The 144179-nt window shown below is 44.8% G+C and overlaps 2 protein-coding genes across 2 annotated transcripts; both read left to right on the forward strand.

Moving 5' to 3' along the window:
* Positions 1 to 7302: 7302 nt before the first annotated feature.
* On the forward strand, positions 7303 to 90953 carry LOC121551877. The gene is made up of 24 exons (XM_045223752.1): positions 7303 to 7589; positions 41019 to 41216; positions 42422 to 44021; positions 45187 to 45393; positions 45569 to 45692; positions 49249 to 49342; positions 56485 to 56571; positions 58279 to 58395; positions 59339 to 59437; positions 59563 to 59711; positions 59972 to 60110; positions 63628 to 63750; positions 64290 to 64487; positions 64874 to 65907; positions 66916 to 67165; positions 67820 to 67909; positions 68208 to 68432; positions 83984 to 84154; positions 84595 to 84772; positions 87157 to 87273; positions 87545 to 87820; positions 88732 to 88934; positions 89209 to 89259; positions 89469 to 90953. Exons 1-23 carry the CDS (start codon positions 7587 to 7589, stop codon positions 89245 to 89247), a joined length of 5721 nt encoding a protein of 1906 aa, XP_045079687.1. The 5' UTR covers positions 7303 to 7586; the 3' UTR covers positions 89248 to 89259; positions 89469 to 90953.
* Positions 90954 to 116908: 25955 nt separating this feature from the next.
* LOC123492041 (protein-glutamine gamma-glutamyltransferase 2-like) lies at positions 116909 to 134928 on the forward strand. The gene is made up of 13 exons (XM_045223753.1): positions 116909 to 117103; positions 125075 to 125254; positions 127481 to 127699; positions 128676 to 128794; positions 129659 to 129787; positions 129956 to 130133; positions 130527 to 130662; positions 130998 to 131101; positions 131375 to 131614; positions 132169 to 132444; positions 132742 to 132902; positions 133112 to 133248; positions 134509 to 134928. Exons 1-13 carry the CDS (start codon positions 117094 to 117096, stop codon positions 134657 to 134659), a joined length of 2040 nt encoding a protein of 679 aa, XP_045079688.1. The 5' UTR covers positions 116909 to 117093; the 3' UTR covers positions 134660 to 134928.
* Positions 134929 to 144179: the final 9251 nt, after the last annotated feature.

Genomic DNA, 144179 nt, shown 5'->3' on the forward strand with positions numbered 1-144179 from the left:
GTTCTTGGGGTCATAGGCAGCATTCCTCCTCCTCCAAACACGTTGAGTTGATGCCAAAGAGCTCGATTTTGGTCTCATCTGACCACAACACTTTTTTTTTTTTTTTTTTTTTTTTTTTTTTTTACAGTGTAATTTCATCTAGTTTTTTATGTATCAAAAGCTCTAGTCAAATGCAGTCAGCTACTAGTGGCATTTACAGGGAGGGTGCAATGACAGACAGAATAAACTGGCAAAAGTCCTTCAGACTACTGAGAAGCTGGTTTATGAGAAGTTAATAGCAGGAATGCAATAAGGGATGATTAACTCTAAATAGACTCAATTCAACGTCTATTACATGTTGGTTCTATGTAATTTCTTTGAAATGACCCAGTGGCAAGACTTCTACAGTAGTAGAGCTCCTCGCGGAGAGACGGCTCGCTCTGTCTCCTTCCACAGTGACTGAGTGAGTGAGGTTTACACAGCAGTCTGGAGTGCCCCTTCAGGCTGATAATGTCACTGCAGCAGGCAGAGACGGACCTAGCCTGGCTGATAATGGGAATAACTAAGGAGTTGGCTAAAGACTCAGAGACCAACTGGCCACCTGGCTATCAAGAGAAGACAAACACCAGACTCACAGGCACAGACATGACAGATATCACTCTTACTAGGTAGGACTCGGAGGATGGTGGGATGAGCTATAGGAGGACGGGCCCACCGCAATGGCCGGAATCAAACACATCAAACATCCGGAAATAATTAATTCCCATTCCAACCATTACAATGAGCCCGTCCTCCCACAGCTCCCCCCACCAGCCTCCTCTGGTAGGACTACATTCATCAATACTCACTCACACAAGTCCAATGTGCCATCTGTCTTACACACAACAAATACAGTGGAGGATGCTGAGGGGAGGACGGCTCATAATAATGTCCGGAACGGAGCAAATGGAATGGCACCAAACACCTGGAAACCATGTGTTTGATACCACTCCACAGACTCCGCTCCAGCCACCACAACACTTTCAACCAGTTCTCTGAATCATTCAGATGTTCATTGGCAAACTTCAGACGGGCATGTATATGTGCTTTCTTGAGCAGGGGGACCTTGCGGGCGCTGCAAGATTTCAGTCCTTCACGGCGTAGTGTGTTACCAACTGTTTTCTTGGTGACTATGGTCCCAGCTGCCTTGAGATCATTGACAAGATCCTCCCGTGTAGTTCTGGGCTGATTCCTCACTGTTCTCATGATCATTGCAACTCCATGAGGTGCGATCTTGCATGGAGCCCCAGGCCGAGGGAGATTGACAGTTATTTTGTGTTTCTTCCATTTGCGAATAATCGCACCAACTGTTGTCACCTTCTCACCAAGCTGCTTGGCGATGGTCTTGTAGCCCATTCCAGCCTTGTGTAGGTGTACAATCTTGTCCCTGACATCCTTGGAGAGCTATTTGGTCATGGCCATGGTGGAGCATTTGGAATCTGATTGATTGATTGCTTCTGTGGACAGGTGTCTTTTATACAGGTAACAAGCTGAGATTAGGAGCACTCCCTTTAAGAGTGGCACACAGACACACACGCACAGGCACACACGCACACCCACACACACAGAGACACACATAGATACACACACAGGCACAGACACAGAGACACACCCACACACACAGAGACACACACACAGAGACACACACACAGAGACACACACCCAGGCACAGATACAGGCACACACAGGTGCGCACACAGTCTCATGCACACACACATGCACGGACACACACGCAGCTTTGTTTTCGTGACATTTTGGACTTTTTGAAGTGTAAAAATGTTTCACCATTAAAAATCATATTTTCCCTAACCCCTAACCCTAAACCTAACCCTAACCCTAACCTTGACCCCCAAAACCCTAACCCTAAACCTAATCCTAGCCCTAACCGCAAAACCCTAAACCTTCAAGACCTGAAAAAAGTCCTGACTTTTCCAAAAAGTTATTGTTTTCCTACCTTTTCAGGACATTCGGGTGAATTGTTAGGACATTGAGGTCCTGATAATGTAGGAAAACAAGTACACACACACACACACAGACACACACACACACACACACACACACACACACACACACACACATAGCTCTAGGCTGTTTCACTCAACCTTCAGGAATGCACTTTTTAGCATTTCCCAATACGATCTGTATTACCTAAAGGAACACACTGAATCACACACTAGCAGTCAAAATGAATGTTTCAGTCCGTTTAAGCCCCTCTTAAAAGAGAAATGCGCCATGTGAATACCTCACACAAAAACACACCTAAGGTGAGGTCAGATGGTGGATGATGGTCTGCTATACTGCCTGCTGTCTGTTGAGAGAGAATGTAGGGTCGTATTCATTAGGCACCAAACGGAAGATAACGGACTGAAACAGGGAGGGACTACCGGAACTTGTCCAATGAAAAGCGCCCGTTTTTGTGTCCGTATTGCTATGGTGTGCCCTAATAAATACGGCCGTAGAAAGTCCCTGTCTAAATCACCACGACGACAACCCAGGCCAGGCAGGATATGATGCCATAGTCTATATAACTGGAGATCTCCAGACAGAGATAAAAAGGCACTCTGCCTAGGAAAAGTGAAGGGAGGAGAAGAAAACAGATAACACTGTTGTCCTCTGTTTCCTCCTTTCATCCTCCCCATGCCCAGATGAAACACTTTAGACATCAAGACTGGGATCATTGCCATATAAACACATTTAATGACATTTATGTTCTATAAAATGTTATGATCATTGCTATATTTGAGATAATGTCACTTGGAGATAAAAGTACACAATGAGTAATTTCAATGAATATTTGTTCATCTGCTTTCAAGCTGATTTTTATAGACAGTAGTACACACATACACACACACAGACACACACACACGCACACGCACACACACATACACACACACACACACACATGGAAATGGGGGAGTGAGGGGAAGTGGGGGGTCCTCATTCTTCCCCCTAGGGGTCTTCCACTCATTGAGAAGGAATGATCAAGGGGGAGGGTTGGGGGATTAGCGGTCTCATCCTGCTCTGTGTGTGTGTCATCATCTCCATCTGGCTGCCATTATCTGTGTTCTTTAACATCTCTGTTTGTCTACATTACGTCTGTTTATGTTTGTATGTCTTGTCTATTTCCATGTGTGTCTGTGTTTAAAATGACTGGCCCAGTTCTGCCTCATCCCTCGCTGCCATGACCATCCAACTAGCCCCTTGTCTTAGTGGAGATGGACACCACATCTGGTTTTAATGACTGGGGGGGTTGAGCTAAATGTCAGCCACTGTGGCCTCTATGATCCAGCACAGCCTCACCAGACGAGCGTGTTTCATATGGAGCAACAGCACCAGGGCTCGCCACGACGATGAATGAAATCCAAACGAGACCCAGACGTCTTCTCTCCACGTGCACATTGACCAGAGGCAAATGAAGGTATATTCAGCGAGTTAGGCAAGTGTTGAGGAATGTTTTGGATAGAACTAGAATGTATGTAATGGAACAGAAAATGGTTCTCTGCCAAAGTGGAGGTTATATACAGTATGTTAAATATCTATCTTCAGCATTATTTTCAATATGCCCCCTGGTCCTTTTACACACGCAGAAAGCTGACAGAGAGAGAGAGAGAGAGAGAGAGAGAGAGAGAGAGAGAGAGAGGGAAGAGAGAGAGAGAGAGAGAGAGAGAGAGAGAGAGGAAGAAAAGGGAGAGAGAGAGAGAGAGAGAGGAAGAAAAGGGAGAGAGAGAGAGAGAGAGAGGATTGTCAAATGTACTGTATGTACTTCAGATGTTTAAGACCCAGAGAGAGAACCTTTTACCTTTTAATAAAGAGGGAGAGAGAGAGAGAGCTATATAGTGAAAGAGAATAATAGGAGTCTGAGTAACTGTTGCTCTCTCTGGCATCCCCCCTGCCAAAACATCTGTCCATTTAAAGGCCCCCTCTCCCCCAGTCACACACATCTGTCCATTTAAAGCTCCCCTCTCCCCCAGTGACACACATCTGCCCATTTAAAGCCCCCCTCTCCCCCAGTGACACATATCTGTCCATCTGTGAAAACCCTACAAGCAGGTTCTTGCCCTTTCCCGAAACCAGAGAGAGAGAGCGAGAGCGAGAGAGAGAGAGAGAGAGAGAGAGAGAGAGAGAGAGAGAGAGAGAGAGAGAGAGAGGGGGGGAGGGAGAAAGAGAGGGAGAGAGAAGGAGAGAGATCGAAAAAAAGAAAGAAATCCACATACCTTTTTGCTTTTTAAACACTGTTTTCTCAGTCGTTCTTCATAAAAAAATGTTTGAGGGACATAATCAAGTCTTAAAGCCATATTGAGCCACTTTGAGTACGGTTACATGCACACAACAATACGATTATTGTGAATAGTCTGATTAATATAATAGTTTGATTTAAACGTTTACATGCTTTGCAAGAAGAACAATTTCCCTAATAATCCTGTTTACATAGACACATCTGAAATCAGCCTACCTGATGAGACTTTGATAAATGCAGAAAATCGCCAATCATAATAAACGTTCTACCACAGCGACCATTATATTTTTGGGAAGCCTATTTATTTCGAATATACAAAGTTTGTATGTGAAAACTATTTCTAAGATACAAACGTCCAGTATTCCAAACTGTCTTCACTCGAGCATAAGAGGGAGGTTTGCGCTGCTGGTGCTGGCACATGCACAGATCAAATACAGCACTGTTTACATGTCCTAATCATTTGAATGATTGCAAAAAAACAACAGGTGTTTAAATCGGCGTATGCTTACTTACAATTACGACCATACGCTGATTAAGATAAGCAGAGTAAGGTGTTTACATGTCTAATACCATACTCGGCCTACCGCCATAATCTGTTTAATATCAAATTATTAGTGTGCATGTAAACATACTCATTGAGACAGAGAGAGAACAGCTGAAGTGCTCGCCATTCCAGTTACTTAATCTACATTATTCTTGTGCGTTTGGCTCAGAGAAATAAACACTTCTCAGTTCTCGCTCCTTCTTAATGAAAATGTTTAAAGGCCAAGTGCAGTCAAAACTGTGATTTTCCTGTGTTTTATATATATTTCCACACTATGAGGTTGGAATAATACTCTGAAATTGGGAAAATTATGACAATGCCCTTTTAGTGTAAGAGCTGTTTGAAAAGACTGCCTGAAAGTTTTGGTGAAATTGAGTTTTGGCGAAATTGAGTTTTGGCCTGCCTGGTTGTCAGGCGTCAGTGTGTAGCGGTAGGACGGAGTCAGGCGCAGGACACAGAGCTAGTAGACAACGTACTTTACTCGTAATTAACAAATGAACATAAACTCCACGCAGGGAGGACAATCCCGCTCACCAGTCGATAATACCAAACAATGAACAAACACGCACACAACACAGTGGGAGCCAGAGGGTTAAATAGGGAACAAATCATAGACATAATGGGAACCAGGTGTGTACACTGAAGACAAAACAAGTAGAACACTGAAACATAGATCGGTAGCAGCTAGTACTCCGGTGACGACGAACGCCGAAGCCTGCCAGAGCAAGGAGGAGGAGCAGCCTCGGCTGAATCCGTGACACTGGTGACATCACCAGGTGGTAAATTAGTTAATAGACCAATAAGAAAGAGTTCCAAACCTCTCTGCCAATAACAGCTCGTTTTCAGTTTTCCCCTCCCAAGTCATACCACTCCCAGACAGTCTTAGCAAAATTATTGATTGAGAAATTGCTATTTTTGTTTCTTTTTGACCATTTTAATTGAAAACAATCACAGTAAGGTACTTAATTGTTACCCAGATATGATTTGACATTGAGATAAAAACGGCTGCATTGGACTATTAAGGAATGTTTAATTTCAATTTTTTATTTGTTTACTTATCTATTTTTTATTAAAACTGCATTGATGGTTGAGGGCTTGTAAGTAAGCATTTCACCTGTTGACAACAGGCTGTTGTATTCGGTGCATGTGACAAATACACATTTATTTATTTTATTTATTTGAATAGTCAGCCCTGATGTTCGCCGCTCTCGAAACCACTGACTTGAGAGAGAGAGCAGCCATATTCAATTTTGCCATATTCAAAGTACTTCACTTCAATTACTTGTAGCTTTTAGCTGTGAGAAATACACACTATTTTCTTTCTCTGTCTGTCTCTCTCTCTTCACGAAAACACTCAAGGAATGTTCAAGCAACCCCGCTCTCACACACTAGCTCTTGGGTTTCATTCACCATACTAGCATCCCCTCAGAAGTAGGCTACCGTCCAGGGTGTAACCTTGCATTCCATTATTCTGTTGTGGAAGCAGCGAGCCATAGCTAGCCTATCACTCTGCTAAAACGTAAGAAAAAAGGTTGGAAACATGGAGGGACAACCTGGACCTGGTCCAAAAAACGTTTTGCTAAGGTGTGCCATAATGAACTGGACCCTGGACTTCTCCCCAATGCCTTCTCTTCGAAGTGTTGTAACACCTGACTGTCTCATAGAGCAGAGGCTCTGTGCAGAGGAAATGAAAGAGTTTGCGTCCCAAAGATCACCCTATTCCCTATTTAGTGCACTACCTTTGTCCCTAGCCCTATGGGCCCTGGTAAAAAGTAGTGCACTATCTAGGGAATAGGGTGCCATTTGGCAGGTAGTTAAAGCCTGCAGCAGCCACTAGCCAGTAAAAAGAGGAGACTCTAAATGGGACTAAGCTATGAAGTTACCATCCCAAAGCCTAAATGATTAAAATAGACAGAAGGGGGCCGCTATAGAAGGAGGGGATATCAACGGTAGGGTGTGTTGTTATTGAGTGTAGGAAGAGTGTACGGAAGGGCTTGTGTATGTATGTGTGTGTCGACATTTGAATACTCATTTCACTTTAGATCTCAATACAGTATTCAAATTGCCCAGACACACACTCATTTGAATGCTTTCAAGTGTGTTTGTCTGTGAGTGTGTGTGTGAAAGAGAAAGAGAGAGAGAGAGAGAGAGAGGGGGATAAAGAGAGAGAGGGAGAGAGGGAGAGAGAGGGAGAGAGAGAGAGGGAGAGAGAGGGATAGAAAGAGAGAGGGAGAGAGGGGGAGAGAGAGAGAGAGAGAGAGAGAGAGAGAGAGAGAGAGAGAGAGAGAGAGAGAGAGAGAGAGAGAGAGAGAGAGAGAGAGAGAATCACACACTGGTCTGAAGCTGCTGCTTCCTCTGAGAAAAAACCTGAAAAGCCTAGAGGGGGATTTTCTTCTGAAAGGGAAAGCTTTTCTCCTCCCCCTTCTCCAGCATTTTCTCTCGCTCGCTCCCTCCCTCTCCTTCCCTCTCTCTCTCTCTTGCGCTCCCACTTGCTCCAAAAACACAGCGCTGCCAGATAAGCTGAAAAGTGAAGCAACAGGCAGCTAGACACTTCACAGCTCGGTGCTCAACTCACTCAAAGGAATGGGAGTTTTCCTACTTATTCTTGGTCGCAGACCACTAACTGTCATGTGAACCTTCCTTTATTGATGGCAGGAACTTGGCTATTGAGAAACATGGCAAGAAGACCTCTCTCTCTCTAGATTCAAATGGAATTTATCTGGACTGGATTATAAGGACAAAATGTGAAGAAAAATTCAGCAGGATAGAAGAGATACTGTCAGAAAGATGGTAATGAACGGCACTTTTTCTATTGGGCTGTCATGTGCTTTTGTTTCAGTTGTCTCATGTTACAGTACTTCTCCAGGTCTATGAGTTGTGGTACTCCACTGACCTGCTGAGTTAATAACCAGCGGGTTTGAACGAGCCTGTGTTGTCTTTCTCAGTGCCTTCTTCTCTAATGCATGAATGGAGAGTGTCCTGTATGCATTTTATTATTCAAAGCACACTGTTGGCAAACTTTGAGATACAGAGTATGGATTTCATGGATGAATAGCAAAGCAAGTTACTTACTGCCTTTTAAAAATGGAATGTGAATCAAGGTAGCCAGTGGTAGCCTACTACTGCAGCAGGTGCTACGTTTTTGTATGGCCTTGATAATGTTGATTAAACACATATTTCTTTCAGCTTAGAAGTTTACGGTCATTACAAGTATTTACCAATTTCTGTCTCCTAAAAGAGTTACACATGTTAAATGCATTGTCCCTAAAGCACAATGTACTGTATGTTGTTAGGGACACTGTTTCATGCAGCCAACTGAACACAGCATCTCAAGTCCCTCAAGTGTCCCTCCACTACTTAAGATAGAGAAAAGAAGCTGCATCACCGTGTTTTCCTTATGTTGCGACGGCAACACTTAAGCCCTTTGATTCGTATTTAATTGATGTGAATTGCACTCATACTCGGGATAGCCAATGACAGTATAAGGGCTAGCAGTAGTATTTCTCACATTGGGCATTATACCAGACGGAGTGCTTTGCATTTTGGAATAATGTGATTCTTCAGTTCAGTGAGCTGCTTCTATAAACTCTGTCAAAGTCCAGCTCAGAACCCCACAGAGTCCTTTATTGTCTGTTGGGGACTAATCCTGGTCACAATGGGGACTAATTAATGACAGCGTTTCAACCACATGAAGAAGCCGAAAGTGGTGCGACGACTGAGACATGAATTGGGATTTGGAAGGACGTGGCCTTTTAAAATTTTTATGGAGATGTTTTTGGATCGATATTGTTGGAAGGAGGAAGACATAGCGGATAGCTTTGGTGGACTAGTGCTGAGATTGGAGTCAATCAGACATCCAAGTGCTGAAATCCTGGAATCTGAGTAGACAAAAGCTGAGACTATGTTTTCATCGTATTCTCAAAGCAGAAACTCTGACGTCTGAATTTGTCTGATCATTTACATAGCTTAAAACATTTACATTTTTAGTCATTTAGCAGAAGCTCTTATCCAGAGACACTTACAGTTAGTGAGTGCATACATTTTTCATGCTGGCCCCCCGTGGGAATCAAACCCACAACCCTGGCGTTGCAAGCGCCATGCTCTACCAACTGAGCTACAGGATGGGGGAACATGTTCTTTTGATCAGCCTGCAGGTTTCTATCTACACTGCAGGGTTGATTGAATCCCAAGCCAAGCGATACCATACATGAAAAATCTGTTCAATTTTCAGCTTGCATTGTTGAATGTTACAGTAACTTCCCTGGAACCTTGAGTGGGAGGTAGTAGCTCTCAGTAGCTTCCCTGGAACCTTGAGTGGGAGGTAGTAGCTCTCAGTAGCTTCCCTGGAACCTTGAGTGGGAGGTAGTAGCTCTCAGTAGCTTCCCTGGAACCTTGAGTGGGAGGTAGTAGCTCTCAGTAGCTTCCCTGGAACCTTGAGTGGGAGGTAGTAGCTCTCAGTAGCTTCCCTGGAACCTTGAGTGGGAGGTAGTAGCTCTCAGTAGCTTCCCTGGAACCTTGAGTGGGAGGTAGTAGCTCTCAGTAGCTTCCTTTCCAAGGTTTGTCCCTTATTTACCCATCTAATGTAGGCTACTTCACACACAGGTGCTACAGCTCAAACCGTTCCTTGGGAAATTGTGTGACTGTATGGCTGCAATATTTTTAGAACTTCCTACATTGTGACTGACGTTATCTTTGTGTTCCGCCCACCTGATTACATTTTGTTATCCTATCAATTAAAATTATTCGATAACCATCCTGTGCGTGTTCTGGTTTTACATTTCCATTTTAAAAAAAGCTCAATGCCGTTATACAGTAATATTGTATGTTAGTCATTCACTACTTACTGGTCTGTTTGGTTAATACATGACAAATCACCATGTCAAGTAGACGATTGACTAGGAAAAGGTCAAAATTCCTATCAAACTTCCTTGGGTCTAGATGCCACATCAGCATTGGTGGTCTGACACCGAACAGATTGGATTTGGGACGCCACGCCAATAGGGTGTGTCATGGGACTCAAACCTTATTCAAACTTTGTGTAAAATGATAAACCCCAGGGCCTTTCATGTAAATGATCAACCCCAGGGCCTGGACAGCTCTTTTGGACGAGTTCTCAACAGTTCAAAGTCAGCAAATGTTTATTGACAGCTAAATGTGTCTCTCCATTGCTCCTAAATGACCGTGGCAAACAACAGAGAATACAACATACAGTATGAGAAGGTCATGAACTTTACAGGAATACAGGTCAATGATTTGGTTGAATCTCGAATTGCTGGCTATAGTGTATCATCCATTGTGGAACTCTTTCTTGGCATGTGCCTCAAGTCCTCTTCAGATGACAACACTATTTGACTCACTGAATCAACCCTATTGATACAGTAGGCTATGTGAGAACTACTTTATCCATTAAGGATATTTCACAATACCATGGCACAATACCACAACATGATGCTCATACAGTACTAAATGTGGGAATGTATGTTTTTGGTTTCACATTGGTTGTGGGAACGGAGCCATACGTTTCCCTGGTATATTGGAGAGTGTTTTAAACACTGAGAACAGAAGCGAAAATTTCACCTGTTCTGGGAACATTTATTTTTAGGTTGCAGGGAGGATCTTATAGCATTTTACTCTGGTTCCTTGAAAGTTTTCCTGGGAGATTTTATTAACGCTCTGAGAACGGAAATTCTAGGTTATTTGGAGGTTTTGGAAAAACTTCCTTAACTTTCACTGAATGTTTCAATAAAATACTTTTAATAACACTGCTAGTTTATTTTGAATGAACTTTGTTTTGACTCTAAGCACAGGTAGGACACATGGAAATGCAGTTCCTTTGGCATTAATCCAGCCTGGTCACTAGAAACAGGCTTCTATGTCGGACGTTTGAAAAGGTCTTGAGGACGTCGATATATGCCTTCCTCGGCGCTCACCCCCCAAAAAAATTATGGCACAGCACTGGGCACGAACTCTTTAAGCTTGGCATTGGAGCACACTGCCTATACCATTGTGCCATGGCAGTTCCCAATGCTCTAGCAAGCAGGAAAAGTACAGGATGATACTTGATGGAAACAGCGCATTGTTTTTAATTATTTTGTTTTATGCCTTCCCCAAACCATAGCCCTAACCTTAAACACTTGACATAAATGCCTAAACTTAACCCTTTGAGTTGTTTCTGTTTTAACCCTGTAACCACACAGAAATAACCCTATAACCACGTGGAATTAATGCACCCAAAATCGACTTTCATCCATAATACGGCAAATTCCGAAGCGAAACTATAAGATCAGGTTGATTAGTCACGCAAACACATTCAAACTTTCCCCTCGGGTCTGGGTCAGGCCCTGTTTGATTGTCATCAGGTATCGGGTCTATCTGACTACAGCTGATAGACTTGAGTGGACCAAACCACAGCTCTGCATATTTATTTTACACTAATGAAGTGAATTTATTGGCTTTTAGAAGACCTAGACAACATATTTTACATTTTTAGTCATTTAGCAGACTCTCTTATCCGGAGCGACTTACAGTTTAGTGAGTGCATACATTATTTATTTTTCATACTGGCCCCCCGTGGGAATCAAACCCACAACCCTGGCGTTGCAAACGCCATGCTCTACCAACTAAGCTACATCCATGCCGGCCATTCCCTCCCCTAACCTGGACCAATTGTGCGCCGCCCCATGGGTCTCCCAGTCGCGGCCGGCTACGACAGAGCCTGGATTCGAACCAGGATCTCTAGTGGCACAGCTAGCACCGCGATGCAGTGCCTTAGACCACTGCGCCACTCGGGAGATATACAGTGCACTTGGAAAGTATTCAGACCCCTTGAGTTTTTTGTTACGTTACAGCCTTGTTCTAAAATAAATTAAATAGTTTTTTTCCCCTCATCAATCTAAACACAATACCCCTTAATGACAAAGGAATGTGTTTGCTAATTTAATACAAATCTGAAATATTGTAGTTTTTTTTATTTAACTAGGCAAGTCAGTTAAGAACAAATTCTTATTTACAATGATGGGAATACATTTACATAAGAATTCAAACACTTTACTCAGTACTTGGTTGAAGCACCTTTGGCAGCGATTACAGCCTTGAGTCTTCTTGGGTATGACGCTACAAGCTTGGCACACCTGTATTTGGGGGGTTTCTCCAATTCTTCTCTTCAGATCCTCTCAAGCTCTGTCAGGTTGGATGGGGAGCGTTGCTGCACAGCTATTTTCAGGTATCTCCAGAGATGTTCGATCGGGTTCAAGTCCGGACTGTGGCTGGGCCACTCAAGGACATTCAGAGACTTGTCCCGAAGCCACTCCTGCATTGTCTTGGCTGTGTGCTTAGGGTCATTGTCCGGTTGGAAAGTGAACCTTCACCCCAGTCTGAGGTCCTGAGCGCTCTGGAGCAGGTTTTCATCAAGGATCTCTCCGTACTTTGCTTCGTTCAGCTTTCCCTCGATCCTGACTAGTCTCCCAGTCCCTCTCACTGAAAACATCCCCACAGCACGATGCTGCCACCACCATGCTTCACCGTATGGATGGTGCCAGGTTTCCTCCAAATGTGACGCTTGGCATTCAGGCCAAAGAGTTCAATCTTGGTTTCATCAGAACAGAGAATCTTGTTTCTCATGGTCTGAATGTGGACTGTCATGTGGACTGTCATGTGCCTTTTACTGAGGAGTGGCTTCCGTCTGGACACTCCACCATAAAGGCCTGCAGAGATGGTTGTCCTTCTGGAAGGTTTTCCCATCTCCACAGAGGAACGCTGGAGCACTGTTAGAGTGACCATCGGGTTCTTAGTCACCTCCCTGACAAAGGCCCTTCTCCCCAGATTGCTCAGTTTGGCCAGGCGGCCAGCTCTAGGAAGAGTCTTGGTTGTTCCAAACTTCTTCCATTTAAGAATAATTTTATTTTTTATTTTGGTGTCGTCTGCGTAGAGGTGGATCTGAGAGTCACCAGCAGCAAGAGCGACATCATTTATATACACAGAGAATAGAGTCGGCCCGAGAATTGGGCAAGTTGCAGCGGAGGTTGCAGAGCTGGTGGCCGGGGTAGGGGTAGCCAGGTGGAAAGCATGGCCAGCTGTAGCAAAATGCTTATGGAAATTCTCGATTATCGTACATTTATCGGTGGTGACAGTGTTTCCTAGCCTCAGTGCAGTGGGTAGCTGGGAGGAGGTGCTCTTATTCTCCATGGACTTTACAGTGTCCCAAAACTTTTTGGAGTCAGTGCTACAGGGATGCAAAATTCTGTTTGAAAAAGCTAGCCTTTGCTTTCCTAACTGATTGTGTATATTGGTTCCTGACTTCCCTGAAAAGTTGCATATCGTGGGGGCTGTTCGATGCTAATGCAGTACGCCACAGGATGTTTTTGTGCTGGTCAACGGCAGTCAAGTCTGGGGTGAACCAGGGGCTATATCTGTTCTTAGAATTTTTTTAATGGGGTATGCTTATTTAAGATGGAGAGGAAAGCACTTTTGAAGAACATCCAGGCATCCTCTACTGACGGAATGAGGTCAATATCCATCCAGGATACCCGGGCCAGGTCAATTAGAAAGGCCTGCTCGCTGAAGTGTTTTAGGCAGCGTTTGACAGTGATGAGGGGTGGTCGTTTGACCGCGGACCCATTACGGATGCAGGCAATGAGGGAGTGATCGCTGAGATCCTGGTTGAAGACAGCGGAGGTGTATTTAGAGTATAAATGAGTTAGGATGATATCTATCAGGGTGCCCATGTTTAAGGATTTAGGGTTGTACCTGGTACGTTCCTTGATAATTTGTGTGAGATTGAGGCATCTAGTTTAGATTGTAGGATGGCCGGGTTGTTAAGCATATCCCAGTTTAGGTCACCAAGCAGTATGAACTCTGAGGATAGCAAGCGGCAACAGTGAGAGACTTATTTCTGGAAAGGTGGATTTTTAGAAGTAGAAGCTCAAACTGTTTGGGCACAGACCTGGATAGTATGATAGAGCTCTGCAGGCTATCTCTAGAGTAGATTGCAACTCCGTCCCCTTTGGCAGTTCTATCTAGACAGAAAATGTTGTAATTCGGGTATGGACATTTCTGAATTTTTAGTGGCCTTCCTAAGCCAGGATTCAGACACTGCTAGAACATCAGGGTTGGCAGAGTGTGGTAACGCAGTGAATAACTCAAACTTGGGGAGGAGCTTCTGATGTTAACATACAAGAAACCAAGGCTTTTACGGTTACAGAAGTCAACAAATGATAGCGCCTGGAGAGGCCACAGTGTTCTTGGGGACCTTCAATGCTGCAGAAATGTTTTGGTACCCTTCCCCAGATCTGTGTCTCGACACAATCCTGTCTCGGATCCCTACGGACAATTCCTTCAACCTCATGGCTTGGTTTTTGCTCTGACATGCACTGTCAACTGTGGGACCTTATATAGACAGTTGTGTGCCTTTCCAAATCATGTCCATCAATTGAATATATCCCAGGTGGACTCCAATCAAGTTGTAGAAACATCTCAAGGATCATCAATGGAAACAAGATGCACCTGAGCTCAATTTTGAGTCTCATAACAAAGGATCTGAATACTTATGTAGATAAGGTATTTCTGCTTTTATTTTATATATATATATATATATATATATATATATATATATATATATATATATATATAACCTGTTTTTGCTTTGTCATTATTGGGTATTGTGTGTAGATTGAAGAGGATAAAAAAATAACAAATTTTAGAATAAGGCTGTAATGTAACAAAATGTGGAAAAGGGAAGATGTTTGATTATTTTCCGAATGCACTGTAAAGACCTATTCATCAATCAGAAGAGCAACTTGGCTTATAAACATTATTTTTTAGTCACTCAGGTCCAATTGGTTCTGGTTTAGACCCTGACCCGTTAGGGTGCAGGTCAGGTCTAGGTCTGGTTGTCGTTGGAGTTAAATTGTTTTCGGATCTATGTCCCTCTTTTATGATCAGGTCCATTCAGGTCTGATTGTTCTCAGGTCAAGGTCCAATTTTTGGAACCAAAGGAAACCTCAAATTGTAACACAGTATCAGTGAGATTTGAACCTATAATCTTCTTTTCTCTTTTCACAGAATTAGTCCACTGTGCCACCAGGATGTAGCTAGCAAGCCATGCAATTTAACTCATACAAAGCTGTTCATTGTAGTATGTTTAAACAGACCCCATTTCAAAGGAAACAAGCACACATTAAGATCAGGTGTCGCCAATTAGTGGGTGTGGCCAACAGACCTCAACACACTTAACAAGATAGAGGATAGGAAGAGTTTTATTGATGGTGAGACATTGTTTCTTAATGTTCTTCGAACAATTTGAGAACATGACTTTAAATAGAACCATGAGGAAACCTGTAAGAAGTGTTTTGCTGAAGTAGTGAAATTCCCACAGAAGAACGTTGTTTCTTAACATTCTCTGAACTATTTGAGAACATTCCCAATGTCAAACCAGTTGGAGAACGTTCCTAGAACATTACCAACATTTAAATTAAATGCAACCATCTTTGAACTTTTAGGAAACATTCTGTTAAAGTAATGAAATGCCAAGAAAATATTTTTTTTTTGTCAAGTTCCTTAAATGTGCTGAGACTGTTCCAAAGCCAGGCAACTATCCTGCACCATTCCAAAGTTGTGGGAAGGTCTATGCAAAATAACACATGACAACCACATGCTCACCAAGCTCTAAGAAACATATGGTTCTCAGAACGTTATGTGCTAACTGGGTAGATTCCATCATGAATATAGTGAAAGCTTCCAAGATTCTCTACATAAGGTAAATGTGGTAATGAGTTACATTTACAAATTAGCCACATTTCCGCACAGTAACACGACAGGCATAATCAGTAGACCTCGTCATAAATGTACAGAAACACAGACACATAGTGTGTGTGATTTTCCGGATGCTGATTGTTCAGCAGACGTTTGATGGCTCACGGCATGTGCCACTACAAAACAGTAATCTTGGCCTACATCTCCCTCCCCAGCCAGTTGACAATTCATCACGTCTCAACAACACGGGCGTTTTGTTCACTTTGGCAGCCAACAGAACTACTTCAGTTCAGCCCACGGCTGCATTCTGTGTGCTGGCAGGGCTGTATTCTGTGTGTTGGCAGGGCTGTGTGAACGTTACTAGCTGTCAACTCCTTGCTTTCTCTGTCCTTGTTTCCTCAAATCCTCTCAAAGCTCACTTGAGGAGTTCTGAGGGAGGAAGCTTGGATCCGCTCCTCCAATACACTTTGAGAGGAATTGAAGAAGGATTTAACAGCTAGTTTTCAGACACAGTCCAAGATTCTCAGAAGCGACAGAGAAACGTATACAGGATGTGATTTAGAGGAAAGTGCATTATTTTAAACTTTGAATTTAAGGTGTTATGCCTTTCTGTTTTGGCCCATTCAGAGAGCTGGTAGTGGATGGCTTCACTACTAAGTAAGTGAACATCACTACTGTCATGATGAGACCTGAAGCACTGATGCCCCAGACCCAGAAATACCTTGGCCAGGGTTGAAATCTCATTAGACCATGTTGCACTATGCAGGTTGATGTTATTGGGATGAGTCCGGTCCTTGAGGCAGAACTGAGCGATTTCCACTAGATTGGCCAGCTGCAAAGTCAAAATCTGCTATATTGTAAAAATTTATGAAAACAAAATGAGCTTTTTGGTCTTAATTTAAGGTTTGGGTTAGGCATTAGGGTTAGCAGTGTGGTTAAGGTTTGGGTTAGGCATTAGGGTTAGCAGTGTGGTTAAGGTTTGGGTTAGGCATTAGGGTTAGCAGTGTGGTTAAGGTTAGGGTTAGGTTTAAAATCTGATTTAATGACTTTGTGGCTGTGCCAGCTAGTGTCCATTCTGCAGAGCTGCCTCCAGAACAAGATTTATGACAAAAAACGCTAACCTGCTTATACTACACCACTGGTGCAATGTATTGTAATCTTGGTTTACTGTCTGTAGGTCAAAGTAGTGATGTAGATTTACTAGCGTCTTTTCAGAGAAAGTATCTATATGTGCCAATAACTTTTTTAAGGGCGAGTTTCTAGTGTGAAGTCTTTCCGGGGACCGAGTGAGAGTGAAACGTAGTAATTTCCTTCCTAGTCTGAGCATCAAAGGTGTTGTTGTGGTGTCTGTCTTTTCAGGAAGAGATTTGTAGGTCAAGGTACTGTGGTTTCTGCAGTGGTGGGTCTCCTCGCTGAAAGTTAAATGGATAGTTCATCCAAAATAGAATTTCACCTCAACTTATGGATATATATAGGAAGTCATAAGCAGCAAAAAAATATATATATATTGGGGGGGGGGGGGAGAGTCCATGCAATTTAGTGGTATACTTTCAGAGATTGTTGAAGTATTGGTGTCTATCCCAGTTTTAAGTTAATGTGGTGTTATGGTTCCCTATGAATATTGTGCTCTCCGTCTCGTGATAATACAACTGTTGCAGCCAGCCAAATGCACTCCACAGCTCGCCCACTTTTTGGCCTCAGGGAGAATTTGGCATGAGCAGAGAACAATAAAAAAACACAGCAACTATAAATGCTGTTCACCCACATAAACACCACCCACCAGTGTCTCCACACCAGTGTTTACGCACGGCAAAATCATTCACTGTGATACCTGGAGTGCCAAGAGTAAATGGGATGCCTTACAAGCTAAGACTACCCCTATTGGTGCTGCATCCAATGCTTTGGCCTATTTAACCAGGTGAAGGGTACTCTGGGAGCCATTACTTACAATTCCCCAAAAACAAACAAACAAGTATTTCCCTGATGTTTTTCTCAGAAAGCAAGCTCTGAGAATAGCTTGGAGATTAACAAAAACATTGTTTTTCATGCTAAGTGGATTGTCAGTATTCAGCTGTCGAAAAAGTGCCCGAAATAAAAATACATGGGTAATTCCATGGTTATGGAATTGGAGTCTCAGCATAATTCCATTAGGGTGGAAATGCCCAGATATGAAAAACATGTTGCTCTCAGACAAGGATATTTTTCATTGGGTCGGGTTGCCAGAATTGGCATGTGCAGCTCTGCCAGGCATTGGTGAAGAGGTTGAGGTGTAAGGTTGCAGGGGCTAACTGTCACGATCGTCATTCATAGAGGAGGACCAAGGCGCAGCGTTGAATGCGAACATTTTATTTATTAGAATGATCACACGATCAAAACAACAAAACGAAACGTGATGTCTACGGTTTAACACAAACCAAATAAGAACAAGAAACCACCAATAATGAATGCCTAACGGCTACCTAAGTATGACTCCCAATCAGAGACAACGAGCTACAGCCGTCTCTGATTGGGAGCCACTGTAGTATATTAAAATTATGTCTTTGTTAACGGTTTTTCATGAAGAAATGGAAGGTTGATTATTGCTATCCAGAGGGAAGGTTTTAGCGTGACGTCACATATGACAAACAGGAAGTGGGTGGTAAGATACGGGGATTGAACAGTAGAGGGAGCTATTCAACTCTTGGAAGGCTATATAAAGGGGGGAGCAACGACGGAGAGTTAGAATGCAGCAAGATTTAATTGGGTCTGGTTCTCCGGACATTGTGTCTGTACTTACGCTGGAACCTCGTGGTTTGAATAAAGGCCTTTGAACACGATCCAGTCTAAGCAGACTCTTTTAATTGATGGTAACACCTACGATTGACGTATACTACACCACCCTGGCCAACATAGATATACAACAACTAGAACATTAACAAATGAAAACTCACACCCTGGCTCAACATACTAGAGTCCCCAGAGCCAGGGCGTGACACTCACTTTGAAAACTTCGAAAAATCCTTCCTTCCTTCCAGTCATAAATTAACATGATTGAATAGATGAAAGCCAGGTTAAATGTTATATAACTTTTACCTACCAAAGCATTTCAGGTACAGTATATAATATATTCAAGGACAGGTGGAATTAACGATGCAATGTCAAACTATTAAGGATTTTTCATTTAAATCATAAGCACTGTTAGATTTTTTTTGTTTTTGTTTTTCTGGGGGTAGATCAGCTTAATATTGCAGATAGATTGTAACTTCCATCAATGTAATTGTCTGCATCACTTCCAATCCCCCATGTTTTTGTATATATATACACACACATACATACACATATACATACATACATACATACAATCATAAGCACTGTTGCTTTTGGCCAAAATGTGACAGGGGATTGTCATACAAAGCAATACTGATGTGACAAGGATGGTTTATGGGAGCATTTAATTACACTAAGCCCATTGTCCTCAGAGCCATGGCACATTACAGTATAGGCTTTAATGTATTTTCTTCATCTGTAACTCAAGATTCAGACCATTTGTATTTGAGCTTGAATCCCAGGACACCCACAGAGACCTGTTTGTAATGCTGGCCCTTCCGAGGACAAGGACAAACAAAACATCAGACACCCCTGACACTGCCTGAGAGTCTTACAGGCTTGTTAATTAAAACTAGCGGTGTATACAGTAGGCCCTGCCAAATCCATTCGCTAGCAACACAACACACAAGACTTCTCTGAAGCCAGATAGATGGATGGATGGATGGGTGGGTGGATGCATGCAGGGACTTGTCTTGTTGGAGGCCTTCTTTATTAGGCGGGTTCATCGTTAAAATGGCTTAGTTCAATTGTGTGCCCCTTTGCCAAAGGCCCTGAGCCGTGGTTTACAACAGGGCCTCAGACAAAGACAGTACTGTCCCACCAACCAACGGGAGTAGCTGTTGAAGAAAGAGAGGAAAAATAAAAAGAGAGGGGGGGATGGGGGGAACATGCTGGGAACAGGGAAAGACTTGTTGCACATCGGAAAGCTTGAAAACAGACCTTCTTATACCTCAAAGCAGTTTGTTCTTGGTTTATTTGCAAATGTGCTGCACACATATTATACATGTGTTCGCTGAAACGAGTATCTTGCACTCTATACAGCCCATTTACTGTATATCGTACTGTCCTAAGTTGGTCTACTTGCTGATACATGAGGGATAAGTGCATAACTCGAAAATGAGCCATACACCCCATGAAACCTAAATTGTGTTTCACTGATATGATCTCTCTAACGGTTATTTTAGTGATCCCTTGTTTTGGGAACAACGTGGAATTGTCCTGCCCACCGCCTTGTGTCCACACAGACATAATAATGTGGTTTTGGGTAGATGTGTCGTCTGGGACTTGCTGTCTACCTGTCTGTCCAGTCAGACGAGCATAATGAGTCACTAGAGTTTACCAACGGGTCAATGCCCTTTCTCTAAACCCACAAACCATCACTTCTAATCAAAAGTGACATTCCTTGGAGCATTGGAGAGTTTATAGCCTACTTTCCCTGCGTTGTGGTTTGGGTTGTGGTCTTTAGCCCAGCGGGGCTATTGACTTGCCTGTCCATCCCTCACAAGGGTTTGTGGAAAAATGTGATGATTAGTTCTCGAAATCATGAGCCTATGGCATGTCGCACAAAGGGATAGGGGGTCATTTGGTTGGAGGTCAGAGATTATCTTTATGCTAAGCACATTTGCAGTTGTTTTATACGCCTTTAAGCTTTTGACCTTGCTGCTGATTACAGGGTTCAAACACTAACACTGCCAGTCTACACATAGCATGACACACCTTGACAGGTTGTTTACATAGCCCATGAAATCCAAGAGCAGTCCTGCCTTCGTTGACCAGTGCCCAAGGCAGTAGAAGGAGGGAGGGAGGGAGGGAGGGAGGGAGGGAGGGAGGGAGGGAGGGAGGGAGCGAGGGAGAGAGAGGTAGTTAGCAAGAGAGAGAGGGGGTATGTAGAGAGAGAGAGAGAGAGAGGGGGGGGGGGTGTAAAGAGAGAGAGAAAGAGTAGGTAGTGAGAGGGGGGTAGGTAGAGAGAGGGGGGGTAGTTAGAGAGAGAGCAAAAGAGAGAGAGAGAGAGGGTAGGTAGAGAGAGAGTGAGAGAGATAGAGAGAGAGAGGGAGGGGGGGGGGTAGGTAGAGAGAGAGAAAGAAAGAGGACTATAATTAACTCTTCAGTGCTTACCTCAGTGAAATACCCAGGGGACATCCCTCTGATAGACAGGACAAAGACCCACACATCATGACAGATGCCACAGCAGAGAACAGACAATCCATGTCAAACAATGACCTTTGATTGAAAGGCTTCAAGAGTGTGTTGAATAGGGTTAAACCTCTGGAAACACAGGACAATAGATGCCAGATGGGAAACCCCAGGATGTTTCAGACACACACACACACACACACACACACACACACACACACACACACGCGCGCGCGCACACACGCACACACACACACACACACACACACACACACACAGCAGGGCTTACTTGAGTGGGCGGCAGGGTAGGCGGCATTGGAATGTTGCTGTCAGCTGGATTCAGAAGTAGTCTAATGTCTGTGTGGACTAGGGGGAATCCCAATAGTATAATGTGGTGTCCTCTCCTCGTCTCATCTCCTTCATTTGCATTGATCTGAAAGCATTAGATAGGTGAAAATAATGTGGTAGATGCCCACCAAGGATTTGCTTACACCAGCACTGTAACATCAGTGCAGGTAAAGGAGCCGAGAAGAGGAGGCTACTTGTCCCTATTGAGATACATCCTCCATTATAATGCTTTTGGATTCAAGCTTGATTAAATATTTGCTCTGGGTCTCTGTGATTCACAAGCCTTTCGGGAAAGAGAAGTAACCCTGTCCATTTTAGTTTTTTTACATGGGGAAATAGAGCTAGATACAGCGATATACTGTAGGGCTGTTATGTGTTGTCACAAGGATGTGGGGCAGTGGTAGTGCAAGGGCGTGAATGGGAGTTAAGCAAATTGTTATAAGCCAGAAGTCCTTTTAGCGACAGAAAGCGCTGAAACACAAAGCAATAGCATCAATACTAATGAAAACAATGCAACAAACAAATTATTGAATCCTCACCTTTCCCCTACATTTACATTTACGTCATTTAGCAGACACTCTTATCCAGAGCGACTTACAAATTGGTGCATTCACCTTATAGCCAGTGGGATAACCACTTTACACTTTCTTTTTTTTGGGGGGGGAAGGGGGGTTTAGAAGGATTACTTTATCCTATCCCAGGTGTTCCTTAAAGAGGTGGGGTTTCAAATGTCTCCGGAAGGTGGTGAGTGACTCCGCTGTCCTGGCGTCGTGAGGGAGCTTGTTCCACCATTGGGGTGCCAGAGCAGCGAACAGTTTTGACTGGGCTGAGCGGGAACTGTGCTTCAGCAGAGGTAGGGGAGCCAGCAGGCCAGAGGTTGATGAACGCAATGCCCTCGTTTGGGTGTAGGGACTGATCAGAGCCTGAAGGTACGGAGGTGCCGTTCCCCTCACAGCTCCGTAGGCAAGCACCATCTTGTAGCAGATGCGAGCTTCAACTGGAAGCCAGTGTAGTGTGCGGAGGAGCGGGGTGACGTGAGAGAACTTGGGAAGGTTGAACACCAGACGGGCTGCGGCATTCTGGATGAGTTGTAGGGGTTAAATGGCACAGGCAGGGAGCCCAGCCAACAGCGAGTTGCAGTAATCCAGACGGGAGATGACAAGTGCCTGGATTAGGACCTGTGCCGCTTCCTGTGTAAGGCAGGGTCGTACTCTCCGAATGTTGTAGAGCATGAACCTACAGGATCGGTAGGGGGGTCATTGTGGTCAAAAGGATTTTCATACTGGTTTCCTATTTTTCATAATCTGTTATTGTTGCTGAGTTGCTTATACCATCACATTCCATTTAATCACAAGTCATCATACACTACACTTACAGTATAACAGCGCCGGAGTAGATGGCTGCCGTTTTACAGCCCTCTAACCAATTGTACTATTATGTGTGTTTTTCCGCGTTATTTGTAATTTATTTTGTACATAATGTTTCTGCCATCGTCTCTTATAACCAAAAAGAGCTTCTGGATATCAGGACAGCGATTACTCACCTCGTATTGGACGAAGATTTTTTCTTCAACGAGGCGGCCGCGAAGGATATCATACAGACACCCGACAAGGCACAAATCCCCGTCATTCGCGTGAGGAAGAGACGGAGATATCGTGGACGTAGATCGGGGTGCCTTGTAAGGATCCGACGGCGAGCGAGTAAACTGCCTCTTCCATCAATCCTATTAGCCAACGTTCAATCATTTGAAAATAAATTGGATGACCTAAGATTACGGTTATCCTACCAACGGGACATTAAAAACTGTAATATCTTATGTTTCACCGAGTCGTGGCTGAACGACAACATGGATAACATACAGCTAGCGGGCTATACGCTACATTGGCAGTATAGAACGGCTGACTCCGGTAAGACAAGGGGTGGCGGTCTGTGTATATTTGTAAACAACAGCTGGTGCACAAAATCAAATACTAAGGAAGTCTCGAGGTTTTGCTCGCCTGAGGTAGAGTATCTTATGATAAGCTGTAGACCACACTATTTACCAAGAGAGTTTTCATCTATATTTTTCATAGCTGTCTATTTACCACCACAAACCAATGCTGGCATTAAGATTGCACTGAATGAGTTGTACAAGGCCATAAATCAACAGGAAAACGCTCATCCAGATGCAGCGTTCCTAGTGGCCGGGACTTTAATGCAGGGAAACTTAAATCCGTTCTACCTAATTTCTACCAGCATGTTAAATGTGCAACCAGAGGAAAAAAACTCTAGACCACCTTTACTCCACACACAGAGACGCATACAAAGCTCTCCCTCGCCCTCCATTTGGCAAATCTGACCATAACTCTATCCTCCTGATTCCTGCTTATAAGCAAAAACTAAAGCAGGAAGCACCAGTGACTCGGTTAATAAAAAAGTGGTCAGATGACGCAGATGCTAAGCTACAGGACTGTTTTGCTAGCACAGACTGGAACATGTTCCGGGATTCTTCAGACAGCATTGAGGAGTAAACCACATCAGTCACTGGCTTCATCAATAAGTGCATCGATGATGTCGTCCCCACAGTGACCGTACGTACATACCCCAACCAGAAGCCATGGATTACAGGAAACATCCGCACTGAGCTAAAGGGTAGTGCTGCCGCTTTCAAGGAACGGGACTCCAACCCGGACGCTTATAAGAAATCCCGCTATGCCCTCCGACGAACCATCAAACAGGCAAAGAGTCAATACAGGACTAAGATTGAATCGTACTACACTGGCTCTGACGCTCGTCGGATGTGGCAGGGCTTGAAAACTATTACAGACTACAAAGGGAAGCACAGCTGCGAGCTGCCCAGTGACACAAGCCTACCAGATGAGCTAAACCACTTCTATGCTCGCTTCGAGGCAAGCAACACTGAAGCATGCATGAGAGCACCGGCTGTTCCGGATGACTATGTGATCACGCTCTCCGTAGCCGATGTGAGTAAGACTTTTAAGCAGGTCAACATTCACAAGGCCGCAGGGCCAGACGGATTACCAGGATGTGTACTCCGAGCATGTGCTGACCAACTGGCAAGTGTCTTCACTGACATTTTCAACATGTCCCTGACTGAGTCTGTAATACCAACATGTTTCAAGCAGACCACCATAGTCCCCGTGCCCAAGGACTCTAAGAAAACCTGCCTAAATGACTACCGACCCGTAGCACTGACGTCTGTAGCCATGAAGTGCTTTGAAAGGCTGGTCATGGCTCACATCAACAGCATTATCCCAGAAACCCTAGACCCACTCCAATTTGCATACCGCCCCAACAGATCCACAGATGATGCAATCTCTATTGCACTCCAAACTGCCCTTTCCCACCTGGACAAGAGGAACACCTACGTGAGAATGCTATTCATTGACTACAGTTCAGCATTCAACACCATAGTGCCCTCTAAGCTCATCACTAAGCTAAGGATCCTGGGACTAAACACCTCCCTCTGCAACTGGATCCTGGACTTCCTGACGGGCCGCCCCCAGGTGGTAAGGGTAGGTAACAACACATCTGCCACACTGATCCTCAACACGGGGCCCCTCAGGGGGTGCGTGCTCAGTCCCCCTCCTGTACTCTCTGTTCACCCATGACTGCATGGCCAGGCACGACTCCAACACCATCATTAAGTTTGCCGACGACACAACAGTGGTAGGCCTGATCACCGACAACGATGAGACAGCCTATAGGGAGGAGGTCAGAGACCTGGCCGTGTGGTGCCAGGACAACAACCTCTCCCTCAACGTGACCAAGACAAAGGAGATGATTGTGGACTACAGGAAAAAAAAGAGGACTGAGCACGCCCCCATTCTCATCGACGGGGCTGTAGTGGAACAGGTTGAGAGCTTCAAGTTCCTTGGTGTCCACATCACCAACGAACTATCATGGTCCAAACACACCAAGACAGTCGTGAAGAGGGCACGACAAAGCCTATTCCCCCTCAGGAGACTGAAAAGATTTGACAAGGGTCCTCAGATCCTCAAAAAATTCTACAGCTGCACCATCGAGAGCGTCCTGACTGTTTGCATCACCGCCTGGTATGGCAACTGCTTGGCCTCCGACCGCAAGGCACTACAGAGGGTAGCGCGTACGGCCCAGTACATCACTGGGGCAAAGCTTCCTGCCATCCAGGACCTCTATACCAGGCGGTGTCAGAGGAAGGCCCTCAAAATTGTCAAAGACTCCAGCCACCCTAGTCATAGACTGTTCTCTCTGCTACCGCACGGCAAGCGGTACCGGAGTGCCAAGTCTAGGTCCAAAAGACTTCTCAACAGCTTCTACCCCCAAGCCATAAGACTCCTGAACAGCTAATCATGGCTACCCGGACTATTTGCACTGCCCCCCCACCCCATCCTTTTTACGCTGCTGCTACTCTGTTAATTATTTATGCATAGTCACTTTAACTCTACCCACATGTACATATTACCTCAACTACCTCAACTAGCCGGTGCCTCCGCACATTGACTCTGCAACGGTACCCCCCTGTATATATATAGCCTCCCTACTGTTATTTTATTTTACTTCTGCTCTTTTTTTCTCAACACTTTTTGTTGTTGTTGTTTTATTTTTACTTTTTTTGTTAAAAATAAATGCACTGTTGGTTAAGGGCTGTAAGTAAGCATTTCACTGTAATGTCTGCACCTGTTGTATTCGGCGCATGTGACCAAAAAATTAAGGGAACACTTAAACAACACAATGTAACTCCAAGTCAATCACACTTCTGTGAAATCAAACTGTCCACTTAGGAAGCAACAATGATTGACAATAAATTTCACATGCTGTTGTGCAAATGGAATAGACAACAGGTGGAAATTATAGGCAATTAGCAAGACACCCCCAATAAAGGACTGGTTTTGCAGGTGGTGACCACAGACCACTTCTCAGTTCCTATGCTTCCTGGCTGATGTTTTGGTCACTTTTGAATGCTGGCGGTGCTTTCACTCTAGTGGTAGCATGAGCCGGAGTCTACAAACCACACAAGTGGCTCAGGTAGTGCAGCTCATCCAGGATGGCACATCAATGCGAGCTGTGGCAAGAAGGTTTGCTGTGTCTGTCAGCGTAGTGTCCAGAGCATGGAGGCACTACCAGGAGACAGGCCAGTACATCAGGAGACGTGGAGGAGGCCGTAGGAGGGCAACAACCCAGCAGCAGGACTGCTACCTCCGCCTTTGTGCAAGGAGGAGCAGGAGGAGCACTGCCAGAGCCCTGCAAAATGACCTCCAGCAGGCCACAAATGTGCATGTGTCTGCTCGAACAGTCAGAAACAGACTCCATGAGGGTGGTATGAGGGCCCGACGTCCACAGGTGGGGGTTGTGCTTACAGCCCAACACCGTGCAGGACGTTTGGCATTTGCCAGAGAACACCAAGATTGGCAAATTCGCCACTGGCGCCCTGTGCTCTTCACAGATGAAAGCAGGTTCACACTGAGCACATATGACAGACGTGACAGAGTCTGGAGACACCGTGGAGAACATTCTGCTGCCTGCAACATCCTCCAGCATGACCGGTTTGGCGGTGGGTCAGTCATGGTGTGGGGTGGCATTTCTTTGGGGGGCCGCACAGCCCTCCATGTGCTCGCCAGAGGTAGCCTGACTGCCATTAGGTACCGAGATGAGATCCTCAGACCCCTTGTGAGACCATATGCTGGTGCGGTTGGCCCTGGGTTCCTCCTAATGCAAGACAATGCTAGATCTCATGTGGCTGGAGTGGGTCAGCAGTTCCTACAAGAGGAAGGCATTGATGCTATGGACTGGCCCGCCCGTTCCCCAGACCTGAATCCAATTGAGCACATCTGGGACATCATGTCTCACTCCATCCACCAATGCCACGTTGCACCACAGACTGTCCAGGAGTTGGCGGATGCTTTAGTCTAGGTCTGGGAGGAGATCCCTCAGGAGACCATCCGCCACCTCATCAGGAGCATGCCCAGGCGTTGTAGGGAGGTCATACAGGCACGTGGAGGCCACACACACTACTGAGCCTCATTTTGACTTGGTTTAAGGACATTACATCAAAGTTGAATCAGCCTGTAGTGTGGTTTTCCACTTTAATTTTGAGGGTGACTCCAAATCCAGACCTCCATGGGTTGATAAATTTGATTTCCATTGATAATTTGTGTGTGCTTTTGTTGTCAGCACATTCAACTATGTAAAGAAAAAAGTATTTAATAAGATGATTTCATTCATTCAGATCTAGGATGTGTTATTTTAGTGTTCCCTTTATTTTTTTGAGCAGTGTATATTAGATTAAGAGGGCAGACAAGTTGCTATGAGCCTGGCCCAAAGCTGGTCCAACCCAATGCTTAGCGTATGGTCGGAGGCCAAACGGGCTGCTATCAGAGCCCCATCTCCTTTATGCAAATACCGGACCCATCTGCCATCAAACACAGTGTTTTCCCTGGGAAGAAGTCATGCTGAACTGCGCACAGCCCCGGCCTGTTTGGCATGTCGTGCTGGCAGTTGGTCAAGTGTAATGGGATACAAAAGAACTCACAACACCAGGCTCCCTTCCTCCATTCATTTCACTTGGCTTAAAGAGGCAGTCTGAACTGGATCCAGCTGTGGATCTATGTTTACTGTAGCTCAATCGGGTCCCACTCACCAGAATATATCACCAGCCAAGCCACCCATGAGGTGTAATGAGTCAGGGTCAGAGGCGAAATGTCCAATGAGTTCAGCCTGTCTGGATTGAAAATGTCCCTTGTTAGGCTTTGGTCATTTTAGCCAGGTGTGACGTTAATGAAAAGAGGCAGCCATTTTAAGGTTCTATTTAATTAAAACCACTTCCTGGATTTTTCCATTGTACTGTAAGACTAAACAATGTTCTTATTGTGTCGAGAGATTGGACTTTTGGAATAATTTCATCAATAAAATGATGTCACATCTGTGAAACACAGACACTCATATGAACATTAACTTAAATGTCAACTGCCCCTTAGAATCAACTTCTCTGGTTTTAAATGGCCTGGTATTAAGCGGCCTATTGCTATGAGTCAGAAACATTAATTATAGTGTCAAAATGTACTACTAAAAGTAAATCAGATTATTTTTGTCATGAAGTCAGTCTCGTCCAAAACTTAGTTTTGTAAGTAAGTTCGTCACGACTTACTGGAGGGTTGGGTATGGATTACGATCATGCCCACTTGCCCAGTTCCCACTAACATGAGGGAAGCAGCTGTACTGATTGCGCTCTATCAGCTGCCAACCTCTATCCAATCATAGCAGCCACAACCTCCAGACAGTGAGACAGACCTGCCCATTATGCGCCTTAGACTTGTTCACATAAGACAACACGTTGCCAATGTTATGTTGAAATAACCCTTTATGGAGTGGCCACTTGCTGATGTGTTTGATAGTGTCAATCATGGGAGTCTGACACTTTTCTGGGCAAAATGAGAATTGAGACGATCAGAGCGCACTTGTATCCCAACTGCAACTTGTTCATATTCCAAAACCCATTTGCCAGCATCTTGTGTCCCCCCGCAACCTTCTTTGTAACATGATTCCCATGAAACACTGCCAGACAGACACACACTCTGGTAATAGATAGTGAGAAAGTTGTAAAAAACTAAACGGCACTGAAGCACACACATCGTCACTCACCAATGACTTGATAAGCTTATTGTGACCTGGCTGCTCAATGTGCCTGCTAGCTACTACTTGCTAGCTTCATTGACAAACACAGAGTTGGAACTTCTGTAACATTATTTGAAGGGTCCGTAATAAAGCACGTATAAGGTCTTTAGGTAACATTTACGTTATGACACAGTCATAATCATGTCATAATATGTCATAACCGCTGACATCACTTGTCATAACCTGTAATAATATGGTCATAACACTGTCATGACCCATATATTTACATCTGTTGTGACATATATTGCGTTCTTTTATGGCTGGTTATGACACCTTCATAAGAGTGTCAAAGCCACATTTATTTAAATTATTTTTTTCCCTGCCATGAAGTTTCCTTTCATTTAAAAGTTTGTTTCTTAAATCCTTTGTTGTTGTAATGATTTCTTTACATATGTAGAAAATACACTTTCTGACACTGTCATGAAGAATTATGACCATCCTGTGTCACTTTACTTGGACTAAGAAAACTTGTGTGCGTATGCGTGTGTCTGTACCTGTGTGTGTGTGTCTCTTCACAGTCCCCGCTGTTCCATAAGGTGTATTTGTATCTGTTTTTAAATCTGATTCTACTGCTTGCATCAGTCATGGCTCTATGTAGTACTGTGCGCTGTCAAGAAGTATTATGACCATCATAATCATATATGCCAGATAGGCCTATCACATACATGCCCTTATGCCAGTCATCAGTCAAAGAAAGTGTGTCCTGCTCCTGAAATCTCCTCCTGCATTCATCCCAGTCATCGGCAACAGAGCATTGGGGTAGGTTCATGTCTGACATCAATGTGTGCAAAAATATAAATGCAACATGTAAAGTGTTGGTCCCACGTTTCATGATCTGAAATAAAAAATCTTTGAAATGTTCCATACGCACAAAAAACTTATTTCTCTCAAATGTTGTGCACAAATTTGTTTACATCCCTATTTGTGAGCATTTCTCCTTTGCCAAGGTAATCCATCCACCTGACAGGTGTGGCATATCAAGAAGCTGATTAAACAGCATGATCATTACACAGGTGCATCTTTTGCTGGGGACAATCAAAGGCCACTTTAAAATGTGCAGTTTTGTCACATAACACAAAGCCACAGATGTCTCAAGTTTTGAGGGAACATGCAATTGGCATGCTGACTGCAGGAATGTCCACCAGAGCGGTTGTCAGGGAATGGAATGTTCATTTCTCTACCATAAGCTGCCTCCAACATTGTTTTAGAGAATTTGGCAGTACGTCCAACCGGCCTCACAACCGCAGACCACGCATAACCACGCCAGCCGTGGACCTCCACATCCGGCTTCTTTACCTGTGTCACGTTCGTTGTGTAAAGGATCGGACCAAGGTGCAGCGTGGTATGCGTACATAGTCATTTATTTTAATAAACACCGACAAAATCACAAAATCCAACAGAACGTGAAGTTCAAGAGGCTAAACATCAAACAAGCTAAACAGAAACAGAAACAAAATCCCACAAATAAGGTAGGCAACATGGCTACCTAAGTATGATCCCCAATCAGAGACAATGACCGACAGCTGCCTCTGATTGGGAACCACACCCGGCCAACATAGAAATATATAAACTAGATTTCACACCCTGACCAACTCACCTAGAGATCTCAATGTCAGGGCGTGACAACCTGCGGGATCATCGGAGGGGGGTATTTCTGTTTGTAATAAAGCCCTTTTGTTGGGAAAAACAAAGTCTTATTGGCCGGACCTGGCTGCCAATTGGGTGGGACTATGCCCTCCCAGGCCCACCCATGGCTGCACCCCTGCCCAGTCATGTGAAATCCATAGATGAGGGCCTAAAGAATTTATTTCAATTGACTGATTTCCCTATATGAACTGTACCTCAGTAAAATCATAGAAATTGTTGCATGTTGCATTTCTATTTTTGTTCAGTATATAATGATAATTTAATATGGTCAATTAAAAAAACATTTATATAATATAAACATACCATTTACACGTAGACTATGGTGTAACGGATTATTTTTCCTTGTGTGGTAGGTTTTGTGTGTTTTTCCATTCTTATGTAGGTGTCATAAACAGCCATAAAATAACACATTTTATGTCGGAATAGGTATAAATATATGTGTCATTACAGATGATGAAGTTGTAGACATGTTATTGTTCTCAGAAATCAGCCCTGATCGCGCAGCCAGACTTTCCCGACTCAGTAGACTTTCCCGACTCAGTAGACTTTCCCGACTCAGTAGACTTTATGCACTGACTTGTTTTTTATGCACTTTTTTTTTTACTTGAAAAATACGGCACCAAACACCTTAGCTGGATGTAAAATTGTGCAACTAAGACCTCCTAGGCAAAAAAACATCTACATTCTTTACATATTTCTTGATTCATCTCAGATTAATTCTGGCTAATTTAAGGAAGTGAGGAAGTGGCTATGTTGTTGCTACGGTGACCCAGGAGGGACCAACAATAGTACCTGCCAGGGTATGATATGCGAACGTAACTCACCCACATCAAATCCCCAAGACAACTCTAGTTTGACTTCAGTCATGGCCGCTAGCATTTCTTAATGAGCAATCTTCAAAACGAGGCCAAATCAGGAAGTGCAGTGGCCGTTTAAAGCCGCAGTCTGTAGTTTTATTTCTGGTAAAAAGTACTGACCTCAGTAGGGTTGAGTGGGAAGGCCTTTGCGAGAGTACTGCACACCGATTGGCTAATTGTTTTAAATGCACGTGTGTTTTGTTTGATTCCATTGTTGCTTCATTTTGTCTTGAGGCCATAGGGGACAAATAATGGATAGACTGTCTAGCAGCAAATATAGGACAATATGCTGGCTCAGTCTGGTATAACTTCAAAGTACTTTTTTATTAAACATGGCCCTAAGTCTAGGTTGGTAGACATACAGTAGAACTCATTCTTGAATGATGACTCATTCACAGCTGTTATACATTAACATCTGATGACCGGCCTCAATGGTAATTCTGTTCTTCAACTCCTGATGTATTGTGACAGATGTACACAATTAGCAAAAAGAAGCATTCTTTTCAGATTAGGACATGTAATCTTTCTAACAAACACGAAGATTTCATGTAATTAGTAAACTATCGATGGAGGTTCAATACAACCATAAGTGTTTCGTTTTTTGTGTGTTTTTTTATACACGTCCTGTTGGTGTAATGTACTAATAATGTGAGCACAACTGCAAAGCCATACCTCGATCAACATTAGCATAATGGTAAAAGTAAAACCTTGTTTATATTCTGTAGAACAGTGTTTTTTAGATGATTCCTGAGGGACGGACTCATGTGTTTGTTCTAGCCCAGCACTAACAAACCTCATCCAACTAATCAGGAGCTTGGCGATTATTATTTGAAACAGGTGTTAGTCCTAGGCTAGTACAAAAAAATTTAAAAACAGTGCAGGAAGGGATTGTGAAACACTGCTGTATAATGCACAGAGTATTTTGCTCAAGAGGGCAGTTCATTAGCAGGTTATCATACATTAGCATTTAGCATAAGTTAGCATATATCTTGTAGCCAGTTTGAGGCATTTTGGCATATACAGTGGGGAAAAAAAGTATTTAGTCAGCCACCAATTGTGCAAGTTCTCCCACTTAAAAAGATGAGAGAGGCCTGTAATTTTCATCATAGGTACACGTCAACTATGACAGACAAAATGAGAAAATAAAATCCAGAAAATCACATTGTAGGATTTTTAATGAATTTATTTGCAAATTATGGTGGAAAATAAGTATTTGGTCAATAACAAAAGTTTCTCAATACTTTGTTATATACCCTTTGTTGGCAATGACACAGGTCAAACGTTTTCTGTAAGTCTTCACAAGGTTTTCACACACTGTTGCTGGTATTTTGGCCCATTCCTCCATGCAGATCTCCTCTAGAGCAGTGATGTTTTGGGGCTGTCGCTGGGCAACACGGACTTTCAACTCCCTCCAAAGATTTTCTATGGGGTTGAGATCTGGAGACTGGCTAGGCCACTCCAGGACCTTGAAATGCTTCTTACGAAGCCACTCCTTCGTTGCCCGGGCGGTGTGTTTGGGATCATTGTCACGCTGAAAGACCCAGCCACGTTTCATCTTCAATGCCCTTGCTGATGGAAGGAGGTTTTCACTCAAAATCTCACGATACATGGCCCCATACATTCTTTCCTTTACACGGATCAGTCGTCCTGGTCCCTTTGCAGAAAAACAGCCCCAAAGCATGATGTTTCCACCCCCATGCTTCACAGTAGGTATGGTGTTCTTTGGATGCAACTCAGCATTCTTTGTCCTCCAAACACGACGAGTTGAGTTTTTACCAAACAGTTATATTTAGGTTTCATCTGACCATATGACATTCTCCCAATCCTCTTCTGGATCATCCAAATGCACTCTAGCAAACTTCAGACGGGCCTGGACATGTACTGGCTTAAGCAGGGGGACACGTCTGGCACTGCAGGATTTGAGTCCCTGGCGGCCTAGTGTGTTACTGATGGTAGGCTTTGTTACTTTGGTCCCAGCTCTCTGCAGGTCATTCACTAGGTCCCCCCGTGTGGTTCTGGGATTTTTGCTCACCGTTCTTGTGATCATTTTGACCCCACGGGGTGAGATCTTGCGTGGAGCCCCAGATCGAGGGAGATTATCAGTGGTCTTGTATGTCTTCCATTTCCTAATAATTGCTCCCACAGTTGATTTATTCAAACCAAGCTGCTTACCTGTTGCAGATTCAGTCTTCCCAGCCTGGTGCAGGTCTACAATTTTGTTTCTGGTGTCCTTTGACAGCTCTTTGGTCTTGGCCATAGTGGAGTTTGGAGTGTGACTGCTGTTTGAGGTTGTGGACAGGTGTCTTTTATACTGATAACAAGTTCAAACAGGTGCCATTAATACAGGTAACGAGTGGAGGACAGAGGAGCCTCTTAAAGAAGAAGTTACAGGTCTGTGAGAGCCAGAAATCGTGCTTGTTTGTAGGTGACCAAATACTTATTTTCCACCATAATTTGCAAATAAATTCATTAAAAATCCTACAATGGGATTTTCTGGAATTTTTTTCCTCAATTTGTCTGTCATAGTTGACGTGTACCTATGATGAAAATTACAGGCCTCTCTCATCTTTTTAAGTGGGAGAACTTGCACAATTGGTGGCTGACTAAATACTTTTTTCCCCCACTGTATTAGCATAGCATATGTTAGCAAATCTCTCTCTCAGCAAGTGTGAGGCCTTTGAAGATGTTGGAGCCCTGTTTACCCTGAACCTCCCAGTGGCCTTGGCTAAACCAGAGAGCTAAATCAGGTCAGGTCTAAAAACAGTCATTGCGGGGTTGGAGATCAACACAGAGGAGGGGAACTGTGAACCGACTGTGAGAGCAAGCATGCTTCTTCTGCATCTCTGTGCTAAGACATCCAATCCAATCCAACATACACTGTACAAGTGTGAAACGTGGACCAAAGCTGCCAACTGACTACGCAAAATATGCGCGTGCTCTCTCAATCCTAGACAAAGCCAAAGACATATTCTAGTCAAATACACATGCCAGGCCTACAGACCTAGAGCTCAGCTGCATTCAGATGAAATAGGAATACAGTCTTAAAAATCCATGGATTTTCCAGGTAACTGTTTTCAGGTAGCATGTTCACCAATCCTCACAGAAACCAAGAATTAGGCTGCGTTTACACAGGCAGCCCAATTCTGATCCTTTTTTCACTAATTGGTATCTTGACGAATCAGATCAGCTCTGAAAAAGATCTGATGTGAAAAGATCTGATGTTATTGGTCAAAGAACCAATTAGTGGAAAAATATCAGAATTGGGCTGCATGTGTAAACACAGCCATAGTAATCCAAATAGTAAATGAGCTACTGTACATATATCTGACCAATTGTGTTCAATTGTCTGAAAACAATTGGTCAGATTTATGTAGCTCATTACCAATCACATCATGTTATTCCATATTCTGTATTCTGATTGGTCCTTGAATCCATAGGAAGCCCATTTATAAAGGTATGAAAGCTTTTTTTTCTGTGAAAGGGATATGGGCTACATGTTTGACAATAAAGAAGCATTTTAATCAACTTTAGTTATACTCCAATAGCAAGCATTTCGCTACACCCACAATAACATCTGCTAAATATGTGTTGTGACCAATAACATTTGATTTGATTTGATTTGAATAGCTGAATATCCTTCTCTTCAGTTTGGTCCTCTTCCTTGGTTGGAGAAGGAGTGTTGCTTTCACTATATTCAACAAAATGAGCAGTGTTTGGCTTTTTGGACATATCTAGGCTTCTAAATGCTTTACAATATTGAAAGCATCTGTCAACGATCTACACAAAATACTCTAACATTTGTAAAAAATGAATGAAAAATAAAACACTAATATACAGTTTCTCGATTAGATAAGTATTCAACCCCAGTGGTGTAGTGGAGGGTATATGCAGGTATATGCCGTATACCCACTTATTTTTCAGTGGGCATTACGTATACTCACCTCTTAATCCCCACGATGCGTATCAACGTAGTGTAGTGGAGGTATACGCCATATTAATTAATACGGCTGATGGAACAGATCAGGATGTTTAACTTAAAATGTTGATAAACTATTTATTTCTTCACATTTTAGGCAATATGCACATGGTGGTAGGCCTACACGCAAATGTCCCTATCACGCCCTGGCCTTGAGAGCCCGGTTTTCTTTAGTTGGTTTGGTCAGGGTGTGAATTTCTATGTGTAAGATCTAGATATTGCAGATCTATGTTGGCCGGGTGTGGTTCCCAATCAGAGGCAGCTGTCGATCGTTGTCTCTGATTGGGGATCATACTTAGGTAGCCATGTTGCCTACCTGTTTTGTGGGATCTTGTTTCTGTGTGTTTGGCTTGTTTAATGTTAGCCTTTAGAACTTCACGTTACGTTGCTTTTGATGTTTTGTTCAGTGTTTATTTAATAAACGAACATGTACGCATACCACGCTGCACCTTGGTCCAATCCTGTATTCAACAAACGTGACAGTCCCAAGAAGCAATTTGCGGGAAAACACTGTTCTTAAATGTGCAACACACATGCAAGCAGTTTCATGGACAGATATGGAAATATCCATTCGAAAATTTAGAAAGAGGAGTGATCTAAAAATTCAACAATTATCATGGGTTGCTAATATGACTAGGATAATGACTTTGGCTGCTAGACAATGAAAGAAAGTTAAAAGAAAACCAATAGAACAAGAAAACGCATAATGAGTAAGTCTTTATAAAATAATTTCCTCCACGTTTCTATGTTGGGATTTTGGCTATTGGCTACTTTGAAGCGTGGTAAGACATGCCTTATAATATGAAGAAAAACTTCCAAACAATTAAGGAACAGGAACAATATAGCGATGCTAATCCTAACCGTCTTCTGGTAGATGGAAATGCTTTCCCAATAACCTTCTCAATTAAATGTTAGCTAGCTAAAAGTAGCCTATGCCTACCTGGCAGAATTATATCATGATTATTTGCATCAATCCAGTGGCCATTTGTTTTGCTAACTCCATCTCATGTGCTACAGAAACACCACTAACCAAACCAACAGTGCTAGGTGCGCTTGAATTAAAGTAACTAAACTAAAAAAAATCAAAATTTCTTAGATTTTCCCCAGACCTCACAAACAGTCTGCTGATGTGATTTAAGCATTGTTATGAAAACCTGAAAACATTTAGAAAAATCTAAATATGCCTACTTCCACATTATAGTTTTGGGTTGGAATTTAATATATGGGATTCATCATTTTAGGTCATTCAGAGTGTATGTCACTGTTTGTCATAGAATATTTCACACAGGGTGGCGTCCCTTCGCGGGGCAGGCCGGTCTGGAAATGTTGGGCAAAATTAGAGTATACCCACTTCTCCAGGCACATCTACATAGCTGTTCTTCACGCTGAGTCAATACATGTTAGAATAATCTTTGGCAGCAATTACAGCTGTGAGTCTTTCTGCGTAAGTCTCTAAGAGCTTTCCACACCTGGATTGTACAACATTTGTCCATCATTATTTTCGAAATTCTTCAAGCTGTCAAATCGGTTGTTGATCATTGTTAGACAACCATTTTCAGGTCTTGCCAAATATTTTCAAGCAGATTTAAGTCAAAATTGTAACTCGTCCACTCAGGAACATTCACTGTCTTCTTGGTAAACAACTCCAGTGTAGCTTTGGCCTGGTGTTTTAGGTTATTGTCCTGCTGAAAGGTGAATTCATCTCCCAGTGTCTGGTGGAAAGCAGACTGAACCAGGTTTTCCTCTAGGATTTTGCCTGTGCTTAGCTCCATTCAGTAAAAAAAAAATATCCTGAAAAGCTCTCCGGTCCTAAACCATTACAAGCGTACCCATAACATGATGCAGCCACCACTATACTCTAAAATATGGAGAGTGGTACTCAGTAATGTGTTGTGTTGGATTTGCCCCAAACATAACACTTTGTATTCAGAACAAAAAGTGAATTGCTTTGCCACATTTTTTCCAGTATTACTTTAGTGCCTTGTCGCAAACAGGATGCATATTTTGGAATATTTGTATTCTGTACAAGCTTTCTTTCTTTTCACTCTGTCAATTAGGTTAGTATTGTGGAGTAACTACAGTGTTGTTGATCCATCCTAAGTTTTCTCCTAACACAGCCATTCAACTCTGTAACTGTTTTAAAGTCTCCATTGGCTAATGGGGAAATCCCAGAGCCGTTTCCTTCGTCTCCAGCAACTGAGTTAGGAAGGACACCTGTATATTTGTAGTGACGCTGTATTGATACACCATCCAAAGTGTAATTAATAACTTCACCATGCTCAAAGGGATATTCAATGTCTGCTTTATAATTGTTTTACCCATCTACCAATAGGTGCCTTTCTTTGCGAGGCATTGGAAAACCTCACTGGTCTTTGTGGTTGAATCTGTTTGAAATTCACTGCTCAACTGAAGAACCTTACATATAATTGTATGTGTGAGGTACAGGGATGACGTAGTCATAAAAAAAATCACGTTAAACACTATTATTGCACACTGAGTCCATACAGCTTATTTTGTGACTTGTTAAGCACATTTTACTCCTGAACTTATTTAGGCTTGCCATAACTAAGGGGCTGAATACTTATTGACTCTAGACAGTTCAGCTTTTCATTTTTAATTAATTTGAGGAGAAAAAAATGTAAAACATAATTCCACTGACATTATGGGGTATTGTGTGTAGGCCAGTGACAACAAATGTAATTCTAAAAAACATCCCATTTAAATTCAAGCTGTAACACAACAAAATTGGTCCTTCAGCTTGTCGAACATTTGAGACAAAATACCCAAAGGAAACTATTACTTAAACTACATTTTAGAGCGCTGGCACTGGAGGTGAAATTTTGATCACCTGGCACCTGGCACATGCGCAAAACCATGTAAACACCTGCAAGACTTCGGTGCATGTACTTGCGTCTTCTGCACGAGCCATAGGGCATGCGCAAACACTTATTGATTGCAACACAGAGATACCTACGTTTTGAAGTCAGTTTAATAATACTTATGTTTCAAATTTCGACCAGCTGAAGGACCAACCCCATGGAAAATTGGCAGAGTAAGTTCAAAGATAATTTTATTCAACATTCGTGATAGAAAAACACTTAAGCATAGCCACGCACATTTAGATGGAAAAACACTTAAACGTCCCTTGTCTATCACAAATGTTCCCAACCTTTTTGAGTTACTGTACCACCAACTGAATTTTGCTCTGCCTGGAGTACCCCTGAAGTACCCCCTCATGTGCATTTTACCAGTAGGCTTATGGTTTCATGAGTCTTCTAAAGTACCCCCTGTGGATAGGCCAAGTACCCCTTGTTGGGAACTACTGCAGTACACAATGGAAAGCATCACCACATTTGGGACTACTTGACAGTAGACTACCTTTTCAAACAAACTTTGATTTTGGCGTGTAACATCCCTTTAAACCTCTTCCCCCGATTGCTTCCATGTGTTTTGTTTGTACTATTCTCCACAGCTGGTCCAAGGAGCAGAAAGCAGGGCGCAACCCCGGAAAAATGTGGCCTAGTTCTTATTGCCGTGACTATCTGAAACAGACATATGTAGCATAGCATATACAGTGTCTTTGGAAAGTATTCAGACCCCTTGACTTTTTCCACATTTTGTGACGTTACAGCCTTATTCTAAAATTGATTAAATCGTTTTTTCCCTTCATCAATCTATGTTCGATACCCCATAATGACAAAGCAAAAACAGGTTTTAGAAATGTTTGCTAATTTATAATAATAACATTTAAAAAATGAAATATTACATTTACATAAGTATTCAGACCCTTTACTCGGTACTTTGTTGAAGAACTTTTGGCAGTGATTACAGCCTCGAGACTTCTTGGGTATGACGCTACATGCTTGGCACACCTTTATTTGGGGATTTTCTCCCATTCTTCGCTGCAGATCCTCTCAAGCTCTGTCAGGTTGGATGGGGAGCGTTGCTGCACAGCTATTTTCAGGTCTCTCCAGAGATGTTCGGGCTCTGGCTGGGCCACTCAAGGACATTCAGAGACTTGTCCCGAAGCCACTCCTGCCTTGTCTTGGCTATGTGCTTAGGGTCTTTGTCCTGTTGGAAAGTGAACTTTTGCCCCAGTCTGAGGACCTGAGAGCTCTGGAGCAGGTTTTCATCTAGGATCTCTCTGTACTTTGCTCCATTCATCTTTGCCTCGATCCTGACTAGTCTCCCAGTCCCTGCCGCTGAAAACCATCCCCACAGCATGATTCTGCCACCACCATGCTTCACCATAGGGATGGTGCCAGGTTTCCTCCAGATGTGACGCTTGGCATTCAGGGCAAAGAGTTCAATCTTGGCTTCCGTCTAGCCACTGTGCCATAAAGGCCTGATTAGTGGAGTGCTGCAGAGATGGTTGTCCTTCTGGAAGGTTTTCCCTTCTCCACAGAGGAACTGTAAAGCTCTGTCAGAGTGACCATCGGGTTCTTAGTCACCTCCCTGACCAAGGCCCTTCTCCCCCGATTGCTCAGTTTGGCCGGGTGGCCAGCTCTAGGAAGAGTTTTGGTGGTTCCAACCTTCTTCCATTTAAGAATGATGGAGGCCACTGTGTTCTTGGGACCTTCAATGCTGCAGACATTTTTTGGTACCCTTCCCCAGATCTGTGCCTCGACACAATCCTGTCTCGGCGCTCTATTGACAATTCCTTCGACCTCATGGCTTGGTTTTTGCTCTGACATGCACTGTCAACTCTGGGACCTTATATAGACAGTTGTGTGCCTTTCCAAATCATGTCCAACCAAATTAAATTTCCCACAGGTGGACTCCAATCACGTTGTAGAAACATCTCAAGGATGATCAATGTAAATAGGATGCACCTGAGCTCAATTTTGAGTCTCATAGCAAAGGATCTGAATACTTATGTAAATAAGGTATTTCTGTTTTGTTATTTTATAAATGTGCAAATTCTAAAAACCTGTTTTCGCTTTGTTATTATGGGGTAGTTTGAGTAGATTGCTGAGGATATATAAATAAAAAAAATCCATTTTAGAATAAGGTTGTAGGCTGGCTTGAGCAAAGTCAAGGGGTCTGAATACTTTCCGAAGGCACTGTATGTAGTAAACACTACCATCATGCATGACTTTAGTGCACAACAGTGTCATTTTACACAGCTTCTTCTCTATTGGGACCTGTGATGTGATGGAGACCATACATTTCTTTGTTCTCTCACTCATAGTCTGATCAGACCCTGACCCTTCCCCTGCTTGAAGAGTACCAACTTAAATTAGGTGCATTTTAGAAGGACATGAAACACTCACAGAGGACAGAGCTAAGTATATCCAGAGAGGCTTTCTGATTAGTTAAATTCCACACTCAAACAAAAACCTTGATCTTCCAAACCATCCGTTTTTAATTTCCCTCGAACTAAAAATGAAGTCAGAGAGTGAAATGATTACATTTTATAGGAATGTTTTGGTTTTGGGGCATTGTTCCTTCTTTGCAGCGTTCCAATCATGTTTTGATGATGTTGATGATTATGCTGAATATGAAGACACAACTAGAGGCTACAATGCCCCTAAAATTATATCCATACAGTTAACTCTACAGTACTTCAAAGTTCAACATTTTTTGGGGGATTTGGGATTTGCACTCTGGCAAACATACCTGCAATGCATTTCAATTGCTGCAATGAATTACAATTACATTATCATTCACTCTTTGGTCATGCACTCCTATCTTGTATAAAAGTGAAATTAAACTAAAATATTCCTCTTTCGCTCTCGCTCGCTCCCTCTCTCTTTCTCTCCTCACTAGAATCCAGAATCCCTGGACCCGTCCATTCAGAGTGCCCTGTCGGCCCTGTTCCCGCCCTTCGAGGCCACAGCGCCCACCGTCCTTAGTCAGCTGTTCAGGACCATCGAGGAGCGCTACCACGGTGATGCACTGCACTGCCTGCTGGACTTCCTCATCCCGTCCAAACGCCTCCTGGAGATCGTGCAGCAGGCGGCGTGTGTGAGTACACCCACACACACACACGTACATAGATGCCCATACAAACAAATGCATATATACACACTCACTCACTTTCACTCATTCACTAACTCACTCACACACTCACACACACACACGTACACACACACACATACGTGCATAGATGCCCATACAAACAAATGCATATATACACACTCACTCACTCACTCACTCACTCACTCACTCACTCACTCACTCACTCACTCACTCACTCACTCACTCACTCACTCACTCACTCACTCACTCACTCACTCACTCACTCACTCACTCACTCACTCACTCACTCACTCACTCACTCACTCACACACACACACACACACACACACACACACACACACACACACACACACACACCACACCCCATACACACACCTCTCTATCTCTCTCAGACAGATAGACACTCACACACACACACACACACACACACAGAGAGAATAGATGAGGCAACTTGACATCAGTAACAGTAAAACCGCAGAGGTTCACAGCTGAGGTTCTAACTGCATTACAAAAAAAGAGAACAAAAGGTTTACTTGTCCATCAGGGGATAAATCCAAGCTGTTGTTTATGCTTCATGAATTCTGAAATCTATTATTTTCTGTGGATGCTAGCCAGACACGCAACTGAGTTGACATCGCTCAGCAAAGGATCATATTTTATTGTTTCTCCTCAAAGAGTGTACAAAAGAAAACAGTGTAGAATCCCAGGCATTTGTCTTTATTGGAAGCTCAAGAACGGTCGGGTTTAGACCAGAATCAGTTTTCCATAACCACAGCTCAGTAGTATACACACATAAAGCTGAATTTGAGGTGAAATGAATGGTGAATCTATCCTTCCCTCATTGCATTCCAGTCTGTCAAATGCAATTTAAAGTAGACATAAGCCTGATTTGTTTGGGATTCTAGTCTACTCACATGGCACATGTTACATAGCTTAAGTGCACCCCTAGTGGGCACCCAAGATTTTAAATGGTGGATCATTTAGTATTTTTTCTTCTAGTCCAGCATTAACACACCTGATTAAACTAATCAAGGGTGTTGATAATTGGTTGAGATCAGTTGCGCTGGTGCTGGGCTTGAACAAAAAAGTGCAGTCCTACCGCAGGACTGATGATGAAAAAACACTGACCTAAGAGATCGTAAATCCATGCAACTTACCCCCCTCTCCAACCTCTCCCTCCCTCTCCCCAGGCTGCGTACTCGGATGTGCTTTTCCGTTGTGAGGGCTGGCCCCTGTGCCTCCGCAACAGAACCGTGATCCAGCTGGCCCCGCTCAACCCTCTTCTGCTCCGCCCCGGAGACTTTTACCTGCAGGTGGAGCCCTTTGGAGAACAGGCAGCCCGCATCGTCCTCAAAAGTCTCCTGGAGGAGGGCTGCCGTGAGGTGGAGGAGACCCCCATCCCCGAGACCTCTTACCCCTGCATCTTCACCCTTGACTGGCTGAGGGAGGTGAACGATGGCCGCCATGGCACCCCACTGTCCCGCTGCATGCTTTCCACCGACCAGGGAGTGATGAAGGTGCCCTGGGTACAAGTGGCTATTCCAGAGTTTCTGGACAAGCCCAAGACCATGACTACACCTAGTGTTATCCGTGACGTTCCGTTTGAGCCGACACCGTTGCAGATTCCCTCCTCTTCCAACTCTACCTCTTCCGCCCTTTCCCTGGAGACCATGATCCTTCCTGCCAGGAACGGGATCTCTGTGTCCTTGCGACTCATGGATGGTACCTCGAAACTAATCAAGGGGGACCACGAAAAACCCATTCCCAAAACGCGTGCCAAACCACTAGTCAAGCCTGTGGGCTGGGTGTCGCCCAACACCTGGGACACCAGCCGGAACTACCGCGAGATCGAAGGTGACTACGTGGATTTAGTGGAGTTCGCCAAGGAGAAAGAGTCCATTGCGGGACGCAGTAAGACTCCCAACTCTTCTAATCCCCCTTTGTTCAAACCAGTCAGGCCCCCTCCACCTGTACCGCTCGGGAACAGCACCCCCTGTGGGCGCACCCTCAGGTTTTCAGAGGAGCCTTGCAAGCCGTGCAGCCAGAGGAGGCTAGGGCAGGAGCCTAGTGGGCAGGAACTAAAATGCAGGTACAGAGACTCATACCTAGCAGCACTGCGCAACCCAGTTCCCTTTGAAAGGGGGAGCGTAGGCCTGCTAGCTGCTCTGGATGAGTCCGGCCCCTGTGAAGTGGAGGAGATGGGCTTCAGGCGTCACGCCAGAGGTCCAGGTCAGGACACTGGGGAGTGCTGTAACCACTATAAGGAGCCTATTGTAGGTCACGAGCCACACCAACATGGACACTTCGGTAAGGAACCCCCATTGGTCCTAAATCACATACCACACACATCCATCGAACCTGCTATAACTCACAAACCAGGAAAACATACTAAAGAACCTCAAATCATTCATAAACTGTGCCAAGTGGCACCCCATCTTCAGACAAACCACATAGCCCATCAAACGGGACCTGACTCAAAGGTAGCGTTACCTCCGGCAATCTCTCACCCGGTCGTGGTTGATGCCTGCGAGTGTGACTACACCTCCAAGCCAATTTGGAACCCGGAGGCGGTGAAAACCATTGGTAAACACAAAGCCAAACCCAGGTCACTCTCCACTGTGTCTGAGAAGGCCAGAGGAAGTCCTCTGGTCCATAAACTGAACAACAGGAGCCACAGTGACATCTGCCCAGAGATGATTCCCCCCAGTGCCCAGGTGGTGCAGTGTGAGAAAGGCACGGCCTTCGGCCCGATGTCCCCCAAGCTGGACAGACGGCAGTCTGCCAAGAAAGGTAATAGTGACTATCTACATACCATATTAGAACGTCTCTCATTTGTCAGACGACATTTCTTCAGTTATCAGTTTTCAGACGAAACAGCTGGCAGTTTCGTCTGACAGATGAGTGACTTCCTTATGTGAATGCCGTATCTGTGACCACTGTGATTCCTCTTCCTCCTCCCCTGCTCTCTGGTCTGTTCTCCCAGGCAGAATGGCTGCAATCACGTCATTCCAAATACCAAGTGAGAAGGACAGAAATAGCTCTTATAAGGCTGTACTCTGAGAAGGGGCCATTAGGCCAGTGTCCATTGGCTATGGTAGTAAACATGACATTCCTTTAATGGAGAGAAACAGTTCCTGTTCCCTAAGCCTTCACAAGGGCCCTAACAAGCGCACTCTTTTGGACTGCCAGGAGCTAGGGAGGAAGTAGAGTGCACTGTCCCCATTTCCTATTACTCCCTCCCTACACCCTCACAAGGGCACTCAGAGGTCTGGAGACATGCTTATCAGAGACTATTGGACTGGTGAGGGAGAGGGAGCACAGACAAGCCTTTATTGGCTCTGGAAGAAGTTAGGGTGCTAGAAATCAAAGCCAGGCTTAACAGCCTCAAAGTGTTTGGCTACAGGGAGAGAGCATGTCCAATGCAAGGCTGTGCATTGCGTAGCTGTGGCGCGTAAGGATAAGATTTGCATGAAAGACAGCCATTGAGATTTATATCCGAAAAAATAAATGCTCCCAGTGCTAAAAGGCCAAAGGTCACTGAACAGGATATACAGTGACTACAATAAAGAATAGTGTCAGAATTGCTTTGAAAATGCCGATCTATTGCATGTCTGATCTTTTTTGATTTTGAAACAATTGGACCAGAAATACTTTTTAGTAGAGCATTGTTCTTCAATCCTGGACATTGAGAAATCTGTGTGTGCAGGCTTTTGTTTTAGCCCAGCACTCACATACAGTATGTGATGATTAGTTTTAGTTGGATGAGATGTGTTGGTTCTAGACGAAAACAGAGGTCTGCACAAAGTCTTGAACCACACTGATTTAGTTGATTAAAATGATGAAGACATAAATCAGAGACGCATAATAGAGAAGATGCAATGCATGAACGCAAACATTGTCTGTCTTCCTGGTTAAATTGACATTCATTTGATCTGTCATTTCTTTTCATCACAAGATCCCCAGCCTGGCAAAGTTGAAATGCGGACTATTGCACCCCTCAACGGACCTGACACCAAACCCCAGATCCCAATGTCGAAGCCCTCAGCGCCCCCCATCCAACCCCCCTCCCCCGTATCCAGATCTCCTCCATCTCCCCCCACCCAAGACTCCATCTTCAGAAGGATCAGCTGCCTGCTTCAGCTGGACATCGTTAGCCTACCAGGTACAGTGTTTGTTCTGCATTGCGTCCAGTGTTACCCAGTGTTGTCCAATAACAAACACTCGTTTTCAGTTGCAAAGCATGTTGCTACGGTCTGCCCTTAAGAATACTACCCTGGTCCACACTTTTCTTCATCTAACCTCTCCATGACACCCGCTCTTGTCTCCTCCACCCCCAGGGAGCAGAGACAGAGTTGGCAGGGCCGTGCTGGAGGTCCATGGGGACAGGCAGGGCTGGACGTCTCCTCTGCTGTCCGCCCATGAGGTGTGCAAAGTGCTGCTCTACCTCCACTCCATCCCCAGGTAATACCAATCAATCCCTAATCATCTTCGGTGATAGTTCAATGGAGTTTACTGTATTTGATTTTGTATAGGGTGTAGGTGATCAACTAGTCTGGTCTGCCCACCCTTACCTTACTATAATATCCAGTCATGCATGTTTTGTGTCCATTTACAACACATTGAAAACACATTGTGTGAGATGACCTACAAAATTAATGACATGGCAGTGAGTATTTTACATTGTTTGGAAATCATTTAAGTTACCCTTTCAGCATTTTCTAATGCAAGTTGTCAAACATTCCAGCCATGGATTTTTGTTTATATTTTTTCACCACAGGGGGGCAGTAGAACATTACTGTACATGTCTCATACACGCATTATTGAATATTCTAATAATGCATCCTATTTATATAATGAAGATGAATTCGGAGGACAGAAATTATTAAATATTAAAGCATTAGACCTATCACTAAAAGCTTCAGTCATACAAAAGTTATACTTAAATCCGAACTGGTTCTCTAGCAAATTAGTAAGATTGTCTCACCCAATGTTCAAGAATGGCCTTTTTCCCTTTATTCAGATTATAACCTCTCATTTTCAGTTTTTTAGAAAAGGAAATAATCTCCCAAATCTAACTATTTCTAAAACAAGCCATAGAAAGTTGGTTGCAATTTCATTTGAATCCTCCTTTTGTAAAACATCACAGTACAGTTGAAAAATATATGGCAAATAGAAATCCTATATGGATGGTGTTAACAGATAGATGGGTGGTGTTGAATGGAGTTGAAGGATGGGACTAATAACAACTAACAACAACTAATAACAAGTTAACTAATAATATAAGCATACTGTGTCCATAATAAGTATATAGGTTGTAGGTTGGGAGCTTTTGTGAAAGAACACGGTTAGAAAGATATGGCATATACAGTGGGGAGAACAAGTATTTGATACACTGCCGATTTTGCAGGTTTCCCTACTTACAAAGCATGTAGAGGTCTGTAATTTTTATCATAGGTACACTTCAACTGTGAGAGACGGAATCTAAAACAAAAATCTAGAAAATCACATTGTATGATTTTTAAGTAATTAATTTGCATTTTATTGCATGACATAAGTATTTGATACATCAGAAAAGCAGAACTTAATATTTGGTACAGAAACCTTTGTTTGCAATTACAGAGATCATGTTTCCTGTAGGTCTTGACCAGGTTTGCACACACTGCAGCAGGGATTTTGGACCACTCCTCCATACAGACCTTCTCCAGATCCTTCAGGTTTCGGGGCTGTCGCTGGGCAATACAGACTTTCAGCTCCCTCCAAATATTTTCTATTGGGTTCAGGTCTGGAGACTGGCTAGGCCACTCCAGGACCTTGAGATGCTTCTTACGGAGCCACTCCTTAGTTGGCCTGGCTGTGTGTTTCGGGTCGTTGTCATGCTGGAAGACCCAGCCACGACTCATCTTCAATGCTCTTACTGAGGGAAGGAGATTGTTGGCCAAGATCTCGCGATACATGGCCCCATCCATCCTCCCCTCAATACGGTGCAGTCGTCCTGTCCCTTTGCAGAAAAGCATCCCCAAAGAATGATGTTTCCACCTCCATGCTTCATGGTTGGGATGGTGTTCTTGGGGTTGTACTCATCCTTCTTCTTCCTCCAAACACGGCGAGTGGAGTTTAGACCAAAAAGCTCTATTTATGTCTCATCAGACCACAAGACCTTCTCCCATTCCTCCTCTGGATCATCCAGATGGTCATTGGCAAACTTCAGACGGGCCTGGACATGCGCTGGCTTGAGCAGGGGGACCTTGCGTGCGCTGCAGGATTTTAATCCATGACGGCATAGTGTGTTACTAATGGTTTTCTTTGAGACTGTGGTCCCAGCTCTCTTCAGGTCATTGACCAGGTCCTGCCGTGTAGTTCTGGGCTGATCCCTCACCTTCCTCATGCTCATTGATGCCCCACAAGGTGAGATCTTGCATGGAGCCCCAGACCGAGGGTGATTGACCGTCATCTTGAACTTCTTCCATTTTCTAATAATTGCGCCGTTGTTGCCTTCTCACCAAGCTACTTGCCTATTGTCCTGTAGCCCATTCCAGCCTTGTGCAGGTCTACAATTTTATCCCTGATATCCTTACACAGCTCTCTGGTCTTGGCCATTGTGGAGAGGTTGGAGTCTGTTTGATTGAGTGTGTGGACATGTGTCTTTTATACAGGTAATGAGTTCAAACAGGTGCAGTTAATACAGGTAATGAGTGGAGAACAGGAGGGCTTCTTAAAGAAAAACTAACAGATCTGTGAGAGCCGGAATTCTTACTGGTTGGTAGGTGATCAAATACTTATGTCATGCAATAAAATGCAAATTAATTACTTAAAAATCATACAATGTGATTTTCTGGATTTTTGTTTTAGATTCTGTCTCTCACAGTTGAAGTGTACCTATGATAAAAAATTACAGACATCTACATGCATTGTAAGTAGGAAATCCTGCAAAATCGGCAGTATATCAAATACTTGTTCTCCCCACTGTAGAAGCAAACCGGATGGATATCATGAAAATGATCGGAGAGGTTGAGAGCAGAAGTAGTTCAGGAGAAAAAACAAACAAAATATAATTATTGTAAAATTGACTGTGTCCATAAAATGTATATAGTAAGTATAAGCTGGACGTAGAGGCCTAAGCATTGTTGTTCACTAGTTTACTCCAATTAGGGAAAGGGTGGTGGGGTTGAAAATAATAAAGGGGAATATATATATATATATATAAACATGGGGGATTGGAAGTGATGCAGACAATTACATTGATGGAAGTTACAATCTATCTGCAATATTAAGCTGATCTACCCCCCCCCCCAAAAAAAATAACACAAAAAAATTAATATACAAAAATAATAATGCATCCTTCCTTCCTTCCTTCCTTCCTTCCTTCCTTCCTTCCTTGAAGGAATCACTGACCTGACATGGTTTGTGGACTCAGCATTTACGTTTTAGTAATTTAGCAGTAGCTCTTATCCAGAGAGACTTACAGTGCATTCATCTTAAGATAGCTATGTGAGACAACCACATATCACAGTCGTAGCAAGTACATTTTTCCTCAATAAAGAAGCTATCAGCAAAGTCGGTGCTAGTAGTGCATGTATTTGTGTTAATTTTTTTAAGCTTTACCCCCAGCTGACATGGTCTTGCAGCCGGGACTGTTTAAAAGCCAAATGTCCTCATAGTACACATGTTACAGTCTAATCTGTTTACACAGCTTTAATAATGGACACACTTTGAAGTTGAAGGTGACGGCTGCCTGGTTAAAATAGATAGGCCCTTTAATGTTGTTGCCTTTATGTCCCTCATTTAACCCGTTATGATGCATCCCATCCTGACAAACCACAATGACAGCCTGTGTATGTGTGTGAGAGAGCCCCTTTGAATTGAATTGAGGGGTGGGGTGGAGGAGACATCGACACAGGCAGAGGGAGAGGAGAGGTGAAACCACTGAAATGATACCTCGATCAGGTAAAGTGAGAATGCCAAGATAGTTTGAGCACCTTTTTAATGTGCCCCAACTCACTTCCCTGTATTTTCATAGGAAAGAGGTGCAGGACCTGGGAATGACAGTGGTGATCGACACCAGGAAGAAACCTCCTCCCTCCTTCTTCTACAAAGCCCTACTGATGGTTCAGGTTAGGAAAATAACAGTAATTCCTTCACATTAAGAGTCAACTGTCAAACTATAATCCATCTGCCGATCTAGATTCTGAGATAAAGAGTTGATAGTGGGGTGTCATACCATGAGGTATCTAGTTACTGGGTGTTAAAGGTCATGAACAGTCATGTTTTTCATGAAATTGTATGATATATGAAAGAAACTAGATTCAAGTATGATGACCAAAGTATGAAAAATGACAGTTGTTTCTACATTGATAAAATTTGACCATAAGGTTACTGGTCCCCTACCCCAAAGACATGTATTCATTTTTAAGGGGACAAGGTGACATCACCTTAACTCTCATTTTAATACACCAATGGTAAATTGATATTATCTTACCTAATTGAAATAAGTACCGCCTTGTAACCAACATCAGAGAAGGAGTGGTTGCAGAGGGGCGTGGTTTATATAGCTAGATAGCTACTCTACTGGTCCCAAAATTTGACTGTAGGATGTAAGCAAACATAATTAAAAGGTTACCCTATTCATCTACGGCATCGATACTTATATGCAATGTTCCCTTTATTTATTTTTCGGCACAGAGCTAATTTCAGGTCTGCTGAGCACAAACTTGAACGTTGTGAAAATTCTGTGCAACTTCCAGCGCGCGTTTACTGTAAACACTGAGGCGGTAACCACTTTAAGTTACAGTTTTAACAGTGGACAAGTAGGCTTTTGTAGCTATTTGATCATAATGTAGGCCTACTGTGACGAGTACTGAGTAGACGAAGAGGCAGGATGCAGACGCAGGTATTAACAAGGTAAAGGTTTACTTAACAATGAGAAAGAGAATAACAAAGAGCGAGTAAAGGACACAGCGCTAACAATTACACACAACAATGAACGAACAGTCCAGGGCTATATAGTGGTGGTGATAAGATGATGAGGTGCAAGTGCGCTGGAGGTGATTAGGGTGCGTTGGGTTTCCATTCCTGTGTTTGCCGAGGTGGTGCACTCAGACCGGTGACTCAGTAGACCGGCGAATCAGAGCGCTGGAGAGGAGCAACGTGAGGAAACGTGACCCCCCCCCTTCCTGGCCAGGAAGACGACCCCGAAGACGAGGAGCGGGCCAATGGTGGAAGTCCCGAATAAGGTTGAGGTCCAGAATGTCCACTGCCGGAACTCAGCTCCTCTCCTCAGGGCCAAACCCCTCCCAGTCCACCAGGTAATGGAGCCGTCCCCCATGGAACCTGGAGTCCAGCAGATCCCTCACAGCATACGCCAGACTCCCGTCAATGTCCAGGGTTGGAGGGGGCGTACCCCGGTGGACGGCATATGCCAGAGGACCACCGGCCTGAGGAGAGACACATGAAAAGTAGGTGAGACACCGTAGTGAGGGGGAAGGAGCAGCCAGTACGACACCACATTAATCCGCCAGAGAACCTTAAACGGCCCCACAAACCGGGGGCTCAGTTTCTTGCAGGGCAGGCGGAGAGGGAGGTTTCGAGTGGACAGCCAGACGCGATCACCAGACTGGAATACGGGAGCCTCCCTGCAGTGGCGGTCAGCTTGGTCCTTCCGTCGACGAATGGCCCTCTGGAGACAGACATGGGCGGCGTCCCAAACCTGTCCGGCCCTGCGGAACCACTCATCGACAGCGGGCGCATTGGTCTGGCTGGGTGTCCAAGGGGCCAGGGCCGGCTGGTACCACAGGATGCATTGGAAGGGAGTGAGCCCCGTGGAGGAGTGAACGAGGGAGTTCTGGACATTTCTGCCCAGGGAAGAAACCTCGCCCACTCACCCTGCCAGTCCTGACAGTGGCAACGAAGAAACCTCCCCAGCTCCTGGTTCATGCGTTCCACCTGCCCATTCGACTGAGGCCTATACCCAGAAGTGAGGCTGGCCGTGTCCCCGATCTTCTCCAGGAAAGCTTTCCACACTCGGGAGGTGAATTGGGGGCCACGGTCCGGGACGATGTCCTCCGGAAGTCCATAGTGCCGGAAGACCTGTTGGAACAGGACCTCATCAACCTGGAGAACAGAAGGAAGAGATCTACGACCACCATGACAGTGGTGAAGCCGTCAGAACGTGGGAGGTCGGTGACAAAGTCTATGGACAGGTGAGACCAAGGTCGATGAGCCACTGGTAGAGGAACTAGTTTGCCTGCCGGGGCGTTCCGAGGTGTCTTCGTTTGGGCACATACGGAACAGGAGTTGACATAGCAAGAGACATCAGAAGCCAAGATTGGCCACCAGTATTATTGTGCTAGAGAATGCAGGGTGCATGTAATACTGGAGTGCCCTGCCATAAGGGTGGTGTGCGCCCAGATCAGCAGGTGGTAACGGACACTGGTGGGTACGAACACGTGCCCCAGAGGTGCGTTGGCGGGTGCTGTGTCCTCCTGAGCCGCCAGGTGGATGTCTTCGTCCACATCCCAAACGACACGTGCAACGATGAGAGATGGGGGCAGGATAGGACCCCCCAGATCCTTCCTCTCTCCGGTATGTTGCATCCTGGAGTGTGCGTCGGCTTTCACATTCTGGATCCTGGCCTATAGGAAATAATGAATTGAAAGCGAGTAAGACATTGGAACCACCTGGCTTGACGAGAGTTCATGCGTTTCTCTGCCCATATGTGCTCCATATTCAGGTGGTCAGTATGAATCTGGAATGGATGGACTGCACCCTCCAACCATTGTCTCCATTCCTCCAAAGCGAGGATCACCGCCAACAGCTCCCTGTCTCCATCAACATAGTTCCTCTCTGCGGGGTTAAGCTTTTTAGAGAAAAAGGCATAGGGATACGTTTTATCTGGATTACCGTGCCGCTGGGAGAGGACCGCACCCACGCCTTCCTCTGATGCGTCCACCTCCAGGATGAAAGGACAAGATGGATCTGGGTGTTTTAGGATGGGTGCTGTGGTGAACCTCTCCTTCAGCCTCTTGAAGGCAGCGTCAGCCTCAGGGTTCCAGGCCAGCTTCTGAGGCCCACCCTTAAGGAGAGAGGTGAGCGGAGCCGCTATGGAGCTGAAGGACCTGATGAAACGCAGGTAGAAATTGGCGAAGCCCAGGAAGCTCTGTAGGCGCTTGATGGTGGTGGGGACTGGCCATGACCTGACAGTGTCCGTTTTCTCTCTTTCCATGAACACCCCCTGAGGACTGATCCTGTATCCCAGGAAGGAGATGGCCTGTTGGTGGAATTCGCATTTCTCCACCTTCACCAACAGGCTGTGTTCGCGGAGACGGAGTAGGACAGCTCGGATGTCCCTGACGTGCTCCTCGAACGTAGCCGAGTAGATCAGGATATCTCCGATGTACACCACCACCTGTTTACTCAGCATGTCTCGGAATACGTCATTGACGAAGGACTGGAACACAGAAGGTGCGTTGGCGAGGCTGTAGGGCATGACGCAGTATTCATAGTGGCCTGAGGTAGTGCTGAATGCCGTCTTCCACTCATTTCCTTTCCGGATTCGGATCAGGTTGTAGACACTTCTCAGGTCCAACTTGGTAAAGTACCGGGCCCCTTGTAGCTGCTCGACGGAACCAGAGGGAGGTGGTACCGGTACTTGTAGTCAATGCACGGCCTCAGTCCTCAGTCTTTTTTGGCAACGAAGAAGAAGCTGGCGGAGGCAGGAGAGGTAGAGCGTCTGATGAACCCCTGTTTCAGGGTCTCTGCCATATACTTCTCCATGGCCTCAGTCTCAGCCATGGAAAGGGAGTAAATGCGACTCTTCGGGGGGTGTTGTCCCTCCAGCAGGTCAATGGCGCAGTCCCAGGGCCTGTGACGAGGGAGCCACCTAGCCTTTGATGAAGAGAAGACATTGGAGAGATCTGCATACTCACGTGGAATGTTGGGCTGGAGGGCGGACTCCGGACTCTCCACTGACGTGGAACAACAAACCATTGGCAGGCAGGTCTTTCGACATGAGGTGGACCAGGCTGTGATCCTCTTGGTGATCCAATTGATGGTGGGGTTGTGTAGTCTGAGCCAGGGCAATCCCAAGACGATCCAGTGAAGGGGTGACGTGATGATGTGGAATGACAGCTCCTCGTGGTGGTCCGGTAGTGTGGGAATGGTGATGGGGAGAGTGACGTGCTTAATGGTGCTTGATCCCAGTGGTTTATTGTCCAGCAAGGTGACGTGTAGCGGAGAAGGCAGTGGCACGGTGGGCAACCCCCATTCAGAGACCAGTTCCCTATCTATAAGGTTCCCCACTGATCCGGAATCTATCATTGCAGTGGAAATGGAAGAGAATGAATAACCAGTCACCGTTATGGGAACTAAAAACAATGTTTTTGTGACAGGAGATAACGTAACACTCACGGAGCGGCGACGGGAGTCATACCGCCTAGATTGGAAGCCGCCAGGAGATCTGTGGTCCGTGGTGGTGTAGGGGGTGCTGCCCACCTCCATGGGTGAGGACTCGGAGGCAGGGCGGCTTCCATAGCTCAGATGGGGTGAGCGTCGAGGCTCCAGGAGGTGTTGGGAACGCCGTCTGTCTCTCAACATGTCGTCAAGACGGATGAACGTGGCGATGAGGGTATCAAGGTCTATCTCATTGTAATGACATGCGAGTTCCGTCTTGGTGTCCTCCTGTAAGCCTCTCCTGAAGGCTGTGCGCAGAGTACGCTCATTCCACCCGGAAGACGCTGCCACTGTGCGACAGCTCAGAGCGTACTCGGACGCGGGCCCCTCTCCCTGTTGTAGCTGGAGGAGATGCTCACCCCCGTCCTTTCCCTCCGTGGGATGATCAAACACCGCCCTGAACCGAGCGAGGAAGGTGGAGTAGGGCCGTAGCCCAATCCAGCGCCTTTCCTTTAAGTAGCGAAATCACCAGCGCTAACCTGGCTTGGTCAGATGGATATGCCCCAGCATGACGCGCCAGATAAAGTGAAACCTGTAGCAGGAAGCCGCTACATTTAGTAGTTTTACCGTCATAGCGCTCCGGTAGGGCAAGGGTTCCCCCAGAAAAGGGTGATGGCATGGGAACAGGTGGATTGGGTGCACTCGCCGCTCCCTGAGGTGGAACCGGAACGCTGGGCAGATTATGCAGAGTTTGGAGCACTTCCTGCATGACGGTGTTCAACTGGGCAAGCTGCTGCTGTTGCTGGTCGATGCACTAGGAAAGTCCTGCTGCATCTATTTTTATGAGTGGTGTGTAATTCTGTGACGAGAACTGAGTAGACGAAGAGGCAGGACGCAAATGCAGGAATTAACAAGGTAAAGGTTTACTTAACAATGAGAAAGAGAATAACAAAGCGCGAGTAAATGACACGATGCAAACAATTACACACAATGAACGAACAGTCCAGGGCTATATAGTGGTGGTGATGAGATGATGAGGTGCAGGTGCGCTGGAGGTGATTAGGGTGCGTTGGGTTTCCATTCCTGTGTTTGCCGAGGTGGTGCGCCCCGCCTGGGGCTCAGTAGACCGGCGAATCAGAGCGCCGGAGGGGAGCAACAGGAGGAGACGTGACACCTACCAGAGTGGCCTACCATCAAAAACACAAAGAAAATGCATCCCATAACATTTTAACATGGAAATAGCTGTTCTAACATTCAGCGTATAGTATCAGCCAATGTTTGGTGTTCAATGTAGGTCTACATTCCATGAGACTTTTGAAAAAAACATGCAGGGTTTGACATTAACCTGTTTATTCACTTGTCCTTCAGACAAGGACGTGATTGAAAATGTTTTGATTTGTTTGATGCAAGAAACCACCAATTAACAAAATAAAATGCATTATTATTCCCATACCATTATTACAGAGAATCAGACAAATTATGCTAGACTCTGCCTATTGGCTACTTAGCTAATTCAAGCCTGTCTCAAGATACAACACTGCCCCTTTGAGACAAAAAAAAGCTCTTTACTTGAGTCGCTTTTCAAAGATGTCTAGAAATGTACACGTTTTGTGCTCTTGTAGGAAGCAATCACTCCCCTATTGCTGACTACAAATGATCTATAACTGGGCTAATAACTCACTAAATAGCAAAGGATATGAACAAAATGTGCACACGTGGCTACATGCAGCTCTCACTTTGCTCTCAAAACAAGCGTGTCTAATCATGACCGCTCATGCTGTAAATACAGTCCAGTTCAAATTGAATGGCACAGATCCATATATGGCAATGGTCTATTTGCATATATGCCTACTGCAGCTCTGATTGGTTATGCCGCACCGGTCTGTGTAGAGTACGGGTGTGTGTCAATGCAATAGAATCCTACTCCGATGTGTTCTGCCTACCACAAAATCTCTTGCATAGTTAGTTTTGCATACTAAGTCTTGCATTGAAAGTGACTAATATTGCATTGATTCGATCACAATTGCCACAGTAAAGGGAAACGTTGGTAGTTTTAACTAACAGGGAAAACTCTAGAAAGTTGAGTGAAGTTCAATCTCGTGCTTCTCATGGAGGCTGATATTTCTTCTGCACGGCAGTCCCGGGGAGCTGCGTGGCAGTCCCGGAGCTACTGCACTCTCGCACCCAGCTTAGCGGGGAACATTGCTTATATGTTCATCTGTGTCTGGTTTTAGCTAGTTGCTAGTAGGTCTTCATTTGTGTCTGGTGTTAGCTAATTACTGGCTAGCTAGGTCATTAGCCAGCATGGAACAAAAGGGGGGGAAGGGTCGTTCAAAACTCTGATGCAGTTGTCAAGTCAACACATCCATCAGTGCTGCTGGGAACCGCATCACTAGAGACATGCCAAACGGGAGATGTATAAAATATATATATATAATTGACGCGTTTCAATGTTTGATTTGCTTTGTGTATCACCAAATTTGCTTGAGATGATTTTACTGCAACACTGCTCACTGCATCCAAGTTACTTGACATTTGCATTTCAAAGAGCTGTCAGTCAATATAAACTCCCTGCCCACTCAGCCTGTCTTTTCAATCTTCCTGGTAGTTAGCCATGCGAGAAATAGTCATTTTCAGAATGACTGTTCAGGACCTTTAAAATGCTTTATGGAGGTATCTAGTTACTGGGTGTTAAAATGCAGTATGAAGGTATCTAGTTACTGGATGTTAAAATGCTAAACAACCAACATGTCTATACTGAAGAACAAGAGATGCAAAAATGTTTCAATGGAACCTGCATTCATATTGCATACATAATGAGGATCTGCAATGATGTCTTGTCCTGACATGTTTCCTTATTGGTCCATAGGAACAAGCCCTGCATACAGTCCACAGTGTGCTGATGCTAGTGGATAAAGATACAAGCCCTCGCCCTGAAAGACACCCTGGACTACAGGTCAAAGGGCATACACACACACGTACAGTGGCTTGCGAAAGTATTCACCCCCTTGGCATTTTTCCTATTTTGTTGCCTTACAACCTGGAATGAAACTTGATTTTTTGTGGATTTGTATAATTTGATTTACACAACATGCCTACCACTTTGAAGAGTCAAAATATGTTTTATTGTGAAACAAACAAGAAATAAGACATAAAAACAAAAAAACTTGAGCGTGTATAACTATTCATCCCCCCAAAGTCAATACTTTGTAGAGCCACCTTTTGCAGCAATTACAGCAGCAAGTTTCTTGGGGTATGTCTCTATAAGCTTGGCACATTTAGCCACTGAGATTTTTCAAAACAAAACTGCTCCAGCTCCTTCAAGTTGTACCACAGATTCTCAATTGGATTGAGGTCTAGGCTTTGACCAGGCCATTCCAAGACATTTAAATGTTTCCCCTTAAACGACTCAAGTGTCACTTTAGCAGTATGCTTAGGGTCATTGTCCTGCTGGAAAGTGAACCTCCGTCCCAGTCTCAAATCTCTGGAAGACTGAAACAGGTTTCCCTCAAGAATTTCCCTGTATTTAGCGCCATCCATCATTCCTTCAATTCTGACCAGTTTCCCAGTCCCTGCCGATGAAAAACATCCCCACAGCATGATGCTGCCACCACCATGCTTCACTGTGGGGATGGTGTTCTCGGGGTGATGAGAGGTGTTGGATTTGCGCCAGACATAGCGTTTTCCTTGATGGCCAAAAAGCTCAATTTTTGTCTCATCTGACCAGAGTACCTTCTTCCATATGTTTGGGGAGTCTCCCACATGCCTTCTGGTGAACACCAAACGTGTTGGCTTATTTTATTCTTTAAGCAATGGCTTTTTTCTGGCCACTCTTCCGTAAAGCCCAGTTCTGTGGAGTGTACGGCTTAAAGTGGTCCTATGGACAGAAACTCCAATCTCCGCTGTGGAGCTTTGCAGCTCCTTCAGGATTATCTTTGGTCTCTGTTGCCTCTCTGATTAATGCCCTCCTTGCCTGGTCCATGAGTTTTGGTGGGCAGGTTTGTTGTGGTGCCAATTTCTTTCATTTTTTTAAATAATGGATTTAATGGTGCTCCGTGGGATGTTAAAACTTTGTCCCTGACCTGTTTGGAGAGCTCCTTGCTCTTCATGGTGCCACTTGCTTGGTGGTGCCCCTTACTTAGGGGTGTTGCAGACTCTGGGGCCTTTCAGAACAGGTGTATATATACTGAGATCATGTGACAGATCATGTGACACTTAGATTGCACACATGTGGACTTTATTTAACTAATTATGTGTCTTCTGAAGGTAATTGTTTGCACCAGATCTGATTTAGGGGCTTCATAGCAAAGGGGGTGAATACATATGCTCGCACCACTTTTCCGTTATTCATTTTTTAGCATTTTTTTAAACAAACAATTTTTTTCATTTCACTTCACCAATTTGGACTATTTTGTGTATGTCCATTACATGAAATCCAAATAAAAATCAATTTAAATTACAGGTTGTAATGCAACAAAATAGGAAAAATGCCAAGGGGGATGAATACTTTTGCAAGGCACTGTACACTAATCTGAAAGCAATAGGAGGGATGCGTCCTTTCCTCATCTTCAAAGGCTGCAATCTGCGACTATTGAGACACGTCCACACAGGCCCTCGCTCTGTAATATGACTGACCCCTCCCCACGTGCCTCCTGTCAATCAGATGGACATGGTGACCTCTCTGAAGGCCCTGCACAAGCTGGTGGAGGGACAACAGCTGACTTCTGACCTGGGCGGGACCTTCCCCTACAGCCACACTGATTGGCTGCAGTTTCATCAGGTGCAGTAGAATATTTATAAATGGTTTTAGCATATGTAATGGCCTCTTTAAATAATTTGTATGGTCAAGATTTCTAGAAGTTTACCAAATAGGCTATACAAGTGTCATTAAATACATTTTACATCGTTGTTGACGGATGTAGGATCTTAATTCGATCACCCTGTTGCAGGAGAGCTTTCCTGCAATTCAGGAAATGTAAAACTTGTAGTGTAGTTGTGGTGAATGATGGACGGAGTCAGGTGCAGGAGTAAAATAACCGGATGCAGATTTATTCCTTCCAGACATACAATGCGCCTACAACGGCAATCGAAACAGGTACAGGGGAAACAATCCTCCCTGACCAAACACAGTCTCAGAAAATACAATAAATGTAATGACACAGGGGAAAATCAACCCTGGCAAAATAAATGAGAGAGTATCTCAACCGAGCTACTCTCCTCCCACATAGAACAATCACTCACAAAGACAAGGGGGCAGAGGGAACACTTATACACAGACTAATTAGGGGATGAGCACCAGGTGTGTGTGATTGACAAGACAAGACAAGTGGAGTGATGAGAATGGGAGCGGCAGTAGCTAGTAAGCCGGTGACGACGAACGCCGAAACCTGCCCGAACAAGGAGGGGAGGCAGCCTTGGCGGAAGTTGTGACAGTAGTTGAGGTTTAAAAAGGCCTCTGAAGTTTTTTAATTTCCACTTTGAAATTTCAGACTTGAAATGTAAAAATCAACCCCTATATGTGCATTAATTATAATCCACATAATAATTCACATTTCCTGTTGCTGCAGGACTAGTCAACAAGGATCTTCTTGGGATAGTGTGCGAGGAATCAGTCTGGGCTTGTTCACATAGCTGTTGTCATTGGTATTCCGAAGCATAAATCCCCCCAATCTATTGCATTGGCTTTGTTTTGAGTGTGGATCTATATTATTCTTGCGTTTCAGAAACTAGTTTCCTTTGTGTCGGACTTGCAAGGGGCAGCCCATTTACTACATAGAGCAATCAAGAAAATTGATGGCAATCCAAAAATGGACACCGCCCAGGTATCTACAGTTTCGTTAAATAACTTAACTAAGTATCTTCATTTATTTTAAGTGTAATGCATTATTTTGTCAGGGCAGATTTATTTTTTTGCTTTAGGTTGTTGTTGTTGTTGTTTTTTGTTCAGGATGTTCAGCTATGTATTCAAGATCAGAAGACCTCAATGAAAGAGGTACTGCAGGACACCCGATTGGTTACTTTACAGAGAGAAGGTGGGGCCATCCTGGCCAGAATGAGGAGAGAAGAGTTTCGATTTGCCAAGTCCGATGACTACAGGTATTGCTCTTCATCAAATTCATGATTTGTTGTGGATAACTGATGTGTAACACCCAAAAGAATGGTGAAAGCCCTCCAGGACACTACCCAAGCTAAAACGGGCTTTGTGGCAAGTGACCACTATCCATCCATCTCTATGGTATCACCCATCTAGGTGATGCCACAACAGCCATTTTGTGCCAGAACTCCATAAACCATCTATCATTGTGAAGAGGTGAGGACAAGAGTGAATGTTTGCTAACATCCACCTCTCACTACAGTGATGCTTTGGAGTCAGTGACGGTCCTGTATAACCAGGTGGAGGAGAGTGTTCATATGCTGGTGATGAGATCCAACGAGTCACAGCAGCACCTGGACTTCCTGCTCAAACTCAGGGAGGCGGAGACAAATCTCGACACGGTAGGTCAGGAGGTTGCAACTTTACAGGACATTCAGATAGAAGTAGTGTCTTCAGAAATTATTCACACCCCTTCACTTTTTCCACATTTTGTTGTGTTACAGGCTGCATTTAAAATGGACAAAAACAAGTTTGTCACCTGCTTACACCTAATAACCCATAATGTCAAAGTGGAATTATGTTTTTAGACATTTTTACAAATTAATAAAAAATGAAAAGCTGAAATGTCTTGAGTCAATAAGTATTCAACCTCTTTGTTATGGCAAGCCTAAATAATTTCAGGAGTAAAAATGTGCTTAACCAGTCACATAATAAGTTGCATGGACTCTGTGTGCAATAATAGTGTTTAACATGAATGACTACCTCATCTCTGAACCCCACACATACAATTATCTGCAAGGTCCCTCAGTAGAGCAGTGGATTTCAAACACAGATTCAACCACAAAGACCACGGAAGTTTTCCAATGCCTCTTGGTGGATTGGTGGTAAAAAAAAAATATATATATATATATAAGCAGACATTGAATATCCCTTTGAGCATGGTGAAGTTATTAATTACACCTTGGATGGTGTATCAATACACCCAGTCACTACAAAGATACAGGCGTCTTTCCTAACTCAGTTGCCGAAGAGGAAGGAAACCAATCAGGGATTTCACCATGAGGCCAATGGTGACTTTAAAACAATTAGAATGTAATGGCCGTGATAGGAGAAAACTGAGGATGGATCAACATTGCAGTTACTCCACAATACTAACCTAATTGACATAGTGAAAAGAAGGAAGCTTGTACAGAATGGAAATATTCCAAAACATGCATTCTGTTTGCAACAAGGCACTAAAGTAAAACTGCAAAAAAATGTGGCAAAGCAATTCACTTTTTGTCCTGAATACAAAGTGTTATGTTTGGGGCAAATCACATACAACACATTACTGAGTACCACTCTCCATATTTCCAAGCATAGTGGTGGCTGTGTCATGTTATGGGTATGTGTCACGATCGTTCATGAACAAGAAGGACCAAGGCGCAGCGTGATATGCATTCGGAGTGGAGCAGCTGACCGGTGCCGGACCAGGCACCGGTGGAACAGGCACGGGCCGTGCCGGACTGGACACACGCACCACTGGCTTGGTGCGGGGAGCAGGCACGGGCCGGACTGGGCTGACGACGCGCACCACTGGCTTGGTGCGGGGAGCAGGAACGGGCCGGACCGGGCTGACAACGCGCACCCCTGGCTTGGTGCGGGGAGCAGGAACGGGCCGTACCGGACTGGCGACACGCACCACTGGCTTGGTGCGTGGAGCAGGCACTGGCCGGACTGGGCTGACGACGCGCACCACTGGCTTGGTGCGGGGAGCAGGAACGGGCCGGGCCGGACTGGGAACACGCACCACTGGCTTGGTGCGGGGAGCAGGAACGGGCCGGGCCGGACTGGGAACACGCACCACTGGCTTGGTGCGGGGAGCAGGAACGGGCCGGGCCGGGCTGGCGACGCGCACCACTGGCTTGGTGCGAGGGGCAGGAGCAGGCCGGACCGGCGACGCACACCACTAGTTTGGTGCGAGGGACAGGAACAGGCCAGACCGGGCTGGCGACGCGCACCACAGGCTTGATGCGAGGAACAGGAACAGGCCGAACCGTACTGGGAACACGTACCACTGGCTTAGTGCGGGGAGCAGGAACGGGCCGGACCGGACTGGCGACACCCACCACTTGATTGCTGCCTAACCAGCTCATCTCGCCGTGCCTCTACACTTTCCTTCTGCTCCCTCTGAACCAATTGCCCCCCTAATCTGGTGGCCTCCTCTGCTAACCAGCGGAACCGCCCTATCGCGGCCTCCTGCTGCCTCGTCGACCACGCCATGTGCCCCCCCCCAAAAAATTGTTGGGCTTGTCTCTCCACCGTGATCAGGGCCTCCATCCCTCTTGCCAGCCTCTCTCTCTCATCTCCTCCCAAGTCCATCCTCTCTCCTCGTCACACTGCTTGATCCAGGATTGGTGGGATCTTCTGTCACGATCGTTCATGAACGAGAAGGACCAAGGCGCAGCGTGATATGCATTCATATTTATTTACGTACTGAACACACGACAAAACAACAAACGAAACGTGAAGTCCAAGGTAGACAAAATAACATACTTCACACGGAACAAGATCCCACACCTAACAGGTGTCAAAAGGCTGCCTAAGTATGGTCCCCAATCAGAGACAACGAGTGACAGCTGCCTCTGATTGGGAACCGCACATCTGATTTCACTGCTTGCATCAGTTACCTGATATGGAATAGAGTTCCATGTAGTCATGGCTCTATGTAGTACTCTGCACCTCCCATAGTCTGTTCTGGACTTGGGGACTGTGAAGAGACCTCTGGTGGCATGTCTTGTGGGGTATGCATGGGTGTCTAGAGCGGCGCACAATTGGCCCAGCGTTGTCCAGGATAGGGGAAGGAATGGCCGGCAGGGATGTAGCTCAGTTGGTAGAGCATGGCGTTTGCAACGCCAGGGTTGTGGGTTCGATTGCCATGGGGGCCAGTATAAAAAATTATGTATGCACTCACTAACTGTAAGTCGCTCTGGATAAGAGCGTCTGCTAAATGACTAAAATGTAAATGTGTCTGAGCTGTGTGCTAGTTGTTTAAACAGACTAACAGCTTTCAACATGTCAATACCTCTCACAAATACAAGAAGTGATAAAGTCAATCTCTCCTCCACTTTGAGCTAGGAGAGATTGACATGCATATTATTAATGTTTGCTCTCTGTGTACATCCAAGGGCCAGCCGTGCTGCTCTGTTCTGTGCCAATTGCAATTTTCCTAACTGCCTCTTTGTGGCACCTGACCACACGACTGAACAGCGGTCCAGGTGAAAGAATAACCTAAGACACAAGGCCAAATCTACACTGGAGTTGCTAATGGATGTTCCTGAGTGGCCGAGTTACAGTTTTGCCTTAAATCTACTTGAAAATATATGGCAAGACCTGTAAATGGCTAGCAATGATTAACAACCAATTTGACAGAGCTTGAAGAATAATGGGCAAATGTTGCACAATCCAGGTGTGGAAAGCTCTTAGAGACTTAACCAGAAAGACTCACAGCTGTAATCGCTGCCACAGGTGCTTCTACAAAGTATTGACTCAGGGGTGCGAATACTTATGTAAATTAGATTTCTGTATTTTATTTTCAATACATTTGCAAAATTTCTAAAAACATGTTTTCACTTTGTCATTATGACGTATTGTGTGTAGATGTGTGAAATTATTATTATTTTTCATCCATTTTGAATTCAGGCTGTAACACAACAAGATATGGAATAAGTCAAGGGGTATGAATACTTACTGAAGGCACTGTATATCGTGTACAACAGCCGTTCTTCTGTGTCACAGAGAATAGGCAACTACACCTGCCTGCTCTTGCTAAATCAAGGACACCTAAAATGATTGAAAGAAAACAAGTACTATTTTCACCCAGGTCTGATTAGTATGCCTTATGATATATATTTCCCTATCTGAATGTGGACCTCGTAGGCCAAGACATGGTTTAATACAGAAGGAGAACAACAGCTAAAGGACTCCAAGTCAACTGAGGACACCCTGGAGAGTGTGAGCCAAGCCCTTCAGCACTTTGGCTCCTTCCTCACCCAGGCCAAGGTACAGCTGAGCTGGGGTTAGACAGTTTAACCAAGCTTATGAGGTATATTCAAGTCAATGATCCAAAATGGTTGTAAAAATCACAGAGGGCTGATTCCTTAGTTGAGATCTATAGATGTGACTCACATTTTTCTGTAGACCCCCTATTGACATTAGTGAAGGCTATACGCAAAAGTCTGGTTTGTGTAGATATTTAGGCCTTGTCTCAAGTTAGGATTGGACTCTTAAGAGGGGAGAAACTGCATTCAATACACCCAGATGAGCCAGGTGAAATTTTTTTTTCAGAAAATAAATTCCATCTCATTCTTCACAGATTTATGTTTACTTGACCATATTATTTTGAGATATCCATTTCATCATTTATTTCCTCTTACTCCACAGCTGCAAGAAAAAACAGTTGGAGCATATTTTCTCAGAACAAATAACGAAAACCTATTTTTCACAATGAATTATCATGCGCTTATCAGAGCTTACGTAATGTGAAGATGGGGAGGAAAAGCAGGAGAGGTGGGAGTTGAAATCTCTGTTATTCATCATAGGAGAAAAAACAGCAGACCTTGAAACTGATGATGGAGGTTGAGAAGATTCTGGGTCCCACCAACTCTAACACTGAGATGGAGGTTTTTCAGACCGTGATGAACACTTTCAAATCTAATATGGCCGACTTTCTGTTGCGAGCGGAGCAAAGGCGTACTGAGCTTGACAACATGGTGCATGTCTATCACTTCTGTGAACAGGTTAGTCAAGCAATACCCTGGTCCTTTCAAAACCTCCTTTCAATCTCTTTTTACTATTTTATTCCTTCCTTTCAGCCTGGTTCTGGGTCAATTCCACTGAAATTCCAGTCAGCAACAGGATATGTTTTTCACTTTGATGGAGGACTGACAGGAATTAAAATGGAATTGATTCTAACTGTGCATCATTTCTCCCACCATATTACTTTTACCACCACGGACAGGCCCCCTCTTTCACCCCTAGCCACAACAATCATCAATCCCTCCCATCAAACTTTTCAGAACCCCAACTTCCCATCCAAGTAATACACAACAAAAAACACTTAACTTCTAACACTTCTGAAATAACACTGTAAAACTAACAGTGCTCTCTGTATTGTTTCCTCTAGGCTGCTGCCCTAGCCAAGGAATGCAGGCAATATCTTGAGCAGGTAGAGACAGGGTGTTACCCTGCCAATGCCAATCTAAGTACACTTAAGACCTACAATGAGAGATTGGGTGACTGCTTCTCGGCCCGACACTTCCAGACTGTGAAAGCCAAAGCCTACAGTGCGAGGGGCTCTGGGGGGAAGAGGCTGTGGAATGCCGCCTGGATCCAGTGCCAAGAAGTCAGCCAGCGGCTGGGGGAGAGATTGCAACAGCGGGGCGATGCAGCTGACAAAGACCAGCCGCAGCCCAACGCCGGCGGAGCTCACTTGAAGAGCAGGGTGTTAGAGACAGGAAAGGAGAGGGAAGAGGAGAAGGAGGAGGAGGTGGTGGCCCCTTGCTCCCTCGCTCTTGCCTCAACCTCCCCTCCAGGGGTGGCCGATAACTCGGGGAGGTCCTCCCGGGACCAGATGGAGAGCAGAGATAGCCGTACTAGGGACAGCGCTCACATCACATGTTTTAACCTCCCTTTCAAAGCGGACTCGAAAGGGAGCAAAGGAGCCAAAGAAGTGTCCCAGTCACCTAAATCCCCAGGCAAAGAGGGGAAACTGATACCAGTGGTGCCTCAAGATAGAGGAGGTGGACTAGGGAGGCGCCACAGCGAGGCGGACCTCAAGAGGGGGGATCCGATTGGCGAGTGTGAGCCATTTCCATGGCAACACGGCGCCTTGGGGCGGTCCCTGAGTGAGAGTTCCTGTATGAGCTCTCTCCTGTCCTCAGAGTGTGGCTCCTCCCCCTTATCGGCAAGACACTCCCATAGCCGGCCCTTAGTAGTGGCACTGCTGTCACCCCAAAACCCTTATGATATCTCCCGTAATGGAAGTTTCTGCTCTGGCCACTCCTGCTGTGAGTCAAATGGGGACAGAGACGGGGACAGGGAAGGTGGTGACCCAATACAGGTGTCTTCAGTGTCCTTGACTGACCCTATTGGTGATGAGACACAGGAGGACTCGTCATTAGCCGACACACAAGCTGAAGAAAATGGCAGCAATGTCCTGTGAGTGATGCACCTCCTCCTTCTCAACAGCTATCAGATAAACGTTTTCCCAGAAATTCCCACAAAACCAGCATAGATGCGATAAAGAGGTCAATGCAATGCAGACCGTGACGGATAGAAGAAGGATACCAGGTTGGCGCATGTTCAACAAATCTGCTCCAACAAAGTGGATAGTCAAAAAAATAGATCATGACGGATGTATTGTAACAGGCCCACAATGTGGTTACTAAAGTCTGATTTGGGTATATGTTCGTATAAGATGGTAGCATAGCTAGCATAGAGAAATCGGTGGTGGTAGTCAAAGTCGTTTTTAACTGTAATGCAGTTCAGTTGATTGGTGATGATGACATGAACATGTATTCGGTTTGACATCCATACAAGCATTATACTTCTATTTTTACCTCAACATAGTGTGAAATACACAAATTAACAATAGCCTAAATGTAGGGTAATTTTGCTGGGGGGATCTTTCCCCCACGTCATCTTTCCCCCACGCGTTTCCATGGCATTTCCATTGTTTGGTCGAGTTCCATTGACCTCCTTACCGCATCTATGCCATTAGTCACACAAGCTATTATCAGTTTATTTATTTTTTATGTGAATGAGTTTATGGGAAATATGTCTTAAATAAACAAATGAGTGACAAATTACATTTACAGCATGCAGTGTTAGTATAAATGCAGCAAAGAGATGGTTTCTCTTTCGGTCTTTGTTAGATTTCAGATTAGGACTAGTTGCCTGCAATCTTTACAATAACTACATTAAGGAAACCGGTCACTGTTTATTTAGATAATCCCCTATAGATTATCTACAGATGCTCAAACTACCAACAAACTATCAACTGCAACTCAGTTGAAATGCAACAGCTTGCTAGGGTTACAGGGAAATGTTACAAGGTTAGGTTTATGGTTAAAGTAGGTAGGGTTAGGGTAAGGATTAAATTAGAGAATGCATTGTCCAAATTCCTCCTCCTTAAAATTCCCAATTTCCTGTTTCCTGTGTGGACAGGAAGTTGCAGAGGATCATGGAGGAGCTGTTGTTAACTGAGAGGGAGTATGTACGATCTCTAGGCTACGTACGAGAGCACTACTTCCCCGAGCTGGAGAGGCCTGATGTGCCTCAGGACCTAAGGGGTCAGAGGGGGAACATTTTCGGCAACCTGGAGAAGCTCCATGACTTCCACCGCCACCACTTCCTGAAAGAACTGGAGGGCTGCCTACGAGAACCCTTCAGAGTGGGACGCTGCTTCCTACGACATGTGGGTTCCCATGGTTACGTACATTAACCATGTGATAACTAAACCTAACCTTAAAGGGATATTTCCATCTTTTGTTCATAAATCCACTGTTAATACAATCCCCAAAATGTTGCATGTCAGCAGTCACATTTTCAAGAGCGCTTTCAGTACAGAGCAAAAACTGTGATGATGCGTTTTAAGTGATTGATGGCACCCTTTCAAGGGTAGTGTACCCATCACTTCACAGAGAAGTTAAAAGGACAGTTAGTAACACTGGTATAACAGTATTTAGTAACACTGGTATAACAGTATTTAGTAACACTGGTATAACAGTATTTAGTAACACTGGTATAACAGTATTTAGTAACACTGGTATAACAGTATATTTTAATCCAACTGTTCTTAAACAAACAATCATCAAGTGTTTTACAATTGGTTTACTTTTTGGGGTGAGAGACGTTTTAGTCTTTTTATTATAAGTAATTTTTTCCTCTGTTTGGCACTCACCAACAATAAGTGATGTGGACCGCATGCCACAAGTCAGGTCAATTATAATATTGAGAAATCAACAGGCACATAGGTTCTACCGCTGTGTAAAATAGAATACAATAATAATACTTTATATTTTTTTAATTTGTATTTTTTTTTTAATTCTGTGGTTCTCCCCCTATCCAGAGAGAGAGCTTTGGTCTGTACGCCCTCTTTAGCAAGAACAAACCCCAGTCAGACAGCTTACTCATCAACCACGGCCATGACTTTTTCAAGGTGAGGACGTCAAATAAACTGTCAGAGTACACTGATATTACAGTAGATAAGGCAATACTCATCCTTATGTGAAGTATTTGTAGTGGAAGTGCCACCGGAACAATGGTGTTTGCAACCAAAAATAATTGAAATACCCTTTATTAACAGTATATTATAACTTGCATGTCCCAACCGGGTTGTGGTCAATTCTATTTCAATTCGGTCAACAATCAAATTCCAATTGGAATTTCTGTTTTTACTTTCTGAATTGAATGAATGATATGGAATTATCTCCAACAATGTTTTCCTAACAATCCAGCAAAAACAGCTGCAGCTGGGGGACAAGATGGACCTGTCTTCTTACCTGCTGAAGCCTGTGCAGCGCATCAGCAAGTACAGCCTACTGCTGCAGGACATGGTGAGGGAGTGCGGGCCCAACAGGAGCTGTGAGGAGGCCGAGGTCCAGCACGCCCTGAAAGTCATCCAGTTCCAGCTGCGGCATGGCAACAACCTGCTGGCCATGGACGACATCCAGGACTGTGATGTGAGTGAGGATTGGGGAAGAGAGGATTGGGGAAGAGGGGATTGAAGGGAGAGGGAGGAAAGGAGGATTGAAGAGTAACAATGTTGGTGATTGGAGAGGAGAGGAGAGGAGAGGTTGGTAATATATACATCAAGTATTTTCTCATTGGAATAGATTTGTGTTTGGGGGTGAAGTCAATCAAGCAAATGTATTTATAAAGCCCTTTTTAAGGTAGCTTGGGCATCAGTCTGGTTAGCTAACATTCCTCTCCTTGTACTCTGCGTCATATGCCAAATATTTAAAATATAATGTTAACCAGTTGTGCTTTCAATCCCAAGGGGGACCCTTACCCTGGCTTAAGAGAACAACATTTACCAGAACAAGGTGTAACATATTGGCTGTCAAAAATATATATACGCCGTTAATTGCATCTCCATTTGTTCACCGCACTGACCCTTTTAAGTGCACGTGTTTCCTCACAGACCCTTGTAAGCGCAACACACAACACGCTCTGTGCCATGTGCCGTCAGTGTACCCTCTGTCTCGCTATCACTGTATGTCTCTATTGTGGTGCACTACGCTTGCAACTTTTAACAACAATTTTGAAGGAAAACGTACAGAAAGTTAAACCATAAACACATTCCCAGCCGTTTCTTTAGATAACAGCAAAAACATAATCTCCGTAGCCGATGTGAGTAAGACCTGTAAACAAGTGTCTTCAATTACATTTTAATTTCTGTAGAAATAACTTGTTTCAAGCAGACTGCTATAGTCCCCGTGCCGAAAAATGCCAAGGTAACCTTCCTAAATGACTATAGCCTGTAGCACTCACATCTATAGCCATGAAATGCCTTGAAAGGCTGGTCATGTGCTATTTTGTGTGTTTTTTTCATGTTGTTTGTAACTTATTTTGTACATAATGTTTCTGCCAATGTCTCTTATGACCAAAAAGAGCTTCTGGATATCAGAACAGCTGTCACGATCGTTGTAAGAGGCAGACCAAGGCGCAGCGTGATAGGCGTACATCTTTTAATGAGTACTTGACACCAACAACAAAACAACAAAACGATACATGAAGTCTAAAGGTTCACCAACACAAACCTATACAACAAGATTCCACAATCAACTGTGCAAAACAGGCTGCCTAAGTATGGTTCCCAATCAGAGACAACGAGCTACAGCTGCCTCTGATTGGGAACCACCCTGGCCAACATAGATCTAAACGATCTAGAATAAACATATAGAACAACTAAACATAGGAACTAACACCCTGGCTCAACATTAAAGAGTCCCCAGAGCCAGGGCGTGACAGTACCCCCCCCCCAAAGGCGCGGACTGTGAACGTACCAACCAAACACCACAGGGGAGGGGTCGGGTGGGCATTCCGCCTCGGAGGCGGATCCGGCCCGGGCGTGACCACCACTCTCTCTCTCGCCCTCGTGGTCTGGCCCTGCTGACCGGAGCTGGACTGAACACCGGTGGAGCGGATTGCTCTGGCTCCGGCGTGGAGCAGCTGACCGGTGCCGGACCAGGCACAGGTGGAACAGGCACGGACCGTGCCGGACTGACGACGCGCACCACTGGCTTGGTGCGGGGGGCGGGAATGGGCCGGACCGGGCTGACGACGCGCACCACTGCCTTGGTGCGGGGAGCAGGTACGGGCCGGACCGGGCTGACGACGCGCACCACTGGCTTGGTGCGGGGAGCAGGAACAGGCCGAACCGGATTGGCGACGCGCACCACTGGCTTGGTGCGGGGAGCAGGAACAGGCCAGACCGGGCTGGCGACGCGCACCACAGGCTTGGTGCGGGGAGCAGGAACGGGCCGGACCGGGCTGACGACGCGTACCACTGGCTTGGTGCGGGGAGCAGGAATGGGCCGGGCTGGCGACGCGCACCACAGGCTTGGTGCGGGGAGCAGGTCAAGGCCGGACCGGGCTGGCGACGCGCACCACTGGCTTGGTGCGGGGAGCAGGCACGGACCGTGCCGGACTGACGACACGCACCACTGGCTTGGTGCGGGGAGCAGGAACGGGCCGGGCCGGGCTGGCGATGCGCACCACAGGCTTGGTGCGGGGAGCAGGACAAGGCCGGACCGGGCTGGCGACGCGCCCCACTGGGTTGTTGCGGGGAGCAGGCACGGACCGTGCCGGACTGACGACACGCACCACTGGCTTGGTGCGGGGAGCTTGAACGGGCCGGACCGGCTGGCGACGCACACCACAGGCTTGGTGCGGGGAGCAGGAACAGGCCAGACCGGGCTGGCGACGCGCACCACTGGCTTGGTGCGGGGAGTAGGCACGGACCGTGCCGTACTGACGACGCGCACCACTGGCTTGGTGCGGGGAGCGGGAACGGGCCGGACCGGGCTGGCGACGCGCACCACTGGCTTGGTGCGGGGAGCAGAAACAGGCCAGACCGGGCTGGCGACGCGCACCACTGGCTTGGTGCGGGGAGTAGGCACGGACCGTGCCGGACTGACGACACGCACCACTGGCTTGGTGCGGGGAGCGGGAACGGGCCGGACCGGGCTGGCGACGCGCACCACTGGCTTGGTGCGGGGAGCGGGAACGGGCCGGACCGGCTGGCGACGCACACCACAGGCTTGGTGCGGGGAGCAGGAACAGGCCAGACCGGGCTGGCGACGCGCACCACTGGCTTGGTGCGGGGAGTAGGCACGGACCGTGCCGGACTGACGACGCGCACCACTGGCTTGGTGCGGGGAGCAGGAACGGGCCGGACCGGGCTGGCGACGCGCACCACTGGCTTGGTGCGGGGAGCAGAAACGGGCCGGACCGGGCTGACGACGCGCACCACTGGCTTGGTGCGGGGAGCAGGAACGGGCCGGACCGGGCTGACGACGCGCACCACTGGCTTGGTGCGGGGAGCAGGAACAGGCCGGACCGGGCTGTGGAGACGGACTGGAGGTCTGGAGCGAAGAGCTGACACAACCCGTCCTGGCTGAATGCCTATTTCTACACACTCTGTGTGAGGCATCAGCACAGGACATACAGGGCTGTGCACTCGTACTGGCACTACAGCACGTGGCACTGGCGCAGGATATCCGGGACCGAGGAGGGGTACTGGAGGCCACGAGCGTTGAGCCGGCACACTCCGTCCTGGCTGCATGCCCACCTTAGCACGACACGTGCGTGGTGCTAGCACAGGACGTACAGGACTGTGCCGGACCACTCGCGGCACATTACGCAGCTCCGCATAACTCGGAACCTGCCCAGTCTCACGCTGCCTAGCCTGAGTACGGGGAGTTGGCTCTGCTCTACCTCTAGGCTCCGCCAACCTCCCTTCCAGCCCCCCAAACCTGGTGGCCTCCTCTCCTAATCCGCCGATACGTCCTGTAGCTGCCTCCAGCATCCCCGTCGTCCATGCCGTGTGCCCCCCCAAAAAAAATTATTGGGGTTGCCTTTCGCCTGTCCGATGACGGCACGGTTGGCGCCGAACCTCCTCTCTCGCCATGGCCTTAACTTTTGCCCATGGCCCTCTGCCCGCGAACATGTCCTCCCAAGACCACCATTCGCCCACCTGGGACATCGCCAACTTCTCCAGTTCCTTACCCGGCATTTGCTCCTGAACACGCTGCTTGGTCCTTCTTTGGTGGGATCTTCTGTCACGATCGTTGTAAGAGGCAGACCAAGGCGCAGCGTGATAGGCGTACATCTTTTAATGAGTACTTGACACCAACAACAAAACAACAAAACGATACGTGAAGTCTAAAGGTTCACCAACACAAACCTATACAGAACAAGATCCCACAATCAACTGTGCAAAACAGGCTGCCTAAGTATGGTTCCCAATCAGAGACAACGAGCTACTGCTGCCTCTGATTGGGAACCACCCTGGCCAACATAGATCTAAACGATCTAGAATAATCACATAGAACAACTAAACATAGGAACTAACACCCTGGCTCAACATTAAAGAGTCCCCAGAGCCAGGGCGTGACAACAGTGATTACTCACCTTGAACTGGATGAAGATTTTTTCTTAAACGAGTCGGACATGAAGGATTTACTGCTGATACCGGACCAGGCCCAAATCCCTGTCATTTAGATAGAGGGGATGCAGGTCCGGGTGCCTTGTGAGAATTAGTTAGCGAGTGGGTAACCCGCCTCTACCATTCGTCCTATTGGCCAATGTGCAATCATTGGAGAATAAACTGGATGAGGTCCGTTCAAGACTATCCTACCAATGGGACATTCAAAACTGTAATATCTTATGTTTCACCGAGCCGTGGCTGAACGACTGTCACGATCGTTGAGAGACGGGTCAGACCAAGGTGCAGCGTGGCATGCAAACATGTTTATTAAATCAAATAAACATTAAACAAAACAAGAAACAACGTAACGTGAAGTCCTCAGGCTAAACACATACGAGCCTAACACGGAATAAGATCCCACAAACATAGTAGGCAAACAGGCTACTTAAGTATGATCCCCAATCAGAGACAACGAGCGACAGCTGTCTCTGATTGGGAATCACACCGGCCAAACATAGAAACACAATACCTAGATCACAAACATACACTGCTCAAAAAAATTAAGGGAACACTTAAACAACACATCCTAGATCTAAATGAATGAAATAATCTTATTAAATACTTTTTTCTTTACATAGTTGAATGTGCTGACAACACAATCACACAAAAATTATCAATGGAAATCAAATGTATCAACCTTGGGAGGTCTGGATTTGGAGTCACCCTCAAAATTTAAGTGGAAAACCACACTACAGGCTGATCCAAATTTGATGTAATGTCCTTAAAACAAGTCAAAATGATGCTCAGTAGTGTGTGTGGCCTTCACGTGCCTGTATGACCTCCCTACAACGCCTGGGCATGCTCCTGATGAGGTGGCGGATGGTCTCCTTAGGGATCTCCTCCCAGACCTGGACTAAAGCATCCGCCAACTCCTGGACAGTCTGTGGTGCAACGTGGCGTTGGTGGATGGAGCGAGACATGATGTCCCAGATGTGCTCAATTGGATTCAGGTCTGGGGAATGGGCGAGCCAGTCCATAGCATCAATGCCTTCCTCTTGCAGGAACTGCTGACACACTCCAGCCACATGAGGTCTAGAATTCTCTTGCATTAGGAGGAACCCAGGGCCAACCGCACCAGCATATGGTCTCACAAGGGGTCTAAGGATCTCATCTCGGTAGCTAATGGCAAGGATTAAATGTCAGGAATTGTGAAAAACTGAGTTTAAATGTATTTGGCTAAGCTGTATGTAAACGTCCGACTTCAACTGTACTTACACTGACGTCCCAACACACACACACACACACACACACACATTGCACATAACAGACTTGAAGGCTTGTTACATTGTACAAGACCCCCTTGGCTAGATAGACTACCTCCAATAGAGTACCTCCAATACAGTACCTCCAGTAGAATACTTCCAATACAGTACGTCCAATACAGTACCTCCAATAGAGTACCTCCAGTAGAGTACCTCCAGTAGAGTACCTCCAGTAGACTACCTCCAATAGAATACCTCCAGTAGACTACCTCCAATAGAGTACCTCCAATACAGTACCTCCAGTGGAATACTTCCAATACAGTACGTCCAATACAGTACCTCCAATACAGTACATCCAATAGAATACCTCCAATAGAGTACCTACAATAGAATACCTCCAATACAGTACCTCCAGTAGAGTACCTCCAGTAGACTACCTCCAATAGAATACCTCCAAAAGAGTACCTCCAATAGAGTACCTCCAATAGAGTACCTCCAATAGAGTACATCCAATAGAATACCTCCAATAGAGTACATCCAATAGAATACCTCCAATAGAGTACATCCAATAGAATACCTCCAATAGAGAACCTCCAATAGAGTACTTTTTTTTTTCATTTTTTTTTTCACCTTTATTTAACCAGGTAAGCCAGTTGAGAACAAGTTCTCATTTACAACTGCGACCTGGCCAAGATAAAGCAAAGCAGTGCGATAAAAACAACAACACAGAGTTACATATGGGGTAAAAAAAAACATAAAGTCAAAAATACAACAGAAAATATATATACAGTGTGTGCAAATGTAGCAAGCTTTGGAGGTAAGGCAATAAATAGGCTATAGTGCAAATTAATTACAATTAGTATTAACACTGGAATGCTAGATGTGCAAGAGATTATGTGCAAAAAGAGATACTGGGGTGCAAAAGAGCAAAATAAATAACAATATAGGGATGAGGTAGTTGGGTGGGCTAATTTCAGATGGGCTGTGTACAGGTGCAGTGATCGGTAAGGTGCTCTGACAACTGATGCTTAAAGTTAGTGAGGGAGATAAGAGTCTCCAGCTTCAGAGATTTTTGCAATTCGTTCCAGTCATTGGCAGCAGAGAACTGGAAGGAATGGCGTCCAAAGGAGGTGTTGGCTTTGGGAATGACCAGTGAGATATACCTGCTGGAGCGCAGACTACGGGTGGGTGCTGCTATGGTGACCAATGACCTAAGATAAGGCGGGGATTTGCCTAGCAGTGATTTATAGATGGCCTGGAGCCAGTGGGTTTGACGACGAACATGTAGTGAGGACCAGCCAACAAGAGCGTACAGGTCACAGTGGTGGGTAGTGTATGGGGCTTTGGAGACAAAACGGATGGCACTGTGATAGACTACATCCAATTTGCTGAGTAGAGTGTTGGAGGCTATTTTGTAAATGACATCGCCGAAGTCAAGGATCGGTAGGATAGTCAGTTTTACGAGGGCATGTTTGGCAGCATGAGTGAAGGAGGCTTTGTTGCGAAATAGGAAGCCGATTCTAGATTTAACTTTGGATTGGAGATTCTTAATGTGAGTCTGGAAGGAGAGTTTACAGTCTAACCAGACACCTAGGTATTTGTAGTTGTCCACATACTCTAGGTCAGACCCGTCGAGAGTGGTGATTCTAGTCGGGTGGGCGGGTGCCAGCAGCGTTCGATTGAAGAGCATGCATTTAGTTTTACTAGTGTTTAAGAGCAGTTGGAGGCTACTGAAGGAGTGTTGTATGGCATTGAAGCTCGTTTGGAGGTTTGTTAACACAGTGTCCAATGAAGGGCCAGATGTATACAAAATGGTGTCGTCTGCGTAGAGGTGGATCTGAGAGTCACCAGCAGCAAGAGCGACATCATTGATATACACGGAGAAAAGTGTCGGCCCAAGAATTGAACCCTGTGGCACCCCCATAGAGACTGCCATAGGTCCAGACAACAGGCCCTCCGATTTGACACACTGAACTCTATCTGAGAAGTAGTTGGTGAACCAGGCGAGGCAGTCATTTGAGAAACCAAGGCTATTTAGTCTGCCAATAAGAATGTGGTGGTTGACAGAGTCGAAAGCCTTGGCCGGGTCGATGAAGACGGCTGCACAGTACTGTCTATTATCAATCGCGGTTATAATATCGTTTAGGACCTTGAGCGTGGCTGAAGTGCACCCATGACCAGCTCGGAAACCGGATTGCATAGCGGAGAAGGTACGGTGGTATTCGAAATGGTCGGTGATCTGTTTGTTAACTTGGCTTTCAAATACTTTCGAAAGTCAGGGCAGGATGGATATAGGTCTGTAGCAGTTTGGATCTAGAGTGTCACCCCCTTTGAAGAGGGGGATGACCGCGGCAGCTTTCCAATCTCTGGGAATGTCAGACGTTACGAAAGAGAGGTTGAACAGACTAGTAATAGGGGTTGCGACAATTTCGGCGGCTAGTTTTAGAAAGAAAGGGTCCAGATTGTCTAGCCCAGCTGATTTGTAGGGGTCCAGATTTTGCAGCTCTTTCAGAACATCAGCTGTCTGAATTTGTGTGAAGGAGAAGCGGGGGGGGCATGGGCAAGTTGCAGCGGAGGGTGCAGAGTTGGTGGCCGGGGTAGTGGTAGCCAGGTGGAAAGCATGGCCAGCCGTAGCAAAATGCTTGTTGAAATTCTCGATTATTGTAGATTTATCGGTGGTAATAGTGTTTCCTAGCCTCAGTGCAGTGGGCAGCTGGGAGGAAGTGCTCTTATTCTCCATGGACTTTACAGTGTCCCAAAACTTTTTGGAGTTAGTGCTACAGGATGCAAATGTCTGTTTGAAAAAGTTAGCCTTTGCTTTCCTGACTGCTTGTGTATATTGGTTCCTAACTTCCCTGAAAAGTTGCATATCGCGGGGGCTATTTGATGCTAATGCAGTACGCCACAGGATGTTTTTGTGCTGGTCAAGGGCAGTCAAGTCTGAGGAGAACCAGGGGGCTATATCTGTTCTTAGTTCTGTATTTTTGAATGGGGCATGTTTATTTAAGATTGAGAGGAAATTACTTTTAAGGAACAACCAGGCATCCTCTACTGACGGAATGAGATCTGTATCCATCCAGGATACCTGGGCCAGGTCAATTAGGAAGGCCTGCTCGCTAAAGTGTTTTAGGGAGCGTTTGACAGTGATGAGGGGTGGTCGTTTGACCGCGGACCCGTTACGGACGCAGGCAATAAGGCAGTGATCGCTGAGATCCTGGTTGAAGACAGCTGAGGTGTATTTAGAGAGTAAGTTAGTCAGGATGATATCTATGAGGGTACCCATGTTTACGGATTTAGGGTTGTACCTGGTAGGTTCGTTGATAATTTGCGTGAGATTGAGGGCATCTAGTTTGGATTGTAGGATTGCCGGGGTATTAAGCATATCCCAATTTAGGTCACCGAGCAGTACGAACTCTGAGGATAAATGGGGGGCAATCAATTCACATATGGTGTCCAGGGCACAGCTGGGGGCTGAGGGGGGTCTGTAGCAAGCGGCAACAGTGAGAGACTTATTTCTGGAAAGGTGGATTTTTAGAAGTAGAAGCTCAAACTGTTTGGGCACAGACCTGGATAGTATGATAGAGCTCTGCAGGCTATCTCTGTCAGCTTCCTGCTTCTCCTGTTTGTCTCCTGGCCTCTAGAGGTCAGCTGTGTTCCCCTCTGCCTTTGTTCTTCCTCATGTGTCCTCATTAGTTTGATCCAGGTCACCTGTGCCTTGTTTTCCCTTTAGTATTTTAGCTGTGTGTTTTCCCCTTGTTTCTCACTTGGTTATTGCGTCCTGACTATGTGTCTCCTGCTTTGTCCCACCGTGTCAGTCCTAGTAAGTTGTTCGAAGTTATCTTTAGTTTGTTTTTCTCCCCTCGTGGAGTTGTTTTGTTTTGCCTCCTGTTTTGGAACATTAAATCTACTTGCCTGAGTATTGCCTTGGGTGTTTCATTTGGGTCCTACAACATCTCCTCTGTGGCTAAGGGGTAGTACCCCCAGCTCTACACATCTGAGACCGGAGTTCTAGCCCGGCTTGTGACAGAATAACCAAGTCAATCATGGACCCAGAAACACTCAGTTCCCAGGACCTGTTGGCGGTGATCACTCGACATGAGGCTTCTTTCCAGCGCCATGAAGCCGTTCTCAGCCGACAAGAGGAGCTGATGGCTAGTCATTCTCAACTCTTGGCCGAAATGATGAGTGCCCTTCGCCAGCTCTTTGAACGCCTCCCTGGTCCTCTCCCTTCCCCCAGGTCACCCCCAGTGACGACAGGCCTTCTCGGTTGGCGGAGCCCCGACTACCACCTCCCAAGCCCTTTTCTGGGGATCCAAGCTCTTGCCAGGGTTTCCTCACCCAATGCTCCCTCACCTTCGAGCTCCAACCCTCAAGTTTTTCCACAGACCGTTCCAAGATTGCCTACATCATTACCCTTCTTTCAGAAAAGGCGCTCGCCTGGGCTTCTGCGGTGTGGCAGTCCCAGGAGGCCTGTTGTGACTCCCACGCTGCATTTGTAGAAGAGTTCAAGCGGGTGTTCGATCATCCTGTCAGTGGGCGGGGAGGCTTCCAAGCGCCTACTGTCTCTCCGTCAGGGCCCCCGAAGCACGGCAGATTTTGCCATTGATTTCCGGACCATAGCAGCAAGGAGCGGATGGAATGATGAAGCGCTGAGGGTCTGCTTTCAGGGAGGGTTATCTGAGCCCCTTCAAGATGAGTTAGCCACCCGAGAACCAGCTGGAGATCTCGAGTCCCTCATAGCCTTGGCCATCCGCCTGGACAATCGTCTAAGAGAGCGGAGAACGGCTCGCCGTCAGGTGTCTCAGTCCCAAGTTCCTCTGAGCAGCTCTGTTTCTCCTGTTTGGACTCCGTCATTCAGAGCTGCCCCGGCTCCTGAACTGCCCCAGGATTCCCCGGAGAGCATGCAGTTAGGCCGTTCCAGGCTTTCTCCCAACGAAAGGGAACGTCGCGCATGAGGGAGCGTCGGTGCCTCTACTGCGGGGTTGCCGGCCACTTCCGCTCCACTTGCCCCGAGCTTTCGGGAAACGCCTGTCCCCGCCCAGCTACAGGAGGGTTGTGATGGGGAAAATTAGAGCTCCTCCTACTAACGCGGTCCTAGCTATTCCAGCCACTCTGTCCTGGGAGGGCCACCAGCATCGGGTCCAGGCTATGATCGATTCCGGTGCCGCAGGTGATTTTATGGATGTAACCTTGGCTAAGGAACTTAAGATCCCTACCCAACTACTTCCTCAACCCCAGGCAGTTACTGCCTTAGATGGCAGACCTCTGGAACCAGGAAAGGTTACTGAGGCGACTCAGTCCCTGCGACTTACCATCTCTCAACACCAGCAGGAGGAGACCTTCTATCTCATTGACTCTCGAGTATCCTATTATCCTGGGTCACCCTTGGCTATGCAGACATAATCCCCAGATCGACTGGCCTACTGGCACCATTCTAAGCTGGGGTCCCACTTGCCAACTCACCTGCATGCTTCAGAGTCCCTCGGCCCCTAGTACCCAGTTTCAAGAGTCTGTTGACGTCTCCCGAGTCCCCAGTGTTTACCATCGGTTCAAGGCAGTGTTCAGCAAGGCCCGGGCTACTGCCTTACCGCCTCATCGCACGTATGACTGTGCCATTGATCTACTCCTGGGTGCTGCCCTCCCAGAGGTCGGATCTTTTCCTTGTCCTCCCCCGAGCACGCAGCTATGGACACCTACATTAAGGAGTCCTTGGCAGCCGGCCTCATCTATGCCTCTACTTCCCGGCTGGGGGCGGGCTTCTTTTTTGTTGAAAAGAAAGACGGGGGTCTTAGGCCTTGTATTGATTACCGGGGACTCAACAAGATCACGGTTCGGAATCGATACCCCCTTCCTCTCATGGCCACTGCTTTTGAGCTGCTTCAAGGGGCTTCCATTTTTACTAAGCTGGATCTCCGCAATGCTTACCATCTCGTGCGGATCCGGCCAGGAGACGAATGGAAGACGGCGTTCAACACGCCCACGGGGCACTATGAATATCGGGTGATGCCGTTCGGGCTCACCAATGCCCCCCGCAGTATTCCAAGCCCTGATTAATGATGTTCTCCGGGATATGCTTAATCTGTTCGTCTTCGTGTACCTGGACGATATCCTCATCTTCTCGAGGTCACTGAAGGAGCATGAGGGGCATGTTAGCCGGGTTCTCCAGAGGCTCCTTGACAATCACCTCTACGTTAAGCCTGAGAAGTGTGAATTTCATGTTTCTCAGACTCAGTTTCTCGGGTTTATTGTCACTCCCGGGCACCTAGAGATGGATCCCAAGAAGGTCAAGGCGGTCCACGATTGGCCCACACCTGCCACGGTCAAGGAGGTTCAACGGTTCATTGGCTTTTCTAACTTCTATCGGAAGTTCATCAAGAATTTCAGCTCGGTGGTAGCCCCCTTGACGACGCTTACCAAGGGAGGAGGGACCAAGATTCACTGGGGTCGGAAGCAGCAGGGGCCTTCGAGGATCTCAAGCGCCGCTTCACTTCTGCTCCGATTCTGGTGACCCCTGACCCAGAAAGACCTTTCGTGGTGGAGGTGGACGCCTCAGAAGTGGGGGTAGGAGCCGTCCTGTCACAGAGGGGTGCGGATGGGAGATTACACCCTTGTGCCTTCATGTCTCGCCGCCTGTCTGAGGCCGAGCGCAACTACCACGTGGGGGATCTAGAGTTGCTTGCGGTAAAACTGGCCTTGGAGGAGTGGCGCCATTGGCTTGAGGGGGCTCAGCACCCTTTCCAGGTTCTCACAGACCACAAGAACCTGGAATATCTCCAACAGGCTAAGCGGATGAACCCTCGGCAAGCACGATGGTCTCTTTTCTTTAATCGATTCCAGTTCCTCCTGACTTACCGACCTGGCACCAAGAACGTCAAGCCGGATGCTCTGTCTCGAGTCTACTCTCCCGAGGTACAAGAGAAGCCCTTGGCATCGATTATTCCGAGGTCTAGGATCGTCGCACCTCTTCAGTGGGAACTAGAAAGAGGGGTACGAGAAGCTCTTGTCCAGGAGCCCGATCCAGGCGGTGGTCCTGCCGGTCGCCTGTACGTTCCTCTCTCTGTTCGGGCCCGCGTCTTGCAGTGGGGTCATGAGTCGCCCTTGACATGCCATCCAGGCAGTGCTCGCACACTGGAGTTCCTCCGACGGCGGTTTTGGTGGCCGTCCATCAAGAAGGACGTGCAGGTCTATGTTGAGGCCTGCCCTGTGTGCAACCAGGGAAAGTCGACACGCCAGCGACCCCAGGGACTGCTCCATCCCTTACCTGTTCCTCGAAGGCCATGGTCACACCTTTCTCTGGACTTTGTTACGGGACTTCCTCTATCCCAGGGCAACACCGTCATCCTAGTGGTGGTAGACCGGTTCTCTAAGGCTGCCCGGTTTATCCCCCTGCCCAAGCTGCCCTCGGCTAAGGAGACTGCTGAGCTCCTCATGAACCATGTCTTCCGGATATTTGGTATTCCCCTGGGACGTGGTCTCTGACCGAGGTCCCCAATTCTCGTCCCGGTTTTGGGGGCCTTCTGCAGGCTTGTTGGGGCCACAGCCAGCCTATCGTCGGGGGTTCCATCCAGAGTCTAATGGCCAAACGGAACGGATTAATCAGGATCTGGAGACCACCCTGCGGTGTATGGCGGCCAGTAATCCCACGTCTTGGGCCACCTATATCATTTGGGCTGAATATGCCCACAACACCCTCCAGTCCTCAGCCACCGGATTGTCCCCATTCGAATGCCAGTTCGGTTACAACCCTCCATTATTTCCAGAGGAGGAGGCGCAGGTTGGTGTTCCCTCGGCCCAGCGCTTTGTCCAACGCTGTAGGCGGACCTGGAAGAAGGCCAGGCGTGCCCTCCTTCGGACCTCCCAGAGATACCAAAGTCAGGCTAATCGCCACCGCCGGACGGCCCCTAGTTTCCGAGCTGGTCAGAGAGTTTGGTTGGCCACTAAGAACCTGCCCCTCCGGGTCGAATCCAAGAAGCTTTCCCAGAGATACATCGGCCCTTTCCGCATTGCTAGAAAGGTTAACCCTGTGTCTTATCGTTTGGTTCTCCCTCGCTCCCTTCGTATTAACCCCACTTTCCATGTTTCACTTATTAAACCTGTCTTGTCTTCTCCCTTTGCCCCCCACGCAGACCCCCGCCACCTCCCAGGATTATTGACGGCCAGCCAGCCTACACAGTCCGCCGGATACTGGACTCCCGGAGGGTCCAGAACTCTCTGCAGTATCTGGTGGACTGGGAGGGCTACGGGCCAGAGGAGCGCTCCTGGGTTCCAGCCAGGGACATCCTGGATCCAGGGTTGGTCCGAGATTTTCGCACCCTGAGGCCAGGGGTGTTCTGGAAGGAACGTCAGGAGTCGTTCCTAGAGGAGGGGGTCCTGTCAGCTTCCTGCTTCTCCTGTTTGTCTCCTGGCCTCTAGAGGTCAGCTGTGTTCCCCTCTGCCTTTGTTCTTCCTCATGTGTCCTCATTAGTTTGATCCAGGTCACCTGTGCCTTGTTTTCCCTTTAGTATTTTAGCTGTGTGTTTTCCCCTTGTTTCTCACTTGGTTATTGCGTCCTGACTATGTGTCTCCTGCTTTGTCCCACCGTGTCAGTCCTAGTAAGTTGTTCGAAGTTATCTTTAGTTTGTTTTTCTCCCCTCGTGGAGTTGTTTTGTTTTGCCTCCTGTTTTGGAACATTAAATCTACTTGCCTGGAGTATTGCCTTGGGTGTTTCATTTGGGTCCTACAACATCTCCTCTGTGGCTAAGGGGTAGTACCCCCAGCTCTACACATCTGAGACCGGAGTTCTAGCCCGGCTTGTGACAATCTCTACAGTAGATTGCAACTCCACCCCCTTTGGCAGTTTTATCTAGACGGAAAATGTTATAGTTGGGGATTGAAATTTCAGAATTTTTGGTGGCCTTCCTAAGCCAGGATTCGTCGTAACCACATCAGACGATTTCGTCGGCAGACCAGTCGTGTAGGATCGGCGGGGCTCCGTGTCAACACTAGGTGGTCCCGTCCGGTTGACAGAGAGGTAGATAGCCGGGAGATGGGCCTAGCTCAGGATGATTAGCCAGACCACAACGTCCATTTTGTTGCAGCTAGCTGGTAGCGATGAATCCGGAGTTAAAGGTCCAGTGATTCAGTGATTCCGGCAGAAAAACTGATATGTTCTGGGTCGATAACGCGCCGTGCAGACTGGCCGAATAATAGTCCAGACTAGAGCTGGCTGGTGAGTGGTGCAGGCCACGGACAATGGTGAAAAACTGCTAACGGTAGCTGATAGCAAGTAGCTAGTTAGCTGGCTACTCCCGCCCGGTAGACCTAGAGGTAGATATGAGCCTGGCTCTAGGCTAGCTCGAGGCTAACTGGTGCTTGCATCGGGGGCAGTGGTGATTAGCCAGACAGCAACATCCATTCGGTTGCGGCTTGCTAGTTGCGATCCGGTGATTAATGTCCAGTGATTAAAATAATCCCGCAGAAAAAGAAAAAAAATCCAATGTTCTGGGTGAAATTCCGCTAACGGTGGCTAATAGCAAGTAGCTAGTTAGCTGGCTAGCTAGTTTCAACTGGAGATTCTAGATAAAAGGTAAGTCAATAATAGAATCCGTTCCACATTGAGTGAGGCGGGTTGCAGGAAAGTATATTTTGTAGAATGATGAAAAGTCTGAGAGGGAAATATGTACGAAAAAAAACAAAAAAAACAGGGTATTTACAGGCTATTTACAGACACACGACGAAAACAGAACTGCACTACTACGCCATCTTGGTTTGATGTTAGAGGTGACGGTACTTCCAACACTAGGGACAAAAAGGCACAAGAGGTGTGGACTATATAATGACTATATATGGTTAACATACTACACGGTTAAACATACTATTTGGTCATAGCCCTATACATTGGTTTTCAATCTTTCGTTCAGCCGACCCACATTGGAAAAATTGCCATGACCCAAATAACCATCTGTAGCCAATACTGTAAACCACAATTGTGAGGTCGTTCGGATGTTTATATTTTCTCCCTTTTTGTGTTATCTTCCGTTATCAAGCTTGTAAGAAGATAAATATACAAGTTTGACTCTTCCGGTCATACAGTATAGTTTTAAAACTTTTTTTCAGGTTTCTCACTTTGGCCAAATTATTTACTCACCTGACCCAAATATCATCGATCTACCACATTCGTGAGGTCGTTCGGAACTTAAAACACTTCTTAGTTAGTTCCTATCATGGGATGAATACAGTATAAGGTCAAATGTCAATGTACTAAAAAGGGTTCATCTTACCACATAAGCATCCTGACAGAATACATCCCGCCCTCAATGTCATCTCTCTTCTCTTGTAGGTCAACCTGAAGGAGCAGGGGCAGCTGATTCGTCAGGACGAGTTCCTGGTGTTCTTCAGGAAGAAAAAGTGTTTCCGCCACATCTTCCTCTTCCAGGACCTTGTCCTCTTCAGCAAGACTAAGAGGACCGTTGTGGGCAATGACACTTATGTATATAAACAGTCATTCAAGGTATGCAGACTCTCTGTACGAAACACAGCATAATATATCCCAATGTGAAACTTGAGCCAAAGCTACCTTCCTTTGAAATCATTGAAACACATGCTCAAGTCATAAAAGGGCCTTGTGGAGGCCTTGTGTCACATGAAAAGTAATATGTGGAATTTCCCATTTTAGCTAGCTACACTCCTACAGTTTAACTTACAGGCCACCTCCTCTAATGTGTAGCAAAACTGTATATGATTCACTGTACGTTGACACATACCCTGTTTGTAAATGAAGAAGGAAACCCGTCTGTCTAGGGTGATTACTTTCTAAACAAAAAATAAGAAGATACGAACACTGCAATATCCATGTATAGGCTTTTGTATGCCTTATAAAGGGTTTATGAAGACTTCATAAGCCTTTACAAGTTGTATTTATTTTAAAGACCATGTTTTCTATTCTGACAGACCTCTGACATTGGGATGACCCATAACTCAGGGGACAGCGGGCTGTGCTTTGAGATCTGGTTCAGAAGGAGGAAGTCCCAGGACACGTACACCCTGCAGGCCAGCAACAGAGAGGTCAAGGATGCCTGGACCAAAGACCTTGAGCGCATCCTCTGGGAGCAGGCTGTACACAACAGAGGTCAGAGGTCACCCCTGAGATTAACCAGCCAATCAGATCTCTCGTGTCCTAAGATGATCTGGTCTGTATTTGAAAACGTTACTAGCAGTCAAATCCTTGCTTGCTCTGTCATTATTTTCTCAATTCCTCTCAAAGGGCATTAGAGGTGACGCTCCCATGGAAAGACTATGAATCATCTCCAATGCACAATAACACAAGAACAGAGGAAGAAAGGATTTGCCAGCTTGTAAAGTTTTCAGATACAGCCACAGAGATCAACCTACTATATTTTCCCACACTCCCACTGATCTGAAAAGAGTTGATGCGTTAAGCAATGACATTTAAACCACCACTTTCAACTGTGGTCATGTGGAACAGATAATGAAAATAAGCCATTACAGGCTACTGGTGTACAGCTCGCATCACTTGCCAGTACTTGGCAAGCAACCAATCCGATTGTAGGACTTTAAGTGGAAGAAGGGAGGGTCTTGACGGGACGCTCTTGCAACAAAGTTCTACATTAAAGTGCTGACATAATGTCCAAGACACACTGGTGGGATTGAGACTAGTACACAGCCATAGATTTATTTGTTCAATGTTTGAGTTTTCTTATTGTGTTCCCTAGTAGGTCAATTACTTGCTTACTAAATCCTTTTCATCCCATTTGGGACATAGGTAAGGCTACAATGAGCTCCCTCTACTTCAGGGCTCTCCAAACCTGTTCCTGGAGATCTACCCTCCTGTAGGTTTTCGATCCAAACTTCAGTTGTAACTAACCTGATTCAGTTTATCAACCAGCTGATTATTAGAACCAGGAAGTGGAAGGGGGAAGGGGGAGGAGGTAGGTAACTTGTTTGTCTGCCCTTCATTAAAGACCAAAATTGGCACCATTTAAAAATAAACATAAATACAAAAATATAACAGTTTTATTTGAGGACCAAAATGTTGAAAGCGGCACCATACAGGTTACAACTAGTTAGGAAGAGATTTTCGATGTGCCGATTCTGTGGCACATGGTTTATGAACTGATACGCAAAACAACTCTTGATTCAAAACGTAGTGTTTTTCAATTTAAATTATTATACATCATTCTTGCCATAAACAGAATGTTATGAATATGGGGCATACAACCATCTCAGCTCTGCAAATTTTGCTGCGAAGAGACAGAATCACTAGATCATTTATTCTGGTATTGCCCCTATGTAGCTTGTTTCTGGTCACAGGTTCAGGAATGGTTAAAAAACCACAACATTTATCTCAAATTAACCCTACAAATAGCACTGTTGGGAGATTTGAAAAGCCATAGTCAATCAATCAACAATATAATAATACTTTTAGTCAAAATATTTATCTTTAACTTAGTCTGTAGATACAATGCGATTAGACAGGTTCAGAGTTAATGTGACGCCTCACAGCACAGTTGAAAGATATATGGCACATGGAAATCATAAGAGGGTGCTTTACAGAGGTAGATAGGTGGGATGGACTGAGAGTAGCTAAGTGGTGGGTTTAAAAGCTCATGTTCCATAATAGTTATGACTGAAAACACTATGTATAATGTATAAGTACTATCTATCCAGATGTAATGTATATCAAAATATCAAATTACTTTATTCTTGCTCTGTAACTACTGTTAAAAAAAGTGCCATGTATGTAAAATGTGTGTAGAATGTACATGTAACAACAAAACAAAACATTGAGGGGAGGTGGTGTATGGGTAAAAAAATCAGGAGCGCTAGATTAGGGGGGGGGGAAACACAGAATAGAAGAATAATAATTATAGAATCAGGAACGCTAGATTAGGGTTGGAGCGAAAACCTACATGATGGTAGCTCTCCAGGATCAGGGTTGAAGTGAAAACCTATAGGAGGGTATCTCTCCAGGATCAGGGTTGAAGTGAAAACCTATAGGAGGGTATCTCTCCAGGATCAGGGTTGAACTGAAAACCTACAGGAGGGTATCTCTCCAGGATCAGGGTTGAAGTGAAAACCTATAGGAGGGTATCTCTCCAGGAACAGTGTTGAAGTGAAAACCTATAGGAGGGTATCTCTCCAGGATCAGGGTTGAAGTGAAAACCTACAGGAGGGTATCTCTCCAGGATCAGGGTTGAATTGAAAACCTATAGGAGGGTATCTCTCCAGGATCAGGGTTGAACTGAAAACCTACATGATGGTAGCTCTCCAGGATCAGGGTTGAAGTGAAAACCTACAGGAGGGTATCTCTCCAGGAACAGTGTTGAAGTGAAAACCTACAGGGTATCTCTCCAGGAACAGTGTTGGAGAGCCCTGCAGTCTACTTATTTCTGTCTATGGTAACATGTTGTACCTCGCTCCAAGAATAGTAGAGCTCTGACAGTTCATCTAGGTCAATGTTTTAATGTTATTATTGTGGTTGCTTTATTCCAGAGATCTATATGCAGGAGAGGGTGTTCATGGGTATCGGGAACAAGCCCTTCATGGATATCCAGCCTAGTGATGCGGCCATCAACGACAGGGCAGTCAACTGTGCTCTGATGGGAAGAGGTACAAAGCCGTAGCATACTATAGAGATTATATTAGGACAAGTTTAATGCCATTGGAATTCAATTAATCCCATTGTTATTACGCGTTAATTCATCAAATTCATCTAATATTGTAATTAGACTATGAATGGAACGGATATTCAGATTAAGAAATTAACACTATCATAGATGTTTTTCCCAAGTCCTAGTTGTTCCTTCTTTGGCAATTCTCTTGTTGTCTCAATCCCGTCCTGTCCCGTCTCGTACAATTTGATCTCATCTGGCCCTCCCAGAATCCAAGGCATTTGCCCCCTCGGGGACGTCTGGTTCGCTGGGCGGGTTTCCTGTGCTGCAGCCAAACTCCTTTGGCTCGGGGAGCTGTTTGTCGACCTCCGGCAGCCACTCCTCTTCCTCCTCGGGGAGAGGGTCCCTGTCCTCCCCAGTGGCGGGGTACCTGTGCGGCCCAAAGCTGAGGGGGGCGGCTGGGGGTCACGGGGGGTATTCGGAGCGCCCTGGGGTCCTGGAGGAGGATGACATGGACCAGGAGAGCGGGAGTCAGAATCTACTGAGTGAGTGGCTTTAATAAGGAAGGTAGCGTTTTTGAAATGTAAAACATGCTAATTTGAGGGATATTGACTTGTATTGGTCTTTCGATGAAAGTGCTTAAGTTATCATTTGGTGACAGCAACCAGGTAAAGAAAACCAAAGCATTAATTGTTGTCTCTCCTTGTCCAAATCCTGCTTAAAGAGTAAGGAAACAAATGTAATTGTTATAATTTGGGTGAACTATCACTTTAAGTCTCATGTGTCAGACTCTCTTCCTCACGTCAAGCCGAAGCATCTGCTGTCAACAACACAATATTTCTCTTAAAACAGTGCAGAGGTGGAAGATTGCTGTAGGTGTCTAGGTAACTGCTGTTTGACTTCACATTAAACTAAAGTACAGTTTTTAATCCTGGTGTTAAACTAGTGCGTTGCAGCTAATTGCTATATGACGTGTTTGTGGAATGATAAGTCTAATATCGACTGAGGGGATGAAGCTACAGCAGCTCTAGTCAATCTTGCTTGTTTTCTCTGTTTTCAAAATAGCATTTGAGTGTTTAAATTGTGAAGAAATGTATTATATTAGCTGTAACTTGATAGAAATTAATTGGAGGAGGGCTGTCTGTTTTACTGTCTGGCTACTGTGGATGCCTCAACACAGACCAAATCTGGTCAAATGGGCTTTTGCCAGCCAGGCAATAAATTCCATGTGTGCTTTACTGTTAACATAAGAGGGGCTCTATGTTCTACTATATGATGTAACTAAAGACAGAGAACTTCCAGGCATAAAGCGGATCAGTTTATTCTTTTAAATCAGAATGAATAAGCACTCCTACTCTGAGGTGGTTTAAGAATATGGACCCTGGTGTGTACAGCCACTTAATCCTTTCAGATTAGAATTTGGACACTAGTCTTAAAGTTTTCCTTCCTATTCCAGTGGACAGCTCCGAGTCTTCGGGAGAGAGCGTGAGCGGCGGCTTCAGCAGCTCTGCCTCCTCCGTCGTCAGCCTGAAGGAGGCGCTAGCCCGCAGACCTGAAGACAATGACCACAAAGCCAAGAGTCCCATCTGGTCTACAGTAAAAACCACCTCACCCTCGTTCCCACCCAAACCACCGGGCCTGACTAAGGATCCTCCCAAGGTGTGGGTTGAGACTAACCATGAGCTTTTCAATTTCCCATGAATATCATGCTATTAGGCTGAATCCTAAGTCAGATGTTCACTTAACCATGCGTTGATGTTGTGCACCGGACACCAGGTCTGCCTTTCCTCCTGTGTCTCCCCTCTTCATCTCTATCCCCAACTACATATGTACCGTTTAAATAAAGCATAAAAAGTTAACCTTTAAAAAAAAAGAATCATGCTATGATGTCAATGGGAGGCATGAACTGATGTTCTGGTCATTTTCCCCACAGGTTCAAAATGCGGTCATTGGAAAGTCAACTGAGGTTTGAGCTCTGAGTTTGGTAAGTTTGTCTGTAACGATGACATCACTCTGCACCATCTACAGCTGGCCTGTATTTATGTCTGGCTGTTTTCTAACATCATTTCATGTATGTTTGTGTTGCATGTAACTTTATAGTATGGACTGTATTTTACACATGAATGTTTTATGTTTTCAGTCATTTTCCATAGGTTATCAACTACAATCTTATACGTGTATCTTTTTTCACAGATTCTGAACTATCCAGAACAGAAGGAAAGCATGAACTGTGTTACTGTATAAAGAGGAGTGTTATATGATTCTGTTATATGACAGTTACTGGACTCTAGTTGTACCATTCTGTTTTAACTGGCCACTACAATGACAGGAAAATATCACTACATTTACTGTATGTTCTTATGTTGTATTGCAAATTAAACATGTTGATATGAATTGTGTTTGCCTAGTGTAAGAGAAGTACATTCAGCATATAATTAATCTTAGTGGCATCTCGGATACATTACAATGCAATGCAACACAAACCAATACGGTCCCTCTTTAAACAAACTACGACATAGGCTTTATGTAGCACATTACATGACTTGCCCTATCTGGGGGCTTTCATCAAGACAAGCAATGTCACATAAATCTAATGTCTGCATTGCACTGTCACCCTTTATAAAGCACCAATTTTTAGGTAATTGAAATAATTGGTTATGGTGAATTGCAAAACGTGACAATTGTTGCACATGATGCAACTATCATACCTGTCCTAGAGCGTACTGTGGCCTGGAGTTGCAACTATCATACCTGTCTTAGAGCGAGCTCTGGCCTAGAGGTGAAACGATCATATCTGTCCAAGAGCGAGCTCTGGCCTGGAGCACAAGGTGTAAATGTCATGCCAGGCCTAAAGCATGTTCACTGGAAGCTAATAACACATGCTCTCAGTCAACTTACTAGGCAACATTTTCATAAATGTAAATACAGTGGTGAATCAACTTCACCTGTCTTTTTTATGTAGATATGTTTTTTTACATATGCTCTCAGTACACATAACAGTTACACCTGTCCTGCTCCTAGCCAGAACACGCTTGAGGTATGGTGCATCGCGTGCAATAACAATATTGCAATAGCCTAAACTTGCTAATTACTTATTGAGAACATTATGTTGGATCATATGTGCAAGACCTAACATGTTTTACCAGAATCATACATTGCTGCCGTGGCGAGATCTGTACAACATGTTTTCTAAATCTCACATTGAAGAAAACTCATCGACAAAATTAAATGAATGTTAACTGGTGTTTCTTTGTAATGTTTTATTGTTTTTTATTAGTACAATTATAAGTACAGTATTGCAGTTTTATGACAACATAGCTAGCCTTGTAACAAGTTCATAATGCTCCTCATAAACATTTAATCAGCTCTCAATTCATATTTATCACTCTTAATCCTCAACATTAACAGTTATTGTATTACTCTACCAGGACTTTGCTCAATGTTATGTGTGTATCAAATCATGAAACTGGTCAAAATATTTTCCTTTTGTATGTTTTTTTTTTCTTTTTCTTTCTTTACTTTGATAGGATAAGAAAAAATTACATCCCCTGGGGTAAATTGGTTTGTCAATAATAACAATATTCTGATACAGTACCAACATTTACAAGAAGTTATCCATCAAATAACTTGATAGTAAGTGAAGAAATATTTGGTGTCAAATAAAATTATTTCCTTTCACTTGGCCTCATGTTAACACTGATTGTCCATTTACTGTAACTGTCTGGAATATTCTTTAGAAGTGGATTGAATATTGAAAAAAAATTGTCTGGAAAGGTACAATAACTGATTTCAGACTAACTTTGAATCCAACTAATTTATTGTTGTGGTTGGGATAGCAGTCAGCATGCCCTTATCCAACACCACATATGGCTGTACAGTGACTAACTTTCTGAGTTAACGTTAAGCCGCATGGCAGGAAATACTATTTCAGTAAGAGAACCAGCATATCTTGCTAAAGAGGGTCAGACATACAGTTGAAGTTGGAAGTTTACATATACCATAGCCAAATCCATTTAAACTCAGTTTTTCACAATTCCTGACATTTAATCCTAGTAAAAAATTCCCTGTCTTAGGTCAGTTAGGATCACCACTTTATTTTAAGAATGTGAAATGTCAGAATAATAGTAGAGAGAATGATTTATTTCAGCTTTTATTTATTTCATCACATTCCCAGTGGGTCAGAAGTTTACATACACTCAAGTAGTATTTGGTAGCATTGCCTTTAAATTGTTTAACTTGGGTCAAACGTTTCGAGTAGCCTTCCACAAGCTTCCCACAATAAGTTGGGTGAATATTGGCCCATTCCTCCTGATAGAGCTGGTGTAACTGAGTCAGGTTTGTAGGCCTCTTTGCTCACACACACTTTTTCAGTTCTGCCCACAAATTTTCTATAGGATTGAGGTCAGGGCTTTGTGATGGCCACTCTAATACCTTGACTTTGTTGTCCTTAAGCCATTTTGCCACAACTGCTTGGGGTCATTGTCCATTTGGAAGACCCATTTGCGACCAAGCTTTAACTTCCTGACTGATGTCTTGAGATGTTGCTTCAATATATCCACATGATTTTCCTTCCTCATGATGCCATCTATTTTGTGAAGTGCACCAGTCCCTCCTGCAGCAAAGCACCCCCACAGCATGATGCTGCCACCCCCGTGCTTCACGGTTGGGATGGTGTTCTTCGGCTTGCAAGCAACCCCCTTTTTCCTCCAAACATAACGATGGTCATTATGGCCAAACAGTTCTATTTTTGTTTCATCAGACCAGAGGACATTTCTCCAAAATGTACGATCTTTGTCCCCATGTGCAGTTGCAAACCGTAGTCTGGCTTTTTTATGGCGGTTTTGGAGCAGTGGCTTCTTCCTTGCTGAGCGGCCTTTCAGGTTATGTCGATATAGGAATTGTTTTGCTGTGGATATAGATACTTTTGTACCTGTTTCCCCCAGCATCTTCACAAGGTCCTTTGCTGTTGTTCTGGGATTGATTTGCACTTTTCACACCAAAGTACGTTCATCTCTAGGAGACAGAACGCGTCTCCTTCCTGAATGGTATGACGGCTGCGTGGTCCCATGGTGTTTATACTTGCGTACTGTTGTTTGTACAGATGAACGTGGTACCTTCAGGCATTTGGAAATTGCTCCCAAGGATGAACCAGACTTGTGGAGGTCTACAATTTTTTTTCTGAGGTCTTGGCTGATTTTTTATTTTTTTTCCCATGATGTCAAGCAAAGAGGCACTGAGTTTGAAGGTAGGCCTTGAAATACATCCACAGGTACACCTCCTATTGACTCAAATGATGTCAATTAGCCTATCAGAAGCTTCTAAAGCCATGACTGTAAGTCGCTTTGGATAAAAGCGTCTGCTAAATGGCATATTATTATTATATGACATCATTTTCTGGAATTTTCCAAGCTGTTTAAAGGCACAGTCAACTTAGTGTATTCATAGATGAATTTGTATGTTTATTTTAATGACTAAAGTGTTCCACCCCGATAGTGTATAAATGTGTAAACTGTGTTAGAGTTATAAGAAAATAGAACCACTAACAGGGAAGATGTTAGAAACTGTTGGAGACGAGCATTCCATAGTAAGGGGACCTAGAAACTGCTGAAACATTCTATACTGTGGAAAGTTACAGGCCGCCTAAAGGTGGGCGGAGCAAAGTCCTTTGTGTGGACGCATATAAAAAAGCTATGTGTGTTTTTAGCGCCAGAGCGCGCTCTGAATAAAAAAATTGCTGATCTCTTGCAGACTGGAGAATTTGTTTAATTCTTAATTAACTACAGTCTTACAACCTCTGGGAATTATTCAAAGCTTAGTATTAGAGATAGAAATTCTCATGACATGTATGTAAACTTCTGACCCACTGGAATTGTGATACAGTGAATTATAAGTGAAATAATCTGTCTGTAATCAATTGTTGGAAAAATTACTTGTGTCATGCACAAAGTAGATGTCCTAACCGACTTGCCAAAACTATAGTTGGTTAACAAGAAATTTGTGGAGTGGTTGCAAAACGAGTTTTAATGACTCCAACCTAAGCGTATGTAAACTTCCGACTTCAACTGTATATCTTTCAGACATCTATCCTGGTGACTCCACATTGCTATTACATTTGGTCTGACTTCCAGGATAAAAAACCATCTGTGAAACAAATGCATTCTTGCTGTATTTACTTGCGCTTACTCATGTCGCTTACCCATATATCATCAACAATTACAGAACGTGTAGTAGGCTATGTTTGACTATCCATGAGAGATTAGCCTTCTTGTGAATTGCCTTGCCTTCACGGCACATATTGTTACCAGCAACCACCCATTACTCATAATATCATCATCAACTTTACTGGCAGAACTAAAATATGTATATTGGTCATGAGATCACTGCATTAGAAAACATATCTCTTAGGATTTTATCATTTACCATTAACATGAAGTTTTGTATTTTGTAATTTTTCTGAAATTTCTGTCATATTCAGTTTGTTTCTGATATCAAGACTTTCACCCATGATCATGTTGTTGTGTGCCTTATTGGACCGTTCAATATGTAGTAAATATTCTTACCACAGAAAACCTGTGTTGGTGTGCATTACTTGTACTTGAGCTATGTTTCCATTGAAATGTATTATTAAAATCTTTGAGGACCTGGAAGTCTGGATTACCTAAACATTTTAGTATGTAATGGTTTGGAAGTGGCTCCCAAATAAACTGTCAATGTTTCGACAACATAAACCAGCCTTTGGGCCTCCTCAAAATGTATTTCATATGAAGTTCTCTCCAAAAGTGATCTCCAAAAATAATCTCTTTCATACAGTCAGGTCTGATGACTTGCATATATATCAGAGGAACGGGGAGGTTGTCTTTTGTGGCTGTGGGTTTTGGCATAGAAATGGAAAGATAGCACACGTTCTATCCTTGCAAATGGCATCTTCTGTTATACCATGGGGCAGCGCCATCAGAGAGGAAGAAGCGAAGCGATAGGGTTCTGTCCATGTCCATGTTAAGCAGATCATTAATTATTAAGCTAGTGAGGAGTTTTTGTATGGGAGGCAATGAGAGAGTGTTGAATATAGTGAAGATAATAATGTATTGCTATTTTGATACGTGACGCTTATATGATCTAATAGAAGTTTTGTAATGCTTAGGTTGTTACGAGTGTACTGATATAAGTGTGATGCACGTGACATCCCGGCAACTTTGAGAAAAAACACTTTATATCAGAGTTGTCCCTGTTGAAATTCGAGACGGTCTATGCACATTCATAGCATCTCACTCTCCACTGATTACAGGCGGTTGACGTCAACACCCCTCATCGAAAATTCAAAAAAGTATTCAAATAACGAAATGTATCCAACAATCCAAAGAGAGGAATAGGTTGGAGATTGACAGCCCGCTGTTCCGCTATGTGGACAACGAATCCCATTGTTAGGGCGGTATCTCTGGCGCCATTGAGAGCTTTCTTCATTTTAAAGTAGTACATTTTTTTATACTTCTACTTCTATGAGTGTATTGGTAGTTTGTAAATAAACTGAAAAGGTGCATACCACCACCTACTGTGCTGGAGTGTGTATAGTATGAACAGGTATGAAGCTAAGGTTGGTGATTTACTGCCATCTGCAGTTATGGAATGTTTGCTCAGGGTTTAACTTAATTGGATGACCCCTCCTGCTGGCCTGGATGGAATTTTGTGATATTTTCTTAACCCATAGCACGTTCCACCGAGTTGATTATGTTAAAATGGTAGAAGCCCTCAATGACACTATCCATGCTAAAACGGGCTCTATCCATCCAGAGCTCTCTTTCTATCTCTATGGGTTTGGGAGATCTGGGTGATTTGGCTTTGGTTAGCAGCCAATCATCCATCATTCCCATTCTACATACACTCTTAGAAAAAAAGGTGCTATCTAGAACCTCAAAGGGTTATTCGGCTGTCCTCATAGAACCCTTTGAGGAGCTCTTTTTGGTTCCAGGTGTGTTGAGTACTGACACATGAAAAGTGGGTGAGACACGGTAGTGAGTGGGGAGAAATTGGCGAAGCCCAGGAAGCTCTGTAGGCCTTTGATTGTGGTGGGAACTGGCCATGACCTGACGGCGTCCGTCTTCACTCCTTCCATGAACACTCCCTGAGGACTGATCCTGTATCCTAGGAAGGAGATGGCCTGTTGGTGGAATTCGCATTTCTCCCCTTTCACCAACAGACTGTGTTCCCAGAGGAGGAGTAGGACAGCTTGGACGTCCCTGACGTGCTCCTCGAACGTAGCCAAGTAGATCAGGATATTGTCGATGTACCCCACCACCTGTCTACTCAGCATGTCCCAGAACACGTCATTGACGAAGGACTGGAACACAGATGGTGCGTTGGCGAGGCCGTAGGGCATGACATAGTATTCATACTGGCCTGAGGTAGTGCTGAATGCCATCTTCCACTCGTCTCCTTCCCTGATTCAGATCAGGTTGTAGGCACTCCTCAGTTCAAACTTGGTAAAGTACCGGGCCCCTCGTAGCTGCTCGATGGCCGATGGAACCAGAGGTAGGGGGTACCGGTACTTGGTGGTGACTGCGTTCAGCCCCCTGTAGTCAATCTATGGTCTCAGTCTTTTTTGGCCATGAAGAAGAAGCTGGCGGAGGCAGGAGAGGTAGAGCGTCTGATGAACCCCTGTGTCAGGGTCTCCGCCACATCCTTCTCCATGGTTTCAGTCTCAGCCATGGAAAGGGGGTAAATGCGACTCTTCTGAGGGCGTTCTCCCTCCAGCAGGTCAATGGCGCAGTCCCAGGACACGTAGCCTCAGATGAAGAGAAGACATAGGAGAGATCTGCATACTCACGTGGAATGTTGGACTGGAGGGCAGACTCCGGACTCTCCACTGACGTGGAACAACAAACCACCGGCAGGCAGGTCTTCCGGCATGAGGTGGACCAGGCTGTGATCCTCTTGTTATCCAATTGATGGTGGGGTTGTGTAGTCTGAGCCAGGGCAATCCCAAGACGATCCGGTGAAGGGGTGACGTGACGATGTGGAATGACAGCTCCTCGTGGTGCTCCGGTAGTGTGGGAATGGTGATGGTGATGGGGAGAGTGACGTGCGTAATGGTGCTTGACCCAAGGGGTTGATTGTCCAATGAGGTGTCTTGTAGCAGAGATGGCAGTGGCACGGTGGGCAACCCCCATTCAGAAACCAGCTCCCTATCTATAAGGTTCCCCGCTGATCCAGAATCTATCATTGCAGTAGAAATGGAAGATAAGTAATAACCAGTCACCGTTATGGGAACTAAAAACAATGGTTTTGTGATAGGAGATGATGTCACACACACGGAGTGGCGACGGGAGTCACAGCGCTAGGGAGCCGCCAGGAGATCTGTGTGCGGTGGTGGTGTAGGGGGTGCTGCCCACCTCCATGGGTGAGGACTCGGAATCAGAGCGGCTTCCATAGCTTGGATGGGGTGAGCGTCGAAGCTCTGGAAGGTGTTGGGAACGCCGTCTCTCTCGCAACATTTCGTCAAGACGGCTGGACGTGGTGATAACGGTATCAAGGTCCATCTCATCATCCCAACATGCGAGTTCCGTCTTAATGTCCTCCCGTAAGCCTCTCCTTCCAGCCGGAAAGACGCTGCCACCGTGCGAAAGCTCAGAGTGTACTCGGACGCGGGCCCCTCTCTCTGTTGTAGATGGAGGAGACGCTCACCCCCGTCCTTTCCCTCCATGGGATGATCAAACACCGCCCTGAACCGAGCGAGGAAGGTGGGGTAGGATACTGCCACTGCCTCCTCTCCTTCCCAGACTGCCGTGGCCCAATCCAGCCCCTTCCCCTTAAGAAGCAAAATCACCAGCACTATCCTGGCTTGGTCAGATGGATATGCCGCATTCTGAATCCAAGATGGCATAGTAGTGCAGTTCTGTTTTTGTCGTGTGTCTGTAAATAGCCTGTAAATACCCTGTTTTTTTTTTGTTTTTTTTTCGTACATATTTTCCTATCAGACTTTTCATCCTTCTACAAAATATACTTTCCTGCAACCCGCCTCACTCAATGTGGAACGGATTCTATTATTCACTTACCTTTTATCTAGAATCTCCAGTTGAAACTAGCTAGCCAGCTAACTAGCTACTTGCTATTAGCCACAGTTAGTGGTATTTCACCCAGAACATTGGATTTTTTTCTGCGGGATTAATTTAATCACTGGACATTAATCACCGGATCGCAACTAGCTAGCCGCAACTGAATGGATGTTGCTGTCTGGCTAATCACCACTGCCCCCGATGCAAGCACCAGTTAGCCTCGAGCTAGCCTAGAGCCAGGCTCATATCTACCTCTAGGTCTACCGGACGGGAGTAGCCAGCTAACTAGCTACTTGCTATCAGCTACCGTTAGCGGTTTTTCACCATTGTCCGTGGCCTGCACCACTCACCAGCCAGCTCTAGTCTGGACTATTATTCGGCCAGTCTGCACAGCGCGTTATCGACCCAGAACATATCAGTTTTTCTGCCGGAATCACTGAATCACTGGACCTTTAACTCCGGATTCATCGCTACCAGCTAGCTGCAACAAAATGGACGTTGTGGTCTGGCTAATCATCCTGAGCTAGGCCCATCTCCCGGCTATCTACCTCTCTGTCAACCGGACGGAACCACCTAGTGTTGACACGGAGCCCCGCCGATCCTACACGACTGGTCTGCTGACGAAATCGTCTGATGTGGTTACGACGTCGACCACGAAGATTCCATCTGCTAGCCCCGGCGCGCTAGCACACGCTAGCCGTGGCCTCTTACTCGCTAGTGCTTTAGCAGCCTCCGAACTATCCTATTGCTGTTCACCGGACCTTATGATAACTCAGCTATACAGCTGATGTCTGTTGGACTGTTCCTTTTTTCGGTACTGCATCCTGTTTATGTTTAGCCTCAGCCCAAACTGTGTCGTCATTACCAGCTGTTGTCTTAGCTCTCTCAAATTACACCTGTGATTGCTTTATGCCTCTCTCACTTGTCAACATGGTTAGCTTATTGTTGTTTCGGTTATTTCTAATTGTACTATTTCACTGTAGATCCCCCAGCCCAGCTAAACCTGCCTTAGATAGCTCCTTTGTCCCACCCCCCATACACGCGGACACCGACTCAATTGGTGCCTCCAGTGATGCTATCTCTTTCATTGTTACCCAACGCTTAGGTTTACCTCCACTTTACTCATATCCTTCCATATCCTTGTCAGTACATAATGCCCTGAATCTTTTCTACAACGCCCGGAAATCTGCCCCGTTTATTCTATGTACCCAACGCACTAGAAGACCAGTTCTTAAAGCCTTTAGCCGTATCCTTATTCTAGTCCTCCTCTGTTCCTCTGGTGATGTAGAGGCTAACCAGGCCCTGCAGCCCTCAGTATCACTCCTACTCCCCAGGCGCTATCATTTGCTGACTTCTGTAATCGCAAAAGTCTTGGTTTCTTGCACGTAAATATCAGAAGTCTACTTCCTAGGTTTGAGTTATTCACTGCGTTAGCACACTCCGCCAACCCTGATGTTCTAGCAGTGTCTGAATCCTGGCTTAGGAAGGCCACCAACAATTCTGAAATTTCCATCCCCAACTATAACATTTTCCGTCTAGATAGAACTGCCAAAGGGGGTGGAGTTGCAATCTACTGTAGAGATAGCCTGCAGAGCTCTATCATACTATCCAGGTCTGTGCCCAAACAGTTTGAGCTTCTACTTCTAAAAATCCACCTTTCCAGAAATAAGTCTCTCACTGTTGCCGCTTGCTACAGACCCCCCTCAGCCCCCAGCTGTGCCCTGGACACCATATGTGAATTGATTGCCCCCCATTTATCCTCAGAGTTCGTACTGCTTGGTGACCTAAATTGGGATATGCTTAATACCCCGGCCATCCTACAATCCAAACTAGATGCCCTCAATCTCACGCAAATTATCAACGAACCTACCAGGTACAACCCTAAATCCGTAAACATGGGTACCCTCATAGATATCACCCTGACTAACTTACCCTCTAAATACACCTCAGCTGTCTTCAACCAGGATCTCAGCGATCACTGCCTTATTGCCTGCGTCCGTAACGGGTCCGCGGTCAAACGACCACCCCTCATCACTGTCAAACGCTCCCTAAAACACTTTAGCGAGCAGGCCTTCCTAATTGACCTGGCCCAGGTATCCTGGATGGATATAGATCTCATTCCGTCAGTAGAGGATGCCTGGTTGTTCCTTAAAAGTAATTTCCTCTCAATCTTAAATAAACATGCCCCATTCAAAAAATACAGAACTAAGAACAGATATAGCCCCTGGTTCTCCTCAGACTTGACTGCCCTTGACCAGCACAAAACATCCTGTGGCGTACTGCATTAGCATCAAATAGCCCCCGCGATATGCAACTTTTCAGGGAAGTTAGGAACCAATATAGACAAGCAGTCAGGAAAGCAAAGGCTAACTTTTTCAAACAGAAATTTGCATCCTGTAGCACTAACTTCAAAAAGTTTTGGGACACTGTAAAGTCCATGGAGAATAAGAGCACTTCCTCCCAACTGCCCACTGCACTGAGGCTAGGAAACACTATTACCACCGATAAATCTACAATAATCGAGAATTTCAACAAGCATTTTGCTACGGCTGGCCATGCTTTCCACCTGGCTACCACTACCCCAGCCACAAACTCTGCACCCTCCGCTGCAACTTGCCCATGCCCCCCCGCTTCTCCTTCGCACAAATTCAGACAGCTGATGTTCTGAAAGAGCTGCAAAATCTGGACCCCTACAAATCAGCTGGGCTAGCCAATCTGGACCCTTTCTTTCTAAAACTAGCCGCCGAAATTGTCGCAACCCCTATTACTAGTCTGTTCAACCTCTCTTTCGTAACATCTGAGATCCCCAGAGATTGGAAAGCTGCCGCGGTCATCCCCCTCTTCAAAGGGGGTGACACTCTAGATCCAAACTGCTACAGACCTATATCCATCCTGCCCTGCCTTTCGAAAGTATTTGAAAGCCAAGTTAACAAACAGATCACCGACCATTTCGAATACCACCGTACCTTCTCCGCTATGCAATCCGGTTTCCGAGCTGGTCATGGGTGCACTTCAGCCACGCTCAAGGTCCTAAACGATATTATAACCGCGATTGATAATAGACAGTACTGTGCAGCCGTCTTCATCGACCCGGCCAAGGCTTTCGACTCTGTCAACCACCGCATTCTTATTGGCAGACTAAATAGCCTTGGTTTCTCAAATGACTGCCTCGCCTGGTTCACCAACTACTTCTCAGATAGAGTTCAGTGTGTCAAATCGGAGGGCCTGTTGTCTGGACCTATGGCAGTCTCTATGGGGGTGCCACAGGGTTCAATTCTTGGGCCGACACGTTTCTCTGTGTATATCAATGATGTCGCTCTTGCTGCTGGTGACTCTCAGATCCACCTATACGCAGACGACACCATTTTGTATACATCTGGCCCTTCATTGGACACTGTGTTAACAAACCTCCAAACGAGCTTCAATGCCATACAACACTCCTTCAGTAGCCTCCAACTGCTCTTAAACACTAGTAAAACTAAATGCATGCTTTTCAATCGAACGCTGCTGGCACCCGCCCACCCGACTAGAATCACCACTCTCGACGGGTCTGACCTAGAGTATGTGGAAAACTACAAATACCTAGGTGTCTGGTTAGACTGTAAACTCTCCTTCCAGAATCACATTAAGAATCTCCAATCCAAAGTTAAATCTAGAATCGGCTTCCTATTTCGCAACAAAGCCTCCTTCACTCATGCTGCCAAACATGCCCTCGTAAAACTGACTATCCTACCGATCCTTGACTTCGGCGATGTCATTTACAAAATAGCCTCCAACACTCTACTCAGCAAATTGGATGTAGTCCATCACAGTGCCATCCGTTTTGTCTCCAAAGCCCCATACACTACCCACCACTGTGACCTGTACGCTCTTGTTGGCTGGTCCTCACTACATGTTCGTCGTCAAACCCACTGGCTCCAGGCCATCTATAAATCACTGCTAGGCAAATCCCCGCCTTATCTTAGCTCATTGGTCACCATAGCAGCACCCACCCGTAGTCTGCGCTCCAGCAGGTATATCTCACTGGTCATTCCCAAAGCCAACACCTCCTTTGGCCGCCATTCCTTCCCGTTCTCTGCTGCCAATGACTGGAACGAATTGCAAAAATCTCTGAAGCTGGAGACTCTTATCTCCCTCACTAACTTTAAGCATCAGTTGTCAGAGCACCTTACCGATCACTGCACCTGTACACAGCCCATCTGATATTAGCCCACCCAACTACCTCATCCCAATATTGTTATTTATTTTGCTCTTTTGCACCCCAGTATCTCTATTTGCACATAATCTTTTGCACATCTAGCATTCCAGTGTTAATACTAATTGTAATTAATTTGCACTATAGCCTCTTTATTGCCTTACCTCCATAACTTGCTACATTTGCACACACTGTATATATATTTTCTGTTGTATTTTTGATTTTATGTTTTTTTTTACCCCATATGTAACTCTGTGTTGTTGTTTTTATCGCACTGCTTTGCTTTATCTTGGCCAGGTCGCAGTTGTAAATGAGAACTTGTTCTCAACTGGCTTACCTGGTTAAATAAAGGTGAAATAAAATAAAAAAAATAAAAAAATAAAGTGAAACCTGTAGCAGGAAGCCTCTACATTTAGTAGTTTTACCTTCAAAGCGCTCCAGTAGGGCGAGGGTTCCCGCAGAAGTGGGTGATAGCCCGGGGACAGGTGGATTGGATTATTTTTTTTGTTGGGGTGGGGTGGGGTAGAAGGAATACTTTATCCTATCCCAGGTATTCCTTAAAGAGGTGGGGTTTCAAGTGTCTCCAGAAGGTGGTGAGTGACTCCACTGTCCTGGCGTCGTGAGGGAGCTTGTTCCACCATTGGGGTGCCAGAGCGGCGAACAGTTTTGACTGGGCTGAGCGGAAACTGTGCTTCCGCAGAGGTAGGGGGGCCAGCAGGCCAGAGGTGGATGAACACAATGCCCTCATTTGGGTGTAGGGACTGATCAGAGCCTGAAGGTACGGAGGTGCCGTTCCCCTCAAAGCTCCGTAGGCAAGCACCATGGTCTTGTAGCAGATGCGAGCTTCAACTGGAAGCCAGTGGAGTGTGCAGAGGAGCGGGTGACGTGAGAGAACATGGGAAGGTTAAACACCAGATGGGCTGCGGCATTCTAGATGATTTGTAGGGGTTTAATGGCACAGGCAGGGAGCCCAGCCAACAGTGAGTTGCAGTAATCCAGACAGGAGATGACAAGTGCCTGGATTAGGACATGTGCCGCTTCCTGTGTAAGGCAGGGTCGTACTCTCCGAATGTTGTAAAGCATGAACCTACAGGATCGGGTCACCCCGTTGATATTTGCGGAGAACGACATGGTGTTGTCCAGGGTCATGCCAAGGCTCTTCGCACTCTGGGAGGAGGACACAACGGAGTTGTCAACCGTGATGGCGAGATCATGGAACGGGCAGTCCTTCCCCGGGAGGAAGAGCAGCTCCGTCTTGCCGAGGTTCAGCTTGAGGTGGTGATCCGTCATCCACACTGATATGTCTTTCAGACATGCAGAGATGCGATTCGCCACCTGGTTATCAGAAGGGGGAAAGGAGAAGATTAGTTGTGTGTCGTCTGCGTAGCAATGATAGGAGAGGCCATGTGAGGATATGACAGAGCCAAGTGACTTGGTGTATAGCGAGAATAGGAGAGGGCCTAGAACTGAGCCCTGGGTGACACCAGTGGTGAGATCACGTGGTGCGGAGACAGATTCTCACCACGCCACTTGGTAGGAGCGACCGGTCAGGTAGGACGCAATCCAAGAGTGAGCCGCGCCGGAGATGCCCAGCTCGGAGAGGGTGGAGAGGAGGATCTGATGGTTCACAGTATCAAAGGCAGCAGACAGGTCTAGAAGGACAAGAGCAGAGGAGAGAGAGTTAGCTTTAGCAGTGCGGAGAGCCTCCGTGACACAGAGAAGAGCAGTCTCAGTTGAATGACCAGTCTTGAAACCTGACTGGTTTGGATCAAGAAGGTCATTCTGAGAGAGATAGCAAGAGAGTTGGCTAAAGACGGCTCGCTCAAGAATTTTGGAGAGAAAAGAAAGAAGGGATACTGGTCTGTAGTTGTTGACATCAGAGGGATTGAGTGTTGGTTTTTTGAGAAGGGGTGCAACTCTCGCTCTCTTGAAGACAGAAGAGACATAGCCAGCGGTCAAGGAGAAGTTGATGAGCGAGGTGCGGCCATCACAAGTCGCAAGATTTTATCTGGAAAGAGAGGGGAGAAAGAAGTCAAAGCATTTGGTAGGGCAGTGTGAGCAGGACCAGCAGTGTCATTTGACTTAACATACGAGGATCGGATGTCGTCAACCTTCTTTTCAAAATGGTTGACGAAGTCATCCACATAGAGGGATGAGGGGGGATTCAGCAGGGATGGGAAGGTGGCAAAGAGCTTCCTAGGGTTAGAGGCAGATGCTTGTAATTTAGAGTGTTAGAAAGTGGCTTTAGCAGCAGAAACAGATGAAGAAAATGTAGAGAGGAGGGAGTGAAGAGATGCCAGGTCCGCAGGGAGTCTAGTTTTCCTCCATTTCCGCTCGGCTGCCCGGAGCCCTGTTCTGTGAGCTCGCAATGAGTCATCAAGCCACGGAGCAGGAGGGGAGGACCGAGCCGGCCGGGAGGATAGGGGACAAAGAGAGTCAAAGGATGCAGAAAGGGAGGAGAGGAGGGTTGAGGAGGCAGAATCAGGAGATTGGAGGGAGAAGGATTGAGCAGAGGGAAGAGATGATAGGATGGAAGAGGAGAGAGTAGCGGGAGAGAGAGAGCGAAGGTTGCGATGACGCATTACCATCTGAGTAGGGGCAGAGTGAGTAGTGTTGGAGGAGAGCGAGAGAGCAAAGGATACAAAGTAGTGGTCGGAGACATGGAGGGGAGTTGCAGTGAGATTAGTAGAAGAACAGCATCTAGTAAAGATGTGGTCAAGCGTATTGCCTGCCTTGTGAGTAGGGGGGGACGGTGAGAGGGTGAGGTCAAAAGAGGAGAGGAGTGGAAAGAAGTAGGCAGAGATAAATGAGTCAAAGGTAGACATAGGGAGGTTGAAGTCACCCAGAACTGTGAGGGGTGAGCCATCCTCAGGAAAGGAACTTATCAATGCGTCAAGCTCATTGATGAACTCTCCAAGGGAACCTGGAGGGCGATAAATGACAAGGATGTTAAGCTTAAATGGGCTAGTGACTGTGACAGCATGGAATTCAAATGAGGAGATAGACAGATGGGTCAGGGGAAAAAGAGAGAATGTCCACTTGGGAGAGATGAGGATTCCTGTGCCACCACCCTGCTGACCAGATGCTCTCGGGGTATGCGAGAACACATGGTCAGACGAGGAGAGCGCAGTAGGAGTGGCAGTGTTTTCAGTGGTAATCCATGTTTCCGTCAGCGCCAAGAAGTCGAGGGACTGGAGGGTAGCATAGGCTGAGATGAACTCTGCCTTGTTGGCAGCAGAACGGCAGTTCCAGAGGCTGCCTGAGACCTGGAACTATATATATAACATATTGTGTGGAGGTAGGCATTCAGCCAGGACGGGTTGTGTCAGCTCTCCGCTCCAGACCTCCAGTCCGCCTCCACAGTCCGGTATGGCCCGTTCCTGCTCCCCGCACCAAGCCAGTGGTGCGTGTTCCCAGTCCAGTCCGGCCCGTTCCTGCTCCCCGCACCAAGCCAGTGGTGCGTGTTCCCAGTCCGGCCCGGCCCGTTCCTGCTCCCCGCTACAAGCCAGTGGTGCGTGTTCCCAGTCCGGCCCGTTCCTGCTCCCCGCACCGAGCCAGTGGTGCGCTTCGCCAGCCCGGTCCGGCCTGTTCCTGTCCCTCGCGCCAAGCCAATGGTGCGCGTCGCCAGCCCGGTCCGGCCTGTTCCACAGGTGCCTGGTCCGGCACCGGTCAGCTGCTCCACTCCGGAGCCAGAGCAATCCGCTCCACCGGGGTCCGGTCCAACTCCAGTCAGCGGATCCACTCCGGAGACAGAGTAATCCGCTCCACCGGGGTCCAGTCCAGCTCCGGTCAGCCGCTCCACTCCAGAGCCAGAGAAGTCCGCTCCACCGGTGCCCAGTCCAGCTCCGGTCAGCGGTGCCAGTCCAGACTCAGACATCAGCCCCTCTCCAGGTTCGGGGTCTCCCACACCAGGGTCCAGACAGGACTTGGTACATCGTGGGAGGAAGGAGAGGGGAAGCAGCGCGCCGAGGTCCAGACCAGACCAGGGGCGCAACAGGGAGGTGGAGAGAAAGTGGTGGTCACGCCCGGAGCCGGATCCGCCTCCGAGGCGGTATGCCCACCCGACCCCTACCCTGTTATGTTTATGTGGCGCGGTCGGAGTCCGCACCTTTGGGGGGGGTACTGTCACGCCCTGACTCAGGGGACGTTTAATTGTTGAGTCAGGGTGTGGATATTCCGTGTTGTGTTGTTTTCTATGTTTAGTTCTAGATCGTTTAGAACTATGTTGGCCAGGGTGGTTCCCAATCAGAGGCAGCTGTAGCTCGTTGTCTCTGATTGGGGACCATACTTAGGCAGCCGTTTGGCACCAGTCTGTGTGGGATCTTGTTCTGTATAGGTTTGTTTGGTGTAACCTTAAGACTTCACGTTTCGTTTGTTTGTTGTTTTGTCGTGTGTTCAGTACTTTAATAAAATGTACGCTTATCACGCTGCGCCTTGGTTCAACCAATCCTTAAACGATCGTGACAACATGGAACCCAAAAGGGTTCTAGGTGGAACCAAAAAGTGTTCTACCTGGAATCAAAAAGGGTTCTCCTATGGGGACAGCCGGATAACCCTTTTGGAATCCTTTAATTTGACCCAGTTTGCGACAGCAGGAAAATAATCCTGCAGCAACAGGAAATGTGAATTATTATGTGGATTATAATTAATATACATTTTTCGTAAGGACAAATCAGGTCTGACATGTTTAAGTGGAAAATACAAACTTTATAAGTGTTGTGTCAATTCCTGACTACAAGCTATACCGAGCACTCAAGCCTAAATCCACCCAGGGTGCTCAAAGCACTCCCAACCTGCAGGGGGCAACCATGCAACCGGAGCTGTTGAAACCAACCACCAGGAAGTGCTCTAGGGACCATATTAACCTGTGCACCCACAAGCAGTGCATGTGCATGGCATCGAAATGTTTGGTAAAAGCTTACTTGGCTCTCACTCATTCCTGAGAAGAGATACCAATGACCACAGCTCCTGATCATCCAAAGACGCAACTGGTAGGACAGAATGTGTTGTGAATTCATGCTTCTATATGCCCTTTTGGTTTGGTTGTAACATACAATACAATTATTAATTAAATTAAATAGTGAAGACTTCATTATGTGAACGTAGAACTTGACAGTAACGTTACTATAATCATGTGTATTGTTAAATGTTTAATTATGATATTGATATTTAATTATTAACTTGCAATGATCCTAGGTTAATCTAAATGATGAAATGATTGTTTGGTTAGGTTTGAGGATTCAGTAACATTAGTTTATGCTTATTTTTGAGAAAGGGAATTGAGAGTTATTTGTAACTAATCCATGGTTTTTTGTTTGTGTGGTTTGAAGGTTATCAACCTATTCTGTTCCATCTTTATGACAATAAAAAATCATAAAGTGAACAGTTTTGAGTTGTCCTTTGCGTTCATCAAGGATAAAGCCGTTTTCAAGTTTGGGCAGAGCTGTGGTCAGCCAGAAATCACGCAGAACTTGACAATAAGCCTTTTTAACCTTGAATACACTACATGTTTGCATTTCCTTCAGGAAAATTCTTGGCAACAAATGTGATCATATTAAGATCCTACATCTGTATGACTTGTCCCTGGAATAATCACCTTGAGGTTGACTCATTGTCAATGTATCTCATGAAGGAAAACTTTGGGTACTGTTGGTGAAACCATACAGGAGAGGAAGTACAAAACCAACGACGCTAGACGGAGAGGAATATGTTTAAGCAAAAGGCAGTTTATTAAACACAGAGATAGCTGGTATCTGCTCAAGCTACATGCATGGACCCATTCAGTTGCCTCTTATGGAGACAGTTGAAAAGGGATCAAAAACAGAGTTTTCAGCATTACTTTATACAATGCAACATAAAGAAAGGGTCTTTCTTCTAGTCCCTTGATTGGTTCCCGAGGCGTAGGAGGCGGGTCTGCTCTGTCCAGAGCAGAAGCCCCATTGGTGCACGGCAGAGTCCTCTGCCCTTGGCACCCGACCAGTAGAAAGAAGTGCAGTTGTGTGTGTGTGCGTATGCATTTTTGTGTGTGTGCGTCCTCAGAGCAAGAACTCGTGAGGCATGAAAATGAGTGTGCGTATGCATGGAGATGTGTGTGTGAATGTGTATGTCTCATGGGAAAGACTCGTGGGGAGCAACCAGATTGTGGCCTGTGGCGTGGGTGTTGTCCTTGACAAGATATTGGTCCTCTGTCCATTGTTCTTGCATAGGAACAGCATTGATTGAAAACAAGCTCCTAACATTAAAATGGGTCATGCACAAGATTTTAGTCAGACCAAGCTATAACATTTTATATTTACTACGACAGTACCCACATACCAGTCATAAATGGGAAACTTACAGAAATGAATCACTGTTGACAGTGGTTCTTGATCACACAAATCGAGAGCTTGGGACTATTGGTTCTATCTGCAAAAAGATGATTCTGAGAGAATTGGAACCCTCATTGGTTTGAATGGTGTCAGCAATTTTTGTATGGTATTTTTTTGAACTTAACTACATGAATTGGCTGTATTTAGAGTACTATATAGGTAGAGAACATTGAACAGAACAAGGCTATGTCAATAACAACATTTTTACGAAAATGCAGATAGAACCTTATAGTCCCAAGCTCTCGAAATGCTGACGCGTTTTTTGTGTGTGATAATCAATTGTCACCTATCAGCTGAAACAACATGGATCAGTTCAAATCAAATCAAATAGTATTGGTCGCATACACATATTGGTCGCATACAATTTCCACTTTAACATGCATTAGACCGGGCTCCCGAGTGGCGCAGCGGTCTAAGGCACTGCATCAGTGCTAGAGGCATCACTACAGACCCTGGTTCAATTCCAGACTGTGTCACAAACGGCTGTCATTGGGAGTCCCATAGTGCGGCGCACAATTGGCCCAGCGTCGTTAGGGTTTGGCCGGGGTAGGCCGTCATTGTAAATAAGAATTAGTTCTTAACTGACTTGCCTAATTAAATAAAAAACATGTCAGATGTTATTGCGGGTGTAACGAAATGCATTTGTTCCTAGCTCCCAACAGTGCAGTAATATCTAACAATACACACAAAAGTATGGAATTAAGAAATATAGAAACATTAGGAAGAGTAATGTTGGAGTCCAGATATATATATATATATATATATATATGTGTGTGTGTGATGGGATGTATGAACAGTATGTGGATAGAATATATAGTATATCTCAAGAATACGTGGATAGAATAGTATATGTACAGCAATAGTTGAATAGGATGGCCTTGACTAGAATACCATATATACATATGAAATGGGTAAACAGTATTCCATTATTAAAATGACCAGTGTTCCATGTCTATGTACATACTGTAGGGCAGCAGCCTCTAAGGTTCAGGGATGAGTAACCGGGTGGTAGCCGGCTAGTGACAGTGACTAAGTTCAGGGCAGGGTACTGAGTGGAGGCTGGCCAGTGATGGATATTTAACAGTCTGGTGGCCTTGAGCCTTCAGTCTCTCGGTCCCAGCTTTGATGCACATGTACTGACCTCGCCTTATGGATAATAGCGGGGCCGTGGCTCGGGTGGCTGAGGTCCTTGATGATCTTCTTTGCCTTCCTGTGACACCGGGTGCTGTAGATGTCCTGAAGGGCAGGCAGTGTGCTCCCGGTGATGCGTTGGGCTGACCGATCCACCCTCTGGAGAGCCCTGAGGTTGCGGACAGTTCAGTTGCCGTACCAGGCAGTGATACAGCCCGAAAGGATGCTCTCTATGGTGCATCGGTAAATGTTTGTGAGGGCCTTACGGGCCAAGCATAATTTCTTCAGCCTCCTGAGGTTGAAGAGGCGCTTTTACGCCTTCTTCACCACACTGTGAATAGCCCCCGCGATATGCAACTTTTCAGGAAAGTTAGGAACCAATATACACAAGCAGTTAGGAAAGCAAAGGCTAGCTTTTTCAAACAGAAATGTGCATCCTGTAGCACTAACTCCAAAAAGTTTTGGGACACTGTAAAGTCCATAGAGAATAAGAGCACCTCCTCCCAGCTGCCCACTGCACTGAGGCTAGGAAACACTATCACCACCGATAAATCTACAATATTCGATAATTTCAACAAGCATTTCGCTAAGGCTGGCCATGCTTTCCACCTGGCTACCACTACCCCGGCCCCCAGCTCTGCACCCTCTGCTGCAACTTGCCCATGCCCCCCCACCGCTTCACCTTCACACAAATTCAGACAATTGATGTTCTGAAAGAGCTGCAAAATCTGGACCCCTACAAATCTTCTGGGCTAGACAATCTGGACCATTTATTTCTAAAATTAGCCGCCGAAATTGTCGCAACCCCTATTACTAGCCTGTTCAACCTCTCTTTCGTAACGTCTGAGATCCCCAGAGATTGGAAAGCTGCCGCGGTCATCCCCCTCTTCAAAGGGGGTGACACTCTAGATCCAAACGGTTACAGACCTATATCCATCCTGCCCTGCCTTTCGAAAGCTTTTGAAAGCCAAGTTAACAAACAGAACACCGACCATTTCGAATCACACCGTACCTTCTCCGCTATGCAATCCGGTTTCCGTGCTGGTCATGGGTGCACCTCAGCCACGCTCAAGGTCCTAAACGATATTATAACCGTGATGGATAATAGACAGTACTGTGCAGCCGTCTTCATCGACCTGGCCAAGGCTTTCGACTCTGTCAACCACCGCATTCTTATTGGGAGATCAAATAGCCTTGGTTTCTCTAATGACTGCCTCGCCTGGTTCACCAACTACTTTTCAGATAGAGTTCAATGTGTCAAGTCGGAGGGCCTGTTGTCTGGACCTATGGCAGTCTCTATGGGGGTGCCACAGGGTTCAATTCTTGGGCCGACTCTTTTTTTGTGTATATCAATGATGTCGCTCTTGCTACTGGTGATTCCCAGATCCACCTCTACGCAGACGACACCATTTTGTATACATCTGGCCCTTCATGGACACTGTGTTAACAAACCTCGAAACGAGCTTCAATGCCTTATAACACTCCTTCCGTAGCCTCCAACTGCTCTTAAACACAAGTAAAACTAAATGCATGCTCTTCAATCGAACGCTGCTGGCACCCGCCCACCCGACTAGAATCACTACTCTCGACGGGTCTGACCTAGAGTATGTGGACAACTACATATACCTAGGTGACTGGTTAGACTGTAAACTCTTATTCCAGACTCACATTAAGCATCTCCAATCCAAAGTTAAATCTAGAATCGGCTTCCTATTTCGCAACAAATTCTCCTTCACTCATGCTGCCAAACATGCCCTCGTAAAACTGACTATCCTACCGATCCTTGACTTCGGCAATGTCATTTACAAAATAGCCTCCAACACTCTACTCAGCAAATTGGATGTAGTCTATCACAGTGCCATCCGTTTTGTCACCAAAGCCCCATATACTACCACCACTGTGACCTGTACGCTCTTGTTGGCTGGTCCTCACTACATATTCGTCGCCAAACCCACTGGCTCCAGGCCATCTATAAATCACTGCTAGGTAAATCCCCGCCTTATCTTAACTCATTGGTCACCATAGCAACACCCACCCGTAGTATGCGCTCCAGCAGGTATGTCTCACTGGTCATCCCCAAAGCCAACACCTCCTTTGGCCGCCATTCCTTCCAGTTCTCTGCTGCCAATGACTGGAACAAACTGCAAAATCTCTGAAGCTGGAGACTCTTATCTCCCTCACTAACTTTAAGCATCAGTTGTCAGAGCACCTTACCGATCACTGCACCTGTACACAGCCCATCTGAAATTAGCCCACCCAACTACCTCATCCCTATATTGTTATTTATTTTTGCTCTTTTGTACCCCAGTATCTCTATTTGCACATCATCTCTTGCACATCTATCATTCCAGAGTTAATACTAATTGTAATTATTTTACACTATGGCCTATTTATTGCCTTACCTCCATAACTTGCTACATTTGCACACACTGTATATATATTTTCTGTTGTATTTTTGACTTTATGTTTTGTTTTACCCCATTTGTAACTCTGTGTTGTTGTTTTTATCGCACTGCTTTGCTTTATATTGGCCAGGTCGCAGTTGTAAATGAGAACTTGTTCTCAACTGGCTTACCTGGTTAAATAAAGGTGTGTTGGTGGACTATTTCAGATTGTCAGTGATGAACTTTTCATCTTCTCCACTGCGGCCCCGACGATGTCTCCTAAAGTCCACAATCAGCTCCTTCATTTTGTTGACGTTGAGGGAGAGGTTATTTTCCTGGTACCACTCCACCAGGTCCCTCACCTCCTCTCTGTAGGCTGTCTCTTCATTGTTGGTAATCAGGCCTACCACTGTTGTGTCGTCTGCAAACTTGATGATTGAGTTGGAGGCGTGCGTGGCCACGCAGTCATGGGTAAACAGGGAGCACAGGAGGGGGCTGAGCACGCACCCTTGTGGGGCCCCTGTGTCTAGGATCAGCGTAGTGGAGGTGTTGTTTCCTACCTTCATCACCTGGGGTGGCCCGTCAGGAAGTCCTGGACCCAGTTGCACAGGGCAGGGTTCAGACCCAGGACCCCGAGCTTAATGATGAGCTTGGAGGGTACTATGGTGTTGAAGGCTGAGCTGTAGTCAATGAACAGCATTCTTACATAGGTATTCCTCTTGTCCAGATGGCATAGGGCAGTGTGCAGTGCGATGGTGATTGCATCATCCATGGATCTATTGGGGTGGTATGCGAATTGGAGTAGGTCTAGGGTGTTGGGTAAGGTGGAGGTGATATGATCCTTAACTAGCCTCTCAAATCACTTCATGATGACAAAAGTGAGTGCTACGGGGCGATAGTCATTTAGTTAAATTACCTTTGCTTTCTTGGGTACAGGAACAATGGTGGACATCTTGAAGCTAGTGGGGACAGCAGACTGGGATAGGGAGAGATTGAATATGTCCGTAAATACTCCAACCAGCTGGTCTGCGCATGCTCAGAGGATGCAGCTAGGGATGCTGTCTGGCCCGGCAGCCTTGCGAGGGTTAACAGGCTTAAATGTCTTACTCACATCGGCCACGGAGAACAAGAGCTCACAGTCCTTGGGAGCGGCCTATGTTGGCGGCAATGTGTTATCCTCAAAGCGGGCGAAGAAGGTGTGTAGCTTGTCTGGGAGCAAGACGTCGGTGTCCGCGATGTGGCTGGTTTTGCCTTTATAATCCGTGATTGTCTGGAGTCCCTGCCACATACAGTGCATTGGGAAAGTATTCAGACCCCTTGAATTTTCCACATTTTGTTATGTTACAGTCTTATTGTAAAATGGATTAACTAAAAAAATCCTCATCAATCTACACACAATACCACATAATGACAAAGTGAAATTAGGTTTTTAGACATTTTTTGCCAATGTATAAAAAATAAAAACTGAAATACCTTATTTACATAAGTATTCAGACCCTTTGCTATGAGACTCAAAATTGAGCTCAAGTGCATCCTGTTTCCATTCATCATCCTTGAGATGTTTCTACAACTTGATTGGAGTCCACCTGTGGTAAATTCAATTGATTGGACATGATTTGGAAAGGCAAACACCTGTCTATATAAGGTCCCACAGTTGACAGTGCATGTCAGAGCAAAAACCAAACCATGAGGTTGAAGGAATTGTCCGTAGAGCTGGCCACCCGGCCAAACTGAGCAATCGAGGGAGAAGGGCCTTGGTCAGCGAGGTGACCAAGAACCCGATGGTCACTCTGACAGAGCTCCAGAGTTCCTCTGTGGAGACGCGAGAACCTTCCAGAAGGACAACAATCAAATATAGTGGCCAAACGGAAGCCACTCCTCAGTAAAAGGCACATGACAGCCTGCTTGGAGTTTGCCTTAAGGCACCTAAAGGACTCAGACCATGAAAAACAAGATTCTCTGGTCTGATGAAACCAAGATTGATCTCTTTGGCCTGAAGGCCAAGCATCACATTTGGAGGAAACCTGGCACCTTCCCTACGGTGAAGCATGGGGGTGGCAGCATCATGCTGTGGGGATGTTTTTCAGCAGCAGGGACTGGGAGACTAGTCAGGATCGAGGGAAAGATGAACGGAGCAAAGTACATAGAGGTCCTTGATGAAAACCTGCTCCAGAGCGCTAAGGACCTCAGTCTGGGACGAAGGTTTACCTTCCAACAGGACAACGACCCTAAGCACACAGCCAAGACAACACAGGAGTGGCTTTGGGACAAGTCTCTGAATGTCCTTGAGTGGCCCAGCCAGAGCCCGGACTTGAACCAGATCGAACATCTCTGGAGAGACCTGAAAATAGCTGTACAGTGAGGTTCCCCATCCAACTTGACAGAGCTTGAAAGGATCTGCAGAGAATAATAGGAGAAACTCCACAAATACAGGTGTGCCAAGCTTGTAGCGTCATACCCAAGAAGACTTGAGGCTGTAATCGCTGCTTCAACAAAGTACTGAGTAAAGGGTCTGAATACTTATGTAAATGTGAATTTTCCGTTTTCTTTATTTTATAAATGTGCAAAAATGTCTAAAAACCAGTTTTTGCTATGTCATTATGGGGTATTGTGTGTAGATGGGGGGGGGGACAATTTAATCAATTTTAGAATAAGGCTGTAACGTTATAAAATGTGGAAAAAGTCAATGGGTCTGAATACTTTCCGAATGCACTGTACGTCTCGTGTCTGAGCCGTTGAATTTTAACTCCACTTTGTCTCTGTACTGACGTTTTGCCTGTTTGATTGCCTTACGGAGGGCATAACTGGACTGTTTCAATCATATTCCCAGTCACCTTGCCGTGGTTAAATACGGTGGTTTGCGCTTTTAACTATACTGAACAAAAATATAAACGCAACATGTAAAGTGTTGGCCCCATGTATCATGAGCTGAAATAAAAGATCCCAGTAATGTTCCATACGCACAAAAAGCTTATTTCTGTCAGAACGCTGAGTGTGGATGTGGTGCAGGGAATCAAGCGCAGGAACAAGGGTGTTCGTCAACAGACTTTAGTAATCCAAAATAGTAACTCCAAACAGGTGAATAGCCAACCCAACCGGGAGGCATGAACAAAATTGCGCACACACACAACAGTGCGTAAAACAAGAAAAGGCGCACGCAGTGCGGACTCTCGACACAAACAACACGAGAGAGAAAAACCCATCAACAGCAACAGCTGACATAACAATCACACATAACACCTGCCCCAACACACGATAACTAAATAGGAAACAAAATCAAACACTAACAAGGGACAGGTGTACAAACAGACAAAACCAAACAAACATGAAACATCGAACAGTGGCAGCTAGTACTCCGGGGACGACGACCGCCGAAGCCTGCCCGAACAAGGAGGAGGAGCAGCCTCGGCCGAAACCGTGACAGTTTATCTCAAATGTTGTGCCCAAATTTGTTTACATCCCTTTTAGTGAGCATTTCTCCTTTGCCAATATAATCCATCCACCTGACAGGTGTAGCATATCAAGAAGCTGACTAATCAGCATGATTATTACACAGCTGCACCTGTTGCTGGGTACAATAAAAGGCCACTCCTATATGTGTAGTTTTGTCACACATTGCCACAGATGTATACATTTTGAGGGAGCACGCAATTGGTATGCTGACTGCAGTAATGTCCACCAGAGCTGTTCCCAAATAATTGAATATTCCTTTCTCTACCATAAGCCGCCTCCAACGTCGTTTTAGCGGATTTGACAGTATGTCCAACCAGCCTCACAACCGCAGACCACGTGTAACCTCGCCAGCCCACGACCTCCACATCCGGCTTCTTCACCTGCGGGATCATCTGAGATTAGCCACCCGGACAGCTGATGAAACTGAGGAGTATTTCTGTCTGTAATAAGTCCTTTTGTGGGGAAAACCTCATTCTGATTGGCTCGGCCTGGCTCTCAAGTGAGTGGGACCATGCCCTTCCAGGCCCAGCCATGGCTGCACCCCTGCCCTGTCAAGTGAAATCCATAGATTAGGGACTAATGAATGTATTTCAATTGACTGATTTCCTTATATGAACTGTAATTCAGTAAAATCGTTGAAATTGGTGCATGTTGCGTTTATATTTTTGTTCAGTATATTTCCTAGAAGTCAATTATATTCTGACATTGTACATTTTATTCATGACATGATGACAAAATGAAAATGACTTCTCTATTCCATGTAACAAACGTATGCAGTAAATTGTGCAACTATAGGTCGACTCGAGGAACCCACTAGTCAGTAGAGTGTGTGTGTGCATGTGTGTGTGTGTGAGTGCGTGAGTGCGTGCGTGCGTCCTTGTGCATGCATGTGAGCCCGCGCACGTGGGGGTTTGACGGAGGAAATCGTGGTTAAACGCGGTGGTTTGCACTTTTAACTATACTGAACAAAAATATAAACGCAACATGTAAAGTGTTGGTCCCATGTATCATGAGCTGAAATAAAAGATCCCAGTAATTTTCCATACGCACAAAAAGCTTATTTCTCTCAAATGTTGTGCCCAAATTTGTTTACATCCCTTTTAGTGAGCATTTCTCCTTTGCCAATATAATCCATCCACCTGACCGGTGTAGCATATCAAGAAGCTGACTAATCAACATGATTATTACACAGCTGCACCTGTTGCTGGGTACAATAAAATGCCACTCCTAAATGTGTAGTTTTGTCACACAATGCCACAGATGTATACATTTTGAGGGAGCACGCAATTGGTATGCTGACTGCAGTAATGTCCACCAGAGCTGTTCCCAGATAATTGAATGTTCCTTTCTCTACCATAAGCCGCCTCCAACGTCGTTTTAGCGGATTTGACAGTACGTCCAACCAGCCTCACAACTGCAGTCCACGTGTAACCTCGCCAGCCCACGACCTCCACATCCGGCTTCTTCACCTGCGAGATCATCTGAGAACAGCCACCCGGACAGCTGATGAAACTGAGGAGTATTTCTGTCTGTAATAAGTCCTTTTGTGGGGAAAACCTCATTCTGATTGGCTCGGCCTGGCTCCCAAGTGAGTGGGACCATGCCCTTCCAGGCCCCCTGCACCCCTGCCCTGTCAAGTGTAATCCATATATTAGGGACTAATGAATGTATTTCAATTGACTGATTTCCTTATATGAACTGTAATTCAGTAAAATCGTTGAAATTGGTGCATGTTGCGTTTATATTTTTGTTCAGTATACTTCCTAAAAGTAAATTGCATTTTGACATTGCACATTTTATTCATGACATGATGACAAAATGAAAATGACTTCCCTATTCCATATAACAAACGTATGCAGTAAATTGCGCAACTATCGGTCGACTCGATGTCGCTACTAGTCAGTAGAGTGTGTGTGTGCATGTGTGTGTGTGCATGCGTGCGTGCGTCCTTGTGCATGCATGTGAGCACGCGCACGCGGGGGTTTGACGGAAGAAAACCAACACGACCAGATGACCTCCCATCCCACGTTACACATTATGCCGTCAGCTTCTGCAAAATGTTTGATCCGCCTCTATATGGCAAGAGGAGCCTACATCGATGGAATTTTGGTGACGCGCATGACCACTACAAATATGAATTTCGTTCACAGTCAGAATAGCTGCGCAGTGTAGACAGTCACTGAGAATACTTTCAATAGCCTACCACAGACTATTACCCGGCTGTACATCAACGCGATCATGGCCCAAGGTAAGATTTTAATAACTATTTGCAATGTTTTATTTGCAATGTTTTATTGAATGTGTTGTATCTCTGCAAATCTTCTTCTCAAGTCTGTGCAGCGCCTTATTGAACATTTGAACATAACTGTGAATTACATTTTGAGTTTCATCAACAGTAAAACAACGAATGCAAACTTGCATCATGGTCTACAATGTAGACAGTGGCAGATAATTTAAAATAGCTTATCATGTTATGTTATTGCTTCCAAAAATAAATAATTCCTCCCAGGACTGACCCATATGCCAGAATCTTTATCTAAATATTTGAAGCATTTACAGAATTGTAATATTGCCTCAAAACTAAACTAAACTAAACAGCAAAGTGAAACCTGATCCATCACTTCGCTATGGACCAGGGTTTCTCAAAGTCGGTCCTGGGGACCCCCTGGGTGCACGTTTTGGTTTTTGCCCTAGCACTACACAGCTGATCCAACTCATCATCAAGCTTTGATTATTTGAATCAGCAGCTGTGTAGTGCTAGGGCAAAAACCGAGTTTGGGAAACCCTACTATGGACAAATGATGGCAAATAACTTACCGGTAGCTGGATTCTTTTACGCATGCTACATTAGGTTAGGTTGCCATTAATGACCTTGTCCAGGGGTGTCAAACTAATTTTGCCCGGGGGCCGCATTCAGTCTTCAACAAGCACCAACAATGTCTTATATTTCTTCGCCATCAAAATTAGCCAAAAATAGCAATCTGTCCATTGTTTTTGAAAAATGTTTAGCTTTCATTTCGGTGATTATCAGCGAGCTGGACACAGGCAAGAAAATCTATGAATGTAGGTCCATTATCATTTCTACAAAGTTTCAATTTGGTTTTAGTCATTTTAAAGTGTATTGAGTTTTTTTTTATCCCCACCCAAAAAATATCCCCCCTACCCTCCAAAAAATAATACATAAATAAATAAATATATATATATATATATATATATACACTACATGACCAAAAGTATGTGGACACCTGCTCTTCGAACATCTCATTCCAAAGTCATGGGCATTAATATGGAGTTGGTCCCCCCTTTGCTGCTATAACAGCCTCCAATCTTCTGGGAAGGCTTTCCACTAGATGTTGGAACATTGCTGTGGGGACTTGCTTCCATTCAGCCACAAGAGCATTAGTGAGGTCGGCCACTGATGTTGGGCAATTAGGCCTGGCTCGCAGTCGGCGTTCCAAAGTTGTTCGATGGGGTTGAGGACAGGGCTCTGTGCAGGCCAGTCAAGTTCTTCAACACCAATCTCGACAAACCATTTCTGTGTGGTCCTCGCTTTTTGAACGGGGGCATTGTCATGCTGAAACAGGAAAGGGCCTTTCCCACACTGTTGCCACAAAGTTAGGAGCACAGAATCGTCTAGAAATACCTGGCATCCGCCAAGCCCACATTCGTCTGTCGGACTGCCAGATGGTGAAGCGTGATTCATCACTCCAGAGAATGCGTTTTCACTGCTCCAGAGTCCAATGGCGGCGAGCTTTACACCACTCCAGCCGACGCTTGGCATTGATCATGGTAATCTTAGGCTTGTGTGTGACTGCTCGGCCATGGAAACCCATTTCATGAAGCTCCCGATGAACAGTTCTTGTGCTGACGTTGCTTCCAGAGGCTGTTTGGAACTCAGTAGTGAGTGTTGAAAATGAGGACAAACCATTTTTACGCGCTACGCGCTTCAGCACTCTGCCGTCCCGTTCTGTAAGCTTGTGTGGCCTACCACTTCGTGGCTGAACCGTTGTTACTCCTAGATGTTTCCACTTCACAATAACAGCCCTTACAGTTACCGGGCAGCTCTTGCAGGGCAGAAATTTGACAAACTGACTTGTTGGAAAGGTGGTATCCTATGACGGTGCCATGTTTAAAGTCACTGAGCTCTTCAGTAAGGCCATTCTACTGCCAATGTTTGTCTATGAAGATTTCATGGCTGTGTGCTCGATTTTCTACACCTGTCTGGAACGGGTGGGGCTGAAATAGCTGAATCCACTAATTTGAAAGGGAGTTCACATACTTTTGGTGCTTCTACAAAGTATTGACTCAGGGGTGTGAATACTTATGTAAATGAGATCTTTCTGTATTTCCTTTTCAATACATTTGCAAAAATGTATAAAAACATATTTTCACTTTGTCATAATGGGGCATTGTGTGTAGATGGGTGAGAAAAAAATCAATTTAATCAATTTTGAATTCAGGCTGTAACACAACAAAATGTTTAATAAATCAAGTGGATTCAGTCAAACCTGCAAAACGGCTCATGTAAACCAGGGGCGAAAAAATAAAAGGTTCAACTCAGATAGTCCATGTAGCCTAACCTTTTCAACCTGAGTGGGAAGAGGAGCTGTAGCGCCTTCTCCATGACTGTGCGTGTGTGTGGACCATTTCACGTCCTTAGTGATTTGGACACAGAGGAAGTTGAAGCTCTAGACCCGCTCCTCACCATTGTAGTGTTGTCTCCCACCTTGTCAGTTATGTTTCGTAGAAAAACCATAAGCTTTAGCCTAGTCGTACCTTATCTTCAATGCATCTAAAGAATGTGTTTGAGAGGGAGTTAACTGTTGCTAAGGGACCTTTGGGCTTTTAATAGCAGACAGCAGCTGTAGCTGCAACCAGAAACTGTGCCGAACCTAATTTGTCCTTGGAATGGTTTTGCAAAGCCCCTTTGAACCCATTCAAACCTTTTACACCGGACAGGAGCCTGACCCAACCTATCAATACATGAACGCTAGTAGTACTAAAATATTAGCAAATGTGTTTGTTCAAAAAAACATATTTGTTTGATGCATAGACTTTTTATTAGAATTGCGTATCAATGCAATAGATACATTTACTTCTCTATTATTGTTCAGAATCCCTACTGTAACTAACCAGATAATGTGTTTAGGAGGCCGAATGCATGATTTAGAGACAATTTCCACTGACTCTCCACACATCCATCCCTTACATACACGCACACGCACACACACACACATTAACACAAGTACACAAGCACGCACACACACATACACTATTTTTATACTATTTATTCAACTGCACGACCAAGACACTATTCCCTTTTATTTTTAAAACATACTTGACATAGCTCACTCATAATTTATGCTGTACAGTGGGGGGGGGGGGAGTATTTAGTCAGCCACCAATTGTGCAAGTTCTCCCACTTAAAAAGATGAGAGGCCTGTAATTTTCATCATAGGTACACGTCAACTATGACAGACAAAATGAGAATTTTTTTTCCAGAAAATCACTTTGTAGGATTTTTAATGAATTTATTTGCAAATTATGGTGGAAAATAAGTATTTGGTCAATAACAAAAGTTTCTCAATACTTTGTTATATACCCTTTGTTGGCAATGACACAGGTCAAACGTTTTCTGTAAGTCTTCACAAGGTTTTCACACACTGTTGCTGGTATTTTGGCCCATTCCTCCATGCAGATCTCCTCTAGAGCAGTGATGTTTTGGGGCTGTCGCTGGGCAACACGGACTTTCAACTCCCCTCCAAAGATTTTCTATGGGGTTGAGATCTGGAGACTGGCTAGGCCACTCCAGGACCTTGAAATGCTTCTTACGAAGCCACTCCTTTGTTGCCCGGGCGGTGTGTTTGGGATCATTGTCATGCTGAAAGACCCAGCCATGTTTCATCTTCAATGCCCTTGCTGATGGAAGGAGGTTTTCCTCAAAATCTCACGATACATGGCCCCATTCATTCTTTCCTTTACACGGATCAGTCTTCCTGTTCCCTTTGCAGAAAAACAGCCCCAAAGCATGATATTTCCACCCCCATGCTTCACAGTAGGTATGGTGTTATTTGGATGCAACTCAGCATTCTTTGTCCTCCAAACACGACGAGTTGAGTTTTTACCAAAAAGTTCTATTTTGGTTTCATCTGACCATATGACATTCTCCCAATCCTCTTCTGGATCATCCACATGCACTCTAGCAAACTTCAGACGGGCCTGGACATGTACTGGCTTAAGCAGGGGGACACGTCTGGCACTGCAGGATTTGAGTCCCTGGCGGCGTAGTGTGTTACTGATGGTAGGCTTTGTTACTTTGGTCCCAGCTCTCTGCAGGTCATTCACTAGGTCCCCCCGTGTGGTTCTGTGATTTTTGCTCACCGTTCTTGTGATCATTTTGACCCCACGGGGTGAGATCTAGCGTGGGGCCCCAGATCGAGGGAGATTATCAGTGGTCTTGTATGTCTTCCATTTCCTAATAATTGCTCCCACAGTTGATTTCTTCAAACCAAGCTGCTTACCTATTGCAGATTCAGTCTTCCCAGCCTGGTGCAGGTCTACAAATTTGTTCCTGGTGTCCTTTGACAGCTCTTGGCCATAGTGGAGTTTGGAGTGTGACTGTTTGAGGTTGTGGACAGGTGTCTTTTATACTGATAACAAGTTCAAACAGGTGCCATTAATACAGGTAACGAGTGGAGGACAGAGGAGCCTCTTAAAGAAGAAGTTACAGGTCTGTGAGAGCCAGAAATCTTGCTTGTTTGTAGGTGACCAAATACTTATTTTCCACCATAATTTGCAAATAAATTCATTAAAAATCCTACAATGTGATTTTCTGGATTTTTTTTCCCTCAATTTGTCTGTTATAGTTGACGTGTACCTATGATGAAAATTACAGGCCTCTCTCATCTTTTGAAGTGGGAGAACTTGCACAATTGGTGGCTGACTAAATAATTGTTTTTCCCCACTGTATATGCTATTGTTTACATGAGAGAGAGAGAGAGAGAGAGAGAGAGAGAGCGAGCGAGCTCTTGCGGCTTCATTCATGACTAGGCTGGATAGGTTGTTCTTAATAGCTGAGAGAACGTATGTCTTTTTCCTGGGATTTACTGTACCTGCTTCTGTGCAATTTTCCCTGACTAGGATCTTTCATTGCCGCAACCTTATTGGGTTTATTTTGGCCCTGAAGTTCTGCTAGGCCTATAACAGGACCCTTGATGTTGTGTTGTTCAAGTTTGGTAGACTGGAAGCAAAACAAGGGAGTGTAAGCCTAGGGTGATGGCATTGTGGAGATGGTGACCTCATGGTAGTAGCCTGCTCAATGGGGGCATGTGATCACATAAATGGGAACACACATCCCCTACACACATAGCTCACCTTGATCTCTGTCCATTAATACATTTTTGCACTATTCATGTTAGTGACAGACTGTAATACATTGCTGTCTTTCCAGTGCAATAGAACAAAGCAAAACAACAATAACTACACCTTAATTACAGAAACTTTTCCATTTAAATTCAGACTCCACTTTTCTTACATCAGCTTTCATTCCACAATGTGAGAGTGGTTAATAAAAATGTATTTTATTTGATACCAACAGTGTAATACGAGACTGAAATGCAGCAATAACTAGACTTTACCATTACATTGATTGAGCCTGCGTTGTTTGGCCTGTGTTGTCGAAAACAACGTTTTGGTTGTTTATCTGCTATCAATCTGCCTAATGGTCTCCAGATTCTAGGTTTAAAGTCCTGTTGCCTCTAGCTGTGCAAAAGCACAAGTTCCCAGCCACTTTATGACTGAGTAAAATAGGCTTATTGCCAACTTTATTTATCTTCAGGATGAAAGAGTTGGACTGGAGACTGGAGTTTGTCTCCTTTGAAAGACCACTTTTCTTCAACTACAAGGTGTAAAACACATGCACAATTCCCCACGGTTGGGCAAATGTAAAAGATACACTATTCAGATGGTCCTACAGAAACTGATTTGTCATATATGTAGTCAGGGTTGGGTTGGTTACTTTTTAAATGTAATATGTTAGTTACTAGTTACCTGTCCAAAATTGTAATCAGTAATGTAACTTTTGGATTACCCAAACTCATTAACATAATCGGATTACTTTAAATTACCTTTGGATTACTTTTCCCTTAAGAGGCATTAGAAGAAGACAGTCAGTGTTTGTTGTTATGTGCACTCTTAGAAAAAAAGGTGCCGTCTAGAACCAATAAAGGTTTGTCGGCTGTCCCTTAGGAGAACCCTTTGAAAACCCTGTTGGTTCCAGGTAGAACCCTTTGTGTTCCATGTAGAACCCTTTCAGGAACCAAAAAAGGTTCTACCTGGAACCAAAAAGGGTTCTCCTATTGGGACAGCCGAAGAACCCTTTTGGAACCCTTTTTTTCCAGGAGTTTGGGCATAACCTTTGTCACCTCACATTTAGTTTTCATGTCATTTTCTCCTGCCAGGATTATTTAACAACAACCAGTCTTGTCTTAAAGAAGCAGGATGACTGTAAATAGGAAATCAGAGGGTGGGATCTTATTCACATACCGAGTCCTGGGGAGAAGGAGGAGTACAGTATTTACTTGCAGGGAGTGACAGAACACTAACTCATTCATGTTTTCTTGTTTTCGCTCTTGTGAAATACTTCCCTTCTTTAAATGAATCAATGAAAGGGTTCAAGTCTGTGTCTAAATGGGTTGGTGTAGTATTCACCCGCTAGTGGTACTTGAGTAAATATAGTTACCAAGATAGTTATTTGCAAAGCAGCATTTCCTGTCTGAAGGATTCCTTTGACTTTTAATGCAATACAAGTCTTTCTGTTACACAACAGGTAAAGTGTTTCTCTTTCCACTCAAGAACAGGAAGAGAACTCTTACAGTAAGTTTAAATTACAATGAAAGTCATTGGATTCAAGCCTGCTGCCAGAGATAAGCTGGAAAAGGGTCTGAAAATGTCTGGAAAAACAATTTGCAGCAGTCTTTTAACCATTTGTCTGTGGCCTATTTACCAAAAATGAATTCAGACACTCTTAATGATTTAGCCATGCATACGTTTTATTGTATAGGCTACACACTTATTAATAGGATTTCATGTGGCCTCTTTACTATACCATAATGTATGTACATTTTCTCTAAATCTAAAACTGCTAAAGCAGTCATTTTGACAGCTCATGAATTTAAAAAAATGTATTACCCCCTCCGTCCTTGACACTTGGCACTTAAAATGATGTTTAGGCTACGGTCTTGCTGACCGTCCGTCTTTGTGGTTGGGGTATTTTATTTATTTTGTTGTTATAAAAATAAGCTGTTGCTGTGTTCCAACACATATGCCTTGTGTTTCATAGTTGTAACAAAGGCATTCCCCAAAGAAAATTGATTGAACATATGAAATGTTGTGTTTTTTTGTTTTTACATACAGTATATCCTACAGTAACATAAACTAATGAAAATACTATGGTGTTCTAAAAATATATATATTGTATTCTAATGTTTCCTAAGACCTTCATAAACACAACCAAATTATTATTTTTGCAATAGCATATGAAATGTATTAATTACAATGTTAGAATGTTGCAGTCAGCACGACTGCTCGTTAGCTTGAGGCCCAGCGGTTGTAGTGTTAACAGACATTTAGCAGACACTCTTTCTGCAAAAGCACACAGTCAAAGAGCTGGACAGCTAGCTTAAAAACAAGAAACTCTCTCTTAAGAGGTCAGTAGAATACTTCATTGTAGTGCTAAAAATAAAATGAAGTACCAGTATTGAAACGCTACAATACAATGTAAAGCAACTATTATAGACATTTCCAAAGTAGTAGTGCCATTGGCGGTGAGAGGAAGGGGTGGTCTTCTTGGAAGGGACCAGCGTTTAGAGTTGGGAAGCCAGTTTGAAGAAGCAGGTCATCAGCCTACCTAAAAACAGGTATAGACACAATTGTCTTAAAAGCAATGGGGGTGTTTGGTCCACCACTGAGGCACCATAAAAAGAGAAGACTATCTATCAAATCGATGAAATCATATTTGTATAGCACTTTTGACGAACACATTTGTCAGAAAGTGTTAAACCTTACTATACTGAAGACTGGACTGACACCCCCAAAGAGCAAACAGAGGAACTGTAGATCAGGATTCTATTCCCTTGTAACTGGCTGGGTAGATGTTTAGAGGTCAATCCTGAGGTAATTCTACTCACTATGTCCTTTCTCTCTCTCATCCATCTCCCAGCACTGGACATTGCCCGATGGGACCTGGAGTGTGAGTTCAACAACACAGACCACCGCACGGAGCTCAACGGGGTGGAGCGCCTTATCGTGAGAAGGGGCCAGCCGTTCACCATCAACCTGCACCTTCGCTCGGGCGACTACCAGCCTGGTGGCAGTGCCCTCGACCTCGCCGTAGAGACCGGTACTGTGTTATCCCTGGGTTGTCGACTAATCAATTCAATGTGAAAGGCACTAGATAAATGTTGTTTAATTTTTATTAAATCCTATAGGTTAATCTTAATTAAAACATAAGATCATTTCAGTGTTTCCCCTAGATATTTCCAAAGGCAGGATGCAAATGGTCCCAAAAGCAACATCTACGGTTCCTGACAACAGAAACCGAAGCCTGGGCAGGGTAAGTAATTGTAGAGGAGGCAGGGTAGAGTGTCAGCTATCTAACTGTTCTGTAAGAGTCAATAGTGTTATCACTGGTAATTGGAGCAGGATCAAATAGTTTCCCTTTCCTCTAAACAACATTAGACCTCAACATTAGCTTTTCTTCCTCCCTATCGCTTTTGGAGAAAATAAACAACATTGGAGAAAATAAACAAGTTCCTAATGCCAATAGAAACACACAATTAGGCATTGTCGTGGTACCTTTAACATTTCCTGGCAGACACGACCCAGTAAAAGAATGCTTTCCATTATCTGCTCAAAATTTTTACAGAAACCCAGTCCCAAAATCTTTCCCATGAGGACTTTGTCACGATCGTCGACTGAAGACACGGACCAAGGCGCAGCGTGATAAGCGTACATACTTTAATTGTACTTACACTAACAAAAAACAACAAACACACAATACGTGAAGTCCTAGGTTATACACAACAAACCAAACGGAACAAGATCCCACCAACTAACTGGTGCCAACAGGCTGCCTAAGTATGGTCCCCAATCAGAGACAACGAGCTACAGCTGCCTCTGATTGGGAACCACCCTGGCCAACATAGATCTAAACGATCTAGAACAAAAACATAGAAAACTAAACATAGAAAAATCCACACCCTGGCTCAACATTTAAGAGTCCCCAGAGCCAGGGCGTGACAGACTTATTGAATAGCTCAAGTGAATACCTGCTTAAATTCTTCCTTGATTGAAAGAAAACACAGTCTATTGGGCTATGACCGATAAATCTCAAGTCTAAATCTTAACTTCCCTGCAAGTTTGAAAATACCTCATGCATGTGCTGCTGCATAGTGTGTAACACTATAACAACAGACTCTGCGCTCTATTTTTCTATTGTTTTAACCCCCTAAAATCTAAGGCATGTTTTGCCATTTGTCTCTACCTTGACATTTTGGCTTCTACATTGTGATCTAAAAAGTGATAAGGAGGAAGAAAAGCTGATGTTGAGGTCTAATGTTGTTTCAAGGAAAGGGAAACTGTTTTAGCCTGCTCCAATTTTCAGTGATAACACTATTGACTCTTGCAGAATAGTTAGCTGACACTCTACCCTGCCTCCTCTACCATTACTCAACCTGCCCAGGCTTCGGTTCTGTTTGTCAGGAACCGTAGATGTTGTGTTTGGGACCCTTTGTGTCCCGCCTTTGGAAATATCTAAGGGAAAACACTGAAATGATCTGGTGTTTTAATTAAGATTGTGTCAGATGTAAGTTACAGTGTCATAAGAGGGGTGGAGTGCCCATTGTACAGACCACCGCAGTTTCTACAGTATCCAACGGTTTGAGAACAGGAAGAGGATCACGCCACAGGAAAGCATATGTCCTATCAAAGATAATGGTATCACCGTGAAAGTTCAACTATTTTTTAATGGGCTGTAATATAAACGTTAATACACAGAACAGCCAAGGGAGGAATCTAACTTGGTTCAGCCCTCTGCTGAAAGCAAAGGAGTTAAAAGGGGTGACTCTGGCGTTATGCCCAGTCTGAACACAATGGAATTTCAGTTCAGGCAGTTTATCTGCCCTCCGATCTTAACGGAGGTCACTGAAGGAAGCTGAGTTTCCATCGTATTTGATCCCTGTGGAATTGTCCACCATTTTACAATGTTCTCCGCTGAAGGGTTTGGGAATAGTATGTGAATTGTACAATCAGAATTTTTAAAATGTTTCATGTGTGACCTGAAAGCATCTGTGTGCTTCATATTTTTCATGATACAGTAAAGAACCTAATTCTTATAAAGGACAGCAACTTCTGTCGAGGTCATGATTACTGTCGAGGCCTATTTAAAACCCCACTTTAGACTATTGAGATCCGTTGACACAGATCTCATGACAAAGAATGACAGAATAGCTATGGGCAATATTACTTTCCCTCCAATGGTAAAAAGTAGGCAAGTTATAGTGTTTTACATCATCCCTAGCCAAGCGTTCCATCGTTAACCCTTTCTCTTCTTCATGTCCTCTTCTAGGTCCCCAGCCCTCTGACCAGTATGGTACACAGGCCTCCTTTGGGCTGACCGACCAAATCAACACCTCCCGCTGGAGCGCCGCCGTCACCAGTCCCCCCGGGAACATGGTGTCCCTGTCCATCTGTTCCCCCCCGGACGCGCCCATCGGACGCTGGCGCCTGACCTTGGGTCAGGGGGGCAGGGTGGAGTTTGTGCTGCTCTATAACCCCTGGTGCCCCGGTGGGTAAACATTCCATACGTCATGCTGTCTGCGAGTGTAGTAGGACCTATGCATAGTTGAGTGGAATGCCTTAAGAGTAATTCACAGATGCAGAGACGCAGAGACGGGACATAGCTATGCGGAATGTGTTGACAGATGGACAAATTGCTTGAGCCGTGCTGAGAATTTGAAAAGTATGAAAGCCAACAGTCCAGTATTTTAGAACATATATGCGTACACATTTTGGACTCTGGTAGGCACATTAGATGTCTCTGTTACAAAGACAGCCAGCATGACCAATGGAGAGATGCAGGCTTACAGGGATCACACAGTGGGGAGAACAGGATGGATGGATGGTATGGATGGATGGATGGATGGATGGTAGTTTGGGAGAGGATATGATGATCATACATGGAGAATGGGATCGATGGGGATGGATAAGTATTTTCCAGTATCTCTAAATGTTTAGCCCTATCATGTGCTGTATCTACAATACATGTTACACTTAGACATTTTGTCACCCTAGACATCAAAGTAAATAGACAGCAGCTAGTCTCATTAAAGATGCACTCTCAAACATTTGTATAATTTCAGCCAGTAGATTTGAAAGTGGTGCTCACGAGCCAAAAGTGGTCCCCATTTTTTGTGTACTACGTCATCAAATTGCTTACTACATCATCTACTCCATATGATATGTTACATCCTGCAAAAATAAATAAATATATGTTTTATGTTTTTGCAATTCGTATTATATGTTACAAATCCAATTCGTACTATATGTTACGAATTTGTTGTGCTTAAAATCCTGGAGTGCCTTTAATAGAATCAGTTCTACCATACATGTATCATAGAAAGTTATATTGAAAAAAAAATAGCAATTTAATAAGCCCTATGCATTTTTAAATACTGTTTCCTACTGCAAGCAGATAATGAGCTTGTCCTTTTCTATGGAGGACGATACTTTATCCCTGTATTATTTATGTCTCTTGGCAACAGCCGATGTGGTGTACATGGACAGTGAGGAGAAACTGGCGGAGTACATCTTGGCTCAAGATGGTATCATCTACCGAGGCGGCTGGAAGTACCCCATCCCTACACCTTGGAACTATGGCCAGGTACCAACAGCAGCACAACTCTATCAGCTGATCGTTTTAGAAACAGCCTCCTTGAGGAGAGACAAACCAGAATTTGGCGGTGGCAGTGATAAAGGCTTTTGAATTTGTCTGAGAAGGGAGAAATAGCCATTCATCAAGAGATGTATGTTGAACTTATTTCCAATGTAACTACTGTACTGTGCACTTTTAAAGGGGAGATCATGCTGCCTCATAGTATACTGTATATTTAGAGATGTAGGATCTTAATTTGTTCACCCTGTTGCAGGAGAACCTTCCTGTAATTTCCACTTTTTTCTTACGAAATAAATTATCAACCCCTACAAAAATGTCCAATAATGATAATCCAACTAATAATTCACATTTCCTGTTGCTGCAGGATAAATTCTCCTGCTGTAGGAAACTGGCTCAAATTAAGATCCTACATCTGTATGAGTTTGATAAAGTGAGATAAATTATGGTTCAGCAGAACTTGTGATGGATTAACTGTTGACTGGTAAAATCCAATTGAGGCTATTCGCTTTCCACATCAAGACGCTTCCATTGGTTCAATCAGTGTATAATTGACAGATCATGATAATCCCACTGTGAGATGGTGAGACCGAGATTCAATTGTTGATACAGCTCAGTATCTAATTGGTGTGTGTCATAGTTGCATATTGTGCATACTGTTTATGCATGTGACTTTCGTTCAGCTTTACTAAACGTTTGCACATTATATTTGCAGGAGGGAATCTAAGACGAGAAGCAAACTTCTAATCCTTTGATCTTTATTTGACCTTTTGCTCGCCTTTGCATGCTTAGATCCCTTTTGAAAATAAATAGCGGGTTGATTTGACCTTGTGTGTTTTACTCTGTGTGGTGTAGTTTGAGGATGGGATCCTGGATGCCTGTCTGAGAATCCTGGATATGAACCCGAAGTGCCTGCGTAACCCTGGGAAAGACGCTTCAGGGAGGAGGAACCCAATCTATGTGTCCAGAGTCCTCAGTGCCATGGTGAGACCACATCAATCGGTTTCCCATTACACACTGCAGTTCATACAGTAGAATTGAATATAAAATATACACTTTAACATATAGTATATGTTAAAAGGCATTGCTCAATATAACAACAAAGCTGAATGTGAAATGAAGAGCCTGACCATTGCTGTCCATGTCCATCAGGTGAACTGCAATGACGACAAGGGAGTGCTGCTGGGCAGGTGGACTGATAACTATGATGGCGGGGTGAGCCCTCTGTCATGGAAGGGCAGTGTGGCGATCCTCCGGAACTGGGACACAAATGCATGTCAACCTGTGCGCTTTGGCCAATGCTGGGTGTTTGCAGCAGTGGCCTGCTCAGGTTAGACATGAACGCATAGAAATTGAGACTGTGTTTTTTTACATACTTTGTCGTTATATTATGTAAGATACATTCTGTCCCCTTTTTGTATTGCACAAGACACCTTTAGTAACACATTCTATGAATAGGGGGGCAGGTAGCCTAGTGGTTAAGAGCGTTGGGACAGTAACCAAAAAGTTGCTGGTTTGATCCCCGAGCCAACTAGGTGTCCTCTTGAGCAACTTTACCCAAATTGTTCCTGTTAGTCACTCTGGATAAGAGTGTCTGCTAAATGACCTAACTGTAAAATATATACTTGTGTATGATGTATTTATAATGCCATATGTTAGACCTGTAGTAGAATAGTTGATGAGTAGTATTGGCTAACTGTATGTTATTTATGTGCCCTCTCAGTTTCACGAGCCCTGGGCATCCCTTGTCGACTGGTCACCAACTACAATTCAGCCCATGACACCAACAGTAACCTGGTGATAGAGCGCTACGTGGATGAGAACGGACAACTTGTTCAGAAGTCCAGAGACATGATATGGTGAGACCTCAGGAGGACTATCAAATTGATGGATTTCCACTCAAACAAATTCAACACAGAGCTAGCAGATGTTTTACAGTATATTGTCAGAAAATACTGTTTGTGCTAGTATAGATAAAATGTCTTGGGATTAACATTAAGTCTACAAAAGTGAATGATCCACTTTTTTTCTGCCACGTATTTGCTTATGTACAATTTACTCATGCTTTTTTGCCAACAATCAGGAAATAGTCAAGGCATTCCGGAGGTTGGGTATATGAGCAAATGTCCTTCTCTTGTACCAGACAGCAATCTGGAAATGGTTAAGGGGTTACTATGGTTGTGTGTCTTTGTAGGAACTACCACTGCTGGGTCGAGAACTGGATGACCAGACCTGACCTCAAACCCGGTTTTGACGGCTGGCAGGCCATGGACCCCACACCACAAGAGAAGAGTGAAGGTGAGGCCTAGATGGTATTGAGAATAATCCCAACTACAATAATCCCAACTACAATAATCTCAACAATTTCAGAATAGCCCATAAAAGGGCCTGACCCCAATTCATATATGTATTGATTCCACTGATACCATTCAAATTGAGTCTTGGAGATCTGGTGTAGAAACTACTGAATTGCTAATCATCATATTTTACTACAAGTGATAAAGATATGGCTTCAGATACGTCATAGAAACATGTAATTTTCAGTTCGCTCACAGATTATCCTTCTTTCAGGAGTTTACTGCTGTGGCCCTATCCCACTGAAAGCCATCAAGGAGGGCGAGCTCACCTATAAATATGACGCCCCATTTGTGTTCGCGGAGGTCAACGCTGACGTGCACACCTTTATGAAGCGCAAAGATGGCAGCACGGAGAGGATCATCAACTCCGTCAATGTGGGCCTGAAGATCAGCACTAAGAGCGTGGGCAGTGATAAGAGAGAGGACATCACACACCTATACAAGTACCCTGAGGGTAGGGAGCTTCACTACGACAGAAAATAAGGAGCCCCAACACTTACCCACCGTTATAAAACATTTGCAGCGTGGCAATAGGGCCAGGCATGGCTACCATACTATTGTGTAGGGTAACCAATAGTCAGACAAGTGCTGACCAGGTTGTAGTGAAAACCAGGTTGAGAGGGGGGATAGAAGAAGGGGAAGGAGAGGTGGGAAGCAGGGGAAGCTTGTGGTTGATGATATGTGACACAACTGCCTGAAAATGTACACATTAGCAAACACACCACTGTAAAATGCCACCAGGACACACCAATGTCACATTACACCACGAAATGCCACCAAGACAGCAGAAAGGAAAGTCACATTCTTTCTTACGTATTTGTAGTAGTCTGTTCACTATATGTACACTCAGATAATGTATGGCGCTTCAACATAAGAAATATATGGTGAAGTTCACTATAGACTACTCTGGAAACAAGTTCTTATTCTTCCCAAAATGTATCAGAATTTGTCAGAGTTAATTTACAGTATATGAAAGCATGTATAACCTTTGCTTTCTGTGCCCCCCAGGTTCTGACGGGGAAAGGGAGGCCTTTACAAAAGCCAACCACCAGAACAAACTACTGCAGCAGCAAGACAATGCTGGCCTGCTTATCGTCATCAAGGTTTCCACGGACATGAGAAAGGGGTGTGACTTTGACGTGTTTGCCGTGATTACAAACAACACGCCCAATGAGAAGAGGTGCCGTCTGGTGTTCGGCTCCAGAGCTGTGTCCTACAATGGTATTCTGGGAGAGAACTGTGGGTTCAAAGACCTGCTCAACGTACAGTTGGCACCTGGAGAAGGTCAGTTGGCTTTGTATAATGGAAAGTTTTGTGTATATATATATGTGAGTGTGATATACTGTATTATTATAATTTACACGTGGCTCATTTAGAGTTTAAGACCGTTTATGGATTTATCTTTTCATGTTATTTCATTGTACTCTGCTGAGGTCGTGGTACTCTGCTAATCGTGAATGTGTGTCTGTGTGCATTGAAATCATACTGTCCAGTGTTTTATGTATCTGCTTATGTCAACATGTGTCAACATCTGAGAAATTGTGTGGTGTCTCACTTTCTCTGCTTTATGTCTCACTCCAGAAAAGCGGGTTGCTCTGAGGATGAACTACTCCAAGTATGCAGAGAACCTCACTGAGGACAACATGATCCGGCTGGCGGCTCTGCTCCTAGACTACGATACCCAAAAGTCCTACCTCTCTGTGAGGGACGTCGTACTGGTTAACCCAGAGATCAAAGTCAGGGTACGGCCACTACTGTCACTACTTTAACACTTTACAAAACACAACAATATAGTGATTAACATGAGTGATGTAGTAGTTAAAAGTAATAAGCATAAACCATACTTATTGCTAGCTTGAGTGTGATTATCAGAGATGGAGCGTTCTCCATGTTTGCCTAGCCGATGAAATGCACTGTGTCAAAGCATTAAGATATGTTCCCTGATCTATAGATCCTTGGGGAACCCAAAGAGAACCGTAAGCTGGCGGCTGAGATCACCCTGCAGAACCCTCTCCCAGTACCACTGCAGAACTGCTGCTTCACCGTGGAGGGGTCCAATCTCACTGGAGGACAGATCATCACTGAGAGGTAGGAGGGAGGGAAGACAGGGTGACATCTATTTCCAAACAGGACTGACTACAGATTAAGTGCATTTACCGCTAAAAGTAACAACAGGAGTGCTATTGTGTAAATAGGACCTATTAGTAAGGTTCTAAGCAACAATGCCATTTTAAAGTTTGTCAGGGATGTCTATAAGCATATGTATAATTCATACACATATAATCAATCATGTTTTAGTCACCAAGTGGTGCATGTCCATGCTTTGGTAGAGTTGGAGGGGTTCATGACAAGGGAAATTTATGTTTTGTAGCAGACTCACAATAGTGCTTACATGTCAAAAGCAGACTCAAATCCTTATTAGGGCTAAGTGGGATACTGAAATCCCAGCCATTTACAATTCAAGCACACTTTAACTATCCAAGAGTTTTGCCAAGACCACAATTTAATGAATCTTCTCAAAAAATGTTTTGGATTTGAAAACGAACACTTTCACATCAAAGACTAGGAAGTTGGCTAGACGAAAGCTGACTGTTTCACCAGGTTGTGAATGTTTGTCTGGATTTATTCAGTATTTATAAAATCATTTGATTGTGAGAGTATCGTTTTGTCAGAGTTGGTTTTCCAAGCATTCAGATGGTTGTGATGAGTTGTGGGTTTGGTTGGCATGTAACTCCTAGATGTTTGGCTCAATGTGGTGTTACGCAATTGAAATGACTGCCTACAGGCAGAGAATATGAATGGATTTGATCATAAAGACATTTTTGAATGAGTTTGACGAGCTTCTACAACAGAATTACATATCCTATAATATAATATGGTTATTTAGCAGATGCTTTAATCCAAAGTGATTTCTAGTTCAGACATATTTCTATGAAGATAACTATGGCTGATGCAATACATACACAGTCCTTGCTAGTCAACTCAGAAAAATCATTACAATCACACTACAGATGTAGGATCTACATTTTCGCCAGTTTGCTACTTGAGGAGAATAATCCTGCTGCAACAGGAAATGTGAATTATTATGTGGATTATAATTAATGGATATTTTTTGTAGGGGAAGCCTTTAACTCAAATACACTACAGGTTTGCATTTCCTGCTGTGCAGGAAAAGTCTCAGCAACAAAAGAGTGATCAAATTAAGATCCTATATCTGTAGCTAAAGACATCCATTTAAGACATTTCATTAAAAATAATAAACTGTCTAAACATTTATGCTGGGAATGTTGTGTGATAGTGTTAGAGTGGATGTAGATTGAGTAACTTCTAAATATTTACCCTCCTTAGACTTAACTCCACGGTGGAACCCGGGCAGGATGCCAAGGTCAAAATCTACTTCACGCCCACCCACTCGGGCCTGAGGAAACTGGTGGTCGACTTCGACAGCAATAAGCTGTGTCACGTCAAGGGCTACAGGAACGTCATCATCGGCAAATAGAAGACCCACCCTGAGCCTACACTCCAGAAGCCTTGTTACGAAATCTCTGCAAAGCAACATATTGCTATACTCATAGATCTGTCTCACTTATCACCTATAGTTTTATACATTTATACATTTTATAGGATTTATAAATATTTTGCATTGAAAGCTTTGAATTGTAATAGTTTCACATTTTTGCATATTGATGTCAACAAATTCAAATTGTAAATGAATGTATTGACAATATAATGCTAGAGGCCTTTTTCATAAAGAGATGGAAAATGACATTCCTATTTTTCGGGCTCTCTTTTTTGTCAAGCAAATCCACAATTAGAAATATGTTCAAGTAAAGCTTAATAATGTAAGTTTTGTATTGCTTATTGATACAGTAAGTGGCCTATGTTCTAAATGAATGTATTGACAATGCATATATTTTTCATTAGGGCAAATCAAGTCTGACATTTTAAAGTGGAAATTACAACATGTTGAAGCCTTTTTAAACCTTGAGTGATCAAATTAAGATCCTTCATCTGTATGAAATATATTTAGATGTTTTAAATCAAAACTCTACAGTGATAAATGGCATAATAGTTCCTATGTACTATTTTTATACTCAGTATAAACTCAGTAACTGCTATCATTAAAAGCTATTGGATTATATTGTACACAAATACATTGATACAAATACATTTAGATACCCATAAAAAGGTTTTTGATATGCCCATTTATTATTTAGTCAGACACAGCTTTACAGAAGTCCTGCCAGCTTGAAGTCTATGAACCCTGTAACAACGATTGTGCAAGGAGAAAAGTATTAAGCAACATGACCAAATAGGACTCATCAGTAATCTTTTGGCAAATACTTAGCAATTTCCTAGAGGCCAAAAGGTTCACCTCCATCTTCTTGGCAACTCTGAAATAGGAAGACCGTGTTCTGCATTAAGAAGGTAAATAGTTGGCAGTAGCTAGAGATACAAATCAGAACTTCCACGATGAGATAACGCATGGCAGTGTAAAAACAAAGAGATTGCCAACTCCCTTTATCTGGAAACTAGTCAAGTCTATCATGAATGGACAAAGCTCTGTGTTAAAATTAATCTTGATAAACACTTAGCACAGCATTAAAGTATTTATCTAAATGGTCCCTTCATGTTGAACAATCCACAGATACATCTTACCCAGCTTGCACATTTGGTTCCTTGGAAGTTGTGGGAACGTATGTTTTTGGTTTCACATTCGTTGTGGGAATGAAGCCATACGTTTCCTTACCAGTAAAACTTTACATTTTTTAAATGTTCTGAGAACAGAAGTAAAAATGTTGCCTGTTCTGGGAATGTTTATTTTTAGGTTGCAGGGAGGTTCTGAGAATGTTTTACTCTGGTTCCTTGAAAGTTTTGCTGGGAGGTTTATACGCTCTGAAAACGTTTTTTGAATAACTGCCTTAAAACTTTCACTGAATGTTTCAATAAGACTTATAATAACACTGCTAGCATATTTTGGGTTAACTTTTTTAACTCAAAGCACAGATAGGACACATGGAAATTCCTTTCTTTAGGCATTAATCATGCAAACATGTTTATTGTGACATGAATCAGTAAGATTTCAACCTATAATCTTCTGTTATTTATCCATGGAATTAGTCCACTGAGCCACCAGGATGGAGCTAACATGCCATGTGTTTTTACGCATAGAAACCTGTTTATTTTAGTCTATTCACACAGACCCCATTTCAAAGGAAAATTTGTGGGCGTGGCCAACACACCTGAACATACTTAGAGGATATAGATCATTTTGTTGATGCTGAGAACGGAATGTATATTTTTTTAAATAACATTCTTTAAACGTTCTCTGAGATTTACTCAAGTTTTCGTGTGGTTTTTATGGAAAATTGTAACGTTCTCGGAACAATTTGAGAACATGACTTTAAATAGAATCATGATGAAACCTGTTGGAAACGTTATGCTGAAGTACTGAAATTCCCATAGATAAACGTTGTTTCTTAACGTTCTTGGAACAATTTGAGAAACCGGTCTCCGGTCTTGGCTCTAAAGCTCAGTTATTTCAGGGATGTTTGACCTCAGTGAAAGGAGCTAGTAATCCATCAATTTACATATGGTACCATGTAAAAAGCTGAGGGAAATCAAATCCATGGGGGAAATGCACAAACAAATCCCAAAATGTTGATGTAACGGTCTGGATCTGGTTAGGTTCAGCTCTATAGTTCTTACGAGTGGACCTCCATTTTGTGGTGCATAGCCAAGTTAGCCACAGGGAAGGTTATATCCACTGATTGTTCATTTTATTTGTAACTTTGACAAAACTGTCACACCCTGGCTCTGGGGACTCTATATGTTGAGCCAGGGTGTGTAGATTCTATGTGTTTTGTGTTCTATGTTAATTAGTCTAGTTGTTCTATTTCTATGTTGGCCAGAGTGGTTCTCAATCAGAGGCAACGAGTGTCAGCTGTTGCTGGTTGTCTCTGATTGGGAACCACATTTAAACAGGCTGTTTTCCACAGTAGTTGTGGGATCTTGTTCCGTGTTGGTTTATTTTGTAGCCAAGGACTTCACGTGTCGTTATCGTTTGTTGTTTTGTTCTTGTTATCACTATTGATAATAAAGTATGTTCGCTCATCACGCTGCGCCTTGGTCCACTCCGTTCAACGATCGTGACAAAAACATTAGGTTGTATTTATAAAATATTACATACCATAAAATGTATTGCTACCAAGAGATGGTGACAGGTTCACAAAACCACCCTCCCAAGAAATAGTTAATTATTTGAACTCTCTTACTTTATGATTTCCTGTTCATTAATTCGATTGTTTGAAAACAAGCAAAATAAGTACAAGTATAAGTTGTAAAGCAAATGTGCTAACACAAACATAACTATTCTGAATGTAGTTTTACCAATGACCTCAGACAACTCTAACCTGCCCTTGGCATATTCTCAACATTGCAGCTTTTGTGTCGTGTTGATGCATTGATCACTTCAGTGTGTTAATCTGGGCTGGGATTCCTACAGCATTTCCAGACATACTTAAAGTGACAATCAGCAGATGAAACAATACCAAAGCGTCCTCCCCTCCCGTTTCAGTAAAAATCTGAGGGATGGAGCTAGAGAAATATAACCACTCTCAAATTCAAATATGGAGCTACAGTGCCTTGTGAAAGTATCCCCCCCCTTGGCATTTTTCCAATTTTGTTGCCTTACAACCTGGAATTAAAATGGATTTTTTGGGGGTTTGTATCATTTGATTTACACAAAATGCCTATCACTTTGAAGATGCAAAATCATTTTTGGGGTGAAACAAACAAGAAATAAGACAAAACAACAGAAAACATGAGTGTGCATAACTATTCACCCCCCCCCCCAAAAAAAAAAAGTCAATACTTTGTAGAGCCACCTTTTGCAGCAATTACAGCTGCAAGTCTCTTGGGGTATGTCTCTTTAAGCTTGGCACATCTAGCCACTGGGATTTTTGCCCATAGGTTCCGCTGGTGTACAGCAATCTTTAAGTCATACCTCAGATTCTCCATTGGATTGAGGTCTGGTCTTTGACTAGGCCATTCCAACACATTTAAATGTTTACCCTTAAACCACTCAAGTGTTGCTTTAGCAGTATGCTAAGGATCATTGTCCTGCTGGAAGGTGAACCTCCATCCCAGTCTCAAATCTCTGGAAGACTGAAACAGGTTTACCTCAAGAATTTCCCTGTATTTAGCGCCATCCATCATTCTTTCAATTCTGACCAGTTTCCCAGTCCCTGCCGATGAAAAACATCCCCACAGCATGATGCTGGCACCACCATGCTTCACTGTGGGGATGGTATTCTCGGGGTGTTGGGTTTGCGCCAGACATAGCGTTTTCCTTGATGGCCAAAAAGCTCAATTTTAGTCTCATCTGACCAGAGTACCTTCTTCTATATGTTTGGAGAGTCTCCTACATACCTTTTGGCGAACACCAAATGCTTATTTTTTTCTTTAAGCAATGGCTTTTTTTCTGGCCACTCTTCCGTAAAGCCCAGCTCTGTGGAGTGTATGGCTTAAAGTGGTCCTATGGACAGATACTCCAATCTCCGCTGTGGAGCTTTGCATCTCCTTCAGGGTTATCTTTAGTCTCTTTGTTGCCTCTCTGATTAATGCCCTCCTTGCCTGGTCCGTGCGTTTTGGTGGGCGGCCCTCTCTTGGCAGGTTTGTTGTGGTGCCATATTCAATTTTTTAATAATGGATTTAATGGTGCTCCTTGGGATCTTAAAAGTTTCTGATATTTTTTCATAACCCAACCCTGATCTGTACTTCTCCACAACTTTGACTCTGACCTGTTTGGAGAGCTCCTTGGTCTTCATGGTGCCGCTTGCTTGGTGATGCCCCTTGCTTAGTGGTGTTGCAGACTCTGGGGCCTTTCAGAACAGGTGTATATATACTGAGATCATGTGACAGATCATGTGACACTTAGATTGCACACAGGTGGACTTTATTTAACTAATTATGTGACTTCTGAAGGTAATTGGTTGCACCAGATCTTATTTAGGGGCTTCATAGCAAAGGGGGTGAATACATATGCACACACACCTTTTCCGTTATTTATTTTTTAGAATTGTTTGAAACATGTTATTTTTTTCATTTCACATTACATGAAATCCAAATAAAAATCCATTTAAATTACAGGTTGTAATAACAAAATAGGAAAAACGCCAAGGGGGATAAATACTTTTGCAAGGCTCTGTATGGATGCAAGGACTGACAATCCCTGGTATCAAAATGATAGTTTTAACCATGTTTTGTTGCTATATAGTGCTTATTTACATGTACTTTCTTTACAAAATTGGAGTAAAACAAGCTTATATTTTGGGTTCTCATGGGGTATAATGGTTGAACTAAGCACATGAGGCATTTACAGTTGAAGTCGGAAGTTTACATACACGTAGGTTGGAGTCATTAAAACTCGTTTTTCAACCACTCCACAAATTTCTTGTTAACAAACTATAGTTTTGGCAAGTAGGCTAGGACATGTACTTTGTGCATGACAAGTAATTTGTACAACAATTGTTTACAGACAGATTATTTCACTTATAATTCACTGTATCACAATTCCAGTGGGTCAGAAGTTTACATACACTAAGTTGACTGTGCCTTTAAAGAGCTTGGAAAATTCCAGAAAATGATGTCATGGCTTTAGAAGCTTCTGATAGACTAATTGGCATCATTTGAGTCAATTGGAGGTGTACCTGTGGATGTACTTCAAGGCCTACCTTCAAACTCAGTGCCTCTTTGATTGACAGCATGGGAAAATCAAAAGAAATCAGCCAAGACCTCAGAAAAAAATGGTAGACCTCCACAAGTCTGGTTCATCCTTGGGAGCAATTTCCAAACGCCTGAAGGTACCACGTTCATCTGTACAAACAATAGTACACAAGTATAAACACCATGGGACCACGCAGCCGTCATACCATTCAGGAAGGAGACGCGTTCTGTCTCCAAGAGATGAACGTACTTTGGTGCGAAAAGTGCAAATCAATCCCAGAACAACAGCAAAGGACCTTGTGAAGATGCTGGAGGAAACAGGTACAAAAGTATCTATATCCACAGTAAAACAAGTCCTATATCGACATAATCTGAAAGCCGCTCAGCAATGAAGAAGCCACTGCTCCAAAACCGCCATAAAAAAGCCACACTATGGTTTGCAACAGCACATGGGGACAAAGATCGTACTTTTTGGAGTAATGTCCTCTGGTCTGATGAAACAAACATAGCACTGTTTGGCCATAATGACCATTGTTATGTTTGGAGGGACAAGGGGGTCGCAAATGGGTCTTCCAAATGGACAATGACCCCAACCATACTTCCAAAGTTGTGGCAAAATGGCTTAAGGACAACAAAGTCAAGGTATTGGAGTTGCCATCACAAAGCCCTCACCTCAATCCTATAGAACATTTGTGGGCAGAACTGAAAAAGTGTGTGCGAGCAAGGAGGCATACAAACCGGACTCAGATACACCAGCTCCGTTAGAAGGAATGGGCCAAAATTCACCCAACTTATTGTGGGAAGCTTGTGGAAGGCTACCCGAAACGTTTGACCAAAGTTAAACAATTTAAAGGCAATGTTACCAAATACTAATTGAGTGTATGTAAACTTCTGACCCACTGGGAATCATCCAAAGGACACAGGGACAACTCAAATTTCCAAATCAATCTTTTTTATTTTTAGTTTGCTTTCAGTTGATTGGTCTGTCCAGTAAATTAGCCAGTAAATTAGGTTTTAAACCTTTAAAGACAGAACAAAAAGTTACCATTTTTAATTAAACATTTTAATTAACTTAAATTAGAAAAAACATTCTAAATAACTTAAATGAATTAACCATTTAAGCCTTTTACCATTGGCGTCTTTGGACTGAACCTGTGAGTGAACTTGGAGTCTTCTCTCTGAAGTTTGTTCTTCTGAATGATTGAGCCCCTCTATGCCTTCACAGGTGCACCAAATCAGTGAAAATGATTGATCAGGTGACAAGCAGCCGGTTTGCTGCTGCTGGTGCACTCTGGGAAGTGTAGTTCTTTGACTCACTCCTGAGATTCAGCTCAACACCTCCCACTTGAGCTCCTGTTTTTTTCAAATCCAGAGAGGTCACACAAGCCCTTCACACCTCTGTTTGTTCTTCAATGGGAAGTAGAATGACAAGGCGTCTGACATCTCTATGAAGAATTGTTTGAAGCCTCTTTGTTCTTTCACCGTTTGCTCTTGTGGGCCCTTTTTTGCTGTTTGACTTTGTGATGTGAACAGGATAGCTGGGAAAAGTCTTCACAAGCACATCTCTTACGATGCCTTTGCTGTCAGCATTGACACCGACCACTCGAGCCAGCTTATACTGTCCTCTTAGGGCGTTTTGGTCAGCCAACCAGACCACATCTCGAACAGCAACATTTCGCTCTTTGGTGTGCCATTTGTTCCTTATGAATAGATTAGGTCCAGCCAATTGGCTCCACTTCTTCCAGAAATGGCTTAACTCTGCTTGAATATGTTTAAGTCTTTTGTAAGGGTAGCCATCAAACTGGAAATCTCCAGGGTCTCCCTTTGGATTGGTACGTCCTAAAAGCAGAGAATTCGGGGTGATGTACTCTACACAGTCTTCTCTGCTTTGAGTTCTTGCATCGATGGGTCTCTCATTAGCAAGGTTGGCTGCCATGAAGAGAAAAGTTTGGAATTCTCCCCACGTGAAAACACCATCTCCACCAAGGTTGCTCAACGCCCGCTTCACTACTTTGACAGCTGCCTCTGCGGCACCATTCCTATGGGGAGAGTCTGCAGGGTGGATCTTCCATGACCATTCTGTACCATGCTTGGCAGCTGTGTCTTCAAGTTCAGACTTGTTTAGTTGGTTAAGGAATTTTTGAAGTGCGGGTTTGGCTCCCACAAAGTTAGCGATAGGGTCTGACCAGAGTTTCCTGGGGTGTCCTCTCAGTGAAGTGAACCTTTGATAGGCTAGCAGGAATCCTTCAGATGACATGTCACTCACCACTTCAGTGTGTATGGCTCGGGAAGCCATGCAACAGAAGACTATTCCCCATACTTTGAGTCTAGTTCTCTTCTTGACCTCATCTTTCACTTCATAATGGCCGAACAGGTCCACGGTGGTGAATTCAAAAGGTGCAGCTGGGCCTGTTCGCTCTAGAGGCAGGTCAGCCATGATTTGTTGACACTGTTTTGCCTTGTTTTTCCTGCAGACCACACAGCTGTCAACCATTTTCTTGGCAAGTCTACGGCCTTTTATTACCCAGGCTTTCTTCCTCATCCGGAGAAGGGTTCCTGCCACTCCCTTGTGGTTTGCTTTGTGGGATTCTTGTGCCAGCAGTGTAGACACCCATGCTTCAAAGGGTAAAACTGACACTGCTGTCTTATCTTCGTTTAATGTCTGAATTCTGCCTCCACAAACTAGCAGCCCAGAGTTCACATCTTTGTACACTGTCAGTCTGCTTAGAGTTGTGTCTGAAAAATCTGTACCTTCTTGAGCTGCGAGGAAAAGGACTTTGAGTGCATCTTCATGTTCTTTGACAGTCAGCACAGCTTGCTTGGGTGATCTTACCTCCCTCTTTGCCTGTTTAGGGGCCCGGCCCTTCCTCTTCAGCCACTGCTTGGCTGCTAGACAAACCCAGGCAACGACTCTCACCAGTTTGGACAGGCTACTGAATCTTCTTACTTCCACAAGATATTTAACCCAGCCAGTGGGCTTCCTTCTAAGAAGAGTTGGGTTTACCACAGGTATTCCCTCTTGAGTTTCACTCTTTGGACTTTCCTGAGTGCCTTGTAGGTCTTTCTTTCTGCTGACTACTTCTTGCTTGAGCTCTTGTTAATGCACCTGAGAATGCCTTCCTCTGGAGCTTGTTTACACTCTCCCTGGCATGAGCTGCAACCTCTCCAGCTGATTTTATAGGCCACTCCTCCACTGGCCACTTTAGGAACTCTGGTCCATTTTGCCATGTGGAATTCTCCTTCAAATCTTCAGGAGCACCCCCTCTTGTTATGATGTCAGCTATGTTTAGATCCCCACGGATCCACCACCAGTCTTGCACTTGTCCAGCCTTCTGGATTTCACCCACTCTATTTGCAAAGAAGGTTTTGTACCCATAACTGACTCTTTGAATGGCTCCCAAGACCGTTTGACTGTCAAGTAGATGGAACCATTTCTCGATCTTCATTCGAGCATGCTTTTCCACATACTTCCTGATCCTGGCTGCGAAGACAGCACCACAGATCTCAGCTTTTACAGCTTCTCCCTTCTGATCCAGGGGTGTCAGCTTGGCTTTTGATTCAACAAATCAAACTTTAGTGCCTTGACTTGTCTCCCATCTTAAGTACATCACAGCTCCATAGGTTTTGTCACTTCCATCAGAGAATGTGATGCCCCAAGGTTTCCCTTCCCAGCCAGCTGGTGTGAGGCTCCTGTGGAATTTCACCTCTCCAAGCTGCACATAATCTTCAAAAAGCTGGATGGCTTCTTCTCTGAGGCTTTCTGAGAGAGGTTGGTCCCAGGTTTCTTGGGTTAGTTTCCCACCCCCTCCCTCTTGGAATGCTTTTCGAACAAGAATTGCTCCCTTCTGTTTGGCAGGTGTAACTAAGCCAATTGGGTCGTACAGTCCAGCCACTTGGCTTACGAGAACCCTCCTAGTCAGTGGGTTAGGTGTCTCAGTTCTCACCTCCTCCTTGAGAAGATTTTTTCCAACTCTCATCTTCTTTTTCCTTTTGGAAAAGTTAACTGGGGTTAACATGTAGAGCTTGTCTTCATCCATTTGGTAGCCGATACCCAAGGCTTTGTTGTCTTTGTCCCTCATTTGATTTGGAAGAATTAAGGTTTTACTTTGTGTCTTTGTTAGAACCTCCACCTCCATTCCTTGCCTCCCACTTTGCCCTGACCGGACCCATGGTTTGAGGAAGAACCCTCCAGCTTTCAAGATCTCTTCGACATTTGCTGTGATTTTGTCAAGTTTATTCAGGTCATTTTGGGAGGTTAAGAGGTCATCCACATAACTGTCCTCTTCAATGAC

This window comes from Coregonus clupeaformis, chromosome 12, assembly GCF_020615455.1.
Source record: "Coregonus clupeaformis isolate EN_2021a chromosome 12, ASM2061545v1, whole genome shotgun sequence".
In the NCBI taxonomy this organism is placed as follows: Eukaryota; Metazoa; Chordata; class Actinopteri; order Salmoniformes; family Salmonidae; genus Coregonus; species Coregonus clupeaformis.

Bases quoted from the DNA above. Each gene is read 5' to 3' on its own strand.
- LOC121551877 (XM_045223752.1), top strand. The intron at 49,343-56,484 runs GTTAGGAAAATA...ATTGGTCCATAG, and splicing joins AAGCCCTACTGATGGTTCAG to GAACAAGCCCTGCATACAGT. The intron at 67,910-68,207 runs GTGAGGACGTCA...CTAACAATCCAG, and splicing joins ACGGCCATGACTTTTTCAAG to CAAAAACAGCTGCAGCTGGG.
- LOC123492041 (XM_045223753.1), top strand. The intron at 131,102-131,374 runs GTGAGGCCTAGA...TCCTTCTTTCAG, and splicing joins ACCACAAGAGAAGAGTGAAG to GAGTTTACTGCTGTGGCCCT. The intron at 133,249-134,508 runs GTAGGAGGGAGG...TACCCTCCTTAG, and splicing joins GGACAGATCATCACTGAGAG to ACTTAACTCCACGGTGGAAC.